Source organism: Vanellus vanellus (assembly GCF_965231255.1).
Source record: "Vanellus vanellus genome assembly, chromosome: 8".
NCBI lineage: Eukaryota > Metazoa > Chordata > Aves > Charadriiformes > Charadriidae > Vanellus > Vanellus vanellus.
Genome location: NC_138913.1, coordinates 14,401,143 through 14,543,581, shown reverse-complemented (window position 1 = coordinate 14,543,581; position 142,439 = coordinate 14,401,143). Strand labels below are relative to the sequence as shown.

General features: G+C 47.9%; 1 protein-coding gene across 2 annotated transcripts; it reads left to right on the top strand.

The window, feature by feature from the left end:
* Positions 1–34,341: 34,341 nt before the first annotated feature.
* On the top strand, positions 34,342–138,727 carry FGF12 (fibroblast growth factor 12). Of its 2 annotated transcripts, none has more exons than XM_082487156.1 (5): positions 34,342–34,631; positions 55,923–56,033; positions 64,183–64,286; positions 129,233–129,431; positions 138,558–138,727. In XM_082487156.1, the coding sequence occupies exons 1-5, from the start codon at positions 34,433–34,435 to the stop codon at positions 138,674–138,676; spliced, it is 732 nt and encodes a 243-aa protein (XP_082343282.1). In that variant the 5' UTR covers positions 34,342–34,432; the 3' UTR covers positions 138,677–138,727. The 2 variants fall into 2 exon arrangements, with proteins under 2 accessions (XP_082343282.1, XP_082343281.1); XM_082487155.1 differs by having other exon boundaries at positions 34,500–34,615.
* Positions 138,728–142,439: the final 3,712 nt, after the last annotated feature.

The following is a 142,439-nucleotide window of genomic DNA, read 5'->3' as shown; positions in this document are numbered from 1 at the left end:
TTCTAGTTTCTCAGGGAATCTTTTTATAAAGCCACAGCTGTGCATGGGACCAGTTGGGCATCCATTAGCTGTAGGTCGGGAGTCTCTTGTCTGAGAAACGCGCTGGCCTTATCCCCAGGGTCATAGGCCTGGTACCCACTTGCTGAGGTTGCTGATCCTCCTGGAGATAGGACAAGAGAGAACATGAAAATCCCCTGCCCTGTGCTGGGATCATGACAAACGTAGTCAATTTGGCCCCAGTTTTTAGCTTGTCTTCTAGGGTGTCATCTCAAACTGACTTTTTGGTGGGCCAGTGGCCGTGCGAGTGCACCTGCAGGGGAATGTGGGCAGGATGCAGAGGAAATGCTGGGTCCTTCAGGAGAAAGGTCCAGGAGAAGAGAAACGGGTGTGTGGGGGCACACAGAAGCATAGAGAAATGTTTTAAACGGAAAACTTGGACACATAACGTGTGGAGAAGACATGGATAGAGTGGGAGGGCTACATGGAGCATAGGGGTGGAATAAGGAGCTGAGAGCACCAAGGAAGAGGGATGGAGAAGGGGGACTTTTAATGAAACTGGCTTAAAAAAATGTAGCTAGACATGTTGTGCTTTCTTTGGGGCTAAAAGTACCCAACAGAGTGCTCTCTGCTTTGCCTTAGTGTAGTGACGTTTCAGGATAGGGAAGTCTGCTGGGAGGATCCAAGATATGCTGGGAGGGAGGGATAGGCCACAGCAGTCTTCTGTATGGGGCTTGGGGTGGAGCTGGACATACTCAAACAGAGCATTCAACCTGGAAAAGCACACGGATCAAAAGTGCCTGCGACAATCCCACGGTGACAATACTCAAGTGTCTCTATTGTGTCGGTGCGTCTACATATGCCCGCTGGAAAGGTATTGCCCAGTCCTCCCTGCTGCAAATCCCTTCTCAAGTTCTGGATTTCCTCTTGTCGCCATGTGAAATGAAAACCAAACTAAATAATAATGATTATACTGCTGGTGGGACCGGGCAGCCAACAGTTCCTGAGTTCCTGTGATTTGCTGTTGTCATTGCTTATCCTCTTCCATGGTGGTTTTTTGCTGGTGGAGACGGCAGCTTTTCATTTTATGTGTTGATAGCCCTGACGCAACGGGCTCCCGTCTCTTGCAGGAGCCTATCGTGGACTTTTATAAACAAAATCACGTAGCAGTCAGAGCAACCTGTAAGTGCATCTGACCTTACGTGGAACTGCAGCAGTGAAATTCAAGCGCAGACTCTGCAGCGTGGGGACACCTTCCTCTGTCCTGGTGCACGGTGCTCCCCTTGCTCCCAGCAATGTGTGCCCAGGCCCTTTATTTACCTGCTTCTGGAGTTTAGGAATAGCTTAGGGGTATTCCGGGTGCTGTATTGGTGAGGCTGGAGGGAGTCTTAGGTGTTGCTTTGAAAAGGTTGATTTCCCCCCAGGTATTTATGGTCTGTGCAAGCCAGGGTATCGTCTTTGTAAATATTCGGTTGGTTGATCAGAAGAATATATATATAAATATTCACATACCGCTCAACATCCTGAGGCTGTGCTCAGGTGTTCCTCCCTAATAACTGGGATTTCCCTTTTATGGATAAGACAGAGAAATTCGGTTTGCCTTTTCCTCTGTTTCTGTGTTTGCTAGAGTTTCTGTGATGAATCCTTTACTGTTCTCACCCTTAACCTGAAGAGGCCATTCTGGGGATATAATTCATGTCTCCCAGCCGCTTGCGGGCTGCTCAGCAAGTGAAGTGCACCTTCCCTGCCTCCACGCTGCCTGGTAAATAGCCGACATGCATCTTACAACATCTTGCTGGAGATCTGTGGCTGCCCTGCCGCTCGTTCACAGTACCTTGGCCAAGAGGTGCCGTGACTTTGTTTTTTACGGTTGGTTTGGGGCACTTTTTTGAGGTTGGAAAAGGTGAATTTAGAACAATCAAATTTCTTCAGATGGTACGTGAAGCACAGTTAAGCGGGAGCGTGTGCCTTTCTGAGGAAACGCTTTAGTGAATGAATTTCGCACTTCTTCTGCGTTCCTGGCAAGTGGTGGGTCTTGCTGAGAGCGCTGCCATGAGAGTCCCCCTCCTGCCCACCCGCAGCCCTTTGGGTCGATACTTCTCCGTCTCACACACTGGCTGGCAAGGCAGGCTGTCCCCTCGGCGAGGGATCCTCCCACCTCCCAGACAAGGTCAGGAAGCACAGTTTCTGTATGACAGTCTGCTAAATATAAAAATACTGAAAACAGAGGCTTCTTTTTTTTTTTTTTTTTTTTTTTTTTTAGTAGTGGGGGGAAAAAAAAAAACAACAAACCGTAAGAAAGATCCAGACAGGCACGCTGCTCTGTGGAATAGCCAAGGGTGCCTCCTGGGGGCTGTGCCGGCAAAAGGTGGCCCCGGCGCTGTGGGGAGAGCTCATTGCCTATACGTACATACACGTCCCCTGAGGAAAAATGGTTTTAATAAGAAAATCCTATTTTGACAGGGGCCTGGCAGGATGCAGAGAGAGAAATGCTGAGCCCTGAAGTGGAAAGGGAGGTGTGGGACTGAGTGCCACCCGGAGCGGGGAGGAGGGGCTGGGGGCATCCCCCTTGCTCAGCCCGGAGGCATCACTTCTCTTTCCCTCCTGTGCTGCTGCTCACTTGGGTGAGCTCCAAACTCTGCGCAAGCCTCGACCCCACCAAACTTTCTCTGCTGCATCATTGCTCCCAGGCTGCGGGAGGGGAGGACGGCACAGTGCTGGGGAGGGGAGAAAGGCAGCACGTCTCTATTATTTATGGGAATGTTCGTTTGGCTGGTAAAACACTGCTGGGATTAAACGTTAGAGAGCAAAGATGCGCTTGCTACTGAGTGAGCACATGTTGCCCTGCTAACTGCCAAGGGACAGTCTTCTGTTTTAGCACTTTTATAATCTCTCTTTAAGCCTTGAGACCAGGAGCCAGTGTGTCTTACTCCCTATTTCAGCTTCACTTTATCCATAACACTGTTGTGTTATAGAGCCAGATCTTCACTGGGTTTAATACAGTCTGGAGAATATTATTTGGCAAAAAAATAAGCCTGTCTGAAAAAAGTCACCAAAAAAAAGACATATGGAGGCAGCATCAATTCACAGAAAAATATGAGAGCAATTAAACTGGGCCAGAATAAAGTGTCCATCTAGCCCAGCAGTCTTTCTCCATCCATATCAAACATAGAAAAAAGTAATAGAACAGCAATATGACGTGTCCCCCAAAATGCTCTCCCAGCTGCTAACTATTTTCAGCTTAGAAAATTTTCTGAGTCAGACATGGTTCAGTGTACTTAGAAATTCTCAGTGGATTTCTCTTCCATGTACTTGACCAGACTACCTTTGAGTTCACAACATTTTTAGCATCAGTGTCCTGTGGAAAGGATTTCCCCAGACTTGTTGCCATGTGCACTGGCACTTCCCGTCCTCCCCTGGCAGTGCCCGCCGCCAAGAGCAGCTCTTCCATTTGTTTCCTGGCGCCATAGGCAGGCATCTCACTCTTGCATTCCTTCTCTTGCCTCGAGCACCAAAGGCATCTATTTGCTTTGCTTTCATTTACGATGGACCTGATGGGACTTTGCTGCCATCCCCAGGGGCTCACAAGCACTGGGGTCAGTTCAGCTGGAGAGGTGGTAGTTGTCATGTGGGGTGCAGAAAGGAGAGCAGGCTGGTGAATAGGCTATTATGGCCAAACAGCGAGTTTCTGTAGCTGCCAGTCCCTACAAGGCTGTGATTAAACTGGTGTCTCCAGCTGTGTGTGGACACAGCCTCAGTCAGCCGTTTAGCCACGTCAGGAGATGAGGAAGGCCGTGCCGAACGCTCTGTGTGTGACGAAGCGTGGGGGATCACCTTGACGCGATTTCATCTTTTGGATGCTGTGAACTCCATTCTGTCTGATGAGCTGTGGTGGTGGTCGGCTGCCCATGGACCAGAGCAAGAGCCGGGGAACCGGTTCCGTGCTGACGTGAGATGGTGGGGCGAGATGCTGCCCCTCCTGTGCAGATCTCTGCAGCTGACCTGGCCTTGCCCCGCAGCCCGAGGAGAGGAACCAGAATATCTAGGGTACAACTGAGCTCCTTTGTAGCATGCACCTCCTGGGTGGTGAGCTGAGCTGCAGCTTAAAGCCCATTGATTGTATTGACAAGATCTCCACCGAGTGTAGGGGAAGCCAGGGAGAATTGCTCAGTCTGACATTTAGGCTGTGGGTGTCTGCACGTAAGTCCGCCCTGGGTGCCACCACACCTGCTTCTGCCTTGTTGCTCTGTCTGCACAATGGAGACGAGACTGCCGCCTGTGCAAGGTAGCTGTGGGACTAACCCAGGACCTGTGCGGACCACCGAAGAACTGTAAGTTTCAAAGTAGTTTAATATTACTCCGTCTCGACAGTGCAACTGGGGGAATGGGTTCGGACTTTTGGTATTTAGAGGGAAATGCGCCATGAGAATTTTAGCGTACAGTTGAGACTCCTCATTTGTGCTTTAAGAGGCGTTTGAGCCCCCCGGCCATCCAGTAAGCTCCCATTAAAAGCCCGTGCATTATGAATTTCTCACGTAAAAGTATTTAAGGTTCAGCAGGGGTGCGGCTTGCCAGGGAGAGTATGTTGGCTGCCTGTTAAGAGAAACAGATGAAGGCAATTGCTGTCTAAGGGTTAAGCGTGACCTGTAAGCCAAGGCCTGCGGGGTGAGCAAGTGGCCAGCCAGCAGCTGGGATAGCGCAGCGATGGACGCGTGGATAACAAATGCCCTGCCCTTCCATCCCTCCAGAGAGAGAGCGTCGCTCAGGGAAGGTTTCTAACACTGAATCAGCAACAGCACTGCTCTCTTACGGCTTCTGCACACTAAATGTTAACGGAGATGTCTCAGGAGGTAGATTTCAGAGAAAACAGGGTTTTCTCGGTTGTTTGGGGCTTGGTTATCCTCTCTACATCACCTGCAGCAGCGTGCTAACGCATAGGCAAAGTGGGCTGTGACCTCAATCAGCTAGTTAATTTTAAGCCCGTGCTTAAGTGATTTGCTAGAACTGTGCTTATTCAGAGAAGGAAAGCAGACTGTATTTTCATTGCTCAAGCTAGGTGAATTATAACATGTAAGTGATTTTAATGATGAAAGGGTAAATTACGCTTTGAAACGATTATTTAAATTTCCATAAAGAATATTAGTGGCAGTCAGGATGTCAGATGGTAGATAGTCATGTTTATACTTCGATAATAGCCCCTTCAAAGTTACTTGAAACATTCTATTGTGCATTTACATTTTTATCTCTGTATTTTTAAGATGAGAGGAGCTCGTTAAACCAGTCTTTTTATGGCTTGTGCCAATAGAAAATGTTCTTTCAAATGTTCAGAAGGAATTGGTTACAGAAGCATGGGAAAGATAGGGAAGAGATTGTTTTCCTTTCGTGTTCAGTATATTCTTCGTCCTTTTGCTTTTTGATGACTAAACTGTTCTGTATTTGCAATTGAAAACTGTTGATTGGAAACTCTTGCGAGAGTAACACAAATGGGGCTTGATTTTGAAAAATGCATTCATGATTGTTTGCCTAATTTGTGTGTGCAATTAGTGTGATTGCCATTGAAAATGGCCATTTGAGAACAGACTTTTGAAGATTTCTCTGGTTTTCTGATCTGTTTGCTCTCTCTTCTTCTTAAGGTGCCAGATCTATGATGTCTAAATATTACCCATGGAAGTGTAATTAGGTATTATGTTTATTGATCTCCTTTCATCTCTTACCTCTCCGCTTTCAGATGTTTGTTAAAAGCCTGAGGATGATTATTCCCTTCCGCTTGTTTCTCAAGTCCACTTGACGCAACATAAGAGAGGTTCTTTCACCTAAGTAGTTGATCTTGCGATTTAGAGAGTCGGATCCCACCGGGCTCTCTCTAGATTCTTAAATGGCCATAGTATTATTTAAGCAGTTTCCAGGCACGCATTGAGGATTATGGCTGTCATCTGTCAAGTCTCTCACTCCCTCCTGAGGAGACCTGTGCATGCGGGGGACATTTATTGGTGACAAGGTGGGATTTCTTTGTTTTGCTTTGTTTTAAATATGTGATGAATTAAAAGGGTAGGCTAGATGAGTCTCTCACGTATTCTTTTCAGGGAGGCAGGTAAACCTGGTTCAGGTTAGGGATTTGCAAGGCAGATATTCAGTCTTTGAGCTGACTTAGAGGTTGTTCTTGTAGGAGCGTGGTACTGAGGCTACAGTTCCTCAGTAGCTTCACTGCTGTGTAAGAGAGGGGGACGACCCTGTGCTGCTCCCATCATCTGTGGACACGTACTCGTATTCCCTCCCTATGCTGATGGTAGTGCTGGGTGATAAGCCAGAGCAGAAAACTAACCTTTTTTTTTTTTTTCTTTCCTTTTTTTCCTAAATTATTTTTCATAAGGTTAGTTTTCAATCAAATCAGCCTTACCTAAGTCATCATGTGGCCACACAAGTGCTGCTGCTGTTGGGAGGGAAGCAGCAGGAAAGGTGTAGCAGGACGCAGGGAGAGGAATGGGTGGAATTGCCCCTGTTAGCGGCTACCCACCTTAGCCGGGTTTGAAGCGATGGGGTATTGCCCACCCCCAGGTGACTTTCGCATCGTGTTTGTTGCTCCTGAAATTTTCTCCATCCCAAGATACAACTAAGTCAAATCTAAAGATTAGGCGCCCCTCCCCTTTTGGGATGTGACTCAGACCTATAGCTGCAGAGGTGGGAGAGCCATGGCAGCGCTGCGGAAGACAAATATCCCCTGGATCATTAATCATGGGATGGAGAGCACGCTGGCTGATTGCTTATTGGCTGTGGTCTTTCATTAAGAGTAAATTCAATTTTCCCAGTATTGACAGCTGCCTGATGGAGGGGCCGTGCTATGTGGCAGGCACCAAACTGCCGAAAGCAAACACTCGGATATAGCCGTATGTCAAGAATGGTACCGTATTTCCTTCTCTTTTTTGTGTGTGCTTTCTCTCCTTGTTGAGAAGAAACAACTTCTAGGGATGAGACGTTACATATGCCAATCCTGGCCCGTCTGCTAGCTAGGAAATGCTGGGATGTTCATGTCCTGTAAGTGGGGAAGCTGATTCTTGTTTGTCCTTGCTCATTCCTGGCCTGGTTTGGAACTGATTTAATTATAGAAATGTAGTACCCTTGCCAAAAAGTCCCCCAAGCCAAACAAAACCTTTGTTTTCTTCCCGCCCAGTCCTTCTGATCCTTCCCCAAACACAAACATTTATTGTGCTGAGAAGAACAACTTTGGAAAGAAACAAACAGAGCGTGTTTTGCCAGGCAGCATCGGTTTCTGCTGGCCCCAGCACTGCTCTTCCCCCTGCCCTGTCCAACCAAGGGCCCTCTCCATCAGCACAGCTCGCTCGAGCATCTTCCCTCTTTGTTCTAGGAGCTGCTCCAGCCCCTTCCAAACGTATAATTATAGACGTGAAAAAATAAACTTGTTCTTATTCAGCACCTGATAAAATGGTGACTCAGGCATTTTCATTTTGCATTGGAAATGCAAGTTCTCGCGCATTCGGAGCGCTCACCAGCACGCCGGCTGAATCTTAAATGGAGCTGTGTCTGCCCACTGGAAAGGCAAAACGGTTACACATGCAAAAGGCCACGTGGAGGCTTTCATAAGTGACTTCATTTGGCCACGTGATGAAGCAAACCAAGGTCACTTACTTGTCTCTGCACTTACCCGTGCAATATGGTTATCTCAGCAAGACCCTGACCTGCACCTAGCACCTATCTCTATATATTTATCCATTCTTGATAGTCGGGATAAATATCCCGCCCTTGGTACCAGGCAGCCCGCAGTGGGTTTTGCTGGGCAGACCCCTGTGAAGGGGATCTCTGTGCAGGAGAGCAAAGCAACTCGGCGTGTGCAGGGAAACACAGCAGAAGTTGATACTCGCAGCCCGTTGCTGTACCCACTTGACAGCACTTGTGCAGTACCATTGCCTTGGCAGGCGGGAGCACAGCCTCAGGCATGGGAGGTCTGGAGAACATCTACACTCCTGGGTGATCTTCTGGGGAGTGGGACTCCTAACGCTGCAATGTCGTGCTTCGAAGAAAGATGCCACGTAAAGCAGAAGAGCAGGAAGGAGAAATCTTGGAGAAGGCAATTCCTGGCTTGTCCCTGCAGACAGCTTCGTCCAGGCTTCTGGAGGATTTTCTTAAGCTGAACCTGTACACAACTGGTGGGGCTTCATATGGGACTGCCCACGTGCAGCTGCGTGACCTTTCGATGCAATGGCAATCAAGTTAAACACACAGGAACGAATGAGAGGATTGAACCAGACCAACCTGACAACCAGGAGCCCTCTGGCCACTCGGGCTGCAGGTTCAGCCCGGCATTTGAGACAAACAGTGGAGCAAAGAGACCTGATCAGGTTTAGGATGGCCTTTGTGAACGGGTGGATGACATCCTGTTCCTAAAATAAAGATGCTTCTGTGCTGTGTCAGGAGATTGCTGGTATACAGGCTGGAAGCAAGGTACTTGCTGAAAGGCATACATCTTTCTAACCAGCTTCAGTTGAGTTATTTTTAAGCCCAGGGCAGGCAGCACTATGAATCCCGTCCCATTAGGGCCGGAGGAGTGTCAGTCGGCAAGATGGACTCTCTGGAGCACAAGTCCCCTCTTCCTCCTGCCCACATGCCCTGTGCCATGCAAAGAAAGTCCCTGGGCCTGAAGGGACTTTTTTGACTGAAAGGGTAAGAGGGGCAGCAACTGAAGCAGCCGTGCCCTATCTCTGCCAGGCTTTGTGAGGGGGAGCTTGAACGTCCTCCCAGTAAACTGGGTAGGTACAGCATATTGTTTGATTTTGGTTTAGAATTAATTCATTAAATGGTATCTTATTGTATGCCTTTAAAGCAGCCAGTTGTAGGATAAATATTTATATAGAACAGGTGCTGACTTAAGAAAAGATGCAGCAGATGTACAAATATATGTTTTTTCCCTTGCTTCTACCTCAAAGTCTCTGAGGATTTGACTCGATGATCCTTATGGGTCCCTTCCAACTCAGAATATTCTATGATTCTATGACTTTACTGGAATCAATTATTTCTTATCCCCCTTCTGGACGTGAGGCTTTTTCATGTTTTTATATACTTCGGAAAACAAATGCACCCATGAGGCAAAACCCAAGTTCATAGCTGCTTCTCCTTCATCTTGTGCCCAACCTGTGCCCAAACCCAGCACCTCCTGGCAGCTTTTCACGGGAACGTACTGATGCGAACTCAAAGCGGTGGCTACTCCCTCTTTCTCCAAGCATTTACACTTGCATCAAATGCTGATGTAGCTGACTAAACCGGACCCCTCACGGGAAGGACTGTAACATCTCTGAACATGAGCCAAAATCCTTTAATCATAAAGAGATAATCCACTAAGTAATTTGAGCCCAGCAGTCTGCGGGGCATGGGGGATGCTTTCTGGCTTTGTTCCTAAAGATTCAAAAAAGTTCTCTAGGAAATGCTCCCCTAGTGAAGGAAACAGATGGGAGAGCCAGTAGAAGATGACATTTGGATTTGGGGTTTTGTTTCTCCCATGATAATGTAACTTGATAAGTTAAAAAAAAAAAAAATCTTGCTTTTTCTCTTTTTTTTTTTTTTCTGTTGGGAAAAAGTTGACATTTCTTATAGAAAGAAGGATCTTTCCACGGGATATTTCCTACATCTAATTCTCCTCTGACAAAACGTGGGTGCATTTTTACTGATGAAAAAGTCTTTCCCTAAAGGTTCAAGGATGTGGAAGCGGCGGTGCTTCACAAATCACACTCTGTCACGTCAACGGCAGGTGAGCGTGCATATATTTGTGCATGTGCTCCCACTGCCTGTGGTGCCTGGGGGGAGCTCTCAGCAGCTGTGTTGTAAGCCCAGTTGCGTTAGCAGAAATGCCTCCCCAGCTTGGGCTGGGGGGATATGTTTTGGAAGGGCAGGAGCCGAGGGTATCTGTCGTGTGGTCTGATCCAGGTTAATGGCATGCAGGTGATCCGTCACTGTGGCTCGTGTGATATGGAGCTGAGATAAATCTGTTCCTTTGGCTCTGGCGATCAAACTTGAGAGTTTTCTCCTTGTTTCCGTGAAGTCAGATGAGGCTTATAGTGTGTGAGATGTGGCAGCGCATGGGAAGTCCCTGGTCTCTCTACAGACATCTCAGGTGATCATCTGGGCCTGTCCTACACCGAAGTTCAAAGGAGGTTTCTGCCTTTTGCAGGCTCTAGAAGGAAAATTGCAGACAGCCTTGCAGGAAAACTACATTGCAGCAGGACAGCCGTGTCCTTTCAACAGCGTTCAGAGCGGAGGAGAAGTTTGTCAGTGGCCCAGTAGCAGGATGTTTGTCAGACCCACAGTTCTTGGCAACCATCTGGAGACCCTTAAACTGCTGACAAGAGGCTGGTAATGGGAGAAGGGAATGGAGACTTGGGATGGTGCTGTGGGGGGGTAGGGTCTTCCTTGTCCCTGAGCATTGCTGCAGTCCCATTAAGAGAGCAGGGCACGTTTGTCAACAGGAACCTAAGGGCTACCTGGGAGTAATCGCGCCTCTTGGTTACGAGAGAGTCCTTACTTGTCCCCGTCTGACAGAGGGGTGGAAGCAATTGTGGTGGTCGTACATCTCTGTTGAAGGTTTGTTGTGTTATGCCGCTTTGGGTGATCTTAGGTCAGCAGTGACAGCCTCCTTGGAGGCTCTGTCCCTGAGACCTAACCAGCCCCTCATGGTGCAGAGCTGGGACCTCCAGGCTAGGACCTGTCCCCTCCTTGGGTGAGTCACCTTTGTGAGTGACGTCTCATGATGATGCTGTCTCCCAGAGTGTCCATTAGCAATCGCTGGACTTGTTCCTCTCTCCATCTTTCTCGTAGTAGTAGTAGTCTTTTTTTCTTTTTTCCCTTTAGGATGTTTGCACTGAATTTGAGGATGATCAGAGCAGAGATTTGCATAATTTGCTTTAATCTAGCTAGGTCCAGCAGCAATAGCAGTGTTGATGTGTTCATCACATAAGCACATACCCAGAGCAGCCAGTGCACTGGTATAAGTTGTGCTGCAGCTCAAACATTTTATATTTTCTGCTGGTTTTATTATCCAAGATAAATAGATGATAGTCAGACGTGCCTACCAATAGCTCAAATACACCTTCCGTTCAGCTCAGAAACACTCCACTTCTGACCCATTCTCCATGGGACTTTCCAGTTAAACTTCTATCCCGTAAGACGCAGCAGGATTACTCCTGTATTGGACCATAGTTAGTGTTCTTCCAGTCATCCCCAGAACAGACAAATTTTGAGCAACCAGCTATTTTCAGCCAACCCCCTGACTGCCCAGCTTCTACCACTTGAAGGGAATGTCAGCTATTTTCACTTCTTTGACAGGAAAGCATGGCCAAATTATTTTCTAAAAAATATTCTTATCTTAGTGGCTATTATTTCTTCAGTACTGGATTTCGATTTCTATTCCTGAAACGGGCAGAAGATACATATCCAAATCTGCTAGATGTTTTTTCAAACTATAACCTAGTTTAGATGCACGTATGTGCCTTTCATGTTAATAATAACCCTCGGCAAGCTTGAAAATTAGTGTTACGGACTGATAGCTATTCCTGGAGGCATCCATAGCCTTAAAATGCCAGTCCATGTTTCTGTCTTTTATTTACTTACTGGTTGTTGTCTGTACTGTAATATTCATAGAGTGAAGAAAATTAAGGAACTGAAAAGAGCATTTTTGTGTAATTTGTGATACCTGTTAAAGTGCTTTCCATGCTTATGTGAATGAATCACTTGTGCAAAATCCTGTGCTCTTTCTGCTTTTTCTGCCACTGTGCAGATATCCGCATAATCGGTGTAGGGAACCAACGTAAGTAAAATATGGGGAGCAGAGATGCACATGGGGAATATCTGCTGTGAATTCCTGTGACGGTCGGGAAAGAGGAGCCCATCAAGCCGGTTTTGAAGAATGTCCTGTCAGAGCCGGACTGAACTTGAATGTGTCCTGGTACATTTCCATAACGAAGCAAAAAATCCCACAGCGAGGCAGGCGGATCGAACCCTGCCGACGGCTCACCCGGCCGCGCAGCAGCAGCCTCCGCATCTCCCGTCTGCAAACTGGGTCTGATCAGGGTGGGAGCAGCCGCGGCTTTAAAATGTTCGTTACCATATGTTGTAGTGCTACTTGCGCTCGCCAGCCTAACCTGCGGCTGTGCGTGACACAAAATCCCAGTCCGAAAGAGGCATGCCGGGATTTTCCTTTTCTGTCTGCTCTCCAAAACACTCACCGTGCCTTTTGCCTCTGTAGTTTCCAGTTTCTCATCACAGGGTGGTTTCTAAAGGCTGGAAAGAAAAAAAAAACAAACAACCAACCACCACCTCCTGGTTGTTGACTGGGCTGTGGCTGCCGGCACCCTGCAAGCCTCCTGTGAGCATTAAGGCCAATGTCACCCACATCGATACCCAGCCGGGAGGCAGCTGCTGGCGGGGGAGACGCTTTCTGTAGAGGCAGGGAAGGGCCGAGGCTTCTCAGTGCACAGATGCTTTCCACGAACGTGTGCTTAATTAAGAGGCAAACTCGCTGCTGGCTCTGCAGCACGGATATCTCGGCTCCTTTCAGACAGGTATTTGCTTTGCCGGGCACTTATGCTTTTTATGGGGTCTGAAGGCACCAGTGGATGTGCTGCGCATCAAACCCCACGCTTCGGGTGCTGTCGGCGTGCAGAGCTGCCAGCTTCGTTAAGGTAATCGTGCCCAAGGCCTTTCCTTCCTTCTCCCGGTTTAATGAGGAGCCAGAGCATCCCCTTGATGCCGCCCCGTGGCTGCTCGGCCGCATGGCTTCAGGGAGCGGGTTTGTCCTCTGCCCCTCTGCTGGGGAGGGTGCTGCTGCCGTCACCCACAGAGCCCAACACTGGGAAGGGGAAGGTGAGCTCCTGAGGGCGCATTTCCCTGCTTAAACAAATATCTTGGCTTCTAAAGACGCAAAGAAATTCGCCGCTCCCTTTTAAACGCTCACGCCTACTGGAAAGCTGCGGAGGTTTGGAACCCCCCGTCAGCCCTTCCCTAAGCCCTCCGTCTCTCGATGAGCGGCCAAATCCCCAGCGGAGCTGGCAGCGCGGCGGCAGCCCCGGCAGGGATAAATGGGCCATGCGCTCTGCAGTGCGCTGGTGGCACGGCGGCAGGGACAGATTAACCCTCTTTTGCAGAACCGGTGCAGCGACGGCAGCTGGCGGGTGGCTGGGAGACCCCTCTCCCTGGGGGGGGACAGCCTGAAAATGGGCACGTGGCTCGGGGCGCTCCAAATACCCGTGCTTAAACAGAAGTCGCTTAACGTATCTGCCAAGCCCAGCCTGTTTTCTTTCCCTGCACTGGTCACGGGAATGCCTTTTCCACAGGGAAATGCATTTTCTGTGCCCAGTTTGTGATGCATGTGACATCTTTAGTGAAAATGAACATTTTTCCCCGCAGCATTTTCAGGTTTCTGGGTCCCAAGAGGTGATAATGAATGGGATTTCAACCCGCAGCCCCAGGATCTCTCACTAGGGAGTTCAGGAAACACCTGCAGAAATGCACATCTGTGCCCTGATCACGGAGCCATGTTCTTGTGCCCAGCAGGTTTCCAGCTTTTACATTCATTAAAGATGATCCAGGATGATGACAATTAATTATTCACTAAGAGTCGTTTTGAATTTTCACTGGCTGCAAGAAGGCGCCTGTGGGACCACAGACACGGCAGCGAGACACGGGCTCGGTCCACGCTGGCACGTAGGGTCAGATCCTCCTCCAGAGCCTGGCAGACCAGCAGCTCCTGCCAGGCCAGTACCCCCTCCCCAGGGGCAGGCACGGGGGGGGCTGAAGCGCTGTGCCAGCCCGCCGTGACCTCTCAGAGGCAATGACAGCAGAGCATGAACCCTCCAGGGACCCCAGGAGTCTCCTTGGGTTGCTGTGCTGTGGTGCAAAAAGCAAAGATGTCCCAGACCCACGTTTTTTCCAGCTGTGCGGACACAAAGAGGAACCAGGGGCTGTTGCACTGCAGGACACATTTTTCCTCGCTGTGAGACAGAAGCCACCAGCTCAAGGACTGTAAGGTGAGAGGAGGAGAGGGAAGCCCACAGCCAGCTTGTATTAAAGGATGGGATAAAGATACCGCTGTGGTTCGTACCTGAATGAGTTTTAGGCAGGCTGGTTTGTGTACTGTCCGCAGGCCAGCTGCTGAGGGTGATACCGGTCCGCGAGGCTGCGTGCCGGGGCTGTCGCCGGCACCCCGGCACTCTGCCTGCCCGCGCCAGACTCAACAGCACGAGAAACGCGAGCGGGGCTCGGCTTGCTCCTGGCAGCCCCTCCGCAAGTCCCGGGTGGCTGACTGCCCAGATTCCGGTGTAAGCAGGAGCGGCATTTGCGCCTCCTTCGCTTTTGGTGGGGCATCCCGTGCCTGAGCCTGGGTCCTGCTCCAGTGGCTGCCCTCACCGCTGTTCGCACTGGGGTAACGGGCATCGGCTGGGAAGTCTCAGTAATTGCTTAGCGCCAAGAAGACTGGAAGAATCTTATAAAATGAAACCATCTCGTGGAAACCCTAATTACTTCCCCTCACGTAAAGCTAACAAGGTAGAGCACTAGCCGTGTTCTTTTCGGGTCGTTTTATTCCAAATAGAGTTAACGCGCTTATACCTGTGCTGTGCCCAGGGCTGCGCTGCGGGTACATGGGAGGCTGTTCTGGCTGTTCTTACACCTTGTTCAAAACAAATTCTGCTGGAAAAATTGCTAAAAGGAGAGCTCGGTGTTGGCCCACCGAGACTTTGCAGCATCCTGCGTGTATTTGTTATTTGCTGTGATCAATGACACTGCAAAGGCTGTGTCCCAGGGTAGGAAACGCCTAATTGTATAAACAGGCTATAGTGGGAAGGAAAAGAGTACCCAGGAGAGAAAGCAGTGGTGCGTTAGAAATAATGGGCTCTGTCAGTGTGATTTTGTTGGGCAAGGTAACCTCAAAGATTTATTTAAATAGGCCAGAGATGTGAGCGACTGCTACATTCTCACTGTGGAATATGTTTGCCAGTCAGAGAGCAGCTAGCAGTAAAGCCGCTGCTTTTTACGGCATAAGTTCATTTAAAGCGTGGCTCTGCAGTACTTGTTCGGTGGTGAGCTAAAGCAATACCCAACACATTTCTCTGTGGAGGAGAAATGGGTATTCAGACAGGAATAGCTGCATTTGTGGCTTTTTTTCTGTTCATTTTCTGCAAATTTTGAAGATCTCCTGAAGAACAAATATTGAATAGATCTGTTTCCTGAGGAAAAAAAACAAAACAAAACAAAACAAACTTAGAAGATTTGCCCCTGTGATCTATTCTCAGTTCTTGCTGCAGAGTCAGGATGTGGGACCAAGACGACTGTGGAAATTTCCTTTTCCCAGGCAAGCAACTAGCCAGTACAGCACAAGCCCATTTTATTCCATTAAAATGGAATATCGTGCTTGACATTAATGCTGCGGTGGAAAGCCACGTGCAGCCTCTTTCCTACGTTAATTTCCTATTTTATAGGAGAAATTACAAACGTTGGGCTTGCATGACTGGCAGAGCAAGAACTGCTCAAGGCGACATAAACAAATAGCTATGAATAACAGAGCGAGCGGGGACTCTCACAACTTGCTTGCAGCAATGCAATTGAACAAGCAATACAGCTAAGGCCAAGCTCGTTAGCGAATGGTTTTCTTTGTAATCTGGGCACCTACCTTACCCTGCAGGTTGTAACAGCCGGAGCTGATGTGGTAGTACGTGTGTGTGGTGTCCCTTGTTGCTTGGCAGTATATCCAGACGCACTCGCCAGATTTTGCTGGCCGTTCAGACAGCTAAAGGGCAGAATCTCAGCTTCCCGGCTCTTGCCGTTTGTATAGGATGATTATGCTACAATGGACGGGAAAGGGGCAAACTCTGCTTCCCTCGCTCTAAATTTTGTGTATGAAACAACCGCAGGTGCAGATTTGGGCAGCTGCCTCCTGTTACTTGAGTGAGTCCTGGCTTGCAGCGACCAGGACCGGGCAGGGAGGAAGGAGCGTAAGAAACTGCTGCCTACCCCTTATGGGGTAGCAAGCAGCACTGTGAAATCTAGATGGTCTCTCTGATTTAGCTGTAAAACAAGGCCAGGGTGTTTAATGATGCCCGCTCCGAGGCTCTGGTCAGCTTCTGATTTGGCTGCCTCTGGCTTGCTCAAAAATCCCCATCCCCTCCGCTGTGCTGTCCCCTGGCTGGTCTGGCAGGGACATTGCAGGGTGTCGCTCTGCGCTGTGAAACCGGTGATTTGTTCCACCCTGTTGCTGGTTACATTTTCAGCGTGGAGTGAAGGTCACCTCGGTACGTACTCGATTTTCTGGAGTCTGTAAAGCAGAGCAAGATCTGTGGAGGCGAGTAGGCATTTCCAGTGTCAGTTACAGACCTCTGCATTTAGCAGCAAGCAAGTCTAGCTTAGAATTCGCGCTCGGATTCTCTGGGCAGGGAGCACGAGGGCTGCGCGATGTAAAGGGGAGAGATCGTTTAACTTAGTGCTGGGAGAACAACAGATTCTGGGGTTTCCTGCAGTGCCAAAAAAGTTTGGAGGGAAAGAATGAGATTTGAAACACTTAGTCCAAAACTCCAACAGAAAGAAACACACTCTGTTTCTAACTTGTTAAAAATACTTGGAATAAAGCACCCTGAATAAAATAATAGGCAAGCGTTAGGCTTGCAGAGAAAAACTTCTCTTGCTTTCAGTTCTTTCAGGTTTGTTTTTTTTTCAAGCTAGCATAAATTCACCAAATATTCTGGTCAAACCACATACGGATGTCTTTTCTTTTAAATGTGGAGATGAAAAGACAGATCATTTCATTGACCTGTCACCTGCAGCACAGGGCACCTGCGCTTCTGCCACGGAGCTGCCAAGGGCACAAAAGCTCAAGAGCCACTTATTGGATGAAGGGAAAAGCACCGCTAAGGATGATGCAAAGCTCTAACACTTGAACAGGAGCAAGTGGTGGCCCTGGGCACGCAGAAGAGCCGTGGTATTGCTGGAGAAACTCTTGCCTTAGAAAATGGCCTGGGATAGATGGGTTGGTCTGGGCAGGAGCTTTGTGGGTTGCGTGTGGGTTGCTGGACCGCTGCTGAGCGCTGCTATGGGTGAGTGTGAGCGTGTCCCTGTGGGCACCAGGTGGCAGTGCTGTCGCAGGGAGAGCCGCTGCGGTGGCAAGAGGTCCCCCCCGGGCTCCCCGGTGCCCCTGCACGTTGTAGGATGCTGGGGCGCTGGAGAATGTCCCGCTTGGGAAGCGGCCCGGCTTCCCCAGCCAAGTCCCTCAGCCCCCTCCTTTGAAGGTGCTGAGCATCTCTCTCTCCTTTCACTGATTTCCAGGGCATTCGTGTTTTCCAAGTTTGAGCCGAAACTGTTTATTTCAAGTTTCCGTTCGACAGAAAGCCCCCAGCTTGCAGGGCTTGAGTCCGACAAGTTCTACCTGGGATGTGGCAAAGGTGCTGATTTGCTTCACGCAGCGAACCGGGGCTGCAGATTCTGCCTGGGGGGAAGCGGGGTGGCAAGCTGCCTCGGCTGTGCCCCAGCCAGCCCTGTGGGACTGGAGCAGATCCCTCATTTCCCTCCCTCCTCTCCAACACAGGCGTTTAGAGGAGGTTTTCCTGGATGCCAGCAGCCCTGTTTCCCTCCAGCTGACCCTGCAGCAAGTCCTGGGCCTTGGTAAAATCTCTGGGGGCAGCTTTGCTGCCTGCATGAGACCCAGCGCCTTCCTGCAGCGGATGGCAGAGGGGTGCCTGAGCCCAGCAGCTGGGCTAGGACCGCGCTCAAAAGGTGAACCCTGGCAAACTCCCAGAGTGGCTTTGCGGGGGTGTTGGTGTGCAGAAGTCCCACTTTAAATGAATAAAAGGTCTTCCACACAGTTCTAAAAAAAAAACAAACAAAAACTTCCTCTGCATTTACACTCCAGGGATTTGGTGGGGGTTTGTTGTTTTTGGTTTTGTTTTTGTTTTTTTGAGGGATGTGTAGGTTTGTTTTTCCTCTCCTCCTCTCCTCCTCCTCTTCTCTTGCCTGTTTTCCTTTTCTGTTTTCTTTTCCCTTTTCCCTTTCTTCTTTTTTCTTTTTTCTTCTTTTTTCCCCCTATTTTTTTTTTTCTCTCTCTCCCCCGCCTCCCCTTTACCTTAAGTCGGGGACCGAGAGGCGCAGGCGACCCCTCCAGCCGGGATGCTCCTCTTCGCCCCGCGGTGCGTGCGCGGCTGCGGAGCGGCAGTGGCGGCTCCTGCGGCTGAGCCACCGCTGGGCGGCACTGCCGCTCCGCCGCCGCCCGAAAGAAAGGCAGGGAGAGGGGTGCTTCAAAAAGGGCGTCGTTTAAGATCAAAATCATTAGTGGTGTCCTTCCCATGCAAATTCAGGGGTGCACGCACCTGTCTGGACTGATGTAAATAGGCTGTGGGGTTTTATCGTCATTTTTCGTAAATCCCCGTGGGTTTGAGCGTGGATGCTCAACGTCTCTTGCAGCATGAAGAGCGCACGCTACTGCGTAGGGTTCAGGGCTGGGCTGCTGCCAGGTAGCAGATCTTCTGTGTCTCCTGGTGCAGCGGAGGTAGGTGGTACACGGTCAGTCCCAGGGGGACACTGCTGTAGCTCGGGGAAAAGAGATTCAAACTTGCTCCGTTTGGGCAGCGAGGCCGCTGCGATCGGCTCACCTTGCATGGCAGGCTCTCGCCCTTTCCAGCTCCCACAGCTGGCTGCTGTCCCCCCCTCTCGCGTGTCAGGCTGTGGATCTTCATGTCCTGGGATTGCTCGCCTTCATTATAAAAGGGATTAACTGAGCGTCTTCCAATCTCAATTACAAATACCTGATTTGGACTATTCCATATGGAAAAAAAAAATAGGTTTGCTCTAACTCACAGACTATTGGAAACAAGACCTTTGGCTTAGATGCAGCGGTGACCAGGATGCCTCCAAACAAAAAAAAAATATGTTGGATTTAGAGGCAAAATGAGATGTTTTCCCAATTTTAGAAAATATACATAAAACTGTCTCCCATCCCCCCCATCTTCCCCCCCCAAAAAAAAAGACTGGAAAGTTTAAAAAGTTTTTGGGCTTTCATAAAAATTAAACTTTTAAGGGTTAAATAATGTGGAAAAGAAACAAGATTGATTTCAAGGAAAATAAAATAGCTCTGTGAACCCAACATTGTTTTCCAGGGGTTTTTTAATTCATTGTAGGAAAAAGAAAGAGAACTCAGTGCAACACTATGTATTTTTCTTATTTTTCAGTCTTCTCACATGCACAAAACCCAAAACCCTGAAGAATTTCTGAAATTGCATATGCTGAGAGCTTTAATCCTACAACCCTTTGGGGCGCAGTCCCTCTTGCCGTGCTGCTGTATTCGGATCCCTCAGTTGTTTGTGCAGGATGGGAAAGGAATTTTCTGAGTGGGAAACATCTCCATGAAGCCCTGGTGCTTCCCAGGAGTTGGATGGAGCCTGTGGCACTGACCCCCACTCAGCGTGCGGGAAAGATGGGGCTTCTCCGATACCCAGGAGCAGTGTCTCTTGCTAGTCAAAATGATTTTGTTGGTGCAGCCCTGAGGTCTGCAGGAGTCTAGATGGGACTAGTGGGTCCCCGCTGCTTGTCCGGTGGCTCTCAGGGTACAGGGTCAAGTGTGCCCCGGTCTGGCTTGGCACCTTCATCTCCTTCCCCCACTTCTGGGCTGTAGAGCTCGTGTGTCGTTGTAGTGGGTGCAGAGGGACCGTGGGGCTAAAAACCAAAGTCCTTGTGATGGGAGGTGGCAACCTTGTCACTTACATCAGTGCCACAGACATCTTGCGAGCCGTGAATACGCTGGGAGAGCTGGCGAGGGGGGGAGAGCGTGGCTGGGGGGGTGGGGGGGCAGCGCTCCTCTGCAGCAGCGCTGCCAGGCCCCCTCCTCATGGCCTCGCAGGGGGAGGTGAGATATGACAGGGTCACAGCTCGCGGTGGAGAGGAGCTGAGCTGGACGCCGAGGGGATGCTATGGAAGGTGTCAGCTGAAGAGTGTGTCCGTCCTTTCAGAAAGGAGGGGCCCTTCCTGTGACCTCCATCTGTGCGAGCATGGGGAAAGCACCCCTGGCCTGCATTGCTTGAAAAATCCCACCCTAAAATCCATCTGACCCTCCCCCCCCCCCAGGAAAAGTATCTTTGCAAGCTTTCCTGTGGTAAAGGCTCACAAAAGTAGTATCATAGCCCTCGTTTTAGGGATGGGAGGAATTTGAAGCGTGGGGAGGAGGGTACACACCTGTGGTCACTCTGTGGGTTGGTGGCATCGGTGGGAGTCGAAGCGAAGCCCGTCAGCGCGGTGCTTTGCTCTTGGCATTGAGGATGATCTGCAATGTTTGTGTCTCAAATGCTTCAGCGCTGTGCTTGTGAATCAGGCAGAAAGACTGCTTTAAAAACAGACAGTCTAGTTTTAGAGCTGGCATAATCATAATTCCTGTGCCACTAGGAGCAGGGGAGGGAGGAGCAGATAAAAATCAGAAAATTAGAATTTATTACAATAAAAGCCAAAGTGCTAGAAGCCAAAACTGTCATTGTAATGCAAGCTCTATTTTGATAGTGTCCCATTACATCGTATAAGAGGTTGAACACGCGTAAGAATATCTTGGATGGTAATTATCTGATTTGTGATATGTAGCTAATGTGTATTTGTTGTTGTGCCGTACATTATGCATCAGCGATTCATTTCTAAACAACATTAACTGGTGATATAGCAGTTCAGTGCAGAAATTACGGGCATAAACACAAGTTTTACTTAGTCTGAGTAGTCGCCAAGTTGAGAGGCCAGCAATCCTGGGCAGGGCAGACCTGGGGTGAAGAGCTGAGGGTACATCTCTCCCTAGCTCGCCCTGCTAACAGAATACATCCCCCCTCTTCCCGCCAGATGATACTGGGTATCCCCGAAGTATCCGGCAAGCAGAAAAGACGCATGCAGACAGATGTGGGTACCAGCTGGCCAGGGGACCCCAAACGTGGGAGCTGATAGCTCCCCGATTCTGGAATGAGTTTGTGGGAAGCGGTGTCTCTGCAGACTGCACCAATCAATAGCAAAGATCTGCAGGAGTGGCTTTCAAATTAGATAAGCTTTGGAGCTGATGTCTGAATGATAGTAACTATATAAGCACTTGACTGAATGCCCTCCTGTCATTGCATCCCTAACAACGCTTATATAAGACCATTTGTATTTTATGGGAACTTATTTTCTTCCGCTTTATTTAATGACACCACTAAATAAAAACACTCAATAATTGCTGCTGCTTGCTTTAATTCATCAATTAAATGAGCAAGGCTATTAGGAGAGATATATTTTAAGATGGAATAATTAGCAAAGGTTAAAGGGACAGTACTCATTAAAAAAAACCTACTGAGTGTGCATCAGATGTCTCCCCATTCTTTTAAAGACCAAAAGTATTATTGCTAGGGATGAGAGAAAGGGTCTCTTGGCTCATGTTGTTTGAGGCTGTGTCACACCGTCTTTTCACGGTGCCCATTGGTCCTATTGGAAGTGTCTTACTCCTCTGATGGCTAGAAACCATGTCTAATTTCTAGTCTAAATTTATTCTTGGCCAGTTTCTACCCATTTGCTCTGGTGCCAGCATTGTCCTTCAGCTTATCTGTCCTCTGGCTGCTGTAATTTACGCCCTGTTTACATTTCTTTCTGCCTGGGCAATGAAGATCTATGAAACATGTCCATTCTGCTTTAGTTTGTAGCCCGTTTCACTTTCTTAATTGCTCTGGTGCCAGGGATTCAAGCAACACAAGGGAGCATCCTTTGTTTTAAAAAGAAAAGCTTTCATTGAAGCTGTACAATATTGTGGGCATATTTTTTGTTTGATTGAAGGTTTATGAATGCTCCAGGGGTGTTTTTTTGGCCCCCCCCCCCCCGAGAAGCCGGGCCAAATTCAAGCTGACAGAGTGTATGTGAAATGGTTAAATAAATAACGACAGAAAGAAGACTTTTCAGACCCTATGTCGTGCCAAGGGTCAAGAAAGAAAAGCGAGAGGATTGCATTAGTTGCTGGAGCCACGCAAGTGCAAATAATAAGGCTGGGAGTAGCACGGAGCCTTTTCTAGAACAAATGCCTGGTGCCTGCCTCCTTATGTCAACTATTTTTTATTTTTTTTTTTGAAGGGGAACTTTGCAGGAGTCAGTCTGGCATGTTTAATTGGGGCGAGAGCTGGTGCACGATGCGCAGGGACCTCTTGCGCATGGCGCGTTCAGCACGGAGTGTCGGCAGCGCAGGGGGCTGAGGCTGGAGCTTGCGGGGGCATCCCTGGAGCATCCCAGCGAGATCTGGAAGTCTAGCTCATTTCTGTCCATTTTGATAAACCCAGCCCACAGTTTTTGGCTCATGACAGTTAAGACTTGCTGATGAATAAGCAAGGACCTGGAAGTTGTTGAAGGTAATGAAGTGTCTATGAAATATGCTCCTCCACAAGGACATGTTTGCGTTGCATATGCTCCTTTTACTGCTACTGTCTTCAAGCTTCTTTACCTGCACCTTTAATGAGGAGGCAGGCACTGCCCTGGTAGCTACAGATCTTCACAGTTAATTTCCACAGTGCCCGAGTTTGTCATGAGGAAGTCGCGGCAGACTTAGAAGTAGCTCTATTTCTCAGTCCCTTCATTGTCACATCAGTCTTTTCATGTGAGGGCACCTTCTTGCACCCCACATTTTACAGCATTTGAGGTGGGCTGGAGTGGGTATTAGAGGCACCAGTTTCTAGAAGTATCTGCTATAATGGACTGAAGAAATAAGCTATTTGCCTCTTAACACTGAGAAGGAAGCACGTATTATTGGCATTCTTTAACAAACAGAAAGATCCCCAAAGCCAAGCAAACGGGAGACAAAGCTCGCATGAGGCTTATGAAAACAAGTCAGGGAAGAGAGAGAGAGCATCCTTGGAGCCAGGTCACAACTAACCTGCCCGTGCCACTGACGGGAGGCAGGAGCCAACCCTCCTCCAGGCTGGAACTGCCCAGCAGGTTTTCCTTCACTTCCTTTGGGTTGGGAGGTTTACCAGGGATTCAGGGCCTCTGGGGCTGCTGAAGAGACACCAGTGAGACCCACCTCTGCTAAGCAACAGGGACCTCTGCAGCTAAGTGGCTTCATAAAAATAATTGTGTGCATCATTTTCCCTGGTCTGGAGGTTCTGAGAGCGTGAGTGTGTCAGGATTTCAGCCCCTCTGTGGGCCTGGCCCTCTTTCAATTCTGAAGGATGCTCTTTGGGCAGAAAATCCCAGCATGCCTCTGCAGCTAATGGATAGCTGGTCATCTCTGTGCGGAGTGCTGATGATCTCTGCTGCCATATTGCCACCTGTACCCAGCACAAAGCCACGTTCTCCTTAATTGCTAACAAAAATGTCACTTCAGAAGCCTCCCAATAATTACTCAAGTACCCACTTAAGTGGCTTTTAATTTAGGCTCCCCACCCCCACGCTCATACATTTTCCAATTGCCAAGCACAGCTAGTCTTACGTATCAGCTTCTGCCAAAAGAAAATGCAAATAACTTGCCCCCTGGTTTATACTACCTTGCCTGAACTTTGGCGAGCCCATAGCGTCTCAGAAGATGGTATTTCCAACAGGCAAGGGCAGGAGCATTCAATCATAATGAAAGATGAAAGCTCTTGTTGTGAGTTCCCCTGCATCCGACAACACTTGGCAATGCTACAGAACCTTTTGTGGGAGTGCTGCTGGCTGCCTCGCCAGCTCGTCTCGGTACCTAGGGGCTGCCCCTTGCCCCTGCGCCGGGGCAGGAGCGTCACACAGCAAACAGCTGCCCCAGAAGTGCCTACAGGCTCCTGGAAATGCCGTGGGGCAGGTGGCATGGCCATCGTGCTGGGTGCCACAGGAGAGGCAGCTGACACTGTCCCTGGGGTGATGGGGAGGAAGCATTCCCAATTTTGCAGCCTTCTTTGTGGGCGTAGAAAGGGAAATTCAGGGGATCCTGTCCTCTCGTCATGAAGGACACGGCTGAGTTCAAAAGGGAACGCTTTAGGACGTGACTTTGGTGGGTAAGCAGGGTCCGTGCCTGTTTCTCCATGTCTGATAGAAGGCATTGCTCTTTTTGCTTATTTTCTACTGTTTTACGGGGGTAGTCTCTGGACACTGAATTCAATCAATGACTTGTCTGTAGCAGGCTCCTACAGCCCTTTAACTGAATAATGTTTTTAGCGTTACATGATGGAATAAGACTAAAGAGATACTCCCTCTTTCTCTGAAGTGAAGAAACGTGCATGTGAATGGGGGGGGGTGACAGGCAAGCATGGCCAGAGAGGAGGAAAGAAATCACACTGTACAGGAATTCCTTGTCCAAGACAGGAGCTATAGAGAGGTCATGAATAAAGGGCACAAGGAGACAGGGTTGCCCATGTCCAAAAGCTATTCTTGGAAAGCCCCAGAAGAGCCCTGCAAAATGATTAGAGCAGCTATTGCAGCTTCTGCGTTAAGCACTTCAGAGTTCAGCAGTCCGCAGGCAGAAAAGGCCAAAGCTGTAATTTCTGTCAGAGACACACATGTGAGTGATACAGGTTGGAAGGCTGTGATGGATGCCTGCAGAAGGAGCAGCCAAACGATTGGTAGTGGTGTTTTTTTCCCTTGAAAAACTCCACTTTATCAAAACTGTGGGAGGGAGAAAGGAAATAGTCATTTCAGAAGAGCCCATTTCACAGTCATTTAAAGATCCAGTTTCATGCCCTGCTCTGCCTAGTGCAAAAGCAGAGATTTGAGTCTTGGTCTTGAAAGTGGCGAGGCCACCAGTTCTCCCACAGCAGTGTGCTTTCTTGCTCTTCTGGCATTTCATAGTGAGCTCCCAGAGGGTCTCATTTTCCTTCCTCATGGGGAAGAAACATGACTTTGAACCCAAGATTTTGTGCAAAGTGGGTTTCTGTTCATATTAGATTTCTGTTCATATTAGGTCTAATACTGACTGATGCCGGGTGAGCCTCGGAAGTCAGGCGGAAGGGACTACTTGTGATTGCGCAGTCTGGTCTCCTGCTTCACTCAAATCAGGACTGCACAGAGCAAGCCCAGTAAGTCCTCTGTGACAAGCATACCAATAGGGCAAGAAACTTCTAGATAAGTGGAATTTGGACTAGATGTTAGAAAGAGCCTTTCTCAGCTAAGGGTGGTACAGAGCCACATTCCTAAGGGAGCTGTGGGATTTCCACTGCTGCAGGTCCCTAAGCAGGGACCGGGCCAACCTTGTCAGCGGTGATGAAGGTACTGCTGGCACAGTACAGGGGTGACCTCTCCAGGGTCCTTTGTACCCTCTGCGCTATGATATCAGCTCATCTATTTTAGAAAGAGGTTGCCTCTTAGGGTGAAATGATAGTGAATCCATCACAACTCTTGCCATATCATTCTCTTGATGAATTACCTCTGCTATTAACAATAAACATGAGCCTTGCCTTGACTCACAGCCTCCAGATCTCATTCTGACTTTGCTGGATTGAAAGAGCCCCTCCTTTCGAAAATGTTCTTACTGAGAGGTGAGAGATTTATCAGTCAGGGCCAAGTCTTCTCTGTCATTCTCTTGGATACAGAAGATCTCAACCATTTTTCTTCTGTGGCCAGATTTTCAGCAACAGCAAACTATCGGTGGCCACAGTAGTAACAGGCTAAACACAGCTGAGTGCCAAGAGCATTTTCACAGGTTTGCCCCATGGGAATCCCCTGTACAGGAGGTTATTACTGCCACAAAGAGGCTGAACTGCTCAAGTCTTTCACTATACCCATATTCTTTGTAGACCGCAGACCCTCTTGGAGCTGTGTTCTGATCCCTGCCACTTCTGAAGTGTGGCAACCAGGCTTTGTGACTTTTGTGATACCGATGTTCGCTGCACTGTACAAATGGGACAGAGCATTTCTGCTTCGGCTCCCTGTTACTCCACACATGCACCCATGGGCTCTCCTAGCTGCAGATCTGTGGAGAAGGTTTCTGTTCAGCTGTCTCTCTCTCATAGTTCCCGATTCCCAGAGCCACTGCTTTCTGAGAAAAAAAAAAAAAAACAAACAAAACCAAAACCAAACGTGCCCGGTCTTGAAGTAATACAGACTGCACAATTTATCCCCAGAGGTTTGATCTGGCTGTGTTAAAATGAAACTTGTTTCTATGAACTCCGTTTCCACGTCAGTTCAGTTTAGTCTCTTCACCAGACCTGCTGCGATCATTAATTACTACTGCATTAGTCTTTGTATCCTTGGCAAACTCAGATTTGCTTCTCGGCCGCTGATATCTTTATTGGTGTCTGGATTGCAGTAGCTGTGAGAGTCCGGGGAGAGAGGACATGGGATTTCATTTTACTGGGGAGACAGAAAAGTTGATTTATTGCTGGGGAGGGAAATAAATTACAATGCAAATAGCATGAGGTGTGTTTGGAGGCCAGGGGTATGTGGGGGAAGCGCTGTACGTGAATATGATCATTTTTACCCAGCGCTTTAGGCTGGGGGGAAGAGGGAGTCTTCAAACCTTATCCCAGCTGTATGTCAGCTGTAATCTCTTATTTACATTTAGTGTTGTGTATGTCCTTGCAGTATGCGGGAGAAATAAGCAGGTTTGGTTAAATAAGGTGCAATCTGGATGCGTGTAACTTCAGAGGCATCCTGAGGGCAGGATTAATGTCCCAGCACTCCTGTTCTGCAGAGCTTGATGGCAGTGGGAGTACTAGGTTTTGTCACAGTCACTGCATTTCCCACAAGCTCTCCGAATGGCAAGGAGTCCTTGCTGGGTGAGAGAGCAATGGGCTGCCCCTTTGAAGCACTGCTCTTCTGACCCAGCAGCATCTGAGGTATGACCTGGCTCAGGATGCGAGTGATGGGCTTCTTATGGCTTTGGAGGCTGCATGAAGGGACAAGTGAAGTTTGGGGTCAGGGAACTTTCCAATGCCTCTTTAGGTCTGGAGGAATCCGTTACGTGCAGATAGGGAGATTGATGGGTCTGGAGGGACTTTGTTATTTCTCCTTGACAGCTTCTCTCTCTTCCTCCCCTCTCGGCCTATGCCAGTGCAACACGCGTGCATTAACAAGGCTGCTGTCTCCAATCTCCAGGCCTTGACTTGCTGTGGAGCAGATGGTCCTGCTGGAGGAACGTGATAGGGGTTTCGTTCTCCCTCCCTTCTTTTTATCGTTCTCAATCACATAATCGGGCTGTTTTGCCTCAGCCAAGATCTAATCAGGAAGGATCTGTTTGACTTTCAGCAAAGTCAGCTTGATGGAAACTTTAAATTGAAAGGCTTTTCCCGACACGCTTGAAAATGGTTTTGGTAGGAATCAGTGCCTGGCTGCATGGTTACAACGTGAGGAGGTTTCACAGCATGAGCTGCTTTCCTTCCTCCCAGGGAGGGGGAAAAAAGCATGGGGAACCCTTAGATCACCTGAGCCCAGGGCTTTAGAGGCCCTGGACCTGAAACTGCACTGTGGGGTCACACTGCCATCTCCACCCAGACCACATCACCTTCAGGCAAGTGAGATGTAAAGCTAGACAGTTCAATGTCCATGGGAACTGGGCGCCTCTCCCATTATTGAAAGTATAGGCCAAAATGGGCTACGGGCTGTCATCAGATAGGATTCAAAGACAGCTATGGGGGTGTCTGACCTCTTCTAGGGTGGGGAAGGTTGTAGGAGTAGTCTTGTTCATGAAAGTGCTAATACCCTGAGGTCTGAGGGCTAGGTCTCTGCTGCAGCCGGAGAAGGGCATGATGTTTGTGTATTCAGGCTCAGGCTCGCAACTGGGGTTGTTCTGTGGTGGTCATTTCACCTATTTCAGCCTCAAGCTGCTGCCCTGCATTAAGAGCACGGGGGATGTGGTCTTTGTTTCTCTTTTTTGCGTGCTGTGAATGCTGACATAAGACCTGGGATGAAATCTCAAGCCCACGCTCTCCCTTCCCTTCCGGTTCCTTGTAGTTCTTGTGGCTTAGAGCTATTAGGTGAGTGGCCATGGGTGAAAAAGTCCCTAAGGGGATGGATGGAAGGAGTTTCTGGATGTTGGGAGGAGACCAATGAGGAAGAGGAGGCGGAGGGAGGAAGGAAGGGAGGCAGATGTCTGTCTTGTCTTTCAAATTCAGCAGCTGTAGTACAGGCAAGGAGATACACTTAGGTGGTGTTTCTAAGCCCGGAGCTGCTGGTTGGCTGTGTCCGTTGCTCAGGAAGAGGGCTCTTAGCTCTGCCTTGTACGAGGTTATCTACAAGTAGACTACCTATCCTTTCAGTGCTCCTTGCTTGGAGACCCTTCAGTGAGGCCTCTTCCCTGTGTTGCCCTAACGACTGAAATGCTGTGTGGGAGCTGTCGGTGAGCAGGTGTTTCCAGGCTCTTTCCCTTGGACTCCTGACACTAATGAAGCCACAACTGAAGCACATCGTTGGAAGGACAGAAGTTTTTCATGCCCTGATCTCGTTGGGGAAGGCAATGTCAGAATGGCTGATGAACAGGATTGTTGGGGTGGGGTGGTAACAGCAGCTTTGAGATGAGCCCATCTAGAGCCATGCGGGACAGGCACTGACCTGTCTGCAGTGAGGTCTCTCTTCATATGTGGGAATGGTTTCAGATCCCGCCTCACTATCTACACCTCTTCAGGCTTCCTTTTGGGGGAGACAACCTTTGCACCAAGATGCAGGCAGCAGAATCAACCCTAGATAGTGTCCCATCCTGCCGTTTCCAGCAGGTGCTTCCACAACCCAGGAGACAAAGCCTGTTCAGCCATACATGAGGCTTCTTGAAGAAAAATGCATCGTGGCGTTTTCATTCCTAGACAGCCATGGTCACCGTCAGTGAAGCAAAGCCTTCTCGGGTTCCCCTGCCTCCACCTGGTGTAGGCAACAAGTCCCCGAGGAGAAATAAAACCTTCTGTTAAGTAGAAATCCTCTCTTAAAAAGGAAAAAAATTATATGTGAACATATGAAATCTAAGTAGAATTATTTCTTTTTGCTGGGCTCCAGTTGGTTTTTGTTGTGTTGGTGCTGCTTGTGGCCCCGTTTTTGCAGCAGGGGGTTCACTCTGCAATCTGCGTGACTCCTTACCTGCCACTTGCTTTAAGACACAGACAAGCCCAACTTCTCCCCAGGCTAGAGCTGCTTTTACAGACACTGGGTAGGCTAACGAATACTCCTCGTGATGAGTTGCAAATTTTGTTTTAATTGAATCTTTGAAGCCAAAAAAGGGGGTGAGGGGCCCATTAAATAAATTATTTTAATATAGCAATCAGATGATGCAGGCTCTTCTGTGTTTATTAAAAGGCCTAGTCAGCTCAGCGCTCAGCTGCGCGAGAAAAGCCCAGAAAGCCAGCCAGTTTGCCTTCCCCGCTGCCGTCTGAGGGCCAGCTCTCTCTCCCCGAACAGCATATTTTTAAGCGGCCGTGTGAATTCTTATTAGGCATCCAAACATAGATATGAAACCGTGCATTGTAAACAGAATTACCCCGCACATAAAATGAGCAAAAATACTGTAAGGTCTTTTCTTTTCTTTATCAGGTTACCCAGGCGTGTTTTGTTTTTTTTTTTTTTTTAAAAAAAAAAAAAAAAAAGTCCACCCACGCAGAAAGACTGGGGAATGCCAAAGCTGCATGAATTTTAATTACGCTAGACATGCAACAAGGGGCTACCTTGTAAAGAATAAAGTTAATAAAACATGGATATGGGCTTAATTCTGCTTAATAAGCAGCCCTGGCAATGCACATTTTTGATGTAATTTACACAGCGTGGAAATTGGGTACAATTCTTAAGAGGTGTCTGCATGCAGACTTTCATACTCAACAGTGCCTTCCTATTGGAAGAGATTTGTTGCTATGCTGCTGTAAAATGGTGAATTAGGCCATTCATAATTATTGGCCAGGCGGGCGTCTTTCTTTTTCCCCATTCAACTACAGCGACACGCACATACATTTAAAAGTGCTATTAAATTTAAATCTTTTCCTTGAGTTTCACGTATGCCTTTTCAGTAGCTACGCAGACAAATCAGCAAAAAACCTGCACACCCTTCTGTCTGTAGTTAGCTCCGTGTGTACAGAATTAGGAAAGCAGAGATATGCCTAATGACCGAATCTACAGAACACAGCCCATGGCTTATGAAGGCTCCATGAAAAATAAACAGGATATTCTGTTAGCAACCCTGCGGGAATTATTGCACTTCACTAAGGAAAGGTGCCAATAAGCTCCGTTTTGACCTAGATAGATCGTTCTGTTTAGGAAGGTAAGGGAATGCAATTCTAGATCTCTTCTCTCTTCGAGCCACCAAAGCCCTGAAATTCAGCCAGGCCTTCGTTTCAAACCTCAGCGCTGTGGACAGAAGAGTTTGTTTATGAAATGAAGAAAACCTTAGAAATGACAGCGTCTTGAAACGTTTCTATTGGCCTCCTGCGAGTGCCTCATGCATGGGCTCCTGCGTGCCTTAGGGTGGGGATATTTAATAAGCGTTGGGAGTCTGATTCTCCAACAGCCATGGGGAGTCTGACCCTCTGCCGGCTCCTCCGTGCAGGATGGGGCCTTTGTCCGCAAACTGCAGGAGGAGCGTTGGCACGTCTCTCCAGCGTGATGAAAACGCTGTCTTGCTTTTTCATTTTGTGAATCAGTGCTATTCTCTCCTTCCCTCTTCAAAGAGCGCACAGTGCAGCTTTCCTGACGGGGGCTGGAGGTGAGGAGGGAGCCCAGGGGTGAAGAGGCAGGGGAGAAAAATTGCCTTAATAATTATATGGTATAGAGATTGTTATATTATATTAAATATAGATAGATAATATGTAAAAAAATAAAATAAAATATGTGCCTTAAGGAAAAATGCCATCTTGGCCCAGTTTGGTCAAACAATTCCATTTCCATTGGCGGCAGCAAGGAATGCGGCCCCTGGGTTCAGCCAGGGGCTAGTTGGTACGGAACAGCGTAGGCTGCACTGCCCTCAAAGAGGAGCAGCTGCTACAGATGAAAACGGGGGACGTTTTGGGCCCTGTTTACCCAAATGGAAGCTGAAGGACAGAACTTCCACTGGCAGAAACCAAAGCATATGGAGGCTTTTCTGTTTCACTTGGCAGGCCACCGAAGGGGATGTTTCACCTGCAAGAATGACAATGCAGGAGAGCTGCAGTGCATGATGAGAACGGCCTTCAGTTCTCCAGCCCAAGCCCGCTCCGGGCTTGCGTGGTGTTTGTAAAAGCATGGGTTGTTCAGAAAACTTTGTGAAGTTGGGGCATGGTCCAGAGTGGTGCAGAGCAGATGCGCGTGCCAGTAATGTCACCAGGAGTTCATGGCACTGTGCCTGTATTCAGAACCAAACCCCGTGGACTCCTTGGCCATCTATAAATAAAAACAGACCTGCGTGTTAGCAAATGCAACATTATATTCAGTTTCACAAGCTCTGCTTTAATTTAATTCCATTGCTGCAGAGACAGAGACCTGGGAGAAGCATTTCTTCTTAAGAGTTGCAGCAGCTCTCTTTTCAGATCCACGTATCACCAGAAAAAAACCCTGTCACCAACTTTATCACTGAGTAGGATCGTTCTTAAGTGCAGAGCTGCTGCTCCTAGTTTACAGCCACACAAGAAAACAAATTAGTGGCATGTCAAAATAACTGAAACTTATCTAATATGAGGGGGTATAAAACAGCATTCTTTCACCGGAGATTTGAAGACTACAGGCAAAAAAGTATCTTTATATATAGATGGAAAAACCTCTTTCTTGGGAAGATATCAGATTTGCTCACATCCTTTGAAGATGAAGCTTTGGATAATTCACTGGCAGTTCAGACAGTGATTCTTTGATTGCAAACAGCTTTCTTTAGGCCATGCCTGTACCTTGTACTGCAACATTCTTTGATGTCAAGTGAAATAATCTGGCAGAGAAAATTAAAATATGAAGCATTTTAGTTACAGGAAAGGGAAGAAAAATCTTTATTGATTGGGACAGTGAAATCTGCTCAAAAAAGTTGGCAGCAGTTAAAAAGAGATCAACAGCCAAACATTTATATCTCCCAAATGGTTCTGAATATTTTCCTCCCCTGTTCTCTTCTGGAGAACCTGATTCCACCTCATTTTGGCATGCATAGGGATTAAGAGTGAAATCAGGAAGTAATGCCAGAGTTTAGTTAATCTTTATGGACATCGTGGTTTGTTTTTTTTTTTTTAGTTGCCTTTTTTTTTTGGAATACATTATAATAGTTTAGAACTGATGTTCTTGCAATGAAGTAGTTACAAAGATTATTTTGCTGAAGTTGGTAATTCTCAGGAGGTGTCACCAACTGGTTTAAAGTGCCTTCTTCAGCAGGGTACATGCTTCACCCCTACAGCTTCAGGGCTGGATTCAGTCTCATCCTGCCACTGGTCCTTTGCCAAAGCGGAGCTGGGGCAGATCTCCTCTTCCCAGCCGAGATCCCCTCTCCCTTCCACCCCGACCGCCGCACGCTCCCCCAAGTATCTCGCTCGCCGCCCTCTGCACATACGCTCGTTAGCTGTAACTTGAACCCGAAACGCGGAGAGCACCGTTCTCACGGCAGCAACAGCAGTTGCTCATCTGGATAACCAGAGACAGATTTCTGCATCTTAAATGTCGTTCGGTGCAGGTTTGCGGCTGGCGATGCGAGGCGGCCGGCCCAGCTCATGCGGGTTGCCCCGAGCAGAGCACCCGTGATGAACTGGTGGTCTGCTTTGGGGACCGCTCGTACCAGGGGCAGCCTGAGGCTGCCCATTACTGCGACCAGCTTCCAGCTTTCCCCGACGGGGCACCGACCCCCCTTCCCCGGCAGCGCAGCCCTCGGGGTGCCGGGCGGGGGCTGTCGCCCTGCCTCTGCTTGCAGGGAAAGCTGTTGGAGATGCTGCTGGAGGTGCTCAGGCACCTACAGCAATGGCCGGGGTGGCTGCGCAAGTGGCAGGCGGCTCCCCCCGGAGGGGACGGGCGGGGCTGGGGCTCCGGGGGAAGCCCGGTTCCCCGCGGGGGCGGCGGGCAGGCCCGGGGGCTGCCCGGGCGGAGGGGCAGAGCCGCCGCGGGAGCTGCAGTTGCTTCGCTCTGCCTGCGCGATTTTTCTCATCCGAACCTCGATCACGTAGGATTGCGTAGAGGAGGGCGAGCGGGAGCAGCTGCAATTCTCCCCGAGCCCGGAGCCCCAGCTCCCGCCCGGCACCCACCCGCCGCGGCGCTCCCCGCCGCCTTTGGCAGCGGCCCCGCGCGGCGTGGGCGTCCGTGGGGGGGAGAGGGGGGCGGGGGGGCTTCCCCAGCCCCTCCCTCCCCTCTCCTCCCCTTCGGCCACCCCCCCTCCCTCCCGGGCCGGAGGATGCGGGCGAGCGGCGGGCGCGGCTCGGCTCCTCCTCGCCCCGCCGCCGTCGGGCGGCACCGCGGAGCATCCTGAGCCCCGCACGGAGCAGCAGCAGCGGCAGCCGCACCCCCCCGCCCTCCGCCGCCGCCGCCTCTTCCTCCTCCTCCCCGCCTCACATCGCTCCTCCCGCCGCCGTCCCCGCCGCGGCAGCCGGGCCCGGGGCCGCCCCGGTGCCGAGCGCTCCGCGGCCTCTCGCCGGGCCGGACGATGTGGGTTGCTGCCGTCGGGGAGAGCCGCTGCCGGGGCAGAGGCGGCGAGCAGGGCTGGGGGAGCTGCGCCAGCCATGGCGCTGTGAGCCCGGGGCGCCGAGCTGCGGCGATGTGAGCCCGCACCCGCGGCCGGGGCGCTTCTTTTTTTTTTTTTTTTTTTTTTTTTAAATTTAATTTTATCGTATCACCTCTTTTTTGTTTGTTTGTTTGTTTGTTTGCTGACCTGGTGCTTTTTTCCGTGGCTGCTTTTTCCTTCCCCCTCCCGCCCTCTCTGTGCGAGCGGAGTGGGGAGGGGGGGAAGAGAGGAAGAGGAGGAGTGCAAACAGAAATGCAGCGCGGCTCGCCCTGAGCCCGGCCGCGGGAGCGGAGCGGAGCCGCGTCCATGTGCGCGCACCGCCGCGCCGCGCCTCGGAGCCACCGCGCTGGGGCCGGGGCTGGCCGCGGGCCGGGGGGGCTCTGACTCATCCCACGGCCCCTCACCGGAGGGCGGCCGGCGGGGAGAAGCGCCGCCGCCGCCGCCTGCGCCCGGAGCGGAGCGGCACCGCGCCGCAGGGACCCGCCGATCCTCTCCGCCCCCCCCCCCCCCCCCCCCCCCCTTTGGACACAGCTGCTGCCGGCGGACCTTTTGCAAGCGGGACAGCCGCCTCCCGGATTTACAAGGCGCGGGGGGCGCCGCCAGCCCGGCCCGGGGGTCTCGCCGACGGCCGCCCCCGCCGGGATTTGCGCTCCCCCGGGGACAGACCCATGGGCGGCGGGGTCCGGCGGCCAGCCATGGTTGTTAGCCCGGGCGCCCTGCTCCGCCTGGCCGGCTGAGCCCTCCCCGGCGCCGGGACTCGGGGCTGCAGCGCGTTAAGCGGGGTGTCCCCGTCCCCGCGGGGCGCGGCGGCGGCTCTGCCCCAGCGCGCCCGGGCGGCGCCCCCCGGAGCGGAGCGGAGCGGAGCCGGGGGGGGTGGGCCCATGAGCGGCGATGGCAGCGGCTATCGCCAGCTCGTTGATCCGGCAGAAGCGGCAGGCGAGGGAGTCCAACAGCGACCGGGTGTCCGCCTCCAAGCGCCGCTCCAGCCCCAGCAAGGACGGGCGCTCCCTCTGCGAGAGGCACGTCCTGGGGGTCTTCAGCAAAGTGCGCTTCTGCAGCGGCAGGAAAAGGCCGGTGAGGAGGAGACCGGGTGAGTACGGCGGGCCGGGGCCATGGGGACCCGCTCCGCGGGTGGGGCAGCCCCGGACCCGCTGTGGTGGCTGCCCCGGGGGGGGGCGCGGCCGGTCCCGGGGCTCCCCTGGCACCGCCGGGTGCCGTCAGGGCACAGGCTTGCTCCGCGCTCATCTTTCGCCTGGGTCCTGGCGGGTCTCCTACCCCGGGCTGGTGGGATGGGTGGGCAGAGACCAGCCGCCAGCATCCTTCCCCCGCGGTCCGAAGCGTGAGCGAAGTGGGTCCTCCGGCAGGAGAGACTCTGCGGCTTAATCCGTGCTAGCTTAACCCAGAATTGTATTTTTCCACCTCCCTGTAGGTATGCTTTTTTAACGGCCTCCTCTTATTTTCTGCATAGTGACAAGGGAATCGATAAACCGAGGATCAATTAGAATTGTGGTCATTTGATAACTAGATCCATCAAGTGCTACTTCTTGAATGGAGTTGCGTAGGGAATTTTATTAGCTCGGAAAGCTTTCCAGGTGGCAGCTGCAGGACTGTTGCACCTAATAGGGAGCTTGCGAGGACCTAGAAATGCATTTTAGGGTAGCCTCTTTTTCCTTTCTTTATCTTTTTTCTTGTGTGTGTGTGCAGTCAGTCTTGGTTCCTTGTGGAAAACTTCAGCCCAAGTGTACATGTTGCTTACATTTCCATGATGAAGTCCCACCATGCACGGTTTCAGTTCTGAGCGATGCTTTGTGCTGTCAGCTGTCCTTGGTAGGCGTGAGAATTCCGTACCTGGCAAGAGTAGGCCCTCTGTGATTTCTCAGTGGAATTATTAATTATATCTTCCTTTTTTTTTTTTTCACTGCTATAAATCACTACTAAAGAAAGAAAACAGCGATTGGTTTGAGAAGGTGCTGTGAACAGGTACTTTTCTCAGGTGTCCGTTAGTATCGTGGTTAAAAAAGAGTAGTACTCGTTTTACTCAGCTCTTCAGGATGTGCTATCAGCCTGTGTGATCCTCCCATGTTTTCCATATACATTAATATTTTGTTTGTTGATTAGCCTCTCCATGCAGCCCCTTCTCCACATCCAAAGTCTGTCAGTCGTGACTCTACAGCAAGGTGTCAGAGCTAGCTGAGGGTTGCTCTTCTGGTTGAGGTACGTGACTTCTACTCAAGCGAGCAACAAGAAGGGAAAGCCTCACACTGTAGAAGGCCGCTTACTGTTGTCAACAAAGGGGAAAGAATAACTACTCTGGATTGCTGTCAGCACTCCTGATTTACAGGCTCAGGGGCAAGGACTAGAGTTAACTAGCAAAATGCTTCAAGACTTGCAATGCGTGGGTTAGGCTGTGAAAACCAGACTGATTAATGATCCGTTTTACAGCAGTTACCAAAAGAGCATGCAAAATACCTGAAATACAGCATGACTTGAAATATTCAAAGGGAAAAAAGTTGCCTTTTTTTTTTTTTCCTCAAGTTACGATGAGTGGTAGCTTGCTGGACCATCCTATATATTAGTTGACCTGGGAGCCCAGCCCAAAAGATGGCTCTCGCCCAAAAAGTGTGGTCATTTTGTCACAGGAATCACTCTTTGTAGGATCAAGAGTGGGACCTGGGAGTCTCTCTGATGAATTTTTTTCCCATTCCTTTTTCATCCTCATCTCCATCTCCTACTGAATGAGTTCCCTCAACGACTAAAAGAGGTGGGAAGTCTGGACCTGTTACCTAGATTTCAAGGTGCCTCGTTGCATTCAATTTTGAGTGCCTTTTACAGCAGGGTGTGGTTGGTGAGTCTTTATTGGTCCTACCACAGTGCTCCCAGCTGCGCAGGTCCAATTCTGCTTCCTTTGGACTTGCTAAATGCCTGTGAAGAATTGATGAATTCTAAGAATTCCCTCAACTTGCATAGACTTTCATGCTGAGGAGGGTGTTCAATAACTTACAGACTAGGATGATTTAAGGAAGGCTTTTTATTGACTTAGAAGAAGGATCAACGCTACTCTGTGCTATAAAAATATAGCTGTTCAATCTTTAGAGCTGTCAGTCAATGACTCGTAACCAGCACTGTATTCATTTTATAAAATTAAAGTAAAGGAATTAAGTTGCTTTAAAAAAAAATTCAAGTGACTTTCCTAGGCTACGGATTGTGTCTGCTTTAGTTCCCTATATCCGTCCTTTAAATAGAGATTTGTTTCAGTGGTACATCCTCTTCCCAGCCTCAGGTGTGCTGCTCAGAAGGCAGCGTGCCACTCGGTCGGCTGCTACTCGGATTGTTTATTCAGGGAGTGTCTTGTGCCCAGATAACTTATTCATTGCAGAGTCGCTCTTCTGCATAGAAAATGATATGCAAATGAATTGAATCTGGTTTAAAGAAATGTGCATGCATTGTGCAGTGACCCACAACCCCAGTGATTATGTGTACTTAATGATATGCTGGCTCAGTAGTTTGCAAGTCAGTGAAAGGAACGTGAGAAACATCCACGTTCAAAAGGGATACAGTCCCGTTTGGAAATGGTACAGTGTTAGGGAAACTGTCTTTACCTTTTTAAACATGACCTCATTTTATGGCTAGGGGAAGTAACTGTCAAAATACTTCACGTTTACAGAGTGATTTTCATCTGTAGCACTCAACAAGCTCTACCAAATGGAGAGGATTCTTCCCATTTTACAGAAGGCGAGACCAAGGCACGGAGCAGTTACCTGACACAGAGACATAATTCCTGATGCTCGTTCCAGCATGCCGCGCTTTGGGCCCACCACTGCCAGCGAGGTGACAATGCGGCAATGGTGGAGCTGTAGCAACTTGCGCCATTACAGAAATACAACTCCGATGGTGGTTCATGTTCTCTTTGCTTTTGTAAAAGTAACTGTGTGAGCTTACGTCAAGTGTGGGTATTAGCATGCCTCTCAAACAGTGCTGTAACTAAAATATTTAGTAAAGGTGTGTGTGAACAGAGTTACATTTTTCACTGGTTGGCGCCTCGTGCTTCATTTCGCAGCTTGCGTGAAGCAAGAGTGAAATACTCCTGCTCTCGTATGGGGAAGGGAGAATTTGCACCCAGTAGAAGCTCAGGCTCCCTTGGTGGTGGGCATGAGGAGTCACAGGTTTTGGCAGGCTATGGGGAACCAGGTCTGTGCAGGGGCATGTTGTATAACCAAAGCTATCCGCTCCTAGGGAAAACACACTGCAGAAACATCTAATTTGTCGGTTGCAGTGAGCACCACGTTGTAAAACGAGCACTTGTTTCGTCTGCCTTTTCAACAGGCAAAGGCAGCTCTCACATGCACGCTCTGCGTTCTTCTATGTCTCTTGCATGTGTTTGGCTCTAAGATATGATTTATCAGTTTAAGATAGGCCAAATGAGGATGCTGAGTGCTGCGGACTAAGCTGAAAATTTGGACGCGTGGGCTTAATCCCATATCATGAATTAACCCAGGTGATTGGCCGCAATTGTGCGGGTGCCAAACAAAACATGTATATGTTGAACAGCACCTGTTTGATTATATATATAAAGTACAGCTAGAAAAGATTAAATTACATATTTTGCTCTGACCATAGTAACTGGATAGGGGATTCAAAAGAAATTGCTGTATGGCATGGCTTTTTGGTGCAGGTTCAATAGATGGATCCTTCATCAGGGAATGATAGATCTAAGAGGTGAATGTGGAAGACTAGACAAAGCGGCTCTTTGCATGACTTCTCTGCCAACAAATGGTTGAACCAAGTAGTTGCACCTCTTTGTGGCTTCTTCATCCCTTCTTCAGCTGTTTTGTAACGGGCTGGAAGCCCTGGGCTGGTGGTCCAGCTTGTTTGTGAAAGCTGTGGCTGTTGCTTCACTGAACGTCTTCTAAGGCAGAGCTCACCCCGGAGAGCTGGGGTGGAGTTGGCCTTCCATCATGCCGTGGCCACTGGGGGCATTGCACAAAGGGAAACAGGTCGGAGCATCAGGCACAGCATCTGCAGAGGTTGGTGGGAATTTTATCTGAGCGAAGCCCACTGGAAGGGTGTTGTCACTTTGGGAAATCGTATTTGGGTTCAGGCAGCTTTGGGTCAGGGGTTGCCAGGCACTGGTGTAGCATCATCTCCGTCCCTTCAGGCGTTGCTTCTGTAGATGACTTTCCAGCCCAGAATGCGGAGTTCAGTCTCAAGCAGGTTTTTTACCCCAGGAAAAAGAAAAAAAATTCTGCGTTGTTTTTGTTTCCTCTTTTTTTTTTTTTTTCCCCCCGTCTGATATCTATTTTGTGCTCCTCTAGGGAAAGGATGTTTTTCCTTAAGGAGATCTAAAGGCTTCTTCTACAGTGAAGGAAGTGGCTCACACGTATTAAAAAAAGCAGTAATTTAAAACATGTTTTCCCTTTGCAGTATTTCTCATTTTGAATAATAGATGGAGATTTGAAATTTAAAATACATGTATGTAGATATTTTTGCAGCAGTATAAGGGAAATATAAGAGCAACTTTAGCTGAAGGACACAGAAGGACTTTGTTCATTCGGAGATTCATTTAAAACATTTGAGAAGTCTGTCGTCTCTGCAAGCTGTTAAATTCCCCGAGTTAAATCCTAAAGTCCTTTCTGATTTCATGCAGGGTGAAAATTATGATTGAAGCTCATGGAAAAAAGCCACCTTTTTAGCTCCCCGTTAAATCTGTCGTAGTCCTTGCCTGCTTTTCTGGAGTGGTTCATCTCAGAATGGCTGTAATATCTGTCTAACCTGTGGAATTTGGCCCCTCTGTTGCTACAGTGTCCCGATGCCAGCTACATTATCTCAGCGCATAGCTGCTGTCTGCAGTAGGATTCAGGCTGGATCCCAGCACTTTTCCATAGCGTGTGTAGGCACGTCTGGGTGTGCGCCCAGCCAACGGGGGTCCTTCGCATTCCTCTGCCCGCTCTTCTGCAGAATTTGGTGCTGTACCCCGTCTCTGAGTGGCTGGGGGGAGTGGAAACGCCTTGAAATCCTGGCATCGCCCGGCCAGCAAGAGCCCTTGGATGTACTGGCTGAGATGAGGACATGTATGCCAAGTGGTTGGCCAAACACGAGCCTAGGTAACATCAAGGGGCAGGGACACAGCTTGAGGGTGTCCGTCTGTCTTGCTTGGGGCAGTCTGTCGGTGAGGTCTGCCGTCGGTGCCGTAAGCTCCTTCTGCACCCATTGGTGCTAATGAATGCTGAAAATAATCAGGAGGGGGGGAAAAAGGCGTCCTCCTGCTCGTGACAGCTCGGCAGATGGGTTTCATTTTATCAAATTGATCCCCGGGGGTGGTATCGCACACGTTCGTGACTTGCAGATGTGGTGCCTGTCACGGTGTGTGTCTGTGCTTGGTTACTGGGGGGAGGTCAGGTAGCAACCTCCAACTCTCCGGTTCTGAAATCTGGGGAAGAACCGCAGGTTCCCGACTTACTCCAGAGCATGGAAAGCTCAGCGGCCGGCCCGCTTTGCAACACAGCTTGCGGGTGAGCATGTCAGTCAGTAAGCCACTTCGTGCTAGGTCTGGACTGGTTGATGCCAAGAAAATCCGTGGAAGTCATCCAAGCTCCTAGAGGGATGGATATCTCCTCTCCCCATGGCCTCAGGGGTAGCTGCGCTTGTGGGAGCAGTGAAAATCATTAGCCAGCAGAGGAGGTTCACAATTAGAGCAATACAAATGATTGATTCCTCCATCACCGAGCAAAGGGAAAAGTCGGGGAGAAAAGAGGTTCATGAGTGATTATTTTCCCTCGCCGTAAAATAAAAGATCTGTATAAATCAGCTTATCATTGACTGATATAACTGGTTTTGGGGGGGGGAAGGTGCGATTTCATTTGGAGGATTTTTATATGTATTTTTTTCTTTAACTTTCAGGTATACTTCTAAATTAAATATTGTTTTAAAATAAAACCCCAAAAGCTTGAGTTCTAAAAATACTGAAATGAAGACAAGATCTTCCTTCCTCCCTTCCTGCTTTGCTGAATTCAGCATGAATTTAGAATAGTTTCAGTAGACCAGATACTGCATATTTTAACAGATAAGGTATCTATTACAGAACAAAGTCACCAGTTTGACTCGGGCAGTGTGGAGAGCAGAGCTGCCACAGGAGCTGAAGAGATTGTAAGAATTTTACTCCAGTGAGAGACACAGTCACGAGTCTCGCTACGTTGAGGAGCAAGTGTAAACTCATTTGGGTTTATCTTCTTTCCTTCTTTCCCCGCCCCAAATGGGCACACCACGAACTGCCAGGTAGCGTGGTGGCCAGGTAGGCGTTTGCTCCATCCCTCTGGCATTCCTTCCATTTGATCTATCCCTCCGAATTATTTCTGTCAGTTTCCTACTCCCGCACAGTTGAAGCCAAGCTGTGGTTTATTATTATTAAAGTCAAAGCAAGAATTTTAACAAGCAAAACGTGTGAGAGATTGACGTCCCTTTTGTATTTGCATGCTCCGCGGCTTGGCAGGAGAAGGTGACCAAGAGAGCAGTTCAGGAAAAGCAGCTCCAGAGAACTAACCTTTAAATACATGTACAGTTCCGTATGGGCCGTGTTCTGTCGCAGCATCGTTGCGTGGCTGCATTACTGTTGTGCCTTAATCTTGGAAGTCTCTTGTGAAGTGCCCTGTACTAACATCATCTGCTCTGTACCTGGGCTGCAGACACTGCGGTCTATCAGGGAACGGTACCTGTATACTTATATACTCTGTTCTCCTATTTAATGCACGGTTTGTCTCTATTCCCTGGCTAACACGATATTCTTCATATTAATTCATTATCCTTTCTGGGTATAAAGCAAACTACTCTATCTCTTGTTTTACCTTTACCCTGTTCCGACACGTAGCGGAATCCTGAAATAACTCGGCCTTTCCGGAGGCTGGTTTTACTTTGCATCTCTATTAAAAGCTGTAATAGAGCCACAGACACACTTTGTGCCTCTCACTCAGCGAACGCCGCTAGTGGGGGCTCCTGGAATAAATTATTTTCAAAAGGGGGTGTTGTGCTTTGAGGGGAGTCAATGTGGATGCTGAATTTCTGCAGCGTGGTAGCAGGGCTGGAGGGCTCCGGCTTCCTGGCAGCGCCGTCTCTGAAAATAGCAGCTACGACACATTTTTAAAATGGTAAACCAGAAGGCAGCTTTCTAGAGAGCTGTGGAACACGACTGTGGTATTCACTGCTCAGGCAGACCGCTCCGGCTCTTCCAGCCCCCACGCTGCAGCATAGACAAATATCTGCATGCCTGCTCCAAGCACGGAACTGGGGCTCTGCGAAACCCTGATGGAGCTTGTGTGGCCGCTGAGAAAATTCCGCTGGAAGCGCCCTGACACCTGTCAGACACCTCTGCTGTCCTCTGCTCGTTCCAGAATGGCCTGGCTAGAGGTGACAGAGGGACAACGCCACAAGCTGGCAGGCAGGGTGGTGGCCTGAGCCCTGAGCTTGTCCTCAGGGATGAGCTGCTGGCTGGTTCCTGGCGCAGTGGGGAGGGATGGCTCCGTGCAGCGCCTCCGAGCTGCTCTCTGCCCTTTCCCCACGGAGCGGGCTGGGCTGCGAGGTGGGGGTTAATGCTGGAAACGGCATCATCGCTGAATGGGGCTTCACAGCTCTCTTCCTGCATCTGCTCTCTGGCTTTGGGTTTGTCCCTTTCCCCCGGTGTCACGGGGAGACGACTGCGGCGCTGTGCCTGGGGTCCCTCTAAGGAGATGCCGTACGGGGTTGTGCCACTCCTGGCAGAGCTCTTAAGTTTGGAGGAGTGTTGAGCTCTTGTGCAGACCCTGGCTTGGGCCGGGGCAAGCGGGGAGGTAGCAGCAGCAGGTCCTCTGTCTTCTCAGCAGCATGTGCATCTGTGGTATCTGAAGTTGTATGAGGGAGGAAGGGGGCATGATGTCCAAGAGATGCCTCCTTCAGAGTCTGCCTTGCATCAGTGCCCCATTCCCCTTTAGCTTTACTGAGCACATTACCGCGCTCCCCATCTTTCTTCCTGGGGTCTTTTCAGTGCCGTGGTTCATGTTTGGAGTGCTTGGCTCCAGTGATAGATGGCAGAAAAGGGGAGATGGGAAATGATCGGTTGCCTCCAATGGCAGGGGGCTGGATTGAGGATGGAGATCCAGGGCGAGATACGGCTGTTACGGTGATGGAGAGCAGAGAGCTTCTCCCCCATCGTGCAGCAATATCCTTGGACTGCAGCGTGCAGAGCTCTGTCCCCGTAGCACTCCTGTCTCACCCTCCCTCCAGCATGCTCTGGGAAGGGGATGTGTTGCATCTAGTGGACGGCTACATGCTGTGAACTGGTGAAATATCCACAGAGAGGCAATATAATTCTATTACCTGTTCCTCTTCCCCAGCTGAAAGCTGATTGGGGTCACGATAAAGATAAAAAAACCACCCAAACGTTCCTTTCTTGAAATATTTAAGCATTTTGGATTGAAATGAAGGAAGAAAAGAGCCAGGTCTTGGGGTTAATAGAACGTGCTCACTTAATTGATATTTATCTAGAACAGCATAGTTTGCAGTCCCTTCTCCGTGCTGGCTGAACAGATAGTTTCTTTGCTTAGCAGTTGCTACTCATATTGTCCGAACTGCCAAATAAATACTTTTCCTTCATTCCCCAAAGCAAAGCTGTTTGCAAAAGGTCAAACAGTATGGGACTGCTGCAAGTGAAGCCAGGCTGCAAAAAGCCAGTCCACGACTTCCAGAAAATTGAAAAGCAGTAGAAATTAGTAAAAAAGACACAGTGGTTTTGGCTTCCAGGAACCGACTTGGGGTTGGGAAGCACAGGGCAGTTGCTGAGGGATGCTCCCCGGGGACTTGGGAGCCGCTGGGCTGCAGGAGATGCAGGGATCACACATTGGCAGGCGAGAGGGGCTTGGACCATCCACCCGCTCCCGAGCCGGTCCTTTCGCTGGCACAGGTCCTGTAACCAGACTGGGGTCGGAATCGCTGGCTGCCCGCACCCTCCACCTCAGTTATCGATCTGCAGCCGTTCATGCGGGCATCCTCTGGTGACTGACATCGCGCGTTTGTGGGGATTTTCTGTGACGGTGGCTACTGACAGGGCTGGCGGAGCGTGTGGTGTAACAACCAGTGCTCTGCTGGCTTTTTACGGTTTGGTTTTATGCTCTTCGGTACGGGGTCTGCCTGCTGGCTAACACACAGTGGAGTTATTTAAAAATTTATAAACATTTATTTTGGCTTTTATTTCGTTTCCTTCTGTGCCACTCCTGCCTTCTCGTTAAACATTTCTTCTACTAGTTTTCTTTCTGTTTCTTCAAAAACGCAGCCCTACTGTCCATGAAATGAGCCTTAGTTGTTAAAGCTAGAGCCTGATAGTGGCTCCTGAATGATTCGAAGCCACCAGCTGAAGTTTGAGAGCTCCTGAGCCCTCAGGCGGCGAGTGGCTCCTGGGCAGCTGGAGGAGCGGGAGCTGTGTTGGGAGACCTGTTGGAGAGGCAGATTTTCCGATTTTGCTCCATCTGCACTGTGTCATCCCTGAGCACACGCATCCCTGGGGAGGGAGCTCACTGCTTGCAGCTCTCTCCCGAGACAGCAACGAAGCGGCCGGTGAACCCTCCTGTCTCGCTGGAGTCCCGGGGGCCTCCCGACAGCGGGAATGAGGTGTTTGTAGTGAGATCCGACCCCCCGTGAAACACCGTCCTTATCTAAACCAGAGCTTTAGGTGGAATGAGGTGGGCGATGGCTTTCTTACGCTGCCAGTGTTTTCATTAGGTGGAAGGAAACCTCTGGCTGAGATGGAAAATTAAAGTCATTCTGTAGGCAAAAAAAGGTTTATTTTCCCAAAGCAAAAGGAAAGAAGAATGAACTTTGAGTCTGATGGTGGGTTTGGGCCATTTTTAGCGTGATCTTGCTCTTTGAATTGTAATGTTTCAAACCTGAGGGGCACAAGCAGCACATTTTCTTTATGCATTTGGGTATTGTGTGAGATTTGTCGAAATTAAGTAACATCGTAATTTTGGGTCAAAAAATGCTTGCAAAGTGCTACAGGAATGCTTAAGTGGCATTAGTGCAGTGAGCAAAAAAACCCTTATAATACAACCTGGCTGATTCAAGCTTTAATTTTTCCACATCGCAGACTCATTACCTGTTAAATAAAGAAGTCTCACACCTCTTGTCCCTTTGGAAAATGCTGCGGGAGTGCATGAGGAATACTGTAGCAGAAGGCGACGTTATTGCCTGGTGTTATTGAACGCTTGCAGAGTGACACTGGGACCCACATTTTACCCTGAGTTGCCATCCAGTGATTTCCCAGGGCTCTTTTGTGAACTGGTGTTGGTAGGACCAGGTACGCTCCCCAGCACCGATAGCATCTTAAGCGATTCATTTCTGCTCAGTGCTTGTTGATAGCACGTTCTGTCAGTTTTCTATTGTAATGAATTAACTTTTCTAGGTGTGTGGAACCGGGTGGAAGAATGACGTAGTCGTTTCCATAGCGTGTTTTGTTTGTGTGAGGGTCTTCTCGGCGTTTCTGCAGTATTTCAGGCCTGTTGGGTTGATGGAGGAAGCGGAGAGATTTAGCGTCTGAGAATAGCGCAAATCACAGCGTGGTGGCAGGCGTGAACAGCAGGGCTGGCGTCTGCTCTGCTCGTGTGAGGACTATTAGTGATCTCGTGCCTTGCGTGGGGCGCTTCAAGGTGAGGGCAGCTGGGGATTCTGTTGTGGCGCACTTCAAAAACTTGGGGTGCAGAAGCATGATAATGTCGCCAAGTCGTGGTCACCTAGCAGCAAGGCTGAAGGGACCCCCGAGGTTGGCTAGTCCGACCGCAGCCCTGCGGTAACACCAGACGTACCTTCCCCAGACAGACGTTTTTTAACTTGTTCTTTACATCCTCCCATGCAGCAAGTTCTAGGTAGAAAGAATTTCCCAATGTCTAAACCAAATCTTTGCAGGAAAACAGGAAGAAATGTGCTTAATTGACAGTGAAGAAGTTTTACGTTGCATATTGGTGTCAACAAAACAAAACACAGCCTTTCTAACTGTACAAGCGACAGAGTGCTGCCACAAGATTGCCCAGGGTTTCTGACTCATCAGACTACTCCTTAGGACGCATCTAGGTGACGTGTGGCCCTGTAGGAAACCCTCTCCTCTCCATCCCCGTGTGGAGGGTGAGAGGTGCTGCAGGCGTGGGGAGAGGGCAGAGCTCTTTTTCCATTTTTCCTTCCTGCAAAGCCCAGCAGGCAGCATCTCCAGGCATCGTCCTCCAAGCCTGCCGTCCTAAATCCGTTGGGGATAGTATAGCTGTGGCCCTTTCTTTGCTGGTATGAGCTTCGGGCTTAATGGTCCCTCAACCCAAAAGCTCTGCGAGGTGGAGGTACACGTTTGCTGAGTCTTCGTGCAGCACGTGAGCTCTCGTTGCCGGCATGGAGAGGGTCTGGATTTTACTCCCAACATTTCTCCTTTGTGGGTGCCCGCCTGGGAGCCGGCCCAGCCCACAGGGGCCAGGGAGAAGCGGTCGTGAAGAGGCACATGCTTGGGTGGTTCCCGGAGTCACGTTTGCACCCAAATGAAACGCGCTGCGTGCTTGTGGGCTCGCACATAGTATTTATGCTATCCTCTGTTTCGCTCTGGGTGAATATGTTGTAATTTTGGCTAATTGCACAATATGTCAGGAATAATTGCAGGGTGTTCCTCAAAATAAATAATATATCTTGCGTGCTCTGCTATCCATACTTATGAGCACGCTGTAACCTTCAGTAGCCAAGGCATTGGCTGTGCTGGAAAATGACAGCTTAGGAGTTGTAGCTACGACTTCTTCTCCATTAACCTTCTAATTTTTTTTGATTCCCTTCCCTGAAAAAGCTCACCCTGCCTAAATTCTGGAACAGCCCTACATCTCTTCTTTATGCTTTCTGTTTCTGTCAGGCTTTGGTTTTCTCCTCATTGGAGCTCAAGTCAATAAACGTGTAGAAGATTGCTCTTTAAAGGGAAATGTTTTGAAATTTTGACTGCTGGTAAAACACACTGGATCAACAGAGCAACACAAACGGTGTCCTGGGGGAGGCAAAGACAAATCCAGGAGTGCTGCTGTATGAAGAATTGATTTTTTTAGTTCTCTGGTCAAATAAAAGAAGTTTGTGGGGAGGAGGGGATTCAGATCCAATGCAATATTTCAGTCTATTTAAAATGAAACTTTGACTTTCATCTCCAGCTCTTTTAACATCTTTTTTTTTTTTTTTATTGCATTTCCAAACAAAACGTTGTCTCAAAAGAGAAAATCAAAACTTTTACCATTTTCAGATCTCCTTTTTTTGCCAGGTTAATGAGATGGAGTTTGTGTATAGCTTCAGCGGCTCTTACTCTGAATTTTTTAACAAAATATTCAGCTAGACAATTTCACTCGGAGATAGTCAGTAATTCTGTGCCAAAATAACTGGTGGCAGTTAGGCCATCAGTGTTCTTCCACTTGCCACCCCACTGCTTTTACCTGTGCTGGTCTTTGGGGACCCCTTTTGTCCCTGTAGTGCTGGAGGTGGCTGTCTCATCCTTAGCTTGTGTGGGGACTGCTCAGAATGAGTAGCTCATGTATCATGTACATTAGTTTGGCATTTACCTTCTAAGAAAACCCATCCAAGACTTTGGACGTCTGTCCTTGAGCCTTGGACCTTAGGTGGCATGGGGTCAGGAGCTTGGGGAGCGAGTGAGCTGCAGGGTGACTTCTCTAAGTCCTAATATCCATAGGCTCCTAAGAAAGGGGTTCTGGAGGAGACATGTAGAAGTGATCCCATCTTGCACCCCCCATTTTCAATGCTTTATATGATTCGTTTCTCTGCCCCTTCCCTCGGACTTGTATTAATATCTTTGTAAAGCTGATGCCCTGGACATGGGAGAGCCTGCGTGAATGCCAGTGCTGTGCAACCACATCCTTTCCACCTACTCTACAAGCGAGAAACAGACTTCCCTGGAGGGACTCATCTTTGTAAGAGCAAAGCAGGCGTAGTGCAGAGCTCTGCACGTCTGCTCCTTGGTAGAGGGGCGCAGGCAGGCAGCCGTGCTCAGTGCTGGAGGGCTAATTACTATTCCTCCTTGCAGGCATCAGCACAGGAAAGGAAATCGCTTCTCTGGATGCTCTTTTTGCCTACAAGGTGCCATTCTGCTCTAGTGACTCACTGATGGTGACAGCTTTGATGGGTGCTGTCATTGGCTTGAGCCCATCATCCCTCTGAGTTAGGGAAATGTAATTTTCAGAAGCTCGTCCTTCAAACGCGGAGGCCATCCCTCTCGGCGCAGCCTGTTATTTCATGTAATGCATCCTGGAAACACCAGTTGTCTCGCTGTAGTTATTAGCCTTGGGTGGAGATTTGCGCTTGAGACGAGTAAATACACGAGTGTGCCATGCAGCCCTATTGTGCCAGAGTCATTTTCTTCTCAAAATAAATTCCCTGTAATTGGAGGGTGACACTAACCCTGTAATCACGTTGAACGGGAGCTGGGCACGGCCTTCGTTCTGCATCATCGGGAAAGGAGCTGGGATCAACTGTTTGGTACCCCCAGAGTCACAGACCTCGGGAATCAATCTTAGAGCATCAGTCTGTTTCCATCTCTCCATCCTCCCCACAGGCTGGGTCATGCGCCCCTGTGTTAAGCCGAACGGCTGTGTGTGTGTAAACTGCAGGGGTTCGTGGCGGCTTTGCAAGGTGGGGCTGGATGCCCGGCTTTGCCAGGGAGCCCCTCCCGATGCTTGGGCAGCCACCGTTGCCCGCCAGGACTTGATGTCTGTGCAGGCAGCCTGAGGAGGCATCCAAATGCAGATGCCCACCGATGCTGCTCACCTCCCTCGGCTCTGCGGTTTGTTTGCCCTCTCCCTGCCTGTTACTCAGGATGCTGCATTGCCCAGTTCATCCGGGCCACCTGCTTGTAGGCTTCCTCGAGGCACACTGTGTCCTTCTGCTTCAGGCAATGTTGCTGAGTTTAGCCACAGAAGCCGTGGAAAACATTTTGTGGGGCTGGGAGATGTCCTCCTTGCCTCTGCCCATGTGCTTTTCTACATTCAGTGACTCCCGTGGGAGCTGAAAACGCTCAGCGCTTTGCAGCAGGATTTCCTGCCTCCGCACAGTTGAGGAGCGTCCTCCAGGATCCCCGCCTGTGGCTCAGGAGGCTTCGACCTGCTTCGTGCGTGACTCGCTGCAGGCACAGGCACAGGCACCCTGGTCACGCTCGGCCGTGGTCCCAGTTTGGAAGAGCTGGGCAAAGCGTTCGGCCAGGGGAAAGCACACCCCTGGTCTTCAAGGGCAGCAGCTCCTGGCGTAGCTGCAAGTGCCGTTATTCCCGAGCTTCCCAGTTTGGGTGGATTCGGTGAATCATTGTAGTGAGTTGAGCTGTTAAACTTATGCCGACAGTGATGCGTTTAATTGGAGACAGCCACTTACTTCATCTTAACTCCAAACACCCCGGAGAACTTAGTAGCTCCCGGCTGGGAAAGAAACCCAACATTTTTCTCCCTCAGCTTTTCATCTTCTCTTCCTCCCCGAGTTCTGTGCTGATGCCTGTCACCATAGTAATCTGCATGGAGCTCACTGGTGCATTTTCGTGCCGAGTTAATACAAGCCTTCATTAATACTGTACTCCTGAAGGAGGGATTTCGGTGCCCTTCTCTGCCTGCACGTATTTGGCTTATCGAGTATTCTGGAACCCATCCTTTTCAGGGCAGGGAAACTGCAGTTTCTGTGGTGGCACTTTAAACGTGGAGTTAATCTAAGTAAATTAGGAGCAGTTTACGGTCTGACTTGAATGCTGGTTTTGGTGCGTTAAGGGTTTGAGTGCTGGTTGGATGAGTCATAAATCAACCTCCCATTATGACAGCTGCAGCCTGAACGGGGGAAAATAAGAATAATGGAATGTGTAAATTCCAGGCTAAAATGTTTAATTGCAATAAACAAATGTTTAAAGAACATTTAGGTGAAATACGCTCCTGAGACGTATTACAGTTCCCGTGTTTGCAGTCACATCCTCAGCAAAGCTGTTGCACGGGCGCAGCGGAGAGCCAGTGTGATGCCCAGCCACGGATCAGATCGGGGATGGAGATGCTTTCTGGCTTTGCCAGACCGGTGTCTTTGGCAGGCACCAGAGGGACTGTTTCGGGCGCCTGCCGCTGGCGTCTCTGACAGCCTTGCTGTGCTACGACCAGGCGGAGGTGTCGAGTCAGAGCGTGTCCGGCTGCAGAAGAAGAGAGCGAGCAACCGGGCAAGTCTGCTGTCGAAATCAGGCAGTCGGTACCTTCCCTCTACCTTGTTGCAGGTCGCTGCGTATAAAATGGCTGCTTGCTGTCTCAGCTAGCAGAGTCCTCTGTTGTTTGACAGCTCGCTGCGCGGAGAACAGGAGCCCCGAGAGCTTCAGAGTTTATGCCATAACCAACACAGAGGACCGCTGGCACTCAGCACAGTGACTCCTGGAGCGGATTTAAAAGCAGTTCTGCACCAGCAACTTCCGAGTGGAGAGCATCGCTATGAGTTGCAAGAGTCCTTGGGGCCAGTGGCTCGACTCCCTGAAAGGTCACTAAGCCCTTCAGCTTTTCAGGAGATGATTGAAAAGCGACCCCTTGGAGATCCCTACCATTAACTCGGAGAGTTCAGGCTAAGGTGACTTCTGTGAGTAGGGTCTTGTTGAGTCCCTTTAGATTTCCCAGCCCAAGGCAAAGCGGGGTCTGGCTTGCTGCAGCCTCAGGTAATCGTATTGCCGTAACGAGAGGTGTTCCGTGAATTGCAAGAAATGAGGCTGTGGCAGAGTGCCTCTCACAAGAGAGTCTCAGCTGGAAATCGGTGGTGTGCCCTATTCCTTGGTCCTCCGGAGCTCAGGGTTTGGATTGGATTGAGCCACCTTACAGCGCTTGAGAGAGCGTAGGGTTCCTCACCACGAGGTTTATGCTGCTACATGTGTCCGGACCATGTTTGTGCTGCTGCTTCGCTGGTGGGATAAGCAGGAGTCAGTGCCCTCAGTGGGGCTTTGCGAAACATGGCAGTGGTGCAGAGCCTCATAGCTCCTCTCTGCGTTGAGGGAAGTTATCCTGCTTGACTGTTCTCCATTTTGCAGTTAATGGGGTGAGTTCCGTATTCACCTAAAATAGCAGAACTAAAAGAAAAGGTCACCGAAGAGCCAGGGATACTTCTGATATGAAGCATTTCTGCCCGAGCTCTTGGCTCTTTTCCTCATAGCACACAGCGAACACCTTCAGCATTGCCTGTGGTTTAGGGGGGAGGGATGTGACTCTGCGGGGTGATCCCCTGGCCTTCTGTGAGCACGTCCCTGGAGATCAAACAAAGTATGCGTGAGCACCCTGCACCTATCATGTCCTTGGCAAGCCCCAGGAGAGTGAAAATCACTGTACAATAAGGCAAGAAGCACAGCAGCTGAGGGTGAACTGAGATGACTTGAAGGCTCAGCAGCAGGACAGCTGAAATGAATAATGGCAGCATCACATTACCATTTAAGTAGAGACAAGGAGATTAGCAATCAGATCATGACTGAGCCTCAGCTGTGTCAAAGGGCTCAGAAAGTTAAAAGCAGGGCAGGCAGAGGCGCTAAGTTTGGTCTGTGGTAAAGGGGAGCAAGCAGGATGCCCTTCAGGGGATGTGCAGTGAGTTGGTCACTGGATGACTGCTCTAAGAAGGGTCATCAGCTGAGTACTGTGTCTTTGCTGTAGGGAGAACCTACATCAGCCTGGCAGGTGCTGCAGGCCAGGAGCAGAGCCGTGGCTTAGCTCTTGCTCCCTGCTACTCTCACTGGTCTCTTCTGCGCTGTGACCGTGATCTTCTCCTGCGTCTTCTGGGAGCACTACCTGTGAAGGATTTGAGCTCACTGCATCAGCATAAGGAAAGGGTCTGCTGAGCTTTCTCCAGCATGCCCCAGCCCTGAGCAGCTGTGTACAAGCAACCAGAGCAGGACCTTTGAAGTAAGCATCCTAAAGCATAACAGTATTGCTTATAAAGTAAGGGTAAAAACGTCCCTTTGCATATCGCATGGGAATCCTAATAGCATGGGGTCTGCACTGGGAATATACGCTGTGTGGAAGTCTCTTGTGTTTCGTTGGTACTTTGGGATCAAGGCAGTCGTAACTTCTTTCTTAAATCCATTTTGAAGTACTTAACTTCGTGTTTAGGGAGATGCTAAGTTGATGCTGAAGTCCTGTCCACATGAGTGCAGTTCCGTTTCTGCAGGGAAAGCTGCTCCTACAGCAAAATAGAAGAGTGCACGGAGGAGCCTGAGTGGGAGGAATAGGTTTATCCCAAATGCATTATGCAGTATTGCTCCTTTAAAAGCAAGAGGATCTGAGTTCCCCTTGCTACACAAGGATGAGGTTTGAGAGTAGGTTTGAGCTTGATACCTGGTAAATTCCGTGAATTATAGAAAGAAGATGCTCGTGGCAGGGTTTGTGCTTATCTGTGCCGTACTTTTTTCTTTTCTTTATGGTTTGCTTCTTTCTCTTATTGATTATAGCCTGGAGCAGTATCATTGAGGGAACTTTAGACAAATAAAAGTATCAAGGCTGAGGAGGGCTTTTATTTTAATTTTTTCTCCCTAGTGCTCCAGTAAGCACTGGGAATATTGCCTGCTGGGAAGTGTTGTTCTTTTTTTTTTTTAATTGCAAAACTGAAAAGTTCTCAGTCTATTTCATTGTCTTTCTGCCTTCTGTTCTAACTTATCAGGGTGTCCCACCATCCTTAATTGACAAGGAGACCAGCTGGTTTTGAGATTTTTTTTTTCTACAAACTGTGGTTTTCACCATGATTGCTGCAGTATAAGGGGATAGCAATGCTGGAAGACTGCGGTAAAGTTGCTCTATAGATTGAAAAAAAGGGATGTTAAAATATATTATATGACAGAAGTAGGGTGTATCTTAAAAGTCACGTGCAGAGTTTTGCCTCTGGACTAGTGGGAAAAATCCTGTCCTGTGATTATGCAGTTCCCTCTTCAGGTAATAACTGTAGTGAGCTTTGGGGAGAAAGATGGGTAAATCTTTGTTCCTTGTTAAGAGCTGCCTACAGCTAAAATTTTGTCTGTGGGCCTCCCGGCCACACTGCTTGCTGTACAAATGACACATCCCAATATCCCACTTTATGCCCAGACATGAGAGAGGAGGTTCCCTGGCCGGTGGTTGTCACCAGCATAGCTGTGTTCAAGCTGGTCCCTCTGCAATCAGTGGAGAGATACAGGTAGTTTTGGGACCCTATGGACCTTGCCGGTTGATTTTTGGGATGCAAAGGGATCCCAGTTCAGCTGTAGAGGTGGCTGTGGTAGGTGAGACAAATCGCCCGTTGCCCAGAAGACTCCTTAACCCTTCTGGGCTGTGCTCCGTGTTAGAGGACGGAACTTGGTGGCGGCTGGGCATGTCTGTACGCTGCTTTTGTATTTAGTTCAGGTAGGCACCCGAAGGTGCGGCCGCTCGCCAGCACCTCTCTCCTGCAGAAAGAGATCCAAGGAAATGCAGAAACTGGGGGAGGAGAGATCTGTGTGTCTCCAAAGTGCTTTCGGACCCTGTGGTGTCTGGAAAAGGCCTTTGTTCGCTGGTGCTGCAGGGCATCCTGAATGAGTCTGGAGAGCGGGGATGCTCCTGCAGGAGAGGATCTGGGCAGCCAGGGGAGACAGGAACACTGCCGCTGTCAGACTGTGTTAGGGCCGGGAGGGTTTGTGTGTGGCTGAGAGCTCTCTGCTCCAGTCCCTTTGAGTTTGGGCATAAGCCTCAAACTTCAGCAAAACCAGGTCAGGCCAGGAAAAAAAAAAAACAAAGCACGTGGAAGATGAGACTTCTCCTCCAACCTGTCCCTAGGCGGGCGTTGACTCAGAAAAGCCTGGGATTACAAAGAGGGCAGTTGCGAAAGCTTAAATCGGACCTGACTGTGTGTCTATGTCAGATCAGTAACGAAAAGGGGACCCTGGGGCTTTACCCTGTGTTTTACTCTGGTGACACAGCCTGCTGGTGCAACCGTGGTTTTGCATCTACAGCAAAGATGCAGGAGGCCCACAGGGGATCTCGGGTGCTGGTCTGATAAACTTTAAAAATGACATGAAGCTCCTAACGATGAGCAGATTTGCTCTATATATTTTACTTGGTAAGCTGTTTGGTAAATGTGGGAGAGGTTTTCATGTTGTTCCAAAATTTGTATGATTCAATTATGGTTTGTACCCTGAAAAAGAAGGAAAGGGCCTTCTATCCTGTAGCTAAATCATCTCCCCAAGAAAGGGGAAAAGGTCAGGGTTGTTTTATATCTCCACTCCTCTTATCCTTGAGGGGCTTTAAGACAAGATCTCACCCCTTCCCCAGCTCACAGAAAGCCTCAGGCTGCAGGAGCATCTGCTAAATCTCTCCCGTTGGAAGCTTTTCCATTTTGTGCAAAGTACTTAAACATTAAAATTTAACCAGAGAGTAAAAATGAGGCTGGGACTCATTCAGGGATTCAAACGTAGGTCTCTCGTATCAGAGAGGGACACGGTTTAGTGGTGTAACCAGTGCTAGATTGACAGTTGGACTTGATAGGGTTTTTTTCCAACCTAAACGATTCTATAATTCTATTAGTGCCTTTACTATTGTGGTATTAGATAAAAGGGAGGAAGGGGACAGGCTCGAGGAGGGTGGTGCAGTCATCTGTGCCTGAGAATACAGCTTTTCATTTCCTCTGGCTTTGATGTGCTTGTTAGAGAAGCAAGTTAAATCAAGGTTCTGCACTCAACAAAATAGATAATTCATTTTGGTAAGAAGAAAACAAACCCCTTAGCTCCATCTAAGTCTCTATTTGACATAAATCGGCTTGACTGACGTTAGCTCGTAGTAGATGCCCAATACAGTTGTACTTATTTACTGTCCCAGAGCTGAGTCTTGCTGGGAGAAAGCCTGCCTGCGGTCTGCAACGCTCTCCTTGCTATGAAATCGCGTTTCTTAAAGCAGCACGGGAACCAGCGGATAGCAATTTATTCGGTGGCTTGTGTAGCCACGGACTAGTACCTGCCTCTCCCCTGGCTGGCGGAGGGGCCGCTGAAGCCGAGACCCTTTGCACCGCAGCCTGTCTGCATCCGAGGTCCCCGCTCGCTGCAGGGGGCTTCGGCTGTGCAGAAGCGCAGCCGGCGAGTGCCGTCCTCGCATGGAGGTTGTACAGTACGGTGCAAAATCGTTAGAGACGGAGGCTCCTAATGGAAACACTTAACACACAACGTGACCGGAGTTATATAATGACTATGGCTTATTAAACAGCCTCACTAGAGGCTTGAAAGGCGGGAGGCTGATGAGATTTCGGTATGCTACACTGGATTTTTTCCTGTCTATTGAGCCAGCAATAACTAGGTCTTATTTATTTACTTTTGGTGGGTGGTCACATCAAACTACAAACTCCCGTCACACAAAAAAGATCTCTGCCATCCGGCTAGTGTCTGTTCCCGTGTAGCTTGCTTTCCAGAAGTAATGCCTGTGACAAATTATAAGATTCGCATGATCAAAATTGAATTTATTTTTGACCAGTTAGTTTTGGTTTGATCGGTTGGAGGGCAGGGGGACAGGCGGTAATGCTGCAGACCTCTGTCATGTGAAATTCAAGTTGTTTCTGCTTTTTTTAGTGGTTTTCTTTTCCTCTCCTCTTCGGCACAGGTATAAAATATTGCAGAGGCGATAGGGAAGCCCCGAGCCAGTCCATGGCTGGCTCATGATGTGCAGGGGCTGCGAGAGGCAAAGAGCGAGTCTCATCTACGAGAGTGTGTGGCATGCGTTTTGGGAGGGAGGAACATGCAGGATTTTAAACCAGAGGCGTTTTAAGGTGCCTGTAAGTGCTTCAGAGGTCATTTTTGGAGGTGTCTGGCATCTGTTCTTTTCAGGATTTTGCTCCCCGAGTCCCACACAGTTGGACTCACGCAGCCTGATTCAGCACTCGGTTACTTGGGTTTTACACCACTATGATCGCAGTGATTTAAATAGATTTTCATTGGCATAAAAGTGGAACTGCACGATAGTGAGTCAGCCATACGGAAAGCAAGGTAGTTGGCTTCCCAGGCAGAACGAGAAACAATAAGCAAATTCTTTGCAACACAGCTAGCAAATATTCTTCTGAACGAGCGGCATACATAAGCTGTCTAAAGACTTTCATTTGGTAGGTAACTTTCAGTGAAGCGATGTTCCATAAATCTGTTACTTTCTGCTGCACCAACTATGCATCGCGTTTTACTTGCTCATCTGAGCTCAATTTTACTTGCCTGTACGTCTATGTATATATGAATATTTTACAACCATGCTTGAAAGGAATCACAGAAAGCTGTCTTATCTGCGAAGCACTTCTACATTTACTCGGGACTTAATGGGGGCCGAGCAAATTGGGTCTCTTGCTACTTGCTGCACATTTGGGATATCTGATAATTATTATTATTATTTTTTTGCAGAACCCCAGCTGAAAGGAATTGTGACAAGGTTATTCAGCCAGCAGGAATACTTCCTGCAGATGCATCCAGATGGTACAATTGATGGGACCAAGGACGAAAACAGCGACTACAGTAAGAAAAATTAGCCTGTTTTGCAACCCGATTGCAATCAAATACATCACCCAGTGGGTCTCGCTTGTGCAGCTTTATTTTTGAAAGATCAAATTAGGAAGAAGCCAGCTGTTTTCTGCACATTTTTTCTGTCTGTCCTTCCCCTTTAAATCTTGCCTGTATAATTTTGTGTGTTTCCTCTCCGATATTCTTCCCTCCCGCCCCGATCCTGTAACTGCCATCTGGGTGGGGTGGAGAATAAAACCCATGATTTGAATTGCTGCCAGAAGAGAAAGGATTATTTTTATACACATGCCACGTGAGTAAAGGATACGGGGAATTCTCTCTCCAAGGAGAAGAGGAGAAAATTATTTTCGCTATTTTATCCTGCGGAAAATCAGCAAGCATCAGAAACTTCCGGGGGGGGAAAACCAGCTGTTCACTCAAGTCTAGTGCTCTGAGGTTAGCGTATCCAGTAGTGAGGCTGAGGGGATCAGATGACCTTTCCAAAGGGGGTCATCTTCCAAAACCCTGTTCAAAGGGGTTGGGTTCATGGTGTCCAACAAAGGACAACGAAGCACAGCGGAACCAGGTAGGTTTAAAAATGATGCTCATGTGCAGGAGCCATATTAGTTTAAATAAATGCAAAGCAGTAGCCAATATTTCTTTTGCAAAGAAGTAGTTTTGTCAATACCGAAGCTCCTCAAAAGGTTACAAAAGGTGCAGCATATTTTCTACAGCATCTTTTCATTTCATAAGCCTCAGATTGATGCTTCTGAGAGGGCAGTAATAAATGCAGATCCTTGGTGCCACAAGCTGCATCAACTGACTAGGACTCAAGCCTTGATTTGGGTCATCCTATATTGGTGTGCAGCTACTTGTGCCACTGCGGAAGGGACATCGTATAGCCTGTCCTGCATGGAAGGTGTCTTCCCAGTCATTACTAGAGGTGAATGGACGTTGATCCGTGCAGTAGGATTGATGGAAGCAAACTTCATGTACTTTGTGAAAGGTGGAACCTACTTAATCTGGGGATAAATCTTGTTCTTGCTCAAAGAAGCTCCTAGCTGGATTGAAGGCACCATTCCTTCAGGAAGGCAGGGCCTGGGCTGCAGGTGAGAGGTGTCTGCAGTGGTGCAGCACACGTAGCAGGGCATGGATGTTGCCCGTGGTGCAAGGTAGCTGCAGGCCCGCATCCATGGTGTTTGCCCCGTCCCCAAGAAGCTGGCAGGGTGCTGGGGGGTGGCGTTGTGTGTGGTGGGGCTGCTCTGCTGCAGCCAGCTCCGGGCTGGTGTCCACGTGCGGAGTAGCACATGAGAGGAGCTTTGAGAAGATGGCAACTAAAATCGCAGGAGGCTGGCAAAGCCCTTGTGAAATGACCAAGAAGCTGCATTTGCCAGAAACTTGGCCTGTAGCAGATGAAAGTGTCAGGTTTTAGTCCGCTTTTTCATACGCTGGTGTTGAACAAATGAAATAGCACAAATTGCAATGACACGGCTTCTAATTTACATTGGAGCAGGAGAATCTGTGGACCTCCACACGCTCACTTCTACTCCGTGAGAGACTGAGCAGGTCTCTTCCTACGAGAAGAGTCTGGCCTTCTGGTTTTCTCAGGCAGACACCAACATGATGGTGATGAGTTTAGTGGTCTTTACTGGGTGAGTAATGACCCAGTGTTGGGTTGTATTAGCTGCTTTTTCTTAAAGAAAGAAGACACAGGGTGTTCTCAATCTGCAGAAAATCCCATTGGAGGCCTATTTGTCAACGACATGGGAAGAGCTGCTAGAGATGACAGGGATTCATTACCGTCATCTATCAGTGAGGACCAAACAACAAAGTAATGGGCTTAAATGGAAGCAAAGATGAATTTAGGTAAACAGCAGAGGAGAATAAAATGTAAGAGCAGTTCTGCAATATTTCAAGCTGGCAGGGGAGGGGAGGGAAGGGAAGCTGCCTCTGGCTGCGCCTTGGTGGGTGCGGGGGAACCTCCTTAGTCCCCATCACTGAGGTTGGGCCCCAAGCACCCAAACAGCTCTTGTTTATGTATCCCATTAGAAATGTTAGAGGTTAGTTTGGTAAGGTGCTGAGTACTTGTGAGCCACTTCCACCCAGTCTTCTTAACTGGAAATAGATGGGCTGAAGGGTACTTCTAGAGTGTAAATTTATCTGGTGAGATGGCAGCCCTGCCTGGGCAGCTTGGTGGGACAGGAGGCATCTAGCTGAAGGGGGCCAAGCCACTTGCTCAAAGTCATGGGCTTTGTTGGAAAGTTTAGTGAAGTTTTTGAGAAAAGATTGAAACCAAAGAATTCCCCATCTCCTGATCTCAGGGTATATCAAAAGAGGGAAAAATCAAACCTGATAATATTTGGCTCCTGAAAGTGAAATGAAGAATGTGCTTTATTTAGTTTTGTTTAACTTTTTACTACATACTCTCCTCTATAAATCTTCAGTTTGAGTCAACATTTTTATATTATATGAAACTTCCAGTTATGGCTTCAAAACAAAATAACATTTTTCACTTTGGAAATGCCAAAATAAAGCATACTGACTGGTTTGGTTTTGTTTGGTTTTTTTTTTTTTTCCTTTTCCATTCCTCCAAACATCTCAAATTTTGATCAGAAAAGAAGTCAAAACTCACTTGTCTAAGTGAACAGCTCACAGATTTACTTCAGTGATGTTTTCTGTTTTTAAAATGCTGCTCAGGAATCTTCTGGAGAAGCCAGTCCGAAGTCTGTGCAGTATTTCTGTGCAAGGGCAAAACTCATCAAAGACAAGATAAATAAAAGACGAGATAAAATAATATTTTCCTGTCCCCGGAGAGGTGTTGGTTGACTCGCGTTCACTGGTAGAGAAGGGCGATCTTGATGGCCACAGTAGGATCCTTCCCACCCTGGATGACCATCTATTCTCCATGCAGAAGTCATCTTAGCGCGGTTAAATATGTGGTGAACACCATCTTCCATACATTGCTCTGTGTTCTGTAGCCACGCACTGATTATTCAAATTAGCATTATGAAAGGAAGCTTAATTTTCATGGAATACATTAGGTTGGTTTACTCTGGCAAAATAAACGTTTAAAATGAGACACGACATGTCCCTCAGATGCGTCTGATGCAATTAAAAGTTCTAATAAAAATCCAGTTATTTATATAAGAGGAACTGCTAATATTTAAGCCATTTTTAAATTAATTAGCTGGTGCCCATTTTATGCGTGTTCTTGAGAGGCTGATGGCATTTATTTTCCACCTCCTCTCACTTAAAGAAAAAGGGAAAAAAACCCAAAGCCCCCAGAAGCCAAGTTCTAGTGGCATTTGAATGGGCAGCCAGCCAGCTTCCCGCGAAACAGCGCTGGGGACATCTGTTCCTTATACCGTGTAGTTAAAGGCTCGCCATCTTAATGTAAGCAAGAAGACAGATTCTCTGCCTATTTGCATTGGGATATATGAAGAATTTTCTTTTAAGCGGAGTACACTTTCATGGTGGCCCTTGTTTGTGCTCTTAGGAATGTTGTACGTGAACCTGAATTTGGGGCAGTTTCTTTTCCTTCCAACTTCAGTGATCTCAAATGGTCGCTCAGGGCTTACTGTTGCTGTCAGTGCTTGCATCGTAATTGCTTTTTCCTGGGGCTGAGCAGGGTAATGCCCCTTCTTCGTGAGAGCTGTTGGACTTCTTTGCCAGCATAATCCAGCTGAATGTCTGAAAAGCCTCAGCAAATGGACAGTACATAAAGGACAGGTCAACTGTACTGACCAGGTGGAAACAGCCCAGCATATCTAGGATATTGTTTGGACCCTTCCAGCCAGAAACACAGAAAGATTAAGACTGGGGAAACCTCCGGAGGTCTCCAGTCCGACATCCTACTTGGAGCTGGGTTATCTTCAGCTGCACGGAACCTTGTCTAGTTTCAAACGTCGCCAGCAATGAACTATTTCATAGCTTCGTAACCTGTCTGGTTCCAGTACTGCACTATTCTCATTGTAGAGATTTTTCTTTATATCCAGTCATAATTTTTCTGAGGCTTCTGCCTGATGCCTGTTGTCCTTTCACGATGTTCCTCTGGGAAGAGTCTCTCTGGCAGCATTAGCTTTACCTTCTTTGAGCTAAGCAAACCCAGTTCCCTCAGTTTCTTCAAATATGTGGTACGCTGCAGCCTCTTGATCATTTTAGCAGCCTTCCTCGCTCCCCTCAGGATCTTAAACCTCCCCATCTCACGGTGCACCGAGGCTGCTGTTGCCTATTGCATCCTCTGTTAGTTCTTCCTTATTCATGTGCAGAACAGATGTCTTGCTCCAGAACAAGTCACCTGGTATAAATTAGTTTAGTTCTTCTGACTTACTATTGGTTAAATCAGCTGATTGTATGGACCACATCTTGGCATGTCTTGCCTTATTCTTCCATTTCTGTAAATAAGGTAGCCCAGACCCATAGCTAAGTATGTGTTCAGATTTTAAAAACATGTTATGCAGCTCATAAACTGCCATAACATAACAGTGAATAACGTACTCATGCCCAAAGGTTTAGGAGGACTGGAGCGTGCTAAGAGTAGTATCATTAATAACCAGGTGTAAATCTACTGATGGGTGAAAATGGTAAGATGTAATGAAGGAAAATAGGCAGAAATATTTAACGTCTTAATTTTTTTTCCTCTTCTGCCCATGAAGTAGAAGAACGCGTCCACTCCATGCAGTTGCAGATGGTGTAGAAAATGTACCATTTGCAGTAGAGAAAGAGTTTTAAAAGCAGTTGTTAAATTTTCTCTTTTGCATCGGCATGTCCTGCGTCCAGTCCTACTGTACCACAGCTAGTCCTCTTCTCCATCTGCTGTTTCACGTTGACCAGAATCTTTTTTTCCTGACAGGAAATGAGACCTCTTGCTGTCAAGGTTGGTTGACGGTGTCGTCCCCCCCCCCCCCCCCTTTTTACGATAAAGCTTATAAGATTTGAAATATGTTCCAAACCAAGATGAAATATTCTTTTGGGAGCATGGTAACAAATGGCTTCAACTTCTTCAAAGATATTTCTAGATTTGAGTGCAGAAACAGCTCGGAGAATTTACAAAGTTTTGATTGACCCAAACCACTTTTTGAATAGAGGAAGATCCTTGCTTCCGAAAACTTCTTTGGCTGGCAGTTCCCTGTGTCAGATGCGTGGCCTCCTGCTGGCTCCCCTGCTCTGCAGTATGTTGCAGGAGATGCTCTGCCATGCCTAAAAGCCGTGATTGCGGGCGCCGCTACTGTGGACGGCAGCGGGGGGTCGGGGAGCTTGGGAGCTGGCAGCAGTCTCCCTCCCGCAACGCAGAGCGCAACGGGAATGTTCCTGTCCTCCCCTGGCGTGCATAGGTGGAAAGAGAGGTTTGGAGACATGTGGGTGCTTCCAAGTGGAACTTCTCTTACCCACTAAGTCTGGGTATTATCACCTCGCTGCCTAATGAATGCTTTGAATGGTCTGTCACAAGTTTTCTATGCAAGACAAATTGGCTGTAGGGAATGAATGATGATGCCCATTTGGTTTCATTATTAGCAGTAATATGCTCCATTTTTCAGTTGGGGGGAGAAATTAGGGAAGGGGAATTGCTTATAAATAGACTTGTTAATTGCAGAGGGGTTTAGACCTTAATGGTAATGAGAAAGTGACAGAAATATAAGCTTGCCTTGGTTAGTGGGCTTTTCGACAGTAGACCTGCGCTATAATGCAGCTCTTCAATGCTGAGTAGTTATACTGGGGTGTGTTTATCTCATCTGGGGACAGTATCAGAGCATCACCATCCTGGACTCCAGGTGCTTATGGACCAATGCCCAGACTGCACTTGATTTGCCATATACATCTGTTGACATCCTACAAAATCACATAAAAATATAGGCTCTGGCTTTGGTGAGACTTCAGGACACACTTTGATGTTTTACTGAATATGGTGCTAAAAGGCATGAAAAGGGGCTGGGGGTTGTTTTTTTTTCACCAACCTCAAGGTGCCTCCCTTTTAGGTGTCTCACTGAGGGTAGTCATCCAGCCTTCCTTGTTAATCGGGGGAGAGAAAAGAGCCTACATGGGCAAATGGGATTCATTAATCCCTTTTTGGAGGCAGCCCTAAAACCAGCTCAGCCAGGGCACCTGTTAGGTATCTTGAGCAAAGTGGCTTTCTGTCTCCTGTGCTTTTGTTCAGGTTTTACTTCTGAAAAGGTATCCACCTCTGACCTTTAAGCGAATCCACCGTGAGTTCAGGTCAAACATAATCAGGTCCCTGTTACATTTCACACACTCTTTGGGCTCTGCTTTTTCTCTTAGAAATTGCGCAACTTCTGGGCCTTTGGAGCAGTCACACTGGTTGCAAGGAAAGAATCAATCCACAGTTTCAGGTTTTGTTTTGATCCCCCCCCCCCTTTCCTTTGTCTCCATGTTTGCTATAAATGTTTGGGTTTTTTCTTCTTTGGAAAAGAATTCCAACACACTTTCTCTTCCCTTCTGCAATAATTCATGAGGGACATCCTTGGGAACATCTTGTGGTTGAGTTAAAGCCGTGTTACCTGGCATGTGCACATCTAACCAGTCTCCTCAGGGCGGTGGATTGATGCTGAGCTGGTCTCAATTCCCTCCTGTCATAACAGGATTAACACTCGCCTGGCCTGGAGAGCGGTACCTTTTTGAATAGGCCATTTCAGCAAAAGCTGCTCTGTCCTTCAGGGCTGATGTTAAATCAGCAGCGGTCCATGTCCCAGGGAAAGAGCGGCTGGGAGATGGCACGGTGAGGAGAACTGTTTCTCCTACAACCGTTACGGAAGACCTCTCTGGGCTGTGCTTGCTCCGATGTGATGTGTCGTGTCAGGCATAAAACTTCGTAAATGACCTATAAAATGAATCAGCTAGAGGATGATGTCCTTAACAGTCAGCTGGAAAGCGGGAATGCTTCCCTGCGCCCTCTGTCACTCAGTCTTTCCTCTGCACTCTGCCCATTAACAGGCCTCCCTCGGGCTAATTTGAACACCCCAAAGCTCTTGAGAACTTTGAAACAGGCTTTTGCAAACAAGTGGGTGTGTTAAAAAGCCACAAATGCTTCATGAACGTGGAAGGGGAAGTCTGACCTCGTGACTAGGGAACCAGGGAAAAATACTGTTTCAGGGCAGTTGTGTGGGAAGAGACCTTGAGTGAAGTATTTCCATGGTGTCTGCGCCTGTGTTTCTTCCCAATCCTGTGTCCCTCTTTCCATATCCCAGGCTCCCTGGGACAAGGCCTAGTTAGCTCTTTATAAGCTGAAGCAGAAGGGGTCCTCCAACATCTGGGTACTCTTGTCCTACAAATCTCAGTGGAACCAAAGCTGTTCTAGTGCCTCAGTGTTCAGTCCATCAACAGTGACTGTCCTCTACGTCTTTGAGCCTGTTCTGTTAGAAATGTAGCAAAAGCTTGACCATACATTAATGTATATGCTCCTGGGAAAAGTCTTTCAATGAGATACACGCTCTACTTGAAATAAAGCAATAAAGTAATTAATTGGGAGGAAGTGGTTGCAATACTTTAATCGATAAGATTGCAGTAGAATTGAGCATTGAAAGGTCTTGTCCTCTTCTGTCCTATCTAGTGCTGCTTCTGAATGAGGAGCAGTGCTCTGGTCCTGGAGTGGAGCAGGATCTCTTCCTGAGTCTCTTCATTCCTTTAACAGCAGGGATCGCAGGGGCAGACACACAGTCGAGTTAATTAGCATCCTTCTGGCCGTGCTCGCTGTCTATATACTCTTATAGCATATGGCAAATGCAAGACAGTGTGACTAGGCTAAAATTCTGTTTCAGGGTGAACCAAACTGAGTGGTGTTGTTGCGTTTGCCGTGGGCAGAGACATGCACATGTGCAGTTCCCACAGCTCAGCTGGCCTACAGAAAGCCATTGAGATGCGCTAGCTTTAGTGCTCGTATGAGCCCTTGGCATTGCAAAGTGATCAGATGGACCGATGGGTGCGTTAAGGCTTCTGGGAGGCAGCCAAATTCAGTACACTTCTAAAATTTGCTTTCAACATTGGCCCCAGGACTGCAGACCTCTCTTGTAGCTGGAAGCAGGACTTTTGATTCTAGTTCAGTATCTTTTGTCAGAGTCAGGAGCGGGGTGGGCTAGCCTGGGGGCAAAAAGCAGCAGCGGCCACGCAGGGTGATGTCTCCATAACCTTTGCTTTTCTTTTCCTTCTGCAGCCCTTTTCAATCTAATTCCTGTGGGTCTTCGTGTGGTGGCAATCCAAGGGGTGAAGGCGGGTCTGTACGTTGCCATGAACGCTGAGGGATATCTCTACAGCTCAGTAAGTACTGCGTGCTGTCGGGGTCCTGGAGTGGTTTGGTTTTGTAGGCAGGAGGGGGGAGACTGCACTGGGACTTGCAGCTTTTTCTGAAAATGGTCACGTATCAGCAAACCTTTGAAAGCGGGAACAGGGGGAGCTGCTGCGTGGCCATGCAATATTCACTTTAAAGTGTCTCCACGGAGATTCGTGGCAATATTTCCTGACCTGTGAAGATACGCTTTGTATTCCTTTGAGTAGTTACTTAATGTAGGTCACGTTGTAGAGGAGGCTGTGTGGCTGGCTGGTTATATTCTGGTTTCACATTCGTGAAATGGCGTGGACTGAATGGAATTGCTTCTGAATTGCGCCCGCATAACTGATCATAGGTGGTACCCCAATGTGTCATACTCTGCTTCTGACTGCAGTGTAAATCCACAGCAATACCCTGACTTCATTAAAATGGTTCTGGACTATTCTGTTGGCAGAATTTCCTTCTATTTGTGTGGTCTTTTTAATGCACATAAAAGATAAGTGAGGCATTTTTTACTGACTAATTCCCCTATAACTTTCTTAGATGGCATGAAAGGGCATGAGGTTATTCATAAGATTCTCATTTGAAGTAAGTAATTGATTTTCACAGTGAATAATTGATTCAGTGATTTATTAAATATGGCAGCCCTTTGCCAGAATTTTTTATGCTTCAAATAACTTTGCTCTAGTTCTACATAGTAAAAAGTGATAGTTAATAATACACTTCTCATTTCTGTAGCTATGATATCTTTAAAGTGTATAGCCAAGATTCTAATCTCATCTGCCATTGTGTAAATTTACAGTGCAGCGGTTCTGCTCTTGTCTAGACATTTACTTTGCTTTAAAAGCATACGTGAGAATGGAGATAGGACCACTGAAAGGACAACAGTCCGAGCTGCTCCTACACAATATTTCCTAACTCTTACCGTCCATCTTTGTTCCTGGTCAGTTTTAAACTGCTCACATGGTTGGGATTTCCCCTTTTCCCTCGAGAGGTAACATAGCTCTGTCTCCCCAGTGGTTCAGGGTAGAAAACAGCAAGTGGATGTGTTAGTAAGCCTGGCGAGATAGGTCTCAAAACTGGCTGCTTGTCAAGAAGAGACAGAGAGATCAATCTGGATCTCTGTGGATGCCAGACGCTTCCTGTTCTTTCATGGCCCAGTAAACATAAATGACTGCTTCTAAATAAATTACATCGGTTTACTAACAATGAAAACTTCCTCTTTTTGTAAAGCTATCAGAGTCCTAAAGGTAATACTGAGCGAGGTGTGGTGCCGCACTCTTGTGCGTGCTTCCCTCTAGGCACGCAGGCAGGGGGGTCAGGATGGACATTGTGCCCTGCGTTTGTGCAGCACTGGGCATAAAGGGTCCTGGCCCGGTGCTGAGGCTCCTCGTACCACTGGTGCCCCATACATGAGGACCGCAGGAAAGCAGTGTGTGTCACAGAGCCGCATCCGGCCTGGGGGGGGTTGTCTTTTTGGAGCAATGAGGGGTCAGCATTTTCTGAACAAATAGTGCAAGGGAGGGAAAGGTGAGGGGCTCGGGCAGGAGAAGAAATGAAGAGTTGGAAATGTGAGGTTTGACAGCTGAGAGATTAGAGACGATGCAGAGGAAAAGGATCTCTTGCTAGCGGTAGTGAGGTGATGCAAAGAGAGGGTGGGACATACCAAGAGATGGTGGGCAGCAGGAGGACCACGTGTCCGGGAAGCACATCTGTTTGTCATATGAAGTGTTCTGAAAGGCACCAGATCATACATGTGTTCAAATGAGGGTGTTTTAACGGGGCCTGCTTATTCCCAGCAAGCGTGTCTGTCTTTAAGCAGGAAGGTTAATCAGGGAAGGCTAAGGATGCACCATGATGGCCAGTGGTTAATGAAGTGGACCTCATTACATGCCGCGGCTTGATGACATTCAGCTCTGTCTGAACTAATAAGAGTTAAACTGTTCATTTTGTCAACATGATCCAGGGTTTCTGCTTGCAGTAAATGGATGCTACTGGCTCATCTCTACTCCTGAGAGATGGAACTTGCTGGACACTATTTTCTTGTATTGACTGGTGGCTCTGTCTCTATCTCACAGCAGTAAATCAATTAATTGTGCTTTGGAGCAGACCTCAAGGCAAGAAAAAAGAAAATTTGTGGATGGATTCTGTTAGGACCAGGGAGTGTGGGTCAAGCCACTCATAGTATCAAAGGCAAGGGATGATACCAGGGTCCTATAAGAGAACTGGATATGGCTGAGAAGAGCTTAGCTTGTTCAAGCAATTTCTTTTGGATGCTGCAGCTTTCCTTGTGGGGCCAGGATCCCACTCCAAGCCAACATTTGGCATGGCTGTGTCAATCTCGAAGACTGTGCCGGGGAGTTGCTTTGGCGGGACTTGACAGTCTGTTTCTCTCTGGGGTGAGCAGGGCCATTGGCCGTGTCGCCTGGACCTGACTGCTGCCCACAGCGAAGGACACATTGTCCCTGTTCCTTTGCTTAGCAGACCCTAAACTACAGCTTTGCTCGGTCTCCGGCCGGTTTCCTTTGGTGTTGTGCACGTACCTGTTTTTTTTTCACTGGTCTTTTCTGAGGGATTTCTGAAAAATGGGTCAATATTCCAAATAGATGTTGTTCACTCATGCAGATCTATTGATAAATGAAGTTTTTCTGTTGCTTGGCTGCCTCCCCTGCTGTCTGTCCCAGGCCTAGCCCTGCTAGCACTTGTTATAACACCCTCAAGCCCAGGGTGGCTTTCAGATAAAATGCAACTGTCCAGGGAAATGTTTTGTGTGGTGGTGGTGTTTTTTCCTCTTCTTGAGTCCAGATTGTGTCTGTGACTGAACACATCATCACCGTGGGTTTGTTTTGGTTTTGTTTGGTGGGGTATTATTGGTAATGCTTAATCTGTGTGCGTCAGCTGAGACCTTGGCTGACATCCCCTGCCCTGGATCAAACCAGAGGCTATTATCAGCCCGGTCTTGGAGATGGTTTGTGCCAGCTCCTTCTGAGTTTGGGCCAATGGGTTCTTGAATAATTGCATTTAAAATAACTAGCCCTTGGAAAAAGTCTTCCTGGTGCCAATCAGCATAAAAGCAGGGCTGGGTGGGGTCCTCTGAAACCAAACTTGTTGAGAAGGCTCTTTGCAGAAACATGCAAGACCCTCCTATGTGCTCAGCCACATTGTGGTACCTTTAGCATGAGTTTCCTCACCTATTCTGTTCCGTTAGGGATGGGTAGGGACAGTGTGGGGTTGGGTTGCTGGGTTGAAGCCAACCATAGATCCCTAGCCAGCTTCAGAGGCCTAAATGCATTAGATGCCAAAGCCTGTTTGCTTGGGAAGCAGCTGTTTACGATTTTTGTGCATTGTTTACTTACACTCAATACCTGATTATTTTATTTATTTTTTTTTCCCCCCAGACTAGCTTACTGCTACCTCTGAGGTCTGCTGGGGAATTAGGTGCTTAGTAGGCAACAAAATCAGGTCTTGGTCTCAGGCACCTGGTTTGGCAGACAGGATACAAAATGCTGTCTTCGTAGCAAGCTTGCAGTCAATGATGCGTTCCCGTTTGATTTCTTATAATGTAGAGCAGCTGTAAATTCCCTGATGGTCCATGAAGGTGTTTTTTTGTTTTTTTTTTTATCAGCACCTGTTCTGGGGAGGGACATGACTCTCCTGAGGATCCGCTGTTAGTATTTTATGGCAAAGTAAAAATACACAGAATGAATGAAGGGCAGTAGGTATTACTTGTACTGTCTTAGCGCTTGGGAACTGAGACCAAAGGCTGGTTGTTGCAGAGGAGAGGGAAACACAGAATAAAGAGGTACGTCCTGCTCTGGTGAGTTTACAGCTTAATCGTAACGGGAGAAGACACAGAACATGCTCTCCTGTCTCTGTCTGGAGTTAATAGTTGCACCACCAAATTAATTCCTACTCCTGTATAACCTTTCTCTGTGAAGTTTCTCTCCATCACCTCTGCTGCAACAACTCACGAGGGCATGGGGAAGGGAGCACCTACGAAGTGAGAGGCAAACCTGGTTCTCCTGGAGCAGATGTTCATCATGGAGCTGTAGAGCCTCCACAGGCCCACCCAGTCACTCCAAATACACTGAAATTGCAGCTCTCAATACCATGATATGTATAATTCAGTGGCGTTACAGCTGGGATTGGTTTTGCCCCAAGTGCATAACGCTTCTCTTCTAAAAGGCACTGCTCTCAGATATTCCTTGTTGTTTAACTCGGAGTTCTAATTATTTTTGAAATGGCAAATTGTGATACATAATTTATTGGAAAGACCGAGAAAACCCTAGCAGAGATACAGAATACAGAGGAAAAAAATGGGTCGCTACAAGAGCTCAGTATGGTTTTACAGTATAAACCTGTGAGTTTGAAATGCTGAAATTAGAGCTTGAATCACTTCAAAGATTCCTGCTAATAAGGGAATGATTATGCACAATAAAAAAAAAAAAAAATCTAAACAGCATTGAAAAAACCCAAGTCACGTTAAGAGCTCAGTCTTTGCATTTTCTTTTTCTCTGCTTTTTTTTTCTGCTCTATCATTTTGCATAATAAACATGTCTTGCATAATAATAAACAAGCATCTGGGGAAGTATGTATATTAACTGTATTTTTTTAATCTGCTTGCAAGGCTATAACTATTTTGCTACAACTCCTCTAGGGTTGCTGCACTCTTATTTACATCATTTCAAGGTCAGGGGCTGGAATCGACGTGCCGCGTTCTCTCCTCTAACAGGTCTGGGCTGTTAAACCTGCCTCCTGCCAATGCCATTTCTTTTAATTCCTATTTGACCTCCAGTGGTGGTGCTAGCTGAGTCGGTCAGAAGCGCAGGTAGGCCGGGCGGGTGTCCTGGACATCTCCCTTCTGCAGCTTTGCAAGCCAGCACCCTTGCTCGGGGAATTCCCTAGTTTACGTGCCTCATTAGGGAGCCAGGGCAGTGGAGAGAGAGAAGCGTCTCCGAAGGCAAAGCACAGCAGGAGCCCCATGTAATGTGCTTTTAATTTCCCTCCAGAGTATCTGCTCTTCTTCACTGGCTGTTTAAAGGGGCTCGCTGAATGCAGGCATTAACCGGGAGATGTAAAACTCCTCCCGTCCCCTGGCTTAATCATAAATATGGAGGGAACAAAATGGATGCTCGGGGAAGCAGCTGTGCTGAGGCGAGCCAGCCCCTGGGAGCAGATTCCTGCCTAGCCTCGGGTGTTCCTAAAATACAGCTCCTGGCGGGCACCCTGGCGTGCCGCCCTTGCAGCACGCAAACTTGTAAACACAGCTATCGACAGCAAAGAGGTCCCTTTCCCCTCGGTGGGGTGCTGCTGCCCACCTCGCTCAGCTCGGCTCTCGGGAGCTCTTCGTGGGTCCAGCTTCCCTTGCAGCCCAGCAGAGCAAGCTCCCCCATCCCGTGTGTGACCGGTGCTGGCCCACAGTGGCTCAGGGGTTATTCAGGATGTCGTAAGAGCTAGAAACGGGTACGACCTCGCTTGGCAGGACCGCCTGGGCTGCTCGTCAGGTGGGGAGAGCTGGGACAGTGGGGCTTTTTTGGGGCAGGTTTCCCATCTAGCGTCCTGTTGAGGGACCTGTATTCCCTGAAGTTTCCTAGCACAGCACCACGGTGGGGCTCCCACGGGGAGGGTGCTGCTCTGCACCTTGTATCGATGTCTGGGGTGAGTTAGGTCAGGCTTAGCTTTCACCTATTCGAGCTAGAGACGGTTCAGAGGACAAAATCAGTGACAGGAGGACCTAATCCTGTCTTCCTGGCTAGCTGTTCCTTGTCTTACATGATAGCAGCGCAAACTGGAAAGAGTAAGTATGCTTCAATCAGAAGTGGCTTCTCTTAACCTTGGTTGCACAGGATATTTAGGAATGTGTTTTGTTCTTCCTAATGCCAGCTGGAGGAGTGGGGGTGGGACATTTCCCCTTGTGAGCAGTGGTCTGTCAGTATTGGGAAGCATTATGATCTTTTGCTGAAATTTCATTTTGGAAGAAAATTGGGGAAAAATGTTCCAGTGGTGCCGACTCACCTCATTTTGACACTTCCCCAAAGAAAGGTTGGAGATTCCTATTCTGAAGGAGCTTCAGGGTGTTTTGTATTGCATTACCATTCCTAATAAAATCAGAACAAAATGTTTAGGTTTTGGTTGAGAATTGTGATCCCACATGATTTCTTATTAGTGTGGAAGAGGGTAAAACACCAGCGGGAAGGGGTTGGTCTGTGTTGTAAGGAAGGCAAGAGTAGCAATGGCAGAGATGAATGTGGTAGCTGCCGTCTTCTGCACGGCGTTCCTTCTGCTGATTTCCTTGAGGCCAAATGTACAGGTCTAACCTTAGATAAGCAGGCAGATGAAGTCTTTGGAGCAGGTACTAGGCAGCAGTAGCACTGCATTTTTCTCCTGTGCATTGTGTGTGGTCAATGAACCACTAGAGCTCCTCTCCCTGAGCTAATATTTTGCTTTTCCTTAAACTCTTCAGCCTGATTTGTTTGTTTTTAATGTCATTTATCCAGTGTCTTGTCCATAAATGGTGTTATTGTCTGTTTTCCATGAGTGAAATCGAGACTAAACTCCAGTATCGGGTTGACAGTGGCATTATTGACTTCTTATTTAGTGGTGGAGGGAGGACAAATATTGTCCTTCCTGGGTCCAGGACTCTGTTTGATATGAAAAGAAAGGAGGAAAGTTTTGAGCGAGGAGATGTTCGGCTGAGGTCAGGTATGTGTTAATGAAGTGACTCGGATCTCTTTTCTGATAACACCGAAGTCAAATATAGAATGGGTGAAACTAGTGAATGGCGTGCCTTTGCCAAACAGTGACTAATGGCTCTGGAGGCGAAAGCAGGAGATACAACAGTCATAGGCTGAAAAGCCCAAGAAGAAACCTTACTAACTGTGCGCGTGTAACTATAACTGGGAGCTAAGTGATAGAAAACTTTTAAAATGAGAAACATTGTTGGGCTGTAGTGCAGTTTTTCAGGGGAAAGGGAGAGAGGTTCAAAATACCTGGGCTATTTCAAGCCAGACTGGCTGAATCAGTGGGGAATGTAGCAGAAAGGCCTGGATGGAAGCCTGGACCATCCCTGCCCTGCTTTTGCTGCCAAAGGGTACTATCCTGACTAAGCACATGCGAAGCAAAAGTAATTTTCTTAAAGCCTCTGAATCACGGAAGCTGAGTTCAGGTCCCATATCTTTTAGTTCCCATGAGTCCCAAGATACTGGGCTGGCTTCTGGCACCTGTAGTTATGTGGTACGGTGCCTCACAGGAGCCTCCGGAAATGGGTGGAGTGACCATGCTTGGTGGAAGTTACAAACCTGACCAAGGAGTTGAAATGTCCTTATACAAGATCCAGTTCAGCAATGCACTGAAAACGCACCCTGATGCTTTGCTGAAATTGTGCTCCCCGGTCTCCTCTGATACACGGACCCTGGGGACACCAGCCACTTTCAGTTGCCTCTTCTGGAAGAGCCACTCCTTACTGCAAGGGCAGCTCCGCATCTACCCAACTTTTCTCGACGTGAATTCATCTGCGAAGCCGTGAGCGGGGTGGAAGGGATCTGTTCGTACTACTGGCAGCCAGTCGCTGCTGTGATGTGTTGCATGCTGACAGCGTGCTCGGCTCCGCAGAGCGCGTGGGATGGCCGGCGTGCTTCTGCCAAGGAGCCTGCAATCTGTGCGTGAGCGGGGAGGCACCTTGCCAGCAGCGCTGCCCGAAGGCATCCCGGCAGCAGAGCAGGGAGGCAGGACACGGCTTTGGACCTGCTCCAGGCCCTCCCAAACCATGCCTGGTCCTTACGGCTGGCCTTGTGGTGCCAGGTGCGCCAAAGAGGCCCTGCAAGGTCTTGTCTTCTGTCCGTGCTGGCCAGGATTGGGCCCAGGGTCCGGTCTCGTGGCAGTGGGTTAGAGGGCTGCCGAAGAGTAGTGGGCATCAGAGCCAGAGCCCGTCCTTCCCCTCCCCCCCGACTGCATCTTCTGACACTGGGGCTGAGTTTTGTTTTAAAAATATGCCTGGCCCTCATGGAAGGCTGAAAACGTCAGCCCCGGGGGGAAATGGCTGAATGTTTTAGATCTGCTGGTTGTTTATTACTGGGGTATTTAATTATATTATCCAACTTGTAAATTTTGAATGAATGAATGAATAAACTGGGTAGAATCTGGACTTAAAATAGCTCTTTAAAAGCATTTAGGTATTTAGCTCTAAGACCTTTTTTTTTTTTTTTTTTTTTTTTTCCTCCTTGATAGTTTTTTCTCTGGAACGGTACAGGAGGCTCTTGGGATGGGGCCCACACAGTTCTGAGATGCTGCCACCCAACACCATGGGGACCAGCAGGTTCTTTAGGGATGCTCAGCAGAAGGATGACCCAAAGGTGTCATCAGTATGATCAAAACTTCATTTTAACCTGGACCCCCTTCAGACAGAGCAGGACGGTTCAACAAACATCCCAGTGGGGGTGGGAATAGGGGCACCATCGTGGATGTAGGATTATGAGAAAGTGGGAGATTTCGGAAATTCTGATAGTAAAGTCATGGTCTCTTCTGTGTCGTGAGGAGGAGGAAGTCCTGGCTTTGCTGGAGACTGAACCTGGACGTGATGGTTCAGAGCAGAGTTTAGACTCGTGGCCTGGCCCTTGTTTTCCAAGCTTAAATGAAAGTTCCTCTGTTGCACCGGCGGTCATCTGAAGATTTGTCACAGGACTAGAAACCCAAGTAATCATGATTGTAGTGGTACCCAGTAGTGCCTTTATGGTATGTCATCCACCTTTCTGCTTGCAATTACGTTACACACTTGATCTTTTGGGGCTGATTTCTGTTACTTACAGTTTTGCTGTTCTGCAGCTACACTTTCCAACAGCTTCTACTGCTTGCCTTGTTCCTGCCTTCCTTTTATCTTTTCCTTAACTGCTTTTCATTAGTATTAACATCAATGTTTCAGGCAACATACCCAAACCAAAAGATTGATCTCAGTGGGCGGACGCTATGTGGACTTATGCCTGTGGCCTCCTCTACAGCTTTTGCTTGATTAAAAAGGGGACCTTATTCCCTGCTGATGCACTACAGATCGCATCCTTTGTTGTGTGGAGATGGCTACTCTTCTGTGGAAAAGTCTGACAAGCCCTGAAACTTTTAAATGAAATTAAATTAATTGCCCCTCTCTGAGATCGATAAATCTCTCGCACACACATGTCACAGGTTAATTTGGTGGTTTGACATCTCGGCCATCAAGAAAGCAATGAAGACACTATGAGGGTGTCCTGCCGCCTCTGACGTACCAATGGCATCCAAGGTGCAGAGGAGCTGTGCTTGGGGAGCAATGGTAGGCTTTCATGCAGCTTTTTTTTAATAAGTTAGCTGAATCCCAGAAAGTTGAAAGTATTTTAATATTCACAATATGCTCTCTAATCCCCCAAATACGTACTTAGGCACCAGCCCCACGCTAAAAGCTTTCTGAAATGCGAACACCCTCTTAACATCTTCATGCCATGTCTTATTTATGTCAAGTTTTCCTTTCTCCTCACCACTTTCCTCCTGAGAAGACTGAAGGATTGACTTCTCTTTATAAGAAGCTTCCTTGGTCAGCTCCTCTGAAGGCTGTACATCAAATGCATTATTGATAACAGCACTTGGGATTTGCACGCACACGTTACAGACTCCCAGATGCTGTCTGGAGCACTGCAGAGGAATTACTGCAGCTGGGCAAAGATTGTCTGCTTCTCTCTAAAGCCTCTGAGATAGAAATCAGCATGAATCTCCTGCATAGCCTTTTCTCTTCCACCACTAAATTACCAGAAGCATGAAATAGAAGAGAGGAAAATAGAACCTCAGGGATTTTGAACAAGGCTGTTAGGTGAGGAGACACTGAGAAAGATAGCGTCCAACTTTCTAGGCATGTGCAAAGTGAGATGAGGAGCAAGATTCTGACATTCCCACAAGCGCAGTGGCCATGCTGGGCTATTGCTTCCCCCAGCAGGAAGCTCTCCAAAACAAGCAGGGGTCAAGAAGGGCAGTTCTTGGTATCTCTGCTGCAGTGTTCAAAGCCCAGGCACTTGTGCCAGACATTGTGTGCATTTTAAAGTGACAGTTTTCTGTTCCTGGTGGGTTGAGGAGTTGTCCTGTATTGCTCTAAGTTGGGTCATGTGCACTGGAAAGATGTTCCTCCATTCCTCCTGACAATGTGTAACTACTGTTGATGGAGCTGGGGCGGCTAATGGGTTTTGAGTTTTGGACTGTACTCTGTGCCAAGGAGAACTACCACCATCGCAGTTGGGGGATACTATTTCCTGCAGCCCCCTCTCTTCTGCAGTGTGCCTGTTCCCATTTCAGGTAGATGGCTGCAGAGTGGCTTGCTTGGCAGCAGGGCAGAGCAGACTGGCCAGAGGAAGGACCTTTGTCAGGGATCCAGCCAGCTCAGGAGAAGGGTGCTGTGCAGGTGTGCAGCTAGCCCAGTCCAGCTGGGATCCATAATGTTGGTTGTTGCCTTCCTAGTTCTAAGAACAGCTGTTCTACTGGCTTGTCCAAAGCAATTCCCATCTTCTTGCATCTCTTACTGCTGCTGTGGGCATTTTGGCTGGGCGCAACCCTTCCATTTCCTTCCTGCCTCTCCTGGCATGCTCTGGGAGGTGTAGCTGAACCGCACTGGCCATGCTGTCTTGAGTGATGCTCTTTGTCTGTGTTAGCTTCTGCCTGCTGATTTGCATTTGCCCAGAGGCTTAGCAGGATCTTGTCCACAGGGGATGTCTATGCATGTCCTGCAGACACCTGGTGTGACAGGAAGGTATCTAAAATGCCACTGCTACCCAGTGCTTCTCAACTTGCAGACCTGGCTGGGAACTGACTTTCCCTTACTGGGAGACCTTGTGTAGGGACAGGACTTCCTCCCCATTTTCCCAGTCCTCGAGTGCTCTGCCCTAGCAAGCAGTCTGGAGGCACTGAACCCAAAGACAGACACGGTGTCTCCAGATGGAGGAAGTGGAGGATCACTGCAGGAGTCACAACTATGAGCTCTTTTTTAGGGGGAAAAAGATAAAGCATCTCTAAGAGCGGACTGTAGCTTAGCCAACCCTGTCATGATGCTCATGGTCCTGTTGCACTCGCGATTGTTTCCAGTTTAAATCCTGTCACCTGGTTTATGATTTACGTTTGCTGCCTGTAACAGAATCTCCCTGTGGATGCTGGTGAATCCCACCGTACACTGTGGTGAGCAAGAAGGGAATGGAGCAAAGGAAAGGGCTGTAGAAGCACTTGAGGTGAAATCAGGAGCAGGATGGTCTGATGATAACTGCCAGTGTTGGACTGGGAGGAGGAGCAAGAGCTTATGCAGAACACCAGCTTTCAATGGGAGGCCAGGTCAGAGAGGTGCCGTGTTCCTTCAGTCTCTGATGGGAGCACCACACAAATACTGTCAGCATAATGTAGGACCCAGCCTGTGGCTCTCATGTGTCTGGTAGATATAGAGCTGTTAAAATGCAGTTCTTTTGCCTAAAGCTACATCTCATGATTGGCCGTCAGGAATGTGCTGGTCTGAAGGTGTCTGGGTCATCTGGATCATTGGCAGTGGGAGGAATTATCTTAGCTGGGGTTGCAGAGGCCAGTGGTGTGGGCCCCAAAAAGAATCTGTTATCACTTACCTGTGAGTTGCTCCTGGGCTCTCCCACGCTCTCCGATAACTTTCCACTTATGCTGGGAAGCTTCATCACGTAGTTAAGGAAACCGAGCATAGAGGAGTGATGTGACAAGCCCAAGGTCATGTGTGGAGACTGGATTAGGCCTTCTGTTCTTCCTGATCCTAATTCTTTGCCTTAATCACAAGCTTTCTTTTGTATCGCTCTGATTATTCCGGGAACTGGTGCATCAGCAGCAGCACGACTTGTTTGTGTAGTATCTTGTGTCTGAGCAAATGGGTTTGCTTTGAAAGCTGTGTGCTGTGTAGGCAGGGCTTGCTTCTCCCTCTCCGTCTTCCCGTTTCACTTCTTTTCTGGCTCCTCAGCATTTATGTCCCTAGCAACCTTCATTGAGGATAATGGGAGCAGGCAAAAGAACCACAGGAGAGTCGTACTCTGCCAGCCATCTTCCCTTGCACATCTTAATACCATATGTCAAGTGCAGTTGCTCAGGGCTCCGCAGATATCTCTTTTTCAGCCAGCCAAGGAGCTGGGGCTGTTTACGGTGTTGGCTTCACAAGATGGCAGGTGGAGAATTGGAAACAGCTCCTGAGAAGCCTCGGGATTGCAGCAGCGCTCTGGAAGGAAGCACTTGTAACGTGCCGATGCCCCCGGGAGCTGAACGGCCAGGTCTTGCAAGAAAACCGTTTCCAGTAACAAAAGCAGGCATGGATTTTCAGACAAGTTAAAGCCCTGTTTTCAGAGGTGTTGGGCACCCACTGCGTGCCCTTGCTCTCGCTGAGATGAACGTAAGGGTGGCACTCGTGTGTCCATTTAACTCGGCATCCAGCTCCAGTAGGCGCCGCTCATAGTGACAGCTAGGAGAAGCCGGTAACAGAGACAGTAGCGCAGCGAACTGTCTGACCAGTGAGAAAACATCTCCTTAGACTGTGCAGAAATAGTTTTTTCAGAGCTAAGTTGGGTACCAGAAACCATCCGGGTGGGTTGCTGGGCAGTCTGTCCAGCATTCACGGTGCTTCAGTAGTGCTTTAGAGCCCTGGTATGGTGCCATGCACTGTGTCTTCCTCTCTCCAGGGCATCTTGTGCCATCCGGGCATGACCAAGGACTTAATGAGAGCTGTGGGCCAAATTCTGGGCTGGCGATTCTGCTTGAGGTGGACTGGGTGTGACTCAACAGAAAATGTTGTTCCATATGGGTTTTTTTTAGCAGTGGAAGCATGGCCGTAAAGCATCACATAGCAAGGCAATGCTCGAAGGAAGAGTACAATTTCTGTGGTATTGCAGGATATCTCAGTTTCTGATGTCTCTGCCACTGGGTTATATCTAGAGCAAGCCAACTGATGCTCATGTAGTCAGAAAACCGAGATGAGTGTATTTACCCCAGCATAGCTGAGACCATGGTCTGTCCAGTCGTTCGGGTAATGTCCAGTGAATGCGTGCATGCTCATACTACTACATATATAGGAAACCAGTTCCTTCCTCAGACATCAGAATATGAATTTTTGGTGATTTTTCTTTGTTAATAGCGCTTTAGGACTTTAGTGAATAAATGGTAATCTCTTAGAAATCGTGCCTGTTTTGGAAATTGGAAATCATCATGTCTTTCTGTGAAGTCATAGCGAGATCTGCTTTTCTACCAGAAAGCTCAAAGTGGTTTCCAGAAAAAGGACACAATTATCCACTTTCTTACAACAGAAACAGAGGTGTAGAAAAGGGAAAGATGCCTGTTGGTCACACTTCTCTTTGGTTTGTAACTCCTTAGTTGCGAAAGCAGGCAGAGCACCAGGATTCCCAGAGCCTCAGTGTCTTGCATGGCTCTGGCTAATTTCAAGTGTGTTTTCAAATTTTTCTGCACCCCCATGAAAGCATTGGCCGATGGATTCCAAGTGTGAATGTCTCAAACTTTTTATTCTGCAGCAATCTCTATTTTTGTAAGGAGCTCTGAGAGATGATTTATTAAAGTATTTTAATTAGTTTCTTGCATCTCCAAGAGTTTCTTGCAAAGAAGTTCTTTGTGAAAGTTTATTATTCAAATTTGGAGGGATGGAAGGAAATCAATTTCCTCCTTCAAAACTACCTTTTTTTCACCTACTCTATTTGCTTATCGCTCTCTGCCTTGCCAGGATTATTCTAATCAGATTTCACATATAAAAAAATAATAACATAAAAATAATTCTCCTCTTTCAAGTGTTTGGGAGGCTTAAGTAAATTAAGACATTGATCAGATTCTGCCTACCGTTGCAGCTGTGAATACAATGGAGGGTACCCGGTGTGGCTGGGGAAAGAATTGTGTCTGATGCGTGACTTTTATCTTTGGAGAGAGACCAGAAGGGAGGATTGAAACCAGCCTCGTCCCTGGGGGTTCTTTGGTTAAACCTGTGTATCCAGGTAGCAGCTGGGATGTAGACCTGCAAGGCATGTGGACACAGCCCAAACCACTGGGGGCAAGTGGCAGAGAAGAGATGCTTGTGTGGCTGCAGGTTGCGCTGGAGGAAGCTGCTCTAGCAACCGGACCTGCCGGGCTGGTGCTTCACCACCGCCTCTTTCGCGGAGCTGTTTCAAAGGAGAACCAAATGTCCGAATTGCTCGAGCGGTTTTGCAAATCTGTCCTCAGCCTAATGCACCAAAATAACAGCCTGCAGCAAGGCCAGCACAGCTTCTCTGCATACAGCTTATTTCTGATTTTGGCAGCTGTTTGAGAACCTTATTTGCTGTACATGTCAAGACTGATAGCGCTCCTATGGGGGCTACGACCTTGACCATCCTTTCCTTCTTCCTCAGTAAGCTCATTACAAGCTCCTAAATTGTCATGAGGGTTTTGCCATAAGCTACAATGAAAGTGCCTTTCTGTAAATACTGCCACAAGGAGGTCGATTCACCTTTCAGCGTGAGGTCTGGGCTTCTGGACATGGACGAACGCCACTCTGATACTGATTCTGGCTCCTTGTGTTACAATCTAAGTGCTTCTGTTGAGTTGGACTGTAAATAACTGTGTATTCCATAGGTGGATCTTCTTGATAGTGGCTGAAAGATGATACGGATGTGTGTTCATACTCAGACAGGAAAAAGACACTACACGGGCTCCGGACAACGGTATTTTGGAGTCCCAGGCACGTGAAACTTGGCTTTGGTAATAAAACAGGCCTGTAGTCAAAACATGAAAAAAAGGTTGTGTCCCTCTTCGCAGACGGAAGGCGATTCTTGTATTTAGGGTGGTAGCAGTGCAGTCAGTAAGGCTCAGCTCCCTGCTCTGCCACAGGATTCAGTTCAGTTGCCTAAACCTAGACATTCATCTCCGTCTGCAGTGTGCCAGCACGGCCTGCCTGGCCTCCAGGACACCATGGATCTCCCTTAGGCCCCGCGTCCCACCTGCCAGCCCTGTGCATGTCTTGCGTGCCCCAGGACATCTTAGATGGCGCAAGAAACTTATGTTTAGGTAACTAGATCAAGCCCTTAATTTCTCTGCCTCAGCTGCTCATCTATATGGTGGAGATAAGATTTCTTTCCTACTCCCACAGAGACAGTGTGGAGATAAGCGTGTTGGTGATTGACAGGCACTCGGATGCTATGTTGAGGGCACTGTGTAAGAGCTTGAATAGATAAGAGAGTGACTACATGACAGCGTGAGGGTTTTTTTGCTTTGTTTTTTATCTCAAAAGATTTTCTCCTTCACATGTCCTTTTCCTATCAGGATGTTAGCACTGTGAAAGAGAGATGAGCTCACATGAGCCTCTCACACCTGAAGGCTTCTCGGGTTGACATTCCTCCAGATCTAGCTGTGTTTCTCTCTTGAGTCCAGCCATCCTGGCCCGGTTTGACCTATTTGCCCCACGTTGCTCAACCACAGAAGTGTGCGTGTGCCTCGGCACCATTTGGAGACAATTTCCATTTGGGATATATGTATTATTCATTAAAAAAAAAAAAAACCAAAAAAAACCCAAACAAAAACAGAAAAGGCAAAAGGAGGCTCTTGGTTCTCAAGTCTGTCAAGTTGGAATGGTGCAGGGAAGTAGGGAAATCACTATTTTACTTTAAAATGGAATAAATTGACCCGGCACCACCTGAGAGAATAAACCCAGAACGTAGCTATCTTATTTTTCAGCTAAATCGCTGTTCTGGCACCTAGTTACTTCATTGCCAGTGGTGCTGTAAATACTTGAAGCTCCCTGTGGTTTCAGCGGGATTTCAAAGTAATCACCATCCCTGCAGTTCTTTCCCCTTTTATTTACAGACTTCAAAAGCTCAGTTTTATGCTCATCATTTAGGACTCTGTTTTCTGACATCCATTTGGAGACTGTCCGAAAGAAATTTTCTGTAGCCAAGAGATCTTTCCAAAGTTTCCTCTGAGGGAATTGAATACTGGAAGTCTTTGGGGCATGAGACCAAACTAGCATAGGCACTTTAGATAGTCACAGCTATAGACCCTATGGAAATCTTAGGGCAGGGTATTAGGTCATCTCCTTCCTCAGGTCTCCCCTGAAAAAAACAAGTCATCATTCTCTGCAGCAGAGGACTCCCATGTGGAGCAGGAGAGGTGCGTGCCTTGAGGGCAGCAAGAGGAGGCTGTGAAGACCTCTGTGCTCTGCAGCGTAAGCTTTAGCCACACAACTCTCGGAGAAGAAACTAAGTAACCGCATACGTTTTTTCCAAAGTCCCTGTTAGAGAGTCTGCAGCATATACTTTTTAGGTCATTATGTCCTTTTATTTATCTTCGCTTTCACAGCATCCCCTTTCTCTGTACCTGTAGTCATCAATCATGTATTTAAATACTTGAGTACAATCTGCTCTCAGTAGTGTCACTTCAAATTGTAAAATTCTTTGTGGTTTACAGCTCTCAGTTTCCGAGAACAATGCATTGATGTAATTATCAACAACATACTTCCCCTCCCGCAACTCTTAAATGTCTAGTCGTTGAAACATCCAGAACGCGAGCAAAAGCCAACAAAGTCTTTTTGAGTGTATTTGTAAGTCACTGGCATTGCATGGATTCTTCATCCACTTTTATCCTTTGGATTTTTACTGAAAACACTCTTAAGAGAAGGGCAACGGTGGCCATTGCTGCGGTTCCTCCCATACATGGCTAGCAGTTGGAGTCAGGAGCCCTTCATATTCTGCCCAGTTCTTGCTGGATATTTCACTGGCCAGTTCAGTGGCCTTATGCAAGGACATGAGACATGAGGACATCCTTAATTCAATAGGAAAACTCTTGTGCCTCCACGTGCTCCTGTGCTCAAGTACTTGGCTGAGCTGAGGAACTAGTTTCCTCCAGAAGATCCTGGGGGACTCGATTTTGATCTAGACTGCAGGGCACCTCTCATGTCCTGCAAAACTTGGCAGCATCCACCTGGTGAAAATATCCTTCCCTGCATCTTTCTAACTCATCTCTCTGTAGGAGCCATCTGTCTTTCTAAGCTTCCCAAGCGCTAACGGATGGCTGGTCTTAAGAGTTTGACCATCCAAATAGAGTCCTCTAACGATGAAGCCAACGATGCAATGATTGCTAGTACATGGTGAGCGCTGTGCAGCCTCCCTACAGCTGCTTGCTTGCTTTCACCACTCAAATCTGCAGTGTAATTTTTAAAATGAACATCCCAGTTTCCCCTAATCTTGTGATTATAATGCAAATATTGACCACTTGTCTTTTGAAAAATTTGTGGAGGAAGGAAGGAGGAATGCCTCAGTGGAACTACATTGTCAGCTATACAAAGCTAAATCCACATTCACTAGGACAAAGATGAATTTACATACTCAGAATGGGTAATTGCATAGCGAGGAACACAGTGTGCATGCTAGCTAGGTAAATTATAATACTCTGAGGCTGTCGTAACGATAATTTTGAGGGGACAAACCAGATTTACATATTTGAAAAAGTGGGCTTACATACAGTTCTTGTTCGTTTAGATGAATCAGCTAATATATTAGCTTAATACATGGTAGAAACAATAGTCCGACTCCTCAAATATATATATTCAGAGAAAAATAAAGATTTAGAAACAGTTATTTCAGTAAATAGGGGGATTATCCACAAATCCAATAAAAATCTGCAGTTTTTATTTCCCCTGTTACAGTATTTTCTGACTTGAAAGCATTTGAAATGATGCTATTTCCTGATTAGATACCTTTTTAGAATTCCCTAACAGCAATTTTCCTATTTTTTTTTTGAGCGTTTTCTGACTTCTAGGTAATAAAAGCCATTGAATAGTTCTTTAGCGTACAGCTGTAGAGTCAGCAGAAAATAACTGTCCAGACTGCAAAGGAGAACTTACTTAACCTAGTCTTTGGATTACGGTGAATAATGAGACGGAGAAACGTGTTCCTGGATGTTTTCACCCTTCAACAATTCAATAACTGTGCCCTTTTCAACCTCAACTGACTGAAATATACACTCCTAAGGAAGTTCTGCCATTAAATTGTTTTCATGTTTGGGGTTTTGTTTGTTTGTTTGTTTGTTTTTAAGAAGATTTTCATTGGCCAGAACAATGGCATCTCAGTAATTTTGTCAGTCTGTCCCTTTTCTGCTTAGGATACATCCCATCACCTTTGGAGTTGGAATACCTGCAGATTTCTTTGAGAAAGTAGTTGCAAGATGGAAAGTGTGATTGCTGTCTGTGGAAAGCAAACTGTGAGGCCTCTGTCCGACTTGGTTGGATCATGTTTACCTGGAGCAATATTTTAATGAAGCAGCTGGGCCAGGACTGGAGGGTTTTCATTTATCCTTTAAGGAAGGCGGTATATGCTGAGTGACTGCTTGTGCTCTCACAGCAGTTTGGAAGGTGCCTGGAAAGTTTCATGCGACGCGACAGAGCTGAGCAAATAGGAGCCTAATTAGATGTAGGCACACAGTGGGGCAAAGCAGGTCTTAGAGTCAGTGGAAGCATCACGTATGTTTGTGGGCAGAAAAGAGAAAGAGAAGGAGACAGGTTGAAGCCTAGAGGTGAGTCCTTGCAAACGCAGCCTCACCGAGAGTTTCAGAAGAGGGTGAGCCTCATTCTCTGAGTACCCCTGCCAGCATTTTCCAGGAGAACATTCTCAGGGTTAAAACAGGAGAAAAGAATATTCTTCGCATAATACGCAATGGCTGTTAAAAACAAGAATACCACAGACTGCTGGAGATTCAGGGCTGTAGGCCGTGTTCCTGCACTCTTCACTAGTACATCCAGTACCAATCCCCGCCAGCAACAAAACACTCATCTAGATGGACCTCTGGCAGAAGAGAACCTGTGCGTTCAAGAGGGTCTAGGAGCAAAAGGACAGAAAAGGATGCCTTGAATGAACCTTTACCTTTCCGTAACCTCCAAGTACCCCTCAAAACCGGTGATGGGGTGTCAGCAAAAGTGACTCTGACAAAGGGGCTTATGACTAGGCCCATTTGAAAGCAGGACAGCAGAGTTAGAGGAAGTTCATGCAGGTCCACCAGTGGCAGATGGGATGTCTGTGAAAGACCTAAGCAGACCTTGAAAGACCTTGTCCTCTAGGACAAGAGGAAACGGGTTCAAGTTATGTCAGGGCAGGTTTAGATTGGATATTAGGAAGCATTTTTTCACTGAAAGGGTTATTAAACATTGGAATAAGCTGCCCAGAGAGGTGGTGGATTCACCATCCCTGGAGGTGTTTAAGAAAAGGGTAGATGAGGTGCTTAGGGACATGGTTTAGGAGTGATGGTGTTTTTATCAGGGTAGGTTAATGGTTGGACTTGATGATCTTAAAGGTCCCTTCCAACCTCACTGATTCTATGATTCTATGATTTACTCAGAATCATGGTGGAAGTTCATCGGTCTGCTTTAACTATTGGAGTCTCCTTCCTCTTAGCTCATTGTGTTTCATACAGTCTTTTCACTCAACATCATGTGTGCCGAGGGCGTTAGCTCGCAGGCCTGGGAAAAAAATGGGGTAAACAGTTTTGGTTGAGCTGGATTTTCCAGCTGGCTGTAGGGCTGGAGGTAATAGGCACAAACTGAAACACAAGATGTTCTGTCTGAACATCAGGAAACATTTTTTTACTGTGAGGGTGACTGAACACAGGAGCAGGTTGCCCAGGGAGGTTGTGGAGTTTCCTTCTTTTGGGGGTATTACCTCCATCTTTGATTTCTGGCTTCCCTGGTAAGCTTTGGTGGTCTTTGCGGGTGGCTCTGGAGATGGTTTGTAAGGTTCAGCTGACGTGGCTTCCTGGCTGTGGAAGCTAACCGAGGACCACAGAAGAGAATAAAGCTATGGAGTATCTTTACATGGCTTTGAAGTGCAAATGCAAATACGTTTCCAAGATTAGACCCAGTAAAACAAATGCAGCAGCAGAGCAACCTGCTGCAATAAGTTAGTGCATAAATATTCCAGCAGAAAAGGTTCAGAGCCATCTGCAAAGACCACTAAAACTTACTAGGGAAGCCAGAAATTAGAGAGAGGTAATAATCAGTGTTGAGTGTCTCAGAAGCACACGGGCCTCTTTCCGCACTATGCTACATGGATGTTTTTTGTATTGCAGTATCAGCCTTTAGGTGATAAAAAGAAAAATAAAAGAGGGAGGCACAGCAGTTTTAATAGAAGCTCAGATACAGACTGAAACTATTAACTTGCTGAAAGTCCTGGTTGTTTTGAAGGAGCAATCTGGTTACCATTAAAAAAGCAGCAATAAAAAAATCTCCCTCCCCCCAAAATTTTGAAATTTTGCATTTGTGTTAATAGTTTCCTTTTTCTGCCCCGTAACATGCCTTTTTTTCCCAAGAGGTTAGAAAAAAGTGAGAGGAAGGACGTTTTGACAGGAGTGGTAGAGAAGACTTGGGTAAGGGAAAGCGGGTGGTGGAGGAGATTTGTTACGTGATGCAAAACCTATCACCTCTGTGTCCAGATGCCTCTCTGTCCAACTCGATACCACCGTAATAAATCTCCACCTCTTGGCTAGTGTCCACATCCAGGCCACGTCATTAGTCACTGGTGACGGTTACTATTAGTCATTATTGCCAGTATAGATATTCAGTCTGATAGGACTGGCTGGGATGGGAGAGAAACCGGTCTCTCTGGCTATGCTAAGAAACGTTTGCTGCCGGCGACGTGTGGTCTAGAGGTTGGTACAGCTGCCTGTTGCCCAACGCTCTCCACGCTGCATTTCCATGTCGTGGACAGGACTTGCTGTTCTTGTGTTACCGAGTTTTAGCAAATAGTGTGTTGGTACCTGTGTCGCTTCCCTTAGTGTGCCCCAGCCCTCCTCCCAGACGCTCCAGAAGCTCTCAGATGATCCTGCAATCATCGGTAATAAAAATGTTGCCACTTAATTTGCGCTTTCATTTCAAAGCGAGGAGATAACGTTCCCAATGATCTGCCTTTAAAGGGGGCTCATTTGTTGCTGTTACTCAGTGAGAATCCAGGGAGATTATCTTGTTCGGTTTGGAAACTGCAGTGTTAATTAAAAGGTCTCCAGAAACCATCTGTGAGTTTTTATTACAGTTTGAGATTTGTTCCCACTGATTCCTGTAGTGGGGGGAGAGCAGGGGTTACGCGCTGGTGGTGTGTAATTGCTTCCACATTTGTGTATCGATCACTGTGGGCACACTGACAGCAGAAGTTATTGAGGTCAGTAGTGCCATCTCGGCTCTTTTCCCTCTGTGGCATTTTCCCCCAGTCACCCAGGTTGTCCCCGTGAGGATGTTTCCTGCTGTTATGTATCTGACATTTCTGCGACTGTGAGTTTATTCAGCAAAATTCCTCCAGACATGCTGTCGCAGACTGTTCCAAGCCACAATCCAACAGGACAGAAGGTGCCTGAGTTAACTTCAGCAGTGAAATTATACAGCAGAAGGCATTATTAAAAGTGGATCTTTAGTCCAATAAATCCTCCTTTATGAGTCAGAGATTGGAAAGGATTCAGAGAAGGGCAACAGACACAGTTAGAGGGCTGAGGGTTGGGTTAGAGGGGATGTGTTAAGAGAGGGAAAGTTATCAGCATTTGATAAGGGAGAAAATTGAGCGTGTAATGTGCTGTACTGACCAGGAACGGGCATGTTTTCAGGAAACCAGCAGCGAACATGAACACCGCAAGAGTTACATAGCAAGTTCCAGCCTGGTGGTGGGAGTGCACTGGTTCCATCATTTTTAGCTCTGCAAAATGGAGGTTTCCAGGTGTGTAGGGAGCATCGATACAGGTGTGTGATCTGAATGTGTCTCTGCACTGCTAGGGATGTGTCCTTTGACTTGGCCCATAACCCAGAGTGGTACCCCCCCCCTTTTGATACCTGTACGCAAGGGACGTTTTTGTTTTAACGGAAGAAAAAAATCCCTGTCATTTGCAAAGGATAACAAGAAATTTGTGAGCTGAAGAAAGCTTTTCTTTTCCAATGAGTATGTGTTAATTAACTGTCTGTCTCACAAATGAACTATTAGTAGAAGGTGCTTAAGTAAAATGCCCTGAAGCTGCCACTTTGCTTCTTAACCATCGTCTCTGGAAAAAAAGATGTTGGGATCTGCTGTGAAGCCCAGTGACAGAACTGAGGAGAGCCTGCAGCAATCCTCCCGCAAGAAGGATGCTGGCAGCATTTCCGTCCTAGCTGCGTTAGATCTCTTGGCGGCTTTTCATTTTCGGTGATGACAGTATTCTTTTAAACCACCTTTTATACCTGTTGGCTTTTCCCGGAAGCGCCTGCTCTGGTTTGCGCTGCATATATTCTAGGCTGCCGGATTTCGGATTCGTCGTGCATGTCTAATGTCGGCTCATCCGATCTTAAAAACTATTAGTTAAAGGAGTTTCTAGACTTCGGGCTCTGAGGTGATGCTGATGTTTTGCCGGCTCCTTTGGGGAACAGCACCTGCCACCGTCCTTGTCTTTCGACTGTCGGGCTCCAGCATGGCGGGGGGGGGGAACGTGGCTGTTTTCCTTTTCTTCTATTTGTGGCTGAGGGTCACGAGCATCTCCTCGTGCCCGCTCTGGGTGCTGGCTCTCTGGCCTCCGTTTGTGACCTCGCATTAGGATTTTTTTACTCTTCTCAGTTACTGCCTGCTGCTTACCTCTTGTGCCACTTCTTTTCTTGTGAAAGCGCGGTGGTGACTGCGGCAGCGGGGGCCGCTCTGCGAACACCCCTCGCTTCCCCTTGGGGGCCGGGGCTTCCCTGCTTAGGGCACGTGGGAAACCTGAAAAAGGCAGCAGGGCTGCGGGCAAGGCTTTGTCCCAGCTTGTCAGCTGCCCATCAGAACAGGCCAGCAGCGTGTTTCAGTCTGATGCCGGGGCACCTCCTTCCTTCATCTCCCTGGGAAGGCAGAAAGGACAACCCCAGTTCTATTTTCACCAGGGAAAAGCGAGAATTACTCACCGCAGCCCTGCGCGAGTCGGGCTGGCTCTGTGTCGGCGTGATTGAAGTGGGCTTATAATAACACTGGGGGAGAAGGGGAGTCCAAATTGCTGTGATTCCAGCGCAGGGTGGCCGTGCCGTGGAGCAGCACGTGCCCTGAGCCTCAGAGCGGATTTCCATCGGCAGCAGGAGCAGACAGGGATTTCTGGCTCACGGCGCGGGGTGGGTACCTCTCCCTCCGCTCCTGGCGGACTGTTTGGTTCCCAGGGTTAGCAGCCGAAGGCACCAATAACACTACTGTGTACAGAACTTCGCTAGGTCACAATGGCTTGCACAGTTTAATTATTGTAATTGGAATTAACAGGGAAAATAATTCCCTCTTTCAGCAGGAATCAGCAGGATATGAACTGTCAGAATTTTTTTCAAATGTGCTCTCCCGAAGGCAGAGGTGCAGAGATGCGTAGTCAGCCTGCTTTAATGAGATTTGGCTGTAATTTTGTGATTAAATTATTCTAGGTTAAACTCAATCACAAAAAAAAAATGTGTTTCACTGTATTAAGGCATATTTGAGACTCAAAAATCTCATTCATATTATTGGTGAGAGAAAAACGAGCAGAAATTATGTCATTTTGAGAGATTTTCATTCTCCAAATAGATGTTGGAGAACAAATACTGCTCTTAATGCTGGGCCCAGATATACCAGGATGTGATAATTCATGGATTTCTTTTCCAAATAGCTATTAAACTAAGAAAAAGCAATGCAGATTTGCAATATATTGAGATTATTATAGAAGACTTAGACATAGAAAGCAACCTTCAGCTGAGAGATCATTAGTTGTTTCATTTTAAATTAAATGGAAGGCTAAACGTTCAACTGTAACTAAGATTTACTATTTCATAAAAGTGAAGGAAACTAGTTATAGATGCAAATTTGGCTGTAGTGCTCCAGACTTGAATGCAAAAGTGGTTTGGATTTTTTTTTTTTTTTTGTCTCTGTGAGAGAGGAAAAAGACTGTACAATTAATTTATCAGACAAAGGAAAAATCTGGTAGGGAAAGACATTTAGTCTAACAAGATTTAAAATAAAATCCAAACACCAAGAAAGCTAAAAAGGGGAATATTTGATGCAGGCAGGAAGTCCACAAAAATGCAAAATGTGGTTCGGCGAAGAATAGAGAGCTATTGCTGTCTGGCCAGAAAGCGTAAGGAAGAAATGAGAATTACAAGCATGAAGAGGAGTTAGAAAACACGCACACGTGGGAAAAAGAAAAAAAAAATAATAGGAAACCACTGTTTAGCCATTAAAACCAAAACAAGAAAGTAGACCTGATTTGTGGTGAAGAGCCAGCAGAAACTGAAGGTGACATAAAGGGATCCCCAAATACATGAACAGAAAGAATAGGGCTCTTCATTGCTTATCAGGGAGGGTGTTGCCAGAGAGGGTGGAGAAAGCGAGTATCTATTAAGAAGAATGAAGCAACTGCATCTAAGGAGGAAACAGTGCCCCAGGCTGCTGAAGGATCTGACATACCAAATGGCAAGTCTGTTGACGTACGATTTTTTGAAGGCTCTGTGGAAATGTACTTCATACTGGGGAGAGCGGGAATTTTATTTAAGAATCAGCAAAATAAGCATTATGGGCATATACAGGCTCATCCTTTTGACTTCAGTGTTATCCAAAAAGGGAAGAATCCTTTAAAACGATGGAGGTAATGAGATAAAACATAACTCGAGTTTAATAAAAGTAGATTGTGTAGATTACTGTGTTACTGGTCTTTACAAAATAACTGACTTTCTAGATAGAGGGAGTGCAGTAAATCTGATTTATCTGGATTTGAGTAGAGCGTTTGCTATCGTGTCACATGCGTTACTAGGCCAGTTGGGAAGGGCGGGATTAGCAGAGAGGGGATTGCAAAAGGCAGTGAGGATCCCTGCAGTGGAGATAAACAACAGGTTACGCTGCAAGGGTGCATCTGGCCTGGCTGCAAAGCTGCTGAAGTTTGGGTGAGGGAAGCGCGTGATGAAGCCACAGCTGGGAGATGCTGCCACTGCAATCGGCGGCTGGAATATTGCACAGGAAGAACTGGGTAATTCTGAGGGACTGGAGTTATAGAAACACCAGTTACGCAAAAAGTCGTCAGATTAAGTGGATATTAGAGAATTTGGCCCGATAATAAGAATTTGTGCTCTGAGTTATTAAGTTTGCTGGAAACAACAGCTTAAACCTTGGCTGTGTTGTTTACGTCAGGCGACGATGAACCATTCCTGAAATGCAGCTCAGAAAATGCCGAATGACAGTGCAAGTTGTAATGGACACAGGGGACCTGTAGAGAGCTAAGGGCATACTGGAATGCTAAAGACATCGTCACGAAGACCCAGCCTAACTTGCGCATGCATTTCTGATTAATTGTATTTAAAAAGATCGAGCAGAACAAGTTCAGAGAAGGTCTTTTCATATGATCTGCATTCAACTGATTTGTTTAGTCCCCAGCAAACTGGAAGATGAAAATGCGTTATAATTACTGTATAAATTAACACCGGGGGGTAAATACCGGCAATGTTTATGCTGAAGGCCAAAGCTGGCACAAGAACAAATGGTCATTGCCTGGCAGTGAATCCAACCCAATAACTCATTTAAAAGTGAAACTTGATGGACTTATGAGAGGGACTATGAGATATTGCCAGGAACTGGACAGCGTGAACCAGAAGGGTACTTTTCTCTCTAGTAATTTTCCTCTGCCTTGTAACAGCCATTTTTTATAGCTAAAAGTCCAATTATGGTGAGATTGTTTTTTTAAATGGAAGTAATTTATAAACGACATCGAGGAGCAAATTATAAACGGCCAAAGCCCCGTAAGTATTGTCTTGGAAAATTGCAAAAGTGCTTGTAGATGCACCTTTGCAGGATGCTGCCTGTGAATTGGACCGCGCAAAAGGAAGGAAATTATAAAACATGGGTCACGGTGCTACCAAAGGGTGTTGCAGTTTAAGCCTGAGAAAATAGCCAAAGTTGTTTTCCTGTTGTTGAACATATGTGTCACAGAGACTTTTCCTACCCGTGCCCTGGCTGCCTCTGGTGTGCAGGACAAGCCTGGCTGCCCAGCAAGTGCCCGTCACGACCACGGCACAGGCTTTGCCAATGGCTATGGCCAGCAGTCTTGGTCCATCAGCCATGTCCGTGGCTATGGGAAAGGGCTTGTAAATCCTTCCCTGGTCTGCCGTGTGGGAGAGCTTTCTTCTTGTTAGGCGAAGGCAAAGTGGAGCCCTGTGACCGGAGAGCTGGGCTGCTCTCTGGTGCCTGAACCCAACCCCTTTGATAGAGCTCCTCAGCAAGAAACCTGCAGCAGCTGCTACATGCACCAGACCCTTTATCTGTATAGCAACAGGGGCTTAGAAGGGGAGATGCTCTTGGCTGAGAGCTGTGCTGGCAATTCCACCTGAACACTATTTTAGAAAACTGTTAATTTTTCCCCTAGCTAAATGAAGGTAATCACCTGCTCATCACTTTGCATCTTCTGTTGTTCCCTTGCTCTTTGCTGAGAGATACAGATGTTTATCGTGTTTTCATCTCACTTGTGGCTCGGTGATTAATATTCTGCAAGTTGCTGAGTTTATGGATACCAGCGATTTCCTGCTCTACTGAAGGTACTTGAGTCAGCCTGGTTTGTTTTTCTTCCTCTTGCTAATATCCACCTGGTGAGTTAATTGTCTAGAAAAGCAACCAGTGAAGACAGAAGATGCAGAAAACATGATATGAAGCTCAGCTAGGAGTATTCTGCAGTTCAGACCTACGTGCATTAGACAAGGGAGCGTCTAAGATGCTGGGGGGCAAAGTTCGCTGTGTTGGAGGAAGCTGTTTCTAGTGGTGTTCCCTTGGCACGGTCCTGAATTGTGAGCAGGAGTGGTGGGCTCTGTCCTGAGCTGTCCTGGTTTGACTGCAGGGAAGGGCAAGCCATGTGTGGATTGTTCTTTTCCTTCCCAGAAGCTTGTATAAGGGCTAGGTGTCATTTGTGAAGGTGAATAGGTATGAATATTAATTGAAAAATTTTGTCCCCCTCTTCCTCAATATCTGTTTGCCGTTCTGAGAATAGATGCGAATTCAGGCGGTGTTCCCTGGTTTACCTGAGATGGAAAAAGATTTGACAAAACTAGATTAAAACAAAAATTCTGGAGGAGGAGCATGTGGCAGCGTTCACTTCTTGTCGGGTAACTCGTTATCGGTGGGGGGGGGACGACCCTCATCCACCAGGAGCGGTGAGACTTGCGTCTCCAAGCAGATCATGCGAAACAGCAGCAATTGGGAGGGCTGGGCCTGGTACTTTGGTTGCACACTTTGACGTCATGTAAGTAAATATCTAGTGGATCAGGGCTTCGAACAGAGGCCTCAGCACTTGCAGAGGAGTGGCGTAACCACCAGGCAGTATGATGTATTGGGCCTGGGCTGTTTTGGTGTCTCCTGGGGGAAGCGTTCCCTTTCATAGAAAACATCGGTGGTTGGACTGAGAGAGTCAGTGGTCTTCCCTTCCAACCTAGCCCTGCTTTCTTCCTGGTCTGGTTTCTTTCTTCCTAGCAGTGTCCTTGCTAATTCTTCCTTCGTCTTACCCTCTGAAACTGCATAATCTCAGTAGCTCCCTTGATTGATCCCCGCCCAGTCAGCCCCACTTTACCTCTTGCCTTCCTCATTTTCCCACTTTTCCCTTTGTCTCTCTTCCTGGTTGCTGGTCCAGCTTTCTCTCATTTGTATTCAAATTGGCCAACTCCTCCATTTTGTCAGGATCCAGCAGAGAAGATAGATGAAAAGAAATCTCTCTGCTGTCAGTTCAGAGCAGTCCTGGCACAGCCTGTAACCATCCAGAGTTGAAATTGCCAGGAATTTGTTCACTGGAATGCATTCAGTTTGGACAGAATCAGTAGGAAATAACAGCTCTTGAACTATAGCACATCTCCCCTGTACTCATGTGTGAACTGCTCTTTTTCACAGATCATCAGCTTAGCTAAAGCTTGGGTGAATATTCTTTACTCCGAAGGATGAGGATGAGGGATGTTTCTGCAAGAAAACTTCACCAGAGTTAACATATTTTTTCTTACTTTTTTTCCTGGAAATGTATGAGCTGTCGTGGCTGAAAGTTTCCAGGTGAATTCATCTTGCAATAGTTGAAATTATCAGTCAAACTGTTAAAACTTGGCGAAGTGATAAGCATCTGAAAACAGGAGGTTATCGTGGGATTTGTCAGACAACCTTAATAATAGTTTCACCTACAACAGCAAAATTCGGTAATGCAATGCAATTCTGAGGCATCAGCACTGCCCGGATGAACGCCATTAGATAAATGGGACCTAAGAGAGTGGAGAGCACTGGTACCCTGGCACTTAAGGCTGTGGTTCTGCCTTTATATGAGCATAATAACGAAGTGGAAAACAGCCTACTCCTCAGTGGTACTCCGAAGATGCGAGCGTAGCAAAACCCGTGCTGCGGGTAGTCCCCAGCACTGTGTCATACCTTAGCCTCGTCGCCGGTCCCACGTTTCCACCTCGCGGCTCAGGTTTGAGGGAGATTTGTGGCAGTGCCAAACTGATGAATCGCCATCCCATTTTCTAAAGTGCCCTCCCTGACAGCACGGGCTGTGCCAGCAAATCTAACCGAGAAAATCCGGGATAGCAACTCTGGGCCATTTATCAATTTGGTTTGAGTCTCGCGAGGTAGAATTTCTAACTTCTCCCAGTGTCAGTACCAGCAGTACAAGATATCCATCGCCGGCAGGTTCCTTCCTTGTGTACCTCTCTCCTCTGCTTAAGTGTAATGAACAGATTAATCCTGGAGCCCGTGTGTCAGTTTAGCCTATCTTTGCTGAGTAGATGGAAGAGAAAAAGCGTGGGACAAATGGAGTATACGCCGCCTCGTCGTTCTCACCTTCTCTTGCGCAGTTTCTTGACAGTTTATTTTGTTGCCCTTGGTCTGTCCTCTTACAGATAGCAGTGACTTAATACAAGTTCAGTTTCTGCGTTCCAACAGGATGCGTCTAAACACATGAAAGTAGAAAAGTGAGGGTGACTCTGGCAAAGAAAAAGGACTTTATGAGTTTTCACCAGTTGGGGAGCTGCCCAGGGCTGGAGGGAGGATATTTGAAACTCTTCTGCAGATTTGTCAAGTCCGGTTTGTGCTTAGGAGCTGAACTAAGACAGACACGCTCTGTGGACTACTCAGTGCCACGTAGTAAGATACTATGAAAGCGCTTTGAGCTTTAAGGTGTTCTCTAACTGCTAGAGATAAGGATGAGACCAAATAATAGGGTATTTCCCTTTGCCGTTGCTCTCAGAGACCTTGGACCTGGCCAGCTCCCATGTTTTCCAAAATATTCTGCAAGGAGGAGATTCCATGAGTCATCGTGGTCATGGTGATGAGCTGAGCCGAGCCCGCATGAAAGTGTTGGAAGCGCTTTGCTGTGACATTAACTTATGACTTTCTTCATGCCGCAGGGAACCAGTGTTGCAGTGGGATAACGTTAGTGGGAAACGCAGCGTTGTTTCCACTCACTCTCTTCATTAACTGGGCTGAATTGTGCAGCTCGGTTTGGAGAGCCCAGCCCAGGCTCTCCTTCAGCTGGTCTCCTCTGTAGAAACATTGCTGCCTAGACAACCAGAGAGCTTCTGCATATGTCTGATAGTTTGGGCAGGCAGACAGTTGTCATGGTTATGGATGCTGCATAAGAACCGAAATAGATGTATAGAAGGACGGTGATAGAAATTGGCACAGATCCTGTCTTTTCTGTACATGTGCTGACAGGACGTAGCATGGAGGAACCACCTGTGTCCTGGCTCCCTCCCGCTCCCTCAAAGACAGGACTAGCCACGTGGTTGGCCTTGACAGCTGCAGATGGCAAAAGAAGCTGTCTGAAAAAGAAGTCATCTAAGTGAAAATTTTGGGGTAGAAAATAGACAAGTGAAGATGTTAATTTGTCAGAAAAAAACCACAGTTTTTTGAGTTTTAGATTGCAGGGAATGAAAAATATCAGTGTCTGAGAGTGTCAAACTTTCCGTTTCCTTCAGTTGTTTCTCTTCTCCCTCTTGGAGGGAAATATCAAGACGTAACACTGTCTTCCCTCCTCTCAAACTGGTTGATAAACGCTATTTGGTTTTAGCAAATTTTTTTTTACTGTTTCTCGTAATCACAAAAAGTTTCCTTGGGCTTTTCTGTACAAATGCATCAAAACCCAAAGGCGTTCCACTGAAGACACAGAGAGCTGCTCCTCAGTGGGCGGCTGCTTCAGGTGGCCAGCTGAGTACCTCCTTGGCTCCTGCTGCCAAGGTCCATCAAGCCCCCGGAGAAACCAGCCCAGCCTGTGCAGCTGCACCACTTTGTGAATCGTATGTAAACCACTGCAGACCGTGAATCTCAGTCATAAGCCCCTGAGAGTTACTGGGCAGAGTGGTTCATCTTTGCAGCAGGCAGGTGTAAGCAGCCAAGAGGTTTCATGAGTCCACCTTCTCCTCCAGGTTTGCAATTGCGCCTGGAGAGCAAGGGAAGTCAGAAGATGGAAAGCAAAAGCACTTGGAGAAGGTAGTGGAGAGCTTCAGTCAAAGGTGGTGCAGCGTTTTGGACAGAGCCTCGGTTGAACCCTGCGCCCAGGTCCTCACGGGATCCCAAACAACAAGAATTTCGGTTGAATTCAGGCTGCCAGCATCAGGTTCTGTGCTGTCATGCCTTACTCTAGTGCTTTTCCGTTGTCCTCTTTCTGCTACAAAGCCTAAAACTACCTGGACATTTGCTTGTAACACCATGGGATGAAGGGTAAAAGCAGAGGGGTTATTCTGAATGCTTTTTAACCCAGTTCTCTCTTTTGAAAGCCTCTTATAGTAGGGTTTTAAATTGGTTTAGGGACAGAGCCTGAATGTGATAAGATGTTAGTTAACACGATGGGATAATCAAGTCACTTTGATTTCTCCCCAGGCAAACCTCTCTGCAGTCTATTAAAATGAAATATGATGCCACTGCCGTTTCCCTCAGCTGTAGTCAAGGAGATATTTGTTTTCATTCAGCACAAGATTGCCCTACAGGCTCCGATTTCTACTATCCATATTGACGTTTGTAATTTATTGCCCTTTTGCAATACACACTAAAAGGATGTTGTATTTGCCAGGCTGGCTTTTGAGAACTTCATCTCCGCCTCAGTCTGCGTAGGGTACACTGAAATTGTGCTCTGTCTGCTGTTAATGTACTGTGTCATACGATATTAACACAGGCTCCACTCGTTTTTCAGGCAGGCTTGGGTTTAGTAAGGAACACAAATAGCATATAGCATATTCACAGAACATAGTGATGTTATCATGGGTATGATGAAAACAGAGAGGCCCTCTGGTCCCAGCTTGTATAACCGTTCGACATGTTTCTGATTAGCTGGCACTTGGCCTTCAAATATAAATGACCTGAGAAGGTACGAGGAACCAGACCGTAGATGATAGTACGCGTCACTGTCATGTTTCGTCCAGCGGGGATGCGTTTCATTAAAAGGTGTATAATTTATAAGGCATGTTGGGACGAAAGATGCTGCAAAAGTGCAAACCCCTGTTTTCAACTCCCAGTCTAAGCAAGCCCACGAGAACTGGAACTATCTGAAAGTTACAGGCACTGATGCCACGTGGAGCCTGCTCGGTGTGACCCACAGGTCAGAGTAGGTCATGCAGACAGCTACTTCCACTCTTTCATCTAATACAGTTTTTAGTTGGCAAAGCTGAGTTTCATAGAGCTAGGCTTTTTCGAAGGGAGAATGACAAGTTGACGGGATGTTATAATTTTTCAATTAGGTGAATTGAAACAAAAAAGTCATTTTGGCATTGATATGTCATAACATTATGATTTGATTGGAAATGTCCTTTCCGCTGTGACTGATTCCACTTTCATTTTTCCCTTTCCTGACTTTTTTTTTTTTTTTTTTGACTGGATAATGCGTCGGTATCTTGTCCTGCTTTGAACCAAGAACATTCCAGACATTCCCAGAAAAAGAAACCTTTCCTAGCAAGGCTGGTGGTGCACTCCCACTGTCACGTATGTGATTGTTCAGCCTGTGATGTGAGGCCCTGCAGCCCCGTGCTGTGTTATGTTCTGGTTGTTGCAGATCTCATCACTTTGTTTCTTTTGGAGAGCAAAACAGTGGCAAAATTTAGCCCTGCCATATCCTTGGGACCAAAGTATTATTGCAATTAAATCTTGTGCGGCATTTTATATTTCTTAAGGCTAGAGAGTAAAGTGAAAGAAAGGTAAAAGCGAGATTGCTGGCTGGAAGAAGAGCTGGTAAACCTAATTCAAATCAGATTCCTTTGGGACACGGCTCATTGTATCGCAGTTTGTTTGAGATACTTTAGTGAAGCATCGAGGAGATGCATAAAACCCCTTCATCTTTCCTATCCATCTCTTCTTACTCTTGCCCGTCTCAAAGGCTTGGCTTGTTAGAAAAATACAATAAAAGACTAATTGCAAAGAATAGGGGATTTTAATGACTTCATTTACATATAGAGAATTAGTCTAAAATCAATATCAGGCTGTCAGAAAGGAGAATTAGCTGAATGTTTTTTTCTGGGTTTTCATGTCAAGGAAATGTAAGTTTAAGCAATGCAGTTTGGAACGCTCTTTGGGATTACTTTCTTCTTCCTTCTCTAGCAGCTCATCCTCATTCATTTCAAGACTCTTCTTCTTTTCTTTTTTTTCCCCCATGAAAATTCAAGTATGAAGGGAACTTTTAATGTTTTCTTTGTACTTGTGGCAAAAAGCTGGCCATTTTTATCTGCAGATCCGCTTGTCAGATGGTGTCAGGAAGGGATACTGCTTGTGTACTGAGTGCCTGAAGTCAAGGCTGAGGAGGAAACCCTGAAAAATATGTTGTCTGTTCTGGAGGAACAAGGTTGTCTTCCCTAGATGTGGCATTGCTGGTGCCTGGAGGGGCGGACAGACACATCCTGAAGACGGGCCTCAGTAAAACTGTTGCAGTTCATCTTTCATCACCCCGTGAGCTGTAACTGGCTTAAGTTTCCAAACAAAGCATCAGTGGAGTGACCCACCAGTTTGCAAAATTACGCGTTACTTTAAATTGTCATATTGTCTTTCAGTCTTTATTGCAAAAGCTGTTGTAATAGATTTTCCTCTCGTTAGCACGGGACTCTGTCCCCCTCCAGGGTAAAACCAAGTGGCAGAGTGAAGTGCTGTTCCAGCTGCAGTACGCTTCCCATGTCCTGACATGGTGGGCTGGCCACGCCTTTTGCGTGCAGCGGCTGTCCATGCGGGCCTACACCACCCCGTCGGTCCATCTTGCTGAACCTGGAGGGCAGCCAGCTCCCCTCCCTGCCTCAGTGCAGGAAAACCACAGTTCGGGTCCGGTGTCTCTTTGTACCACGTGGAGACACCATACATGCTAATACTACTGCCTAAATAACAATAAATCCCTGTAATTTCTATAGAGGTCTCAGGAGGCTTTTTACTGCTCCTGGAAGGGGCCTCTGCAGTCCTCGTACTTGGTTCCAGTGATTGAGCCTCTGGGATGGGGCATGCGTTTTCTCCCCACTTTGCCATCTTGGCAGCCCTTCTGGTTGCTCCATTCCTTCTCATCCTCTGCTAGCTGAGAATCCCAATTCTCCATTAAAACTACTTTCCTATTTAAAATACAAGATTAAAAAGAAGTCATAAAGAGCCTGGAACTCCCACTTGGTCAGATGCAGTGCAAATGGGAGCTGTTTTATGTAAAACATTAAAATGAATGGAAAAATGGAAGGGAAAAAAGCCTCGGTGACCTCGAATGGGTAACAGAACTCACTTTGGATGATCAGTGATTTGATTTTCTTCCTGAGGCTTGATGCAGCCACTGGATTTAGAGTCTCGTCATTTGGGGGGACATTCAGACCAGGAGTGGATCAGACTGTTACAGACTTTCAGATGAAGGAGTGCAAAGACCTTGTTTCAGTTTAGGTGAGAAATGGAAAAAAATCTTGCAAAGTACCCCCGATGGACTTCCTAAGGGCCCACAATATTTGTCCTCCTACTGCCTCTCCTCTTGCTCTTCACACCTCCTCTGTCCCCCAGCATGGTGGTGTGGTGGCCTCCCATGGGACTGCTTTATTTTTGGCACAGTGCTGCAAGTGGGAGGAGCCCTCCAGCTTCTCCCTACAATGTGAGCTTCACATGCACTTCTGAGAGGTGGGAATTCACGTTTCACTGGGCCACACTTCCACACCTTCCTGAACTCAAGCAGCCATCTCGCATGCGTCCATTTGTACTCGGTTCATGCTCCTGGATTTGAAGTATCCAGGGGGAGAATGAGACTTGAGATTTTGGTGAATGCAAAGGCATTTTTAAAAAGTTGCCATTCCATTGTAGTGATATTGATGTAGTCTAAACTGACAGAGATGATGTGGTTCTGCAGAGCTGTCGCTATACAGAGCTTATATAGACCTCATTTGTAAAATGTGAACATAGACCCAGATGCTGAACCCCCATATTTCTGCAGCACTTTGGGCCAGCTGTGCAGTGCCTGTTTTTGCAGGTCCCTCTTGCAGCCACCAATGATTTTCTCTTGATTTGTGATGGACGATGTTGATTTAGATTCATCATGCATTTCAAGAATATTTTCCAATCATGGTACGCTCTGGGTTAGTTTTAAATTATCCAAGCTTAAAGACATAAGGAAAAGAAGAAGTGTCTTAAACCCAAAGATATTTATTTAGTTACACATCAAGAAGAATAGTTTTTCATCCTGCCTTAAGATTTCTCCCGATACATACATAATAAAGCTCAGCAAAACAAAACAATATCTCTTTTCATGTGCGCTAAGGCTGATTCATCACTAACATGAACATTGTTCCCCTTTCTGCCAAGGGAGGAGATAGCTCAGTCTTTGATCTTCAGAGTGACTGGGATCGAAGAGCCCTCACAAGTCCATAATCTGTCTTTTTTTCAGTCTTATCTGCATTGAGAGAAGGGTCCTGTAGTTTTTTACGTATCAAACTACCTGTTAAACTTGATCTAAGGTTTTGACTTATGTCCCCCTTCTTCTAGAGGTCTTCCCGCTCTGTGGTGGATCTACACGGATCTGCGCACCACAGGTGTTGGTGTTCCATGTCAGGATGAAAATTGGCATATGTAAAGTCTTTAAGAATGATAACCACAAATCTAAGAAGAGTCAGCTGTTTTCCCTTGTGACCTCCTGACCTGACCTACAACTCCTATGGTTGATGGAGGCTATGGGTTACCCACTAACCACCATAGTGGTTTAGTCGGGCAGAAATGAGTAAGGCATCTAGAAACAGGAGTGTGGCTTATCTCAAAAGTTGGGAATATGGACATATGGCACTTCCGTATCACCTCTGATGAGGCATCAAAGTGTCCTAGGAACAAATGGAGAGAGGTACACACCATATTCCTCATGTCTGCTCTTTTACAATTACAAGTAACTACGTCACTGACTTCTATTAGATACAGATTCACAGACTATCCACCCCGAGTCCCACAAGATGCTTCTCTAAAAAGATCAGTTTTAAAGGACATGATAGGAAATGCCAAAAGCCGCAATAACAGTGTTAATTTTATGACTACAGAAGATAGAAATGAGACATCACTTTTGAACTTTGCATAAAGAAACAATATTTTTATATAAATGCAAACCAAAGCTCAGAACATTTTGACCAAATATTATTCAGTAGCTCTTGTTCTCTCCCAAACAGGATGTTCTAAACTCAGACAGATCCTTTATCTAGAGGAATATATCCGTCAGAGAATCCACTTGCCCGCCTCTTCTGTTCATAAAATATGTAATTCCTCAGATATCATTCACACACGTACTATTACATTGATTTCCTTGTCTGTAGTTGATGAAAATGGTTCCATTCAGGCTAAGTTGGAAAGGAGAAACAAGGACAGGCATGTGCGGGGGAGCAGAACTGAGCTCGTATAGTGAGCCATAAACCACGCTAATGCCCAGAATTTTCTAGCAATACAGCTGAACTATGCATACGTGGACTGCAATGATGCTAATAGTTTAGTTAATTGAACCTTCGCCGGCCTCCTGTTGTTACAATATGTATTAATCCCTAATACTAAAATAGCTGAATGTACCCAGACACTGCAAACAACTTTATGAACTGCGAATTAATTAACTCTCAACCCACCCTATATAGCCAGAGGGAAATTATCCCTTCATCTATTCTATGTCACTCATGTTCTGAGTCCTGGTCCTCTGCACTGTCAGTGGACAGGACACCATTCATTACTTGTTGCCGACAGGTTTATGAATAGAACATAAAAGCATAAGTAAAAGTTGTATGTTTTGTACTGGGAAAGCTTCTTAATAGGTATTCCCAGCAGCCGTTTGCTGAGTGGAAAAAAGAATAAGGAAAAGTAACCAAAAATATCTTATTAACTGATAGTCTGTGTTGAAGAGGAGCATGGGGACAAACCTTTGGGATGTGCAGTGGTTACTCTCGTGGCCAGGACTGTTTTCATCTCTCTTTTTCTTACCTCATCTTCCAGGCAGTAGGTCAGGTTAAGTCTTTGCCTAGGGCATCTCTGCTATCCGAAATCTCCTCCCTGTGAGGGCTCTTCCTGCCTGTCATCGAGCAGCTTTCCAGACTTCAATGAGCAAAGCGATAAGGGGCGGCTGGAAAATCGTTCCGTTCCGCAGAGCGCTCGGTGCCACACAAGCGCAAGAGCTTGGGAACGGTTTGGGGAGAGCAGATGAGATCGGGTGCCTGTCCTCCGCTGGAGCACCCAAACGTGGGGAGGGCGCCGGGGCACAGACCCACACCTCAGACCTCCCGCTGGAACTCTGTGCAAGGCACAGATATTTTGATTTCGATGAAGCACTTTTCAACAGAAGGAGTTTCTTTTAAGCTTTGGGGTTGGGGTATTTTGGGGGGGCAATGCTGTGCTTTGCTTATCTGTCATTCATTAGCTCCACTGAACAAAAGCGTGAGAAAAAGAGACGTGTATGTGCTCTGGAGATCCCAAGGTTGGTCATACAGCCCCGTTTCCGAGCAGACCGGGCTGGCTGTAGCCCTGGTGGGGATGGGGACGGGAGGGTGGGTGCGGAGTGTGCGCTGCGGGGACACGCCAGGTGCGACCTCCCTCCTTGCCAAGTTAATCCAGCTCTGCTGCCTCCAAACTGGCGAGCGAGCGCATCTGAGGAGCCGCCCCTTGGCCTGTCCTCGCCAGCAGATGGAAGGACTGAAAAGGGAGGGAGCATCCTCCTTGCAAAACCCCGGGGCGGGGGCAGAGGAGAGGGTTTGAGGCACTGGGAAGGAACAAGGTGCCCTGCCAGCATGCGTGGGTGTTCTCCCCGGGGGGATTTAGGAAGATTTTCCATAGGTGACAACCCGCCACCTGTGCAGGCTGCGGTTCTCAAACCCTCCCCGTCAGACAGGAGAGATCCCAGCCGGTTCATTTGATGTTTGAATCAAATGAGGCTACATTTAATAAAGCAAATCCAGGGAGCGTCGCAGGGCCCCCTTCTGCTGCTGCTGCCTCTGGGTTTGTTGTCAAGGTTGTTAAACAACCTTGACAAATGTTCTTAATAAGTGACAGGCTGCCTTGGCAGGGTTTCCGTGCACATCAAACGTGCTGCTCGAGGTTAATCCAGCCGTCCCGCTCCTGCTCAGGAGGGACAGGAGAAACTCCTCAGGCAGAGCCTCGCGTTTTGCAGGAATGGGGCCACCCTGCAGTGGGGATGTCCACATGGAGCTGCCGAACTCACGGTCCTGTGGACACAAATGGCAGGTCTGACGGGGTGGTGACATTTCTTTGCCTTTTTTTTTTTTTTTTTTTTTTTTTTTAATCCTTGCAGCTGCGACGTGTCTGGGCAGAGCTGCCAGTGTCATTTTCCGTCCTTGGTCAGTGTGTGACATTTTTTATGATGGCCCTTTATAGGCCACATTATCTTCCCTTCTATTACTTAAAAATCTATTACCTTTTTATGCATCAGTTCAATCTCCTTTTCTGCAATGAACTGCTTTGTGGTAGGACATGGAAGTTCAAAAATGCTATGGCTGAGGCTTTGGCTTCCCCAGGAGCTGCATTGATGCAATGACTTTTTATTTAAGCCAACCTTTAAATTTTGAGGCTACAGAGGAAATTTTTCTTGAGGCAAGTTATGCCATTACTGCCATGGTGGGAGCACTTGCACGCTCTCTGAAGCTGCTTGTGCTGCTTAGAGAGGGGATGTTTTATTGGACACCCCCCAGGTCGTATCTGATGTGGCAACTCCTATGTACAGCAAGAGAACTAGCACGCAAAAAATAGTCTGTGGCTGGAGTTGTCTGCATCCAATACAGATATTAACTGTATTTGCTGATGGCAAATAAAAATGGGGAAATACAGTCTGGAGAAGTCCTTGATGGTTTTGACAGTTTGTGCCCTTTTAGACATGAAAAAGATTTTCTCGTCTGTCAGGATCAATATTGAACTGAGCTTTGCACAACTGGTTGCACCGTCGTTCATTAGCACAGCGCCCAGAGGCAGTGATTTGAAATTACCATGTCACTAGATTTTCGCAGGTATTTTTTTCCTTCCTCCCCTGCCCTTGGTTCAGCAATCTCAGTCTCAGCAGAGCCCAAATACTAGTTGCAGACAACAGTAGAAATCATCAAAAGCTCAAAGGGTACGCTTTTCTCACTGTTCGGCCCTGCCAGTCGGTGTCTGGCCTTAGACGCTGTTGTCCCAGCTGAGGACTGAGACTGCTGGAGGATGAGGACCAGGATCCCCGCTCTCCTCTCTGATTGCAGGGCCCTTAGATTGCAGTTCTGCAGTCTTATATTTAATAATACAATTTACGTACTGTTTCAGTCCGTAAGGCTTATGCTGAACAGAGGCATTGTAGTATGTATTTGCCTGTGCAAACACACTTTTCATCCACTTACAAATGAATTTGCTAGTGGTGGAAGTTAAGTTTAATCGTTTCATTGGATTTGCAGCCCTCGTGACTAGTAGGTATCTGTCGCTGTGTAAGTGCCTGTGTAGCACATGTGTGTATCCATATATGCTTCCCTGGCTTGCACGGAGCCTGTCCACTGGTATGCCGCTGATAGTTTCTATTTTGATCTCAAGCAAGGATTTAGCAGCCGTGGCAAAGCAGCAGTGAGGATTCCTGTTACTGAGAATTAAATTACTTTTCAGAATAAGCTGCGGTGGAACGGTCCCCGGCACCCTGCGAAGCAGTGGCATGCATAATTAAAAACCAAACTACTCGTGTCAAGTAAATGAACAGAGCATGTCTTGTCAGCTTCCTCCTTTGCCTTTTTATTTTTTGTTTCTGTATGTCAACCCTTGCTTTGGAGTTTGCAGAACTCAGTCATTTGTGGTGCCTCTTGCATCGTTAGTATGGCAGACACAGCAAGAATCACCTTTCTTGTGATAATAAAAACCAAAGCACAGCAACTGCCAGACTAAGTCAACCCTGTATTCCCATCTCATCCCATATCTTGCCCATAGAGTAGACCAAAAAAAGTTCTCCACCAGATAGGACTGAGATAATCTGCCAGCCCTGCCCCATTTGTGTGCCATCAGGTAATTTAGCTCTCCATCGTGCTCCCTGGCTCGGTTTCCCCAGTTATTCGCACTGAAAGGATAGCAGCTTGCTCCTAAGCTCTTTTTTGGAGTGAACCACCTAGTTCCCATGGGGCTGTGGGACTAGTGACGGTTCCCCAGAAGGCAGGACAGAGGAGAGAGCAGGCCGGGTTTGGTTTCTTCCAATCCTTGTGCAGCCTTCCAAAATTATCCTGACAGGTCTTGTATCCCCTTACATCCCCACAAGCTATAACCCAGAGCAGACAACGCTTGGTCCCATGCTCTAAAACCATCACCACGGGGCTTTGCCACGATCCTCTCATTAATTCAAGGGCTCGGACCTGAAGAAACACACAGCAAATAATGATGGTGTGACAGAGCCCCAGGAGCACCTTGCACAGCCCAGACCTGTGGGCCAGGGGCTACGCAGACACAGCAGCGTGCCGTTGCAGGGGGTTGTCACAGCAGTTTGGACATGAACCCATCTGTACATGTCTGGGTGGACTGGGTGCATGTAGCATCCTGCCTGGTGCCTGGGCTTGAACGCTCACCCAGATTTCTCTTACACAGCTCTCAAGAACATGACATTTCTCTTCTGTGTCCAGTCCTTCTCCTCACTGCGTGTGTGTCTTCCGCCCTGGAAAAAAGGTGAAACTTGAGAAAAATGCAAACAGAAGAATCTTAGGTCCTGGGTGGGGGAGAACCCAAACTGATCAGCGTTCCAGCATGTTCCCTAAAATTGCTCAGGATCTCACAGAAATTTCTCTTATCCTGAAAATCAATAAAAGCCAATTAACCAGAGGTTAGAAAGGGTCCTTGCTGATAAGCCAAATAGACACTTGGCTTCTTCCGTTCACCTGCGAAGGCTCATTAACAAAATCTGAACCAGTTCCAGGGACCTGCTTGCTGCTTCCCCTCGGGGCTTGCCCTTCCTCCCAGCTCTCATAGCCCACCTCTGTCAAACACAGCACTTTGGGCAAATCACTTAGCTAGGCAGCTTTCAAACCCTCTCTCAGAGGAGAGCTGGGTTGAGAAGATTTAACTGAAGATGGGTTAGAAAAAAGAAGAGAAAGCAAGGACACAGAGGGGCCGTTCCAAGGGAAATAGCTATCAAGCAGCTGGAGAATAAAGCAAAGAAAGCTCTGTATGAAGAATTAGCTGCAGGAAAGTCCATCCACTTTTTATAGACTTACCTTGATTTTTTCACACTCCAGTACCATTATTAACTGCCTGAACCCATATTTCTGAACAGAAAAGGTTGATGTTGTGGCCAGTAGGTCGAGGGAGGTCATTCTCCCCCTCTGCTCTGCACTGGTGAGGCCACAACTGGAATACTGTGTCCAGTTTTGGGCTCCCCAGTTCAAGAGGGACAGGGAACTGCTGGAGCGAGTCCAGCGAAGGGCAACTAAGATGATTAAGGGCTTGGAGCATCTCCCTTATGAGGAAAGGCTGAGAGAGCTGGGACTCTTTAGCCTGGAGAAGAGAAGGCTGAGGGGAGACCTTATTATGGCGTACAAGTATCTAAAGGGTGGGTTGAAGGAGGATGGAGCCAGGCTCTTTTCAATGGTTCCAAGTGACAGGACGAGGGGCAATGGGCACAAGTTAGAACATAGGAAGTTCCGTTCAAATTCACGGAAACAGTTCTTTCCGGTTCGGGTGACAGAGCACTGGCACAGGCTGCCCAGGGAGGGTGTGGAGTCCCCTTCCCTGGAGATTTTCAAGACCCGCCTGGATGCAGTCCTGAGTAATGTGCTCTGGGCAATCCTGCCTTAGCAGGGGAGTTGGACTAGATGATCTCTAGAGGTCCCTTCCAACTCTGAAAATCCCGTGATTCCGTATCTAAAAAGTATACGAGTTGGGAAAACCCAGTCCTTACTCTGCTCTCAGTCCCATCGCATCTACCCAGTGATGTGTTGTTTTTGAGAACACTCCACAAGGAACTCCTGTCTGGGCAAAAGGGGGCTGCATTAAGTTAATGTAAGGTGGGAGGACACATACTTGCAAAAATCTCCCTCAGTCCATAGCAGTGTGTTGCAGTTAAATGGGGAACAGACTCTGAGGAGTCTTGAGCAGTTTGTCTTGAGTCTGGTGCAAGCCAATGTTTTCATTAACAATGCATGCGATAGGAGGCCGTACTCCTAGAAAAATGTGTGGATTGTGGCAAATTGGGATTAACTTTGGAGGATGTAGTCAGAATTCAAGTATCATCTTGATACATTGGAGAAGTAGTCCAAAATCAATAGAGTAGAATTCAGTAAATGCGAGTTTCTTGTGAGTTATACTCTAGAAAGAAAATTTAAGTGCACAGATAGAGAATGAAAAATATTGAAGGCAGCGACGCTGCGGGAAAGAAACAGGAACTTACAGCGGACCACAAATTGAACAAGAGTCAAGGCTGCATGGGAAGCTTATAAAAAAGGCACCTTTCATCCTGGCTCTGAATGGATGCCATTGGGAGGGGTTGCTATTCTGCTCCTCGGGTGGAGGACTGGAGCCATTTCTGGGCACTGTGCTTAAGAAAACCACAGGAAAACTGGGGGGAAAAAAAAGGAAGGCAAGGAGGAAAAAAGAGGTCCAGAGGAAAACACTAAGGTTGAGAGGGAAAAATATTAAATATTGGGAGGATGGAGTGCATTTATTTTGTGTTTTCTTAGAAGAGAGAAGGTCAGGTATGGCACAGAGGCATGAAGGATGACAGACAGGCATGAGAGCAGCATTCACAGACACAGAAATTGTTCTTAGGATGATTGTGACCAGTTGTTCTGTGTGACCATTGTGGGAATGGCAAAAAACAACAGGTTTAACTCTCAACAACAAAGGAAGGAAGAACTTCACTAGCTCGAGGAGCACTGGACCAAGTAGTTAGAGATATCGTGCACGTTTAAGACCGTGTTAGGCAAATATCTGTAAGGATTGGTTTTGGTATATTTGCTCCTGCTTGAGAGCAGATAGACAGATTTGAGGTCTCTAGAGATACTTCCTGGCCCTGAAGTCAGTGATTTATATGACAGCAGTATTTTCACATTAAAACGATGCTTGACTGCTCGAGTGTCTTCTAAGCAAAGACATTTGGAATCATACTCTGTCCTCATCTGTACATCTGCAGCCACTGAATTAATTTCTGTATATGCATAGCAGGCTGTAGGCACAGGCACGCCGCTGACCTGGGATGACGGGCTGCAGACAAGACAGTCTGTGTATTTTAACTCTATTCAATTCCTCTTCCTCCACTTTTTGGGACCTGTTTGATTACCGATGGCATTACACATCATTGAGCACTGTTAATAACCCCGGTTAATCACAGAAGCACATTTCCCCTTGAAAGAGTTGAAGCGGTGAGAGCGAGCACAGCCAAGTTTAATGCCTCCACTGCAGAGAGGATGTGCCGCCGGGCTTTGCTGCAGGGCTGTCAGGACCAGGCGAAAAAGAGCTGCGAATGCTTCGTGCCTCTGAGAGGTGGCTCTCCTGTAGCCTGTTTGGTTGCTCAGATGAGGCTGAAGATTTTCGTAGGGTTTTGGACCAGGATAACAACTACGATGCAGTTTTGCACGCAGAAATTGGTTTACTGTGTATTTTTTGTTGCGTTAGAATTCAAGCCTCCTCCCACATCCTGTTGTTATTAATGAGCCCTGTGTATAGAACACATCATAGCCACTTGCAAGGCATTAATAGCACTAAGAGTTTGATTTCTTATAGATCTTTGTGCGCCTCCTACTTCATCTACATTACGACACAAATTTCCAATGCTATTTGGATGTGGAAAGATGCTTACGGAAGCTTTCTGGGGTTTACAGATGTGCTTAAGTGACTTAGGTGCCTAATTCCCTTTGACGCTCGGTGGAAGCTAGGTGCCAAAGCTGTTTCATAGCCTTAGTAAGTAAACGAACTACAAACTGCTAAATACCTGCCTTGGGAGGTGGGCATCCAAGCATGTACTGTACTCTGGTATAGTCTGTCTATGACAGTAATTAAAGTAGGAAAGACTGATGCTTTTAGGTCTAAAAATCCAGGGCCAGACTTCCACTTGTGACCATCCACTGTGATGTTACATATACAGATCTGGAGCCATTAGCCCTGGGGCTTATTACTGAGCCGACGACAACATTCAAGGAGCCACTCAAAATCAATTAATTTTAATGCCGAGGGCCTCTGACCCTCAGACCTGCAACCACATCTGGCACAGAAGATGGCATGGATTGGTTCCAGGCCAAACTTAGAAAGGTACGAGCCGCTCTGCAAAGCAGCTGTGGAGCAAAAGAAAGGAAAATATTATGTAAAAAAATGACTTTATTAATATTCATGCAGGTGCTAAGGAGCGACATTTTGATTCCCTAACACCAGTATTAGCATTTTGCTTTTTGTCAGCAAACCTGAATTGATTTTTGGCTCAGTTCTGCCCTTTGAGGTAAATCCATGGTAATAAAGTTGTACTTTCACAGCTTACTGAGTGTGCATGCATGCGTTATAAAAAGGTGGCTGTTTTGATGTAAAATGAGAGTCTGTATAAAAAGTAATGTAGCAAGAAGCCTTTTAGTAATAGCCATTTCTGTTAGCCACTGGTTTGTGTTTTCATTGTAGCTGGGTAGCCTGGGGCCAGGAACATGCAGGGTAAAGAAAAGTCCATCTTCCCAAATCGAGATGGAAACTCGAACAGGCAGAGGGACCGCGGAAAGCAGCTGGAAGGACCGGTGGGATGCGCTGGGCTCCGTTACAGCTCCGTCCTGTGGGAAAAGCCGGCTGCGGGGGCTGTGCCTGGAGTGGGGCTGTGACAGCGCGGAGGTCCCCGGAGTAATTACTTGGGAGCCACAGTTGTGAGAGGTCATTTGCCCTGCTGTTGAGGTTATTTGTCTCGGTTTAAAGAGCTGCACAGTGAAAATATCGTTACTGGCAAAAGATCTCAGAAGAATGAGTATCTTGCAGCGCGGTTGAGCGCTCGCTGCCTGCTGATCAGTTGCGGGACCTTTACGCTCTGATTAGAAGCTGAGTGTGACACTTCTTGTTTTCAGAAACTCCCAATTTAAATTAATCAAGCGCAGAAGCACACTCTGGCTGGCAGGACACTCAGGAAATCAGCTGGGAGCCGGGGTGATATCTCCAGCTCTCATCTTGTTTCACTCTTATTGCCACTGCTTGGTGACTCTTGATTTGAAAAATATTGGCTTAGCAGAAATGGGCTTGTCACCTGTCCAAATAGCCGATCTCCGATATTCTGAATGTCTAAAGGATTTTCACTAGGCGTGACTGAAGGGTTCATCAATAATACAGAAACAGCATTTTAAATACAGAAGAAAGTTTTGCCAAGGGATCTTCAAGGTCAGGGGAGATCAGAAAAGTTTTACCCATCTGTGGGTAGCGTATTTGTCTTCTCTGAAGGCGTAGAAAATTGCAATTAATATTATACCTGTATTGACAGACCAGCAGGGAAATCCTGCTGTCAGGCACAGCCAGCCACAACCTATCCCCTCCCTGGCAGAAGTAGAAACCTTCCAAGAACAACCTCCGGTGCCTTCACCTAACACCCATATAGTTGCAACTTCGCATAGGCACCATCGTACCAAGGTGAATGTTCAGAATCTGATGACGTCCTTGATGCTTCCATCCAAGATGGAGACAATGCATGCCAATGTTTTTTCCAGTCTCCACAACATCAATAAAATATTCTGACTTTGGGAGACATCGTTCTAAATACTCCGTTACTCAGCAGAGGGATGATGTTGACATCATGAATCCCTGGAGAGTCAGGTCCCTGGTTTCTGTGCCCCCCAAGCGATGAGGAGACACACACACACTGCGGTGAAGTTCTCACAGACAGACCACATTGCAACACTGCTTCTGTTTTCTCAACGAGTATATGAATTTGCACAAAATCAAACCTAAAAAGCACAAACCATGTAACCCACTGGCATCAAACTTTCTGTCTGTGCAGAGAGCCTCTATTAGAAATGTGGCTTTCTCCTGGAGCTGTCAGATCCCCTGCTTTCTCACAGAGCCACCTGGTGTGACGGGACATGGAGGCTGTGGCTCTGCTAGCCACACTCCTTCCTCTGCTGCCTTTTCCATCCATACCAGGCCCTCAGGCCTTGCCCAGATAATTTTTTAAGATTTTTTTTTTTTTTGGTGGCAAATGGCTGTATCAGTTTTATTAAAGAGAGAACAGATGGGTATCAAGGGCCTGAATGCATCTGCTGGACCCTGAGCTGGGTTAGCATTTTGCTTTCTCTTGCTTTCTCTCAGCAGTGGCGATGGTGCCTTTGCTGAGGCCAAGGTCTAATCTCAGCGCAGTTGTCCTGGGAAGGCTGTTGTTTGGATAAGGCAGGAATTGATGAGCAAGAGTTACGGAAATTCTCTCTAGCGACTTGCTCTTAAATACAGGTACAGACAGAAAAGAGGAGATGCCTCTGTCTGTTTGCAGTGGTCCAGGCACGTTTGGCTTATCTGTTGTTGTATTTTTAGGCTGGATACGTGGTGGAGCCAGAAGCTGGGGGGTATGGTTATATGAAAGCAGTTTCCTACTAAGAGAAAAAACCCGCTTTTTCTACTCCATGTGTGCTGGTGCTGTGGGGTAGTGGATGCAAGTCCAAACTGCCAAATCAACGGGATTATCTTTTAGGGGGGAGGCGGTGTTTTTGAGGTTGATTTGTGTTTCAGTTTCTGATTATCTTTTCTATATGATCATGGGGTGCGCTCCCAGCTCTGGGACTGCCATCCGTGCGTGCTGCAGAGGAGGGCAGCCAGCCCATGGCGAGTGAGCTCTGCTCTTTCCTCTTCTCCTGAGGGCACTGACCGCCTCCTTGCACTGGGGCCATTATGTGCAAACCCCATTCAGTCATAGAATCATAGAATGGTTTAGGTTGAAAGGCACCTTGAAGATCATCGAGTTCCAACCCCCCTGCCATAGGCAGGGACACCTCCCAGTAGACCAGGTTGCCCAAGGCCACGTCCAGCCTGGCCTTGAACACCTCCAGGGATGGGGCCTCAACAACCTCTCTGGGCAACCTGTGCCAGTGCCTCACCACCCTCAGAGTGAAAAACTTCTTCCTAATGTTCAATCTGAACCTGCCCTCTTCCAGTTTAAAGCCACTCCCCCTCGTCCTATCGCTACATGCCCCAGTAAAAAGTCCTTCCCCAGCTCTCCTGTAGGCCCCCTTTAGGTACTGGGGGTCTGGTAGGCCCCCTTTAGTCCCAGCGATGCACTCGGGGTCTGAATTTCTGAGCACAGTTGGTCCTGACGGCTGATCACTGCACACTGCCTCTAACTCTTTCCTTCCTTGGAAACAGCTTTTTCATGGAAATCAACCTGTTTGGCCAAAGATTCTTGCTGTTGCCGTTTGTATTATTTTTGACAGAGTTTGTTGATGGCAACAGCAATAAATGTCATGTGTTTGGGCAGGAGCCACGTCTCTGCACCACTTACCAGCTGTCGCGAGGGTGTTGCGTGTGGTGTGGAGGAGTTGGGGGGGCTGACCTGGGGGTTCCTGGATGCAGAAGTGCGGCAGCAGGACAGGACGCTCCTTTTCCACACCGAAATTTCCCCCGGGCAGAAGCAGAGAGGTTTGGCCGTTGCTGAGGTTTCCTCCAGGGTAGCAAACCTCCAGAAATCCCACGCGAGCAGCCGCTGCACGTGTGTAGGTGGCACAATATATACGAGTCAGCCTGGTGCATCTAAAATGCAGCACGTGCTGAACTCGTTCAGCCTTTTTATGCAGCACCTGTACGGTACCGATGCACCGGCACGCGCTGAATGTATGTGTTTGCTGCGTGTGTCTGTATTTCCCGCAGGGGAGTGACGGGGATGGATGAGCCTCAGCACAGTGCGGCAAGCGCTCCCGCGTCCTGCGAGGCCGTAGGGATGGCCTTGGCTGCGGGGATGCCCTGCTCGCCTGCCGGCGGGTCGGAGCTGGGGAGGGTCCCCCAGGAGGATCCCTGCTGGCTCGAGAAGCGCAGAGCCTGAAGATCTGCTTCTTCAGAGGCTCTTTCCCAAATTCCTGCCAATAGAACTAATGGCAGGGGATGAGGGCTGCTTATGTACCGAGGGCTGCACGTGTGAGAGCAAGGGGGGGCTGGGAGAACCCTGTGCTATCCCATAGTGAGCACGAGGTGCCCCCTTAGCCCGGGCCGGACCGGTTCACAGCTCCCTAGCTCCAGTGTCGGCCCGCGTGATTAGGCTGCCAGCCAAGGGGCCTCTCTCTGTCACTGCTCTGTGCCGCGATGCCGGATTGCAGCAGAGAGAGGGTAGTGGATGCGCTGAAATCAGTTGCATGAAAACTTATTTCACGTGTGCAGCACTCGGAGATTTCCTGCTGACTGCCAGCTGAGGCGCTCTGTGTGGGGACGAGACGCTGACGGTGACCTTGGTCCTGTCACTTTCTTGCTCCGTCGTGCCAGCGAAGTTTCCCCTGGGAGAACAATATGTCCCTTTCTCGTTATGCTTTAAAAGCCCTTTTCCTGTCTCACGTTTCTGTATGATCGAAGTGGCCAAAGAGAAGTTGCTTCTTACTGTCAATTGAAGTCGAAACAGAAGGGGTTTTCTGTCTAAATGTTTGTAGAGTGTGGCATAGCGTGAGCTGGGGCTGAAGGGACCCGGCAGAGCAGATGAATTTCTGGGTGATTTCATTTGTGTAAAACTGTGGCTCAGGAATAGAAGCTTGTTGTGGTGAAGCAAAGTGCCGGGGAAAAGAAAAGGAGGAATTGGAAGTGGGAAAAAGATAATGTAAGTTAGGAGTGGAAGGGCGGGTAAGAAGTCGGTATGATGTGGCATTGCCCCTATTGTGAGGCTGAAAAGAGCCAAGTTGTTTAGGGATTTTACAGCAAACTGGCATCCGGAAAAGCACGGGAGAAAGCACATCCCTTTCCCAGTCTAAACAGCCCTGAGAAGAAACAGCCTGCAGGGTCATCCCTGAAAGGGCTGTTGTCAGATATGATGAAGAGGAAATCACTGTGCTTCCCTGCTGTCACCAGCACATTTTTCCCGAAAGTGCAGTCAGTGCAGTCGTTCTGCATGACCTGTGAATGCCGACACATCTCCCCGGTGCCCTGTCCCTGAGTGCACACCTTTACCTTTCAAAGGGCTTCTGGAGCTGCAGGATTGCCTGCCACCCCTCAGGTATCCCCGGCTGCCCTGTGGTCATCAGATTTTCATAAATTGTCAGTTTTCAGCAATTCCCCTTCTAAACACTCCTGAGTATCTGGCCACAAATTTTTGTAACCCCACAGTATTCTGGTCGCTGTCTGCACAGATTCATCCTTTGTCCCAGCATTGCACAGGGGTGTGGAGCAGCTAATGCAGGGGGAATTTGCTTTACGAACGATTCGTGCTGGGATGATCCTCATGCTATTCAGTTCAAAATGAACAGCAAGAAACGGCGCAATTAGAACTGGGACAAGAAGAGGCCCTTGAAGCGCTGTGGCCATCCCACATTGCCTGTCACCTCTTTCTCTTGTTTGTGTCTTCACATGGAGCCAAGGGTTGTCACAGCACCTCATCTCGGGGCCTTTTGAGGAGCCACAGCTTAGAGGGATTGTGCTGGTGTAGCTGTGAGCTGCATCCAGCTCTGTTTTGGCTTTTGATCAGCAGGAGATGTGTGTGTCGAAGTGCAGCAGCAAGAATGACAGTGTGCTTCATCCTTTTGCCTACAGGGACAGCAGCCCACTGCTTGAAGCACATGGTGTTCAGGAGCTTGCCACATTGATTAAGGGAAGGCGTATCAGGCTGTGACAAGTTACACTGGAGGCTGAACATTGTCAGCTGTAGAGAACATGCTAGCACATATACTGCATGCATAAAAAGCTATTTCTCTTTGCAAAGGGAGAAGCTGCTGCTGACGATAGGGAATTCATTTCCACGGACCTTTCGGGGCTTTTTGACGTGCATGTGCTCGGCATCGCTGCTGAGTGACTTTATGTTTCCCAAATGTTGATGCTACTGCTGCTTGAGTCAGAAAAAAGAGACGGGCCACAGCAGTGTTGTCCCTCAGTGCCGGGGCTCTTGGGTTCAGAAGGTGGTGTAGAGTGGAGCTTTCCTGCAGTCGGGCTGTAAAGGGCAGCGTCCTGGGGCTGCAGTGCCTCCTGCTCCGTCTGGCGTGCCAGTGCCTTCCCATACTGGCCTGAACGGGGCAGAGAAAAGCTTTTACACTGGAAGCATTGCGCCGAGATTCAGAGAATCCAGGTTTTGACTCTGACACAGCCTTTCCGAGGATCTTATGCAACTGACCTCGTTTCTCTGTGTCCTTCACCTCTTCACTGGGCTGGGACTGTCCCCGTCCCTGGTAGAACCCTTGTGCGAGAGAGGTGAATGAAAATATTTAGTTGCACTGCTGGTCGGCACCATTCGTTTCCCTAAAGGGACAAACCTCCACCCTTACTTGTGGCATTATGGGGCTGATCCTGCTGCTGTCCCACCGAGCTGCTTGTGTAAGTGCGAGTCTAGCACGACACAGGCGAGTATCGTGATGGTCAAAACTGCATTTGGCAATTTCTTTTTTCCCTAAAATATTATATTCTCTCTTGCCGTTTCCTCTTACCCACCCCAAAATCTAATGCGACCCAGATGAATTCTCCGTGGCCCGAGATCCGGCAGGGGCACAGCCTCCCCCGAGCTGGGCAGCGATCCTGGAGCTGCTCTTCCAAGCTGAGCCCCATCAGGCAACCTCCCTCCTGTAGACGTTTCCCTGATGCCTCTCCTGGATCAGACCCTTCTTGCCTCTCCTCGGGGAGCTCCGTCAGCTCCCACGCTCTGCTCGGAGCGCACAACGCCCGCCACGCTTGTGCACTCCCATGGGAAGCTGGATGCTTTCCCTGAGGACCAGGGCAGCATCACCGCATCCAAGCAGGCGTAAGCTCCCTGCCGCTGGGAGCGAGGAGGAGCTTTCACTACAAGTTTGCCCTGGTTTTACGCCTTTCCCTCGGCGCTGCTGCTGCCCACTGCCAGACTGCTGGTCTGGCTCAACACAGCTCTTCTTCAGTCAGTTTTAATAAGCGTTGTTTGAAAGAGAGACGAGTCACTGGAGAAGTCGGTACCAGGAACGCCGCCCCATCGCACAGCATGCCTGTCGTGAGCGTATGTCTGGCGTCGGGATGAAATCCACAGCGCTGGCTGTGAGGCTGCGGCACGGAGAAGGTTGCCAGCTGCCCGCGAAAAGCAGCTGATGGATCAGTGTTGCCAGCGGACATTGTCCTCTGCATCGTGGCCAGTAATTGGTACACGGGGCTGCGCTGTCCTTTTATAATAATCGCTTCTTTTATCGCCCTCTTCAAAGGTGGCTTTGCATAGAAGACCAAGAGCAAAACCATAGCTCATTACTTGATTGCATAATTACATTCTGCTACAGTGTAATTTGGTTATGGAGGTAATTAAATGGATCAAGGTCAGCAGTAGGGCTCAGGACCCAAGTGGGGGAAAAAAAGGCTAAGAACTTTTGAGTGCAGAATACCGCTTTGTTGGCATCTTTTGCAGCTCAGGTTAGGGGTTTTTTTGTGGCCCTACTGCTTGTCCCTCCGGCCTGAGAGGCAAGATGTGATGCTTTGCGCATGGTCGTGAGGCGGCCAACAGCAGCACCATGGTCGGCTGGCTGGTGGGGTGCAGGCGGTCGGTTCGGTTGAAGAGCCCACTTGCCTTCCTTGCAGAGCCTTTCCAAAGGAGTCCCTCGAGACCCCTGAACCTGACACCTGTGTCACTGGGGGCTTTAGGCTGGATTTTGACCAGAAAACAGAAGATTTGTAGCTCTTGGAGCAGTTGGCGTCCAAAAGAGCTTTGTAGTAGAGTTGCGGGGGAAAGAAATCAGAGGGTTATAAATGGAGCTTTGTTGAGAACTGTTGTTGTGCCATAGAAAGGACTGGATCAAATAATTCAGGGAGCTTCTTGCACCCTGCACAGTCTGTGTCCTGCTGCGTTGGAGCATGGGCTGTGCCGCACCACGGCAGCTGCTCCTGGATGTGGACGTTGCTGGGTGTACAGACTATTTTTTCCCTATTCACAAAATTGGGGAAAGAAGGAACAAAGGCTTTAGCGTACGTCAAGACTTGTAAAAATGAATGTACATCCCTCAGAACGGTAACCGAAAGTAAGTCATGCAACAAAGTTGATGAGAGTTGAGGCCTTCAGAACGCCCAAGTCTTTCTACAGGCTTCCAGAGCCTGATATGAATAAATAATTTAATGGCTATTAATGTGAATGCTGCTGATTTTGAATCTCAGTTCCTACCGTATTAAACCCTACAGCCAGCTCTGCCCTTAAGGAGCATTCTTTCTGCAAGGGCTTTGTATCCATGCAAATGTTATCTGCACCCTCTGAAGAGGCTAGAGCTAAAAAATGGCTTTTGAAAATGTGTAGCGCCAGGATTATCACGCCTCGTTTTTTATCAAGTTTACGCTAATGAAAAAAACAAAAGAACAAAACCCAAGACTTTTCAATATCAAAGTTAAATTTAGAAAGCGGACTTTTTAATGCATCCTTGTCAGTTGAAAGCTTATTTTTTTTTTATGACCAGCTTAAAAAGCAAAATCTCCCAGCTCTCATTATTTTTCTTTTGTGCCTCACATGCCTCTTTTTTTTTTTTACTGCCCTCTTCTAAGTAAAATGATCCCCATAGTGCTCTTACTTTCTGTGTGTTTCTCTAAGTGCTCAGGCTTGTTGCATGTGTTTCTGTGCCTGTTAGCGGTTTGCTAATATGCTTAGGTTAGGTCAGTAAAGATGCGGTAGCGTAAAACTAGTAAATAAAGTCCAATGATTTTATAAGCACTCCGCCACTTGCCTGATTGAATTTCTGCGTCACAGGTTTTTACCTTCCAAATGTTTTTGCGTTGTGAAATACGTGGCTACACTGTTCGTTGCCCTGTGTGACAGATTTGGACAGGGTGGGACACCACGTGCCTCTTGCTGACCCCAACACCACAGACTGTAGGGGCAGAAGTGACTGTTCAGCTCCATTAGTATGACTACATCATCAGATAACAGAGTTTTGCTAAATCATTCTGCTCGCGTGAAGTCCCTGCCTTTGGCTGAGTTAAGTCAGACACTTGGGGACAGGTTATCTTTGTGTCTTTTTCTCCTGGCACCAGAAGTTATGTTCCCACAGGACTTCTAATCTTCTCCTTCATTTCCCTTGTTATGAAAGTGATCGTATCCATTTTAATTGAAACATTCACGAATCGGTGTTTATTCCTTGAACAGAATGTGTAGTCCAGCTTTAGTGATTCTTAGAGGATCCAATTCTGCTCTTGTTGCCGCACTAATGATTCAGGACTTATCATTGATTAAAACGTATGACAACTATGAAATATTGTGGATAGTAAGAAAGGACTGTTATGCCTATGAGCAGATCGTTTCTCTTCTGGGGGTGGGGGGTGGTTCTTTTTTTTTTTCCTCTGCCTGTTCTGGCGCAGCACGAAAGAAACCAGTACTGACATGTTCCTTCTTCAGTGGTATGGTCAGGACAGCCCTGACGTTTCCTTCCCCCTCTCAACATGTTTGCTACAACAGATGAACAAGATTTCTTTCAAATTTATCAAGCTAAGAAAAATATTTTCAGAACTCTGAAGGATGCAGCTGTGACGTGTCGTAAGCTCCATGCTTTCTGCAAGCAAGGTGCTGAGATTCAAATAGGCAGGCTTAACAACTCACCTTTTTTCTTATTTTTGCTAATGTGGCTGCATCTCTGTGTTTGTGGCTGTTGGTGGTTAGTGCTTTTTGGAAGGCTTTCTGTTCCTATATCCAGTGTGGCTGTGGGGCATTTCAGATCATAAAGGAACAATTTGAAGTGCAGACTCCGCATGACAGGAGAAGAGGACCTTGTGTAGAGCCGCCACCCGGAGTACAGTATGCTGCTCACATCCCTGTTTTCCGGTGTGTGTTTAGATCAGAGTGCACACAGGGCCCTCAGCTCCTTTTAAGGATGACCAGCGTGCAGTAGGTCGCTGACGTTCCACATCCATCGCATGCCCACTTTATTATACCCCATTGCGGTGAGCCAAGTGTCCCAGCCATCTCTGGGATTAGTGTTCTAGTTCAGACCGGGAGCGCAGTTTTGGAGCAATCCCTCCGGTCACCCTCACATACGGCTCTTCGCTTTGCACTACAGAGTGGTCTTAGGCTGTGCAAACTGGATTGCTTTTGGATGAAGCAAAACAGAAGGGTGCCCTCCGGGAGTGCCCCTGAAGTGCCAGATATTCAGACCGTGGCAGCTAGACCAGACCAGACCAGACCAGACCAGACTGAACCCCTCCTGACACGTGTAGGGTGCGAGCGTCCGGCCCTTGCCACCAACAGGGTCACTCCACCCAGTCGCTCTGGCATTGTAAAACCAAATCAAACGTCTACAGATCTGCTTGTAAACCCTGGAGCTCGCTGAGACTGCACGCTGCAATAAGTAGCTACAAATAGGAAGGAGCAATTTTTAACTCTGGATTGCTTTGTTGATGTATTTTGGGTCATATAATTTAAAGACAGTTGCACAGTCTTCTGTATACTAGTAACACAATAAAATGGTCTCCTGCTTTACTGTGCGTTGTGCCAAATAGAGTTAGTGTATTATATTACTCTCTCTAGAGTGACTATATTATCTTAGATTGGGAGTTGCAGTCATTAGTTGGCTTCTGAACAGGATCAGGTGCCAAAGCTAATCTGAGTTCTCTAGCAAAGTGTTCAACAGAGTGAAAAATTTCACTGTAGCCACTACTGCAAAATCCCTGATGGTATGCTTCCATCTGCCTGATTCCTGGGAAGCAAAGCATCAGCTACGATGGGTCACTTGGCTGCGTACGCTGGAACAGTCATATCTAAGCTGTGGCATAGTTTGGGTCCATTCAAAATATTTGTGCATTGTCCACGGGTTATTTCACATCAAAAGGAAACTAACAGGAAAAAGAGCAAGTCGGGTTGTCAGCACGCGCGTGTGATGGAAATCCATTCAAGGTATAAATAAGCCCAGTCCTCTTTGTAAAGTTGTTTTGGGCTGTGAGATTTGTCAGCTCTTTCAGGCTACGCAGAAATACTATGGTCAATATATGGATGGGACTTCTGTCACAGCAAAGTTGGCTGATTTTCTGAATTCCCAGAAAATAAATGAACAAAGGGCTGTCTGCACTTCGTGCCAAATACTTTCTTTCTCCTCTCTTTCTCTCCCAAAAATGTTCTGAGGAGCTGGAGGCTCATTCATTCCTCAGGCTGAATATCCCTCTATTGTGTACAACCAAAGACAGGCTCTTCATACACAACGAGCAATTTAAAGAATATTAGATGGGACGCTTGCCCAAGGTGTCTGGCTCAAGGACACGGAGCCTGGGGGAGTTGGGACCAGCAGAGGAGCCTTAATTCTCAGGAATTAAAATCCAATGGCTCGGTTACGTGACAGGTACTCACCGACAAACTCTCTCCACTGGCAGTAAATGCTGCTCAGGACCAACAGCAATGTGCTTGCAACCCCTCTTCACGGGATTCCTTTATAGCACATACCCACCACCTTCGCTGATGATGGTTTGACGTGTTGGGCGTGCGGTTTGCTTGGCTGCAGTAAAGCAGCCTCCAGCAGAGATGGGGCAGACACCTCAGGGTCACCCTGGCAGATTTTAAGGAAGCACCGTTGACCTTTTTTGCTGGCTTTGTCAGCAGAAACATCGCCGGGACCTGGGCTTTGAGGCACAGATCTCAATGGGTTCCCTTTGGATCTCCTGGTGGGCAGCAGCGCCGTCCTCCACGCAGGAATATGCCATGAATCTTCCCTTTTCTCTGTGTAGGCACTGCAGCAGCTGGTACAAGGAGGAGGGAAAAGCCGTGTAAATTGTCACACTTCATAACATTTCGTCTTGGTTGTAAGATCCTGCCTCTCCTGCCAGCTCCCCCCAGCCGCAGTGGATGCTTTAGACCACAGGGCTTGCTGTTAATTGGCTAGTTGTAGCCAACCTGTCAGTAAGCTGTCAAAATATTAATAATCTAGCACCACTCATTTTCAAGATGGAAGTTTCAGCAGCAAAGAAATTGGAATTTCCAGCTCTGCTCATGACAGCTCTGAAATTGGTTTAATGCAGGGGTGATCTTTCCAGCATTAGGAAAGATAGGGAGAGTGTCGGAGATGGTGCGTTTCCACCGAGTCTTGCCGTTTGGATTTAAGAGTCACAGCAGAGAGGCTATCTCGGTACATCAGCAGCTTATGGTTGTAATAGGCCCGATGAGCTCCTGGGCAAGTCCTCTTATCTTCTGCCCACGTGACGTGTTACTTCAAAAAAAAAAAAAAAAAAAAAAAAAAAAGAATGATGCCGAAAATTGAGCGAAGGCCGTTTTCTTTCTTCAGCCCTGCGCTGGGTGCCCACCTCCAGCCCCGCACCGCCAGGTAGGGACAGGCGCCCGTCCCTCTCTGTGCAAAAGCACCGCCTTAGGAGGAGTGGGGCTTGCTCGCGGTCCCCTTCTCCCCGACATTGTTATGACTGCGTTATTTTATTTCAGAAAGAGAGGGCTTTTGCCTAAGAAAGGGAACTGGAACCCGAGGGAAATAAGTTTCTCTTCTAGCTCTGACACTTCTTGTTTTACAGAACGCGGTAAAAAAAACAACCAGCCCCGGCTGGTCTTTCGGGGCTCAGGATCTCAGCACAAAAATGTAGAAAATAAGAGGTCTCCCCTCTACTGCTGTCATGGTGAGGGCATTTTTATTAAATGCCCAAAGCATTCATATTCTGGTTTGAGCCTTTGAGGAGAATGTTAATGCAAATAATAGCATGATAAATCTAGTATTGACTGTTGGGTTTCCACTGAGAGGTTTCTTTTGGCTATCAGAAGAAAATAGTGTCATGTTTATAAATGCGTAATCATTATTTTAGTTTATACGTTGTTGTTATTATTATCAACCATAATAAAAGTAATAATATCACAAAAGTGACCAAAGGCCGCAAATCAATTTATTGTGCCCTGTGCTCAGGCTCAAATAGATGCCATGTGACTCTCTCTGGCCCCGTAGAGAGATCACAGGTTCAGAGCATCCCATCTGGCTGTGTTTCTAGGGTTCTTACATTATTGTTTTTCTTCACAGTTATTTCGGGCTTTAGCAGATGAGGCAGTACGATGCTAATTTAGGAAATCTGTTTTTCTTGTATGCAACTAACGCATCTTCATCTTGTCCCATCTTGTCTCATGATCATTATCTCCGAATGCAAAGATGTATTTCTGGATACTGTTTTGGTGTAAGCAGAGTTGATAACATCGTTACCCGTTTCAGACACTTTGTCAGAAAAACAGAATGTCGAGATGACAATGGATGAGTTGGGATTCCCAGGTGAGAGATTATCCTGGGGTTTCACCAGATCCCCAGGCTGCCAGGAATGCAATTCCAGAGACAATGCTGTCAGAAACCCCCTTCGTAGGAAGCAGTTGCTTTCCTAGAAAAGTGATGCTGAACTGGATGGGCCCGGTGCCATGTGAATGAGCTATACTGCCGTCACAACTCCAGTTCATAATGGCTCCAAATTTTAAAAGGTTTTAAAATTCCAGCTTGAAATAAGATCCAAAATGTAAATAAAATAAAAAAAAAAATCAATTAAAGTCCAAATATACTTTATATTTTAAAAAAAAGGTGGGATGAAAATTTGCTGCATCCAACCATGAATTTGAATTTGAGCTCCGTCATTAAGAAAAAGTGAAGCAAAGGACAAAATACGTCACTTGCTCTGTGTGGCTCATCGGTGAGTTGCTCGTATTTGTATTGTATTTTGCAACTATTGTATATAGTTGCTTGTATTCAGATCCCCACGACTCATAGGGTTCATCTGCTTCGTAGCCAAATGCGAGACTAGCTTGTGTGGATCTATACGAGCTCGTTTTGATGTAAGTAACCAGTTATCTGGGGCAGAATGGGGCTCAGCATGTCTTGCAGGCTTCCCCGGCTAATGCTGTACACAGGGCTGTGCAGTCATCGGTACCCAAATTTCACTGCCGGAGGCTGTCATCTCACCCAGCCTAGCCAGGCTCTCCAGGGAGGTGTGGAAGAGAGCAGCCCAGCTTGAAGAGTCATCTTGAGCTATGTTCTTGTCAGCACTCATTAAGTTGAAAGCTGTGTTCCTACCAGGGTTGCATGAGCAGCTCGCCAAAGGCCAGTGCAGTGAATTTGGGGATTTTTATCTTTATGAAGTACTTGGTAAAAACGTGGCTGCACAGTGGACAGGCCAAGAGCTGAAAGCGGAACCCAGTACTGAGGTACGGTGGGATGGACAGGTCTGTATTCGGATCCCCACAACTCATGGGGTTCATCTGCTTCGTAGCCAAATGGGAGACTGTAGCTTGTGTGGATCTATACGAGCTCGTTTTGATCTGAGTAACCAGTTATCTGGGGCAGAATGGAGCTCAGCATGTCTTGCAGAACCTGCCGTGGGTTTTGGTCAATACCCTGCTGCGAGCCCGGGCTGATGTCCTTGCTGCTGCGAGGTTACCTTGGGCATGTCCACGCCGCAGTCACACCTTTTGTCTCCAGCGTTCACCAACTTCCTCTGCGGTGATGTGGATAATTTAATCGGTCCTTGAAAATGAAAAAGGCGCTTTAGGAGAGCTTGTGTCCACGTATAGAGATCTGCAGCTTAATTACAGAGGCTTGTCCAGCACTTGATTTTTTTGCCTGGCTAGGAATATTGGGTCAGCACGCAAGGCTTAGCAGACCTGCACTCCACCTCACGCTTGGGTGTTTTAAAATGAAGCCAAATGAACAAATATGTCCCTTGAGCACAGAGAGTTCCCACAACAGTGAGGGCAGATAGCCTCTAGTTATATTTTATATTTCTATATTTAAATACGTATACTTATCTTGCTAATGCTGCTTCTCAGCTCCCATGGCTGGGGACCAGACCTGCATGGATGGTGATTTATTTGAAAATGTGCTCCCTCCAACCCACAGATGGTCCGGGCGGAGTCAGAATACTTGCAGATACCATATTGTCTCATCAAGTGAATCTCTGCTCTGCGGCAGGGCTGTACGCTCCCATGTAGCAGCTTGTTATTTTAAAACATATCTGCTCTCTCCTACTCCTAAAAGGCCACCGAGAAGACTTGTCACCAATCTCTTAAGGAGCTAGAAGGGGGAGGAAAAGTGGAGTGTGAACAGTAGAATATCACCTGCCATCTGGACAAAGATGTGATGAGACGTAAAGTTTGGATGCACATTTGCGGTTCTTGGTCACATGCCAAGAGAGAGCTCAGCTACAATGATTTTAAAGCATTTGCAGCCAGATGCAACCCTAGGTCATGGGAGAAGCTACGCTGGGGCAGGAGGATGCTGGGCTCGATCAGGCTGTACCCAAGGCATCATTGCTGCCGTGGTCTGCACAGGGCTGGTCCTGTGAACAGGACCTGCACCGTTCAAGATCTGTCCTGGGAATAAGAGTAGTCCAGGATGGAGTGCTACGGTATGAGGTTTGTGGTCGCAAATTCGTCGATATTCAACGACGCGTTTAGTCTCTGAACTTCCACAGGTTTAAATGGGAGTTGGGCATTTGCATTTCATCTGGGAGCCCAAATGTCTTTGAGAATCCGGTGTCTGTGTTTATCCACACAGGTCTATGCACAGTGATACCAATGCTGAATGTCTCGGTGCTGTTGGCATCGGAGGGGTGTTGATTAAACCCTGCTCTGGCCGAGGTCAGTGGGAAATGCAGAACGGGCTTTACTGGGTAAAGAGCACCATAAAGCAGATGCTCTCCTGCAATGCCATCCTTTCCCCTGGGATGAGGCAGCACTGACACGGACACAGTGAATGTGAGCCCGTCGTTCCATGGTCTGTCTCCGCAACCACAATGAAATGCCACTGCTGATAGCTCTGATGATATTTATGATTCCTACTTAATATGTTTTAAATGACTCGATGAGCTGTAAGTATTAACACTAACACCAGTAAGTATCCTGAGCCAGATTCTCTGGGAGGGAAGCCTTGCTGTGCCGTAGACTTTGGTGCAGTTTAGTGCTTTTATCCCATCTGAAGATCTGGCTCAGTAATTGTGCAGAACATAAAAGAGAAACCCGTAAGTGCTGTAAACAAAGGAAAACTGTTACTCTGGGAGTGTGCTAGTTAGATATTTCAACACTCATAATTAACATCCCTTTCCTAAACTGTGGCACAAACTACTTGCAGAATGGGCTTTTTCTTTTATTGCTGCTAGTTTCGGTGACTAAATTTATTAAGTCATTAGGTTTGCACATGGATGTGTATATTTGCTATTCCCCTTTGGGCCATAATAAAAGGAGATCTTGAGGGGGGCAGGGGGGGAAGGTCTTTGTTTCTCTGGCAATTTTGAGAATGTTTGTAGGGAAATGGCAAGCATTACAAACTAGTGGCCCAGTCCAGGGGGGATGCCGAGTGAGCAGCTGGGTTTGGGTACAACAGCTAGTGACAGCCTTCCCTCTGGCTTCCCTCCTCTCCCTGAGCATTGCACGTGCAAGGCTGTCACCATTCCTGCTGTGGTCTGGGGATTCCAGGGGCTTCTGTGCCGGTCAGAGGTTGGTCTAAAAAACAGGGGAGCAAATTGCGATCAGTACCCGGGAGCACCGTGCTGTTGCTTATGGGAGACCCTTTCTTTGCACCTCCCGGCTGAGGATGCTCAGGGTACCAGTGGCAGTGATGTTCCCAGCCTAGTACGGGCTGGGGCTGGCACTGCTCTCTCTTGCTGGGAGCAGCACCAGGGGTGTCCACTGCCCTGGCAGTGCTGTGCCCGCACCGGGGCTGTGACGCCTTTGGATTGGCATTTTTTTGAAGGAGCCGAGCAGTCCGAGGGTGGCAGTGCATTCCCTGAATACTGCGCAGCCTCGTGTCCACAGGTTTGACAGCGATGCTTCTCTGCCGACGTCTGTGGAGCTTCTCCAGCTTTACAGAAGCGCGAAGGAAAGTCCCATCAAACTTACTATATTCAAGGGCAGGAGGCTGGATTAGATTTACCTGACCAGGGCAGGTGAAAGCTGATGGGAAAAAAAAAAAATCTCTTCTGTCACAAATCCCCCCTAGCCTGTGCTGGCAGGAGTGGGGCAGATGGGGCCAGACATTCCCAACACCTCCTTGAAGGACCAGTGACAAGACAAGTGATACAGAGATTGGCTTGTACGTGCCTGGAAGTCCCATCCACATTTCCATCTACAGATAGCAGGAGACGCTACTGGGATCAAGGATAAATGATCTTGTTTTTCTAAAACAGAAATAGCTTTTGGGGCAATCCGCGGTACCTTATACCCTCCCTGAGCAGGTCTGACACACTGAATCCCCCCCCAAATGGCAGTTGCATCCATTTAGCTCCTTCTGATTCCAAGTATCATTGATTGTGTTCGCTCTAATTTTCTGTGTGATAGCTACCATTTTATTTTTTTCTAGACTGTGCAATTTCCAATAAAACTAGAGTTAGCGCAAACCAGACCTATGTTTGTTTTTCAAAGCAAATCTAATTACTCTTCTTACTAGAATTGCCTTTTGTTCAAAGGATTGGATTGAGATAGAGAAAACAAGTTGCAGGCAGATGCTAATCATTTTGCATGTAAATTACTAACATTTCTTTTACAAATATTTCGTGCAGGTTTTTATTTTAACAATTAAAAAAATCTGCTTTTTCAAGCTGCATTCAGTAATATCTATAGACATTTGACAAAATACCTCAGGCTCTAAATCTCCAAATAGGAAAAAAATAAATGCATTTATTTACTTTGTATGCGAAAATAGTTTATTCAAAGACATATATTTCACATGAAGATAAAAGCGGGCAAATTTGCTTTTTTTTCTCCAAATCACAAGCGTGCTCTTTAATGAGAACTGGTGGGTTTTCTGAGTGAGCCGAGTTCATGATGGTGCTGACAGGGAACGGAGAGCTCTATGGAGTTTGTACAGAAAATAGAGTCACCGTTTATTTCTTTGTGTAAAGACTGAACAAAGACGGGTGATTAAAAGATGAAGCCATCTGTCCTCTGACTGTCTGGTCATGCTATTCCTATCAAGGAGAGAGTTGGGAAAATAACTGAGTGAGGTTCATTGCAAGCCTGTTTCAAAACATCCCTGCACCAAGTGGGTGCTCTTGACCCCACGGCTTTCCGTACCATTACCTCTGGAGGAGGATGTCCTTACGTCCCATCAGAAGCACGCGGGGGACACAGCCGGAGGACCCCTTTGCTGGTTTTACCCACTCTGTGTCAGTGGGACGAAGAGAACGCGTTAGACTGCAGGTCTGCCCGTCAAGCACATTTCATCAGCACTGAATTAATCTTAAAAACCAAACCAACCAAACAAAAAAAGTTGCATGCCCTAGAGGTCTGGCCAGTAGGTCAGTGTTTTTCCAAAAATACCTTCAGTTATCTCAGATTTCAGTCTGTGGAGCAGTGGCCACTAAGAACTGCTTTATTAGTGTGAAGACTTAACTGTTAAGCTCGCTCTTCCTCTTTCTTCTCAGCTCTTCTCTGCCCAGGACAACTGAAAACAGCAGTTCCCACCTGATTCGACATAATTGCCACAATTAATTTTGACAGGAAAGCTTGTAGAGAGGTTCTGCCATTAATATCCCAATGGCCTTTTGTTATTGGTAGCCCCGAAGCCATCAGCAAGAGGCACATACAGAAACTAAGTGACGCAATGTAGCTGAAGGCTTGACGGTGGCTTCTAAGAAGATATCAATGAAGAAAAACATAACAGTTTGCATGTTAAATAGATTTAGCGGACACTCCCAATATCCCCAAGCGGTGGCCTGTGTCCTGCTTGTCTATCCCATCTCCTTTCTGGTCAACTGTTTGTTTTTTTCCTTCTCTGTCTGCTTGGTCTTTGTGTCCCTTCTGCACATGGTAGTGCTCGCACCAAAGGTTTCTGGTGCTCAAACCTGTGACGACCCTGCGACGTGTCAGTTTGGTGGTACGATGAATTGCGTTCCGGTGTGTGTTTGTCCCTACGTGGCACAGAGGGACACTAGCTGTTGCTGATGAGGTGATATACATACGGGGAAGGATAATAATAACGAATCAAAATGGCATTATTTAGCTAGAACTTAGCTGTCGAATCTGTGGGTTTTCTAAGCTGCCAATGGACAGAGCTGGGATGTTTCCTGGTGGTGTTGCCGTGGTTAGTGTCCTGAAGTGCTATTGCAGCTGAAGTGTGGGGGATGAGGAATCAACCAGCCAACTCACAAAAACAATGGCACAGCTTTGTTTGCTTGTGGGGGAGCCCAGACACTTAAAGGAAATAACTATTTTTTTCTTTCTTTTTCTTAAATCTTCATTAGGTTGATGTCTTTAAATACGTTTGCTTTAAAATAATACAATAATTTTTCTGCTTTATTGGTACAAGTGGGTATACAAATATGGCATCTGCTCTTATGAACAACTGCTGCACGTCATAAAATATTACACTGCGTTGATTTCAACAGATATATTTATCTGAAAACTTGATTTTCAGTAACTGTTAAATAAAAATCTAGATTTTTTTTCTTTCTGAAACAACATTTTCAAATGCGTTAGCTTTTATAGATCTTCTTTGTTGGAAATAGTCTTTGTTCCATGCTGAAATAAAAACAGATGTTGAAAATCCAGATACCTGGTGCACGATAAATTCCATGTTTTGGTCAAGTTGGTAGCTATCCTTCACAGCCGACCAACTTTTCAGTCCCCCTAAAAGGAATTTTCCTGATAAGTTTTTATTGATGGGGTAAGAAAAGCGTGGGAAAGAGGGTTGAGTTGTCCGGTTCGGTTTTAGAGATGCTCTCGGTGGCGGGGCTTGCTGTCTGGCTGGGCGCGATGCCAAGGAGAACCCCCCCCGAGCCAGGCAGCCTCTGCAAGCCGCCGGGCTCCCGGCTGAGCTGCGTCTTCCCAGGCAAGACAAAGCCTGGAGATAAAGAGCAGACTTAAGGAGCGCTTAAACACTGATCTTTTGGGAAGCTACTTCAAACACTGTTTTACAGTGCTCTAAGTCATCTAGATCTCTCCTAACTTGTTTCACTCTCTTCTTAAAACATTTTTGACTCCCTCAGATAGGGCAAAATGACCTGTTGGGCTGATGGTGTTTTTATCTGTGTGGCGCTAATGATTGATGCGAACTTCACATGTGCAGCACAGCTCCGCGCTTTCTGCTGCGCTTTATCTTCTGTGGCTTCAAGCCTGCCTGGCTCCGTAGGTCTGTTGCACGCTGGATTTACTGTCAGACCAGCAACACTTTATATAACCCCCAAAGCACTTGGGAACACAAACCTGAGTGTCGCTGAATGTTCAAAATGTTCACTTTTAAATGAGGTCTGCAGTAAATACGTGGCCTTACTCCAGATGCTTCGCTCAGATGTTGGTCATGGGTTTTCCAGTAGCAAGGCTGGAGAAGCTCCCAGAGACTTCTGAGTGGCAGGGGCTTGGGAGAGAGCATCGCTCGCCTGTAGCAGCACCTGCCTTCTCTCACGGGGCTCTGAGATACCTTCTCGGGGTCCTACAAGAAGGGACTTCGATGTTAAAACAGGTTTTTTGTCAGAAAATGCATATTCATTGTGGCTTGAGGGTTTGGTTGGGTTTTTTTGCCAGAATGTCGTAGTTTGAGGGAACCCAGTGGGAGAATTTGTTTGTCCAGGATGAATTTCCTGCTCTGAAGTCAAAGTCTGGAAAAAAAAAGCAAGCCACCAGCAACCACATCTGACTCAGTGAAGGTTTGGGAGCCCACTGCCAAGAGTCCCCTGGCCAGCCAGCTCTTTTAAAAGAGCTTTAATATTTCCCTGCTGTTAAAATCTTGAAAAGTTACTGGGACGTTAACAAGTTTTTGGTCCATAGCTGAGTGTTGTTTCCTCCTTGAGACTTTCGGCAAAGCCGCACAAGTGGCAAAGGCACAGCCACCCCCACAGCCACCACAGGCTCAGGGGGTGTCTCGGGCAAACCCGTGTGTCCTCTGTCCCTGGGCAGGTGTGGGACCAGTTCTCAGTACCTGAGGAAATACCTGTGTCACAAATGCTTAAAATTACTTCTTTCTCTTTGCTGAAAGATTCCCAGGATTTGCGCCAGCATTTCCTCCCGTCGCTCTTGGAAGTAAATAGTTTACTTGCTTTTGTACTCCCATTTCTCTGAATCTACTTAAATGCCCCTAATAAAATGCCTTTTGCCCATAAAAATTTGAAGAAGCCTCAACGTTTTAGGCAACGACTATTTCGCGTTTCTTGCCCGTCACAGGGAAGGTGGGAGCAGAGCCGGGGGAAGGCACGGGGGGCAGCAGGCGAGCAGCAAGGCTGTCTCTGCTTCTCAGCCCTCCGTCTTTATTTTGCTTAGCATTTCAGTCTACATCCCGGCAAGTTCCTGACTTTTTCTGCGCGTTTTTCCTGCCCGTTCGCTGTAGGCTGTTTTGCAGAGCGCAGCTCTGGCAGGGAGCGAGAGCCTTCCCTTTCGGTGGGGAGTTTTCTAGATGTGTGTTATTGCTGGGAGCCGGTATTGCTGATGCCTGTTGTTTTCTATTGTTAAACTAACTGCAATGCGTGACCGTCGTGTATCACTCAGGGATGCCTAATTTAGCAGATAGTGATTAATTCCTTCCATTGCTTTTTCTTCTCTCTCTCTCTCTCTCTCTCTCTCACTGCAGGATGTTTTCACACCAGAGTGCAAATTTAAGGAATCTGTCTTTGAAAACTACTACGTTATTTATTCTTCCACGCTGTACCGGCAGCAAGAATCCGGACGAGCGTGGTTCCTGGGACTCAATAAAGAAGGTCAAATTATGAAGGGAAACCGAGTGAAAAAAACCAAACCCTCATCACATTTTGTACCCAAACCCATTGAAGGTATGGAATCTGCCCGCTCCCTCCATCGGGGGGGTACGGGGAGGGGGAGTTCGCATCTGGGGCTCCCTGGATGGGGGTGTTGGGCTGCAAGACCAGCCGGCCGGGACAATATTTCTAACAATTCAGAAAGGTGCTGGGCCGCGATGTTAGCATTTCATCTCCTCTCCTTCCCATATAATAAACCTTACACGTCGTGCCACGGGGGTTCCTCAGCTTTGGGGTGCTAAAGGATGAATTTGAAAGCCCAGCAACATGAGAAGTTACTGGGAAAGGAAAGCAGCCCTCAGGCGGCCGGCGGCTCAAAAGGGATCCGATCCAGCAGTGACCATAACGTCGGGTTCTCTGTGAGGATTTTCCCAGCGTCATTCAGTGGGTTTCCAGTCGCATGTAGAGTCAGTAAAGATAGGATTTATCTCACCTGATTTTAGACTTTGACACTCTGTTTACAGTAACAGAAGAGAAACGGGTCCTGCCAGCACAGCTGTGGATGTGCTTCATATGCCTACCCTAGGATGACTTAGATCTGCTTTTTCTTCTTATATGTAAAGGCATCCTACTTAGTCCCTGGGGGGTAGAGAAACCTTCTCATAGATGTCCACAGTTAGATGAGATGCTGTTACGCCGTATGTCTCCATCACGGCGTGAGGCTTCAGTGACAGTCATGGGGTTGAGGCTTTGCCCTCCTGCTGCTGGCTGTACGCTCCTGAAGTGTGCCCCAGGCTCGTGCCGGGGCATTTTGGCTTTTATGGGCTGAGCCCTGGTAAATGGAGAGATGTAGCGTGATGAGCCTAGTACTTAGCAGGTGCTAACTTGATTCGGGAAGCAAGAAGACCTTTTTTTTTTTGTTGTTGCTTGGAAAAAGCACTACTTTTCGATCCCCAAACTAGGTACGCCTTTCTGACCCAATCTTGGACCTGCTAGTAGCCACCTCAGGGACACAGCAGCCTGGGGCTGGCCTCGGCTACATGGCTTCGTGTCCCCTCTCACTAACCCCATGTTGGCTGTGGGGTCAGGCCTGGACACGTGGAGAGAAGGAATGAACTGATGCTTTCCTGACAGGTACCACTCACAAGTGGTGGAGGCCACAGCTGGGTTCCTGCGCTAGCAGCTGTTTTAACAGCTTCCCGGCTCAGGCGCGGGGGCGGACGAGTGTGCATGTGTGAGTGCAAGGCCAGTTCGTGAAGGCAGGCTAAAATCATCTGTTGGAGCACTGAAGCAAAGCACGGGGAGAGAAATTGAACTCAGCGCTCCCAGAGTATCTGTGGCCTTTGCGCAGGAGATGGAGATGTTGGAAGAGCAGAGAATGGCCTGGAGCCTCTTGTCCTGTGCTTGTTTTCAATAGCTTTTCGGCAGCCGGGAGCCTTTTCATGTTTATCTGAGGCATTAGTGAGATTGGTGCCTTAAGCCCTCATTGAATTTTGCTAAGGAACAGGGTCTGCTTCAGGCATGGGGTCGGTCACCGGCTTCTCTTCCATCTCCTCTCCTGCCTTGCCTGGGAGAAGAAGAGTCTTTTGCAAGCGCTAGCTTTCACAGTTGGGTTTCCAGCTCCTGCTGGTATTTCTGGGCTGCCTGGCTGGGTGTTGGCACTGATCCGTGGGTTCCTTTGAACCCAGGCTTCTTTTTTGATGTAGCCTGCATGGCGTCTGCTGAAGGGCTCGATAATTGCCTTCTGCATACATTAAACTGGGCCATTCCTGTGGCTCTCCTCGTGGAAAGCCTTGCCTTAATAGAGGTGCCTGACCCACAGCGGAGTTCTCGTTGCAGCAAACGCCGCTCTGACTTTCATTTTGAAAAACCCAGCCCAGCCCGAGAGCTTCCCTTTCCTGCAGTTGCATCCTCCCACGCTTGCTTCAATCACAGCTGTCACATAACCTCCCGAGCGAGCGAGCGCTTTGGAAGTTGGCAGCCAAATTAAGGGCTCCTCCACCCCTTCCCTCCTCCACATGCTTTGCAGTCAGCCTCTGCGAGCGCTGCTGCATCAAAGGGCTGGCAGTCTCCCAAGCCGAGGCACGTGTCAGCTTCCCAAAGCGTTCGGCTGTCTGGGACTGTGACTCCAGACGGAGGGCTCTGTGCCCCAGCCTAAGATTCATCGTCGGTAGCCGCGGCTTGCGGGGAGGGCTGGAGTAAAGCGCGCTCAGCTCCACGTGACTTCTCTGTGCTGCATCCATCAAAGTCTCCGCCAGCAGAGCTTACGGAAAAAGGGGCAATTCCTTCCCCGTTCTGACGGCTTCTTTCGCTTTGTCATGGCTCTAAGGAAGCATTCGGAGCGCTCACCTGCTGTATTTGCATGTCCCTTCCGCTAAAAGCTGTGGCGTGCTCCAGCGCGTGGGCTGTGCCGCTCATTCAGGCCGGTACTCTGGCAGGTTCTGTCTGCAGTAGCGCACCCAGGTTTCCTTTTGCTCCGGAACCGCCACCAGCAGTAGCCACGCGATGGCTGACACAGTAACGTACGCAAGGAGGAATCTGGTCCCCTGGGAAGGGGAGGCGTTGCATACATTGCTGGGAATCACTTCACCCGCCGCTTCAATGGCGATTCTCTCTCAGATGAAACTTCCCAGTTGTTTGCCGTGTGCAGAAAAATTATGCAGCAGCTTAGTGAAGAGACCCTTTGCAGGGAAAGGAAACACAAAAAAGCCCAGATTGCCCCCCCGAGTTCATTTGAGCTTCATACTGCTTTCCGAATTCAGAAGTCCTCTCCTCAGAGATGCAAATGGGCAGTAAACTAACAAATAGGTATGAAATATCCTCCCAGATAATTTCTAAGGACAACATGCGCATACGTATATACGGTGGTATTTGTGTAGGTATGTGTGTTATCTATGGCTTTTAGCAGCTACAGCTCTATGCTGTGCCAATCCCACAATGTTCTGACTCCTGTAGGTCGCCAGGATGCTGGAGGTGTTCCGTGTGAAAGTCACTAGATACCAACTGGAAAAGTTTCGGGTTTTGGTTGGTAGGAGGGTTTTTTTGGTTTGGTGTAGGTAGGGTTTGTTTGTTTTTTTGGAAACAGCATTAAGCTTAATCAATATAAAAGCACAAAAAACTTACTAAGTAATAACAGGGGAAACGTTAAGTTCCTGTCCCATCTGTGCGGAGGGAAAGCCAAGGCAAACCGCCTGGCAGGCAGCAGCTAATGTACGCTGTGGTGCCAGTTTTGGTTAAAAACACGCATACGCAACACATTTCTTTTGATATTTTTATTTCTGATCCCTGATCATTCGAGCTAAATGAGCCCTTAAAGTGCAGACATATAGATTGAACCAGACTGCACAAGAAATTAGCTTGAGTATAATTGTCACTTGGACACCAAGCAATCCTTTAAAGCAATTGCAGTCTCTTTAAGTGTCTGTAGTGATTAGTGCTGGACAAACGCTGCTGTCCTCAGTGCCTCTTGTTCTTTTGAATATCCCAACCCGTCTCAAACAACAGGAGACGTTGCCAGTCACTGTGAGACTTTTATCAGATGCTTATTGTGGATGTGCTCTGTTATTTATATTTCCTTCTCCTTGAAGAAGTCATTTCCAGATTGCTCTCCCAAAAGAGTTACCTTTCACCTCTCACCTGGCCCAAGCCGGAATGCATTTGGGGTGGCGAATCCGGCCACAGAAAGCAGAAGACGAGTCTTCCTCCGTCTGAGTCAGCAGAGCTGCCCCTAGCTCCAAACTCATGGTGCTTCAGCCCTCATGACGTGAACACATCTCAGATACGAAGGTGACCTGTTAATGACTAGTCTGATCCGTTTATTACCACTGATGAATATCCGTGTGCACAGAACAGCAGCCAGATCTTTCCCAGTGTCTTTTCCCAGGGATGCAGCATCCCAGTTTTGTCAAAGCGGAGTCCTCAGGTGTTGAAAAGTACAAAACACTGTTGAGTAGGAAGATGCTGTAGGCCTAGTGAAAATGCTTCAAAGGTGTCACCTTAATCCACAAAGCATCCTAAAAAGTGTTCTTAAAAAAAAAAAAAAAAAGACAAACCCCACACTCTTTATCAGTCTTTGTTAACACAGCTCCTCTTTCGGGTCTGTCTTTCAAGCAGGCTTTGGTATGTTTTCAATCCCACGGCAATTCACTTGCTCATCTATCAAACTCCTAATCATCTTATTAGATTGCAAATACAACGTATTTTAACTGTGCTCTCACCTGGCTTTTTGTCATCCTGTGCTACGTTTCTTACCTGAACAAACTGCGATTCCATCTGGCAGCATCCTGCACATTTAGCCGCTGGATAGACGCGAGCTCAAACGCCTCTGAAATGCATCAGCTGGGATGGGGTTTAGAACACAGTCATTAGCGGCAGAAAACGAGGGTGCATAATCACTTGCTCCCTCCTGCCCCTAGCTGCTGCTCAGACAATTAATTCTCTCCGCCGAAGCATTAGCTAATGCAGCCGCTACTGCAGATACCGACACCCGGAGCGGTGGCATCCGTCAAGGGACGGAGCCCGTCTCCCGGGCTGCCAGCCAGAGGACGTGTGCCCAGCCCTGCCCAGACACCGGTCCAGGCTGCCATCGGGGCGCGTGGCGATCGATCCTGCAGGGCTAGCGACATGCCTACCCGCTGAACGGCAACTTGGGAAAAATCGGGTTCCTCCTAACTCGCTAGGGTCTGGGGCAGGGAAAGCCAGGAGTGAAGCTGGATGGATGGGAGGGATATGTCTAAGGTCCTTCAATGAGCTTTTCCCCGTATTCTAGAGAGAGGAAAGGGGGTTCGTTGCATCCCCTGAACCTCCTCAACTGACAGCAATGCCAAGTGAGAAATACAAGGATCAGAAGACAAAATGGTGCGTGCTTCCCAAACTCGGGCAGTCCCTGACGCCCGGGGAAGCCGCACGGGGTGATTTCGGTTTCCCCGCGTGGGTGGTGTGCCTGGGAAGCAGAAATGAGGCTGGGATCCTGTGCCAGCGCATGGGCGAGAGATGGAGCTGTTCCTGGGTGACAGGCAGCCCCCTCCACGCCTTCGCCTTGGGGAAGGATGCTCCCTGCCGCCCCCCTCCCCCTTGCTTCCCCACTCCCCCCCAGGCACCCGGGCTCCTTCCTGCCCCATTTTCGAGTTTCTTCTTTGTACAAAATTGTTTCCTTGTGCGTGCGAGCGGCCGGCACTGCTGGTTAGCAGGGAAGCGGAGCATCAAAAGCCGCAAGAACCAGACACGGGCACAGCTCCGCTCCTGCTCACCTCCTTCCAGTTAGGCCTGTGGCTCTTCAGCAGATGAAGCTAACGGCACTTTTCAATTAAAGCATGAATATGGATGTGTTGATTAGAATCTGGGCCATAGGAGCTGATTATCTGATTGAAGCTCCAAAGCATTAGCTTGGTTTCCAGACATTAAGGGCTGTATTTGGCTTGGTGGGTGGGGGTGGGTGGGTGGGGGGGTGGGAGAAGCAAGGCAAAGCAGGGAGAGGACTCCGGTCCCAGCCAAATCGCTCATCCTTCCAAAGCTGCCTTGTGCTGCGTGCACCGGCAGACCTGCCAAGCGTCTGGGCGCGCCGACTGTCACACTGCTGCTAGTTTACCTTGATGCAGGTGACGGGGGCGGCGTGTGTATGGGGACCCCAAACAGATCTGTCAGCGAGTGCTGCTAGTCCTGAACCCCCAAGATGTACTTTAAAGCCGGGAAGATCTGGGCACGCACAACGTCCCGTTTGCAAACACCACCCCCCTCTCCGGTCCATGACTAACATCTCCGCGCGTGAGTCACACTTGAGCATCCTCAGTACAAGGAGTAACAAACCGCGATCCAAGGGCTTGTGTTGCGCAACATGTCCCGCTGTCCTTAAACCCCACGCACGTGTGGTGTGTGCGTACACACCCCTGTGGCTGTGTGCACACACACCTCCCCCCCCCCCCCGCGTGTCGCAGTGCACGCGGGTTTGCAGCCACCGTCGAGCGACGGCCATAGCTCCGCACACGCGCACGAGCCTCTCGTGTGGGAGAATATCCAGGCACTGTCTTGTGCGTGATGCCATATAAATACTGCGCGCGCTGATCCTGTAGGTGTATCTAAATACTGAAAATACGCTTGTCCGATGCTGCTGCAGTTTTTCTGGCACGGTCTGTTGGCACAGCCTGTCTGGTACAGAGGCTTTGACGGCTCTGTCTGGAAAGCACAGTGCGAGCAGCCTCCAGCCGTGCCCCATGTCAGTACTTGTATCATGCACTAGACTGGAAGATAAACTTAGAATTCCTGCCCTATTTGCTTGCTAGGTACAGGATTTCCTTAATTTTTAGCTGCAAGCGTTGTTTACTTCTGTAGCCTGATTTATATTCATTACTCTGTGGGCCTTGTTAGCAGCTCAACGTTTTTGCCAAAAGAGGCCAAAGGGCTGGGAGCTGAGGAAAGGCAATGATGTGCTGTGGTGCTGCTGTTGCAGACTTTGCTCGGGCTCAGCCCTTGTGGTTAAGTGTCTGTCCCAGCCCCATGGGGAGCTGGGGATGGGTGCGGGGGAGATGAGTTTAGTACATGCTTACGTACTTAGTTTCGCAGAATCACAGAATTTTCAGAGTTGGAAGGGACCTCTAGAGATCATCTAGTCCAACTCTCCTGCTAAAGCAGGATTGCCCAGAGCACATTACTCAGGACTGCATCCAGGCGGGGCTTGAAAATCTCCAGGGAAGGGGACTCCACAACCTCCCTGGGCAGCCTGTGCCAGTGCTCTGTCACCCGAACCGGAAAGAACTGTTTCCGTGTATTTGAACAGAATTTCCTATGTTCCAACTTGTGCCCATTGCCCCTCGTCCTGTTACTTGGAACCATTGAAAAGAGCCTGGCTCCATCCTCCTTCTACCCACCCTTTAGATACTTGTACGCCATAATAAGGTCTCCCCTCAGCCTTCTCCTCTCCAGGCTAAAGAGTCCCAGCTCTCTCAGCCTTTCCTCATAAGGCAGATGCTCCAAGCCCTTAATCATCTCATCATTCACCTCATCATTCCAAAGGGCAAAGCCTGCCGGGTCCCTCCAGCTCCAGCCTGGGACCAGGGAGGTGAGGGTGAAGGTGGCACTTGATGCAGAAGTGTATGGGATGTTAGGGGCGCTGGGGCAATGCCAGCACAAATACCCAACTCTGCCGGGCAAACGCAAACATCACACCAGACAATAAGGTCAGTCACAGAAGTGATGTGCATCATCAGTGTCATCAAAAGGCTCTGCATCTCAGGCTGAGAAATCATAAGGGCACAGGATTTTCTTGGTTGCTAACCTTTGCATAGTTCTTCAACCGTTTTACTAGGTGCTTCTCTGCAACAAGCAAGTTCACCATCACCAGGTTGTCGAGTGACACTCGGCAAGGCGTGAGGGGCAGCTCAGCAGCTGAAAGGGGATGTGAGATCCCTTTTCCTTCTGTTACCGCCTTGCTACACGCTTTCTCTGCGCCATTCAGACAGCACCAGTAGTCTGGGCAGCTGGCTGGCAGTCCTGGCATCGCTCATCCTGGCCCAGACCCATGGGACCAGTCATTCATTTTCCCTTTTTTCTCATTTTCATCAAAAAAATGGCTCCGGTAGCAATAACAGTTTGCAGATTGGTGCCTGCCTTGCAGCCATGCTGGGAGGCCAGCTAGCGCGTGTGTGTGTGTGTGTGTGTGTGTGTGTGTGTGTGTGCGTGTGTTTAAACTGCTTTGAAAGCCTTGCATGAAAAATGCTCTATGGGAAAAGTAATATTTTTTCACTGCTCATATATTCAATGCAATATCCTTCCTATTAATACACAGTTGACTGCGCTTTATCTCTGCCCTGTATTGTTGCACGCTGCTATAACTGTTTATCTAGCTAGGAGTAAAATGCAGAGCAATAATGTCATTTGTAGCTTGCCTCTAATTGCCAGGATTTATTTGCAAATCGGGGAAGGTTATAAATACGAGCGCTTACGTCACCTTTTTAAACGTGGGGTGTTTTTTTTCATTTCTTCAGAGAATTTTGGAAATTTTGTTCTTGTTGATTGCCCGGAACCAAAACCTGCTGGGCTCTGTCCCCTGTGTTTGAGCTCTGTGCCATTGTTCGTGACACGTCAGCTTTACAAAATGAAGCCGTACACCACCATTTCTTTCTATCCTCATTTTTTGCAAAGATCCAGTCATGGCATTTGCAGTCTGGACCCTACCCCAAGTTCTCAACTCCACTGTGGCTGCCCTTGAGAAGCCTCACTGTTTCAATCGCATCTACACCCCACCGCATTTGCGATGAGCTCAGCGGAGACGCTGCCTTTGGCCGCTCAGTGTGTGCCCCTGCTCTGGCACACCTCACGCGGCACGAGGACAGCCATGAGGACTTTAGTCCACATGGTGAGTTGGATAAATGCTTTATGCTGCACAGGACGTGGGTACGTGCCGTGCCTTGGGCAGACGTCGCCTTCTCAGGCTGTCGAGGCTCCTGCAAGTGCGTTTTTATAGGACAGGGCACATTGCTTAGCCAGGGTCTGGAGCGAAGGTGCCCTGTTCTTAGGTGCTGCCAGGTGACCACGCAGAGCTGAGATGGCTCCTGGCTTGCCATCACCGCGCTCGTCCCCATGTGTCTGCTCACGGCCTTGGCCTTGGCTGGATGGCTTGATTTACAGGGGGAAAAAATGAGAAGCGCTGAGAGCAGACCTCAGCTCTCGGCCAAAGGAGCCACATGGGCTTGAGTCACCGCTTCCAGATCCAGAGCTTAACACCCAGAAGACTCGGAGGGCTCAGGTGCAAGTGTAGTTTTCGTTCAAGACTTTGAAGGGCTTCTTGGAGGTTAAGGACTGGGGACCGGGTAATTCTTGCACCTGTTGTTAGATGGCAATCAGCATCTCGAGACGATACATGGTGCTGTGAACTGGAATGTTTATTTGATATATATGAATATAACGTGAAAAAAAATAAAGCACAGAAAACCTGGAAAGACTTACCTGTGAGAAATCCCCTGTTGCTACCGCTGCCTTTGGAAGAATCCAGAGACAAAAGGAGGATCTGGCCGGCAGCGAGGGCAGGAAACAGATCCTGCTTGGTACCAGGATCTACTGCTGGGCCACTGAGGTTTCCGTAAGTGTGTGTGTGTGTGTGTTTGTATTGGGGCTGGAATTTCAGCCTCATATACAAAGAAATAATTCATTACGGTCATTAGTCTCTGTGACTTCAGGGCTGTTAACGGGTGTCTTTTCTGTTTGCAGTGTGCATGTACAGAGAGCCATCGCTGCATGAAATTGGAGAAAAACAAGGACGCTCAAGAAAAAGTTCAGGGACACCAACCATGAATGGAGGCAAAGTTGTTAACCAAGACTCGACATAGCTGACAAACACCCTCCCTTCTTCCAACTCCTCCCCTCCCACCCACCTACCCACCCCACCTGGCGAAACCACACTGAGACGACGACAACTGAGCAAGGCAGGACCTACCGGTAGTGGCTAGGAGTCCGAACTCCGGAATCTTTCTTTGTGTAGGACGAGGAAATTGAACCCCAGATCCTGCCTGTTGCAGCGTTTTAAAAAACAAAAACAACAGAAAAAAAAAAAAAAAGCGAAGAAAAAATGTTTTAAATCAGGACTCCATTAACATTTTCAAAAGCAAACTGTTTGCTCTGTGATCAAAGGGGGAAAAAAAAATCTCATCTCTGCATAATAATAATAACAACAACTAATAAATATAATAATAATAATAATAATAAAGATGTTACCTTTAAAAATAAAACAAAGCTTTTGGAAAATTGAACTTAGCATATGATGTGCGAGAAACACATGGGAAACACAGCCTGGGACTGTGCTTTCTGTCTTGTACTTTCACCTCACGTTCACACCACTGTTTTTTCCGTCCCTGCTTCCCTGGGGATGGATAGGATTTTTCACAAAGCAGGAAAGGTAGGGACGGATTATGACTGTGTTTGCTCTGCTATCAATAAAATATGGCCTGTCCAAATTAGGAGTCTGACAGTTATGGGCAACAAAGTAGCTACTCTGTATTCAGCTTTTTCCACCTACATCAAACATTGCGTAGTTATTTGTTGCTAGTGTCACTACGCGCGTATGTTTGACCCAAGTCTGGCATTTTATGCCTTTTTATCGTAATTATTTATATTTATAGGCTTGTTTTACTGTATTAGTTGCCTGGGGAATTTTGGAAATGGGTTTTCAAGTCTCGCAGGATGAAGTGATCATATTTATAAGGGAAGAGTTAGAAGATAAAGGGCAGGAGGGATGGCTGCTTGCTTTAAAATACAAACCGCAGCGAGAAACGCTACTGAAATGCTCGCTGTCAGATGGAAACGATGAGGCGTGTGCTGTGTGAGGGGGTGGCAGGGATTTCAGCGATGGGAAGAGGGCTGTGGGGAGGGAGTAGGAGGGGTATGCAGGGGAGATGGCAGCTACAGGGGAACGTGGGTGGTTGCGCGTGTCCAGCTGTGCCAGGGCAAGGAGATGCTGCCGTTTCCTTCTCGCAGCCGGGCGGTCCCTACGTGTTAAGGCTCCACACATCTCATTTTACACACGGCCAAAGCTGAGACGACAAACCCCGTATCGCAGCCATGCCCGTTACGGGGTGAGAACCCCTGAGATGCTGCAGCAACCTGGGTGTGGGCGTGGGTACGAGTCTCCAGAGCAGCAGATGCTGGAGAAGCACTTCAGAGGTAACGCATTCACTGATGGGGAAAGGCAAGGAAGAGGGCGATGGGGTGAGGGATGCTCAGCACTGAGCCCGCTCGCAGCAACTATGCATTACTGGGGGTTTGTAAGTCTCGCCCTGCCTGGCGCTTTCTCTCCTTGTAGTTTGGGGGTCAGCGGTGAACCACCCACCTTTGCTCCCATGGGTGGTACTGAAACAGGGTGATACAGGCAGATGCCCTTTGCCAACACACATTAACTTCAGTCTCTGACTTCTTTTGGCACCCAGGGCTTGCAGGCAGGAGCTGCACATCGTAGGGGCGATACAGTTGGTGTTACACGACCAGGCGCAGCCCTGGCTGGGAAGTTTTTGCCATGGTTATAGCTCCTGTGGGAGGTGAAGAGCAAAAATGAATAAGCAAATGCCCAGGGGCCTGGAGAGGGGTAACGGGTCAGAATGGCCCATTACACAGCCCGAAGCCTCGCTGTTACAAGCCGGGCGGGGGGGGGAGGGGAGGGGGGGGGTGTGTTTTTGGCGTTCATAAATTATGAGCACACATGAAATGCCAAATACCACCTTAATTCTTGCGGTTTCTCTGCTGTCACGGCCAATGCCTCAGCTGGCGGGCGGCTACACGCTGCGAAGCTGCTGTGGCTGCGGGAGACGGGGAGTGCCTGGGATGGCCGAGATGCTCTGGGCGAAGTGGCTGCCGACCCGGGCACCTCCAGTCCCGCGGCACGTTCCGGCCCCGGTGTGCGGCAGGGTTTGGTGAGCGGCTCCGTACAGCACAGAGCAGGTGAGGCAAGCAAAGGAGAGAGCCAAATTTCAAGGTTATGGAAGACTCCCAGGATCAGCATGAAGGAATGAATTTCAAGCATGTCCTTTTGTGTTTTGAAAAGCTGAAACCTTGAAATAAAGAGCCTCTTAACCATGGCTCTGCTGCCTAATGCTGCACCTGCGGAGAGCCCCTCCGGGCTATAGGGACACAGAGGGCACCGGTGCCTGTGTGCCAACGGCAAGCACCAACGAGGGTTATTTGGGGCTTCCAGTTGTGCCTCCGTGACTCCTGCCCTCCTCAGACCCCCCAGTCCCACAACACCGGGGCAAGGTCGCTTCCTCCTTCTCTGGAGACATTCAAAACTCACCTGGACGCCTTCCTGTGCAACCTCATCTAGGTGTTCCTGCTCCGACAGGGGGATTGGACTAGATGATCTTTTGAGGTCCCTTCCAATCCCTAGCATACTGTGATACTGTGATACTGTGAAACATCCCCCACCTGATACAATCCATTGCCTACATTTCAGCACCCTCACAAACTAGAGACCACCCCAAATTAAGGGGGGGGGGGGGGGGGGCGGGCTGCTGACTCCCTGGAGAGAGGTACATTCAAAGAAATAGAGCTTTAAGACCAACATCTTGGGCTAGCAGGTCCCAACTAACCAAGCCACCAAACACCCAGGCCATGGCCTTTCTCAGCTGCCCTCCTGGAGGGGAAGCCCCGCACCTACCGCAGAAGACAGCTATGGCACACCTTGGTACCATGAGCCTCTTCTAGCCCCAGCCACGGGCAACTTGCCAAGGTCACTGATGCTGTGGGCAACAGCCGATCCAGTTCTGCCATGGGCTTATTTTTCCATTGTGTGCGTCTCACTTACCACTTCCCACACTGGGCTTTTGCCTTGATAATTTTCTTTGGCCAAATCATTGCAAGAGCCCCTGGAAACGCCACGTTCAGGCCTAAACGTTAAAATAATTCTGCTCCTTTGGGCCACTGGGTCTGAGCTAATCGCCTTCATGCAACACGCACTGAGCTGGCCCGTAATGAGAGCTAATTAATCCTGCTCGCACCCAGGGCCTGTGCTACCTCGGAGCAGGTCTTCTGCCACGTGCTGTTAAGTGCGCGCTGGCTTTCCTTGCTGCCTGCTTCGCTCTGGCAAACTGTGAGCCACATATGGTGGCACAAACCATGATAAAACCCTCCCAACGCGCCTTAGGAAATCCTCTGCACTTCTTGACCTCTAAGGAAGCTGCAAAAATCAGCTCGTGGTGTAACGCAGGGACTCCTGACATCAGGATAACCCAAAAAAACAGTGAGGCTGCACAGCCCAGCTCCACAGTGTCCACCTGCGCCAGCTCCTCACTGGGAGCTGCTCGGCTCCGGGTGCCCCAAAGCCCTCCAGATTCCTGGGCTAGCCCAGGGAGATCCATGCCTTGCAGGTATCATCACATGCATTTTTTATTCTTTTACTAAAGTACCTTGCAAGTTTTCTCCCAAGCCATATCATAACGGTAGTGCTGTGGGCTTTGTTGATTATCCACCCACCACTTCCCAATCTGCAGGGAAAAGGGGATTCCACGGAGATTTTTCCCACTTCGAGGTTCTTACAGTCTCGTCATTGCTTCTCACTGCTATTGCTCAGTGTCAAAGTCCTCATGAGTGATGTTTCTTTTGTTTCAT

Bases quoted from the DNA above. Each gene is read 5' to 3' on its own strand.
- FGF12 (XM_082487156.1), top strand. From the start codon at position 34,433: ATGGCAGCGGCTATCGCCAGCTCGTTGATCCGGCAGAAGCGGCAGGCG. The intron at 34,632-55,922 runs GTGAGTACGGCG...ATTTTTTTGCAG, and splicing joins GCCGGTGAGGAGGAGACCGG to AACCCCAGCTGAAAGGAATT. The intron at 56,034-64,182 runs GTAAGAAAAATT...TTCCTTCTGCAG, and splicing joins GGACGAAAACAGCGACTACA to CCCTTTTCAATCTAATTCCT.